The sequence below is a fragment of the Lathyrus oleraceus genome, chromosome 5, assembly GCF_024323335.1.
Source record: "Lathyrus oleraceus cultivar Zhongwan6 chromosome 5, CAAS_Psat_ZW6_1.0, whole genome shotgun sequence".
In the NCBI taxonomy this organism is placed as follows: domain Eukaryota; kingdom Viridiplantae; phylum Streptophyta; class Magnoliopsida; order Fabales; family Fabaceae; genus Lathyrus; species Lathyrus oleraceus.
Genome location: NC_066583.1, coordinates 230301391 through 230445569, shown reverse-complemented (window position 1 = coordinate 230445569; position 144179 = coordinate 230301391). Strand labels below are relative to the sequence as shown.

At 35.2% G+C, this 144179-nt stretch overlaps 3 protein-coding genes and 1 pseudogene across 33 annotated transcripts; 2 read left to right on the top strand and 2 right to left on the bottom strand.

Annotated features, from left to right (window-relative positions):
* Nucleotides 1-10719: 10719 nt before the first annotated feature.
* On the top strand, nucleotides 10720-22726 carry LOC127083218 (L10-interacting MYB domain-containing protein). 8 transcript variants are annotated; one of them, XM_051023498.1, is made up of 9 exons: nucleotides 10720-11218; nucleotides 11300-11443; nucleotides 11535-11748; nucleotides 15262-15325; nucleotides 15762-16371; nucleotides 16744-16887; nucleotides 21185-21694; nucleotides 21796-22027; nucleotides 22106-22726. In XM_051023498.1, exons 6-9 carry the CDS (start codon nucleotides 16774-16776, stop codon nucleotides 22591-22593), a joined length of 1344 nt encoding a protein of 447 aa, XP_050879455.1. In that variant the 5' UTR covers nucleotides 10720-11218; nucleotides 11300-11443; nucleotides 11535-11748; nucleotides 15262-15325; nucleotides 15762-16371; nucleotides 16744-16773; the 3' UTR covers nucleotides 22594-22726. The 8 variants fall into 8 exon arrangements, with proteins under 8 accessions (XP_050879455.1, XP_050879453.1, XP_050879450.1 ...); XM_051023496.1 differs by lacking the exon at nucleotides 15262-15325 and having other exon boundaries at nucleotides 16754-16887; XM_051023493.1 differs by lacking the exon at nucleotides 15262-15325.
* On the top strand, nucleotides 10862-11840 carry LOC127079910 (uncharacterized). The gene is made up of 4 exons (XM_051020260.1): nucleotides 10862-11218; nucleotides 11300-11443; nucleotides 11535-11678; nucleotides 11814-11840. The coding sequence occupies exons 1-4, from the start codon at nucleotides 10862-10864 to the stop codon at nucleotides 11838-11840; spliced, it is 672 nt and encodes a 223-aa protein (XP_050876217.1).
* Nucleotides 22727-60694: 37968 nt separating the features above from the next.
* On the bottom strand, nucleotides 60695-125683 carry LOC127083216 (uncharacterized). Of its 24 annotated transcripts, none has more exons than XM_051023484.1 (4): nucleotides 125231-125681; nucleotides 125006-125149; nucleotides 124701-124914; nucleotides 60695-60710 (listed from the first exon to the last, which is right to left on the bottom strand). In XM_051023484.1, the coding sequence occupies exons 1-3, from the start codon at nucleotides 125585-125587 to the stop codon at nucleotides 124708-124710; spliced, it is 708 nt and encodes a 235-aa protein (XP_050879441.1). In that variant the 5' UTR covers nucleotides 125588-125681; the 3' UTR covers nucleotides 60695-60710; nucleotides 124701-124707. The 24 variants fall into 24 exon arrangements, 15 of the variants coding, with proteins under 15 accessions (XP_050879441.1, XP_050879442.1, XP_050879447.1 ...); XM_051023485.1 differs by lacking the exon at nucleotides 60695-60710 and adding an exon at nucleotides 92170-92185; XM_051023490.1 differs by lacking the exon at nucleotides 60695-60710 and adding an exon at nucleotides 93656-93670.
* Nucleotides 74874-77927, bottom strand: LOC127079909 (internal alternative NAD(P)H-ubiquinone oxidoreductase A2, mitochondrial-like; annotated as a pseudogene).
* Nucleotides 125684-144179: the final 18496 nt, after the last annotated feature.

The following is a 144179-nucleotide window of genomic DNA, read 5'->3' as shown; positions in this document are numbered from 1 at the left end:
CAAAACCTTGGAAATGAATGTAGTAGCTTCCTCTATTTATAGGGAATGAAATGGGATCCAAATACGTGTGAAATCAAGCTTAATTCGTGCAAAACGAATTTAATCACGAAGTGAGGAAAATGTGACTTATAATCCATCAAAACTTAGCCAAATGATGCATTTTAAGGGTCAATTAACTTCGGGAGACTTGTTTAGACATGTTTAGGTCCAAAATGTGTGGTAATTTGGCTTGGAATTAAGATTAGTGAAGTTCAAAATTCGGATCATGGTGATTTCTTCAGTTCCAAGTCACCATGTTCAACTCAATGGGGCATCTTGCTTAAAAGGCTTTTTGATCTTATTCTTCTTGCAATTTGTTAACATCATATCAAAGATTACAATGTTCCAAGAAAGGTTGCATTTGGATTCTTGAGCATAAAGTTGTGACATGTTGAAGTTGGCACAAAAATCTGGCTATGTAACTTAGAAAATTCTAAGTCCCAAATGGCTGAAAATGATCTATAATGTCTCAAACAATTCCATGGCCTTCCAAGCATAATTTGACTTTGATATTTGAAGAAAACTTGTATAGGGCATCACAAATGATATTTTGCAAAAAGAATAATCCTCGCATGTTAATAATTGAAGAAGTTATAATCTTTGAAAGTTGAGAAAAAGTCACTTGAAAATAGGTCAAATTTCACTAAGTCCACAAATGACCTATAATGTCTCCTAACTTTTGATGATCCTCTAAGCACAATTGGATCTTGTCATGTAAATAGAAGTTGTAGCGAATAATAAGAAAAGTCATATGCAAAAATAATCATTAAAAATTGTTGAGAATTAAAGGAGTTGTGAAGTCTTGAACTTTGACTTCAAATGTTGACTTTTTGGTCAAACCACTTGGAACAAGCTTGTGCACTTGGTCTTTTCTTGCATTTAAAGGAATATGGATGATCATATGAACTCAAAATAAGGTGTCCTTGAATGTATTTGGTTGAATTGCTCAAAGTTTGAGGTAACTTGTTGAAGAAGACATGAGAATAAACACATGAACCTTTGACTTCTCTTAGGAAATAAGCCACAAAACTTTGAGATACTCCTGATCAAAATGAGATTGCAAGGTGCTTGAGAACCTTATAAATCATGTCTTGAGATATAAGACCATTGAGAATCAATGGTTGAACACACTTTGACTTGACGAATCATACAAACCCTAGCTGAGGAAACTTGCTTGATGTTCTTGATGGGAAGCCATACCTTGCACAATAAATTTAAAGAAAACAAGATATACTTTTGCTATTTTTATTAGTGGTTAGATAAGCAATGAACATATAAAAACAAAGGTGAAAAAATAACAAAGAGGTGCTTGATGGTTCCTGCAAAAAGGCAAACCCAAAGGTGAGAAGGAGAAGACAAAAATGTGATATTGTTTGTATGCAAGGATGCAAATGATATGTGGGATCTTAGGGTTAAAAATTACGGTATGACAACACCAAAAATTAAAGACTTATGATAAAATTATAAAACTATCCTCTTTAAAATAACATAAACTCTTTTTCTAACATAAATGACGACACCCCAAACAGACTTACGAAACTCAAGTTACGCGTGAAACATGATGACCAACGCATGACTGAAATTGGATACACATTTGGTATAAAAACAAGCAAACTGGTATTGTTGTAGTGCTTCTAGACCCATATTCTCCACTTCAAAGAAATATTATTTTGTTACTTTTCTAATGCATCTAACGATGCCTCAACCGGACTTACAAAACTCAAGTTACGCATGAAATAAGACGATTAATCCCCTTCTATGTCTACCTTCAATTTTCTATGTTTTTATCCTATTTAACAAATTTGAAACCTTACATGTTTAGCCTATTTGACTTCTAACTGCCCCCTGTCATACCCTGAAATTCGCCCTACCCTTCACATTGATCTTATAGGTCACTAACCCCGCATATTTGCATATCATCTTCGTCCATTCCTTTCATTTGAATAAGCATGGTTCAATTCGATTCACAAGTCGTGTCAGTTGGATTCAATAATCCATTGTATATACAGTCATCATCTTATGACCATGTCAATAATTGTTCCAATTAATTCTAACTTCGTGTTGATTTCAACTTCAAATCAATTTTTGAAGTCTAGGTTGATTTTTGAGGTTATATTTGATTTGTGGAATTTTGAGGGATCTTTGAGTTTTTTATTAGTCTTAGAAGTCATGGCATCATTTTAAAATCAAGATTCTTGATCCCGATTTAATTTTAGAATTTGCAATCAATTCTTATTTTTAGAAATCTTCTTTTTTTTGTGGGCTTTTTTTTGGGGTTTAGAGTTAAGCTCATTTATCCTTTTTATTTTATACAAATCCAATTTTAATCCAAAAGTTCATTTAGTTAATCCATTTCCATTTTTATCCATTACTAACCAAAATAATTACTCATTTGCAAATCCATTTTTAATACATATTAGTTCTAAATCACTTTATCCATTTTATCCACATTAATCCATTTTCAAAACCAATTTCTCAAAACCATTTTTAATGTCCAAACCATATCCCATTTGCATATCCATGATCCAATTCTAATGTAGAAAATCCATTCATAATCCAATTTCAATAAACCAATTCATTTCCATACTTTAATCCATTAAACCATTTCAATAATAAAAAAAACATTTCTATAACCCAATTTGTAAAACACTTTGTTATTTACCATTAACGAAAGCCATTTCAAATGAGAAAAGTATACATGAAATAAGTACAAAGCCATAATCAAAACACTACAACACAACTTCCCAATGCCAAAAGCTCCCAAAGCGGCATGAACAGTGCATGAAACGCAGCTACAAGCCATGAGCCAATATGTAAAAACAAGTTGCAGTGAAAAAGCAGAAATGACAAGCTGAAAGTTGAAGCAGTACAAAGAAAATCCGCACGCGTGAGCCAATCCAACGGCAGCAGTTATAGCAGAAACGACAAATGAAATCACCATACTTCCAAACGGTGTAAGCGCAGCTGCTACATCAAGGCTTCTAACACGGCCAAAACGCTAACAATTGCACGTGAAAGAGCCAACAACAACAAATCCAAGCGTGGGAGATGATGCTAACGACATAACCAAATAAAACTTCAAAGCCCGTGACGTGTGAAAGCCAACACGAGCCGCTACAACATAAAACCAACACAAAATCCAAGCTGCATAGCTTCACAAAACCAGCTTAACGCTTCCAAAGCCAAACTACTTCCAACTGCTCACAAGCCACAATGCCATCCATAACAGACAATGAAAACGACTCCAAAGAAATCAAAACGCAGAATTCAGTTTTCAGAGTTATAAATACACAACTAGAGTGTGATTTTGGGCTCTCTTCTCTCTCCCCCCATTTCTCTGCTAAGAATTCCCTCTGTCATTCTGCTCTGACCTTCCCTAACCATTTTCTTCATCAACCTTCATCCATCGTCACTGCAGCACCGTTTGCACATGACAAGAAGAGCAACAACCTCCATCAGAAGAACATCACGAGACCGAGTAAGACGGACATCAAAGCTGCGAGCAACGGCGAGTTCGAGCCGAACTTTGGAGCGACAAACGCGAGCTAGAAGAAGAAGTGCGTTTCAAATCGAAAAGGACTTGGAAACTCGCGGTTACCATCACGCCAAAATTCACAAAGGTACACCTTAAAACGATTGTATGCTCGATCTGGTTGAAACGCAGCTTGAAGCTTCGAGTTACACTCCACATAGCTCGTCGTGAGGTGAAGGTCCATTCGTGGATTATCGATCTGAATCCATGTTGAGTTGCATGTTTTAATCTTTGAATCGAGAGTGTGTGGGTGAGATTTCGCGCGGTTGTGTTCGTTGTATTCAAATGGACGTGGTGGTGTCGCGGATGGTTGTTCTGGCCAAGGAATGCGACGCCAACTTGAGGACCGTTTTTTTTTGTGTGAATCTCCTCTTGGAAACGTGATGTCGTTTCTGTTCTCACCGGTCCATTGTTGGATCTCCGAATAGGAGTAAGTGAGGGAAGATGGATCCTCCATAATTCCTACTGCATTGGGCCTATTTCCCTTCCTTCCAGGGCCCGTTCTGGAATCGTGTTAGGTAGATAATTGTAGGATTAATTTGTATGCTTTAGTTAATTAGATTATTCTTAGGGTAAATTAGTTAATTAGAATGATTTTAGAATTTTAGCATTTATTTTTGGAATGGTATTCTGATTTGTTTTTTTGAATTGACTTGGAATAGGACTTGAGAGATTGTTCTCACATTAATTTGTATTTTTGGAATATCTACTAGTAGGATTAATTTTAGAATTGTTTTGAAGGTTGTTCTCGAATAATATTTTAGAGATTGATTTTTGATATTATTTTGTGGGTTGTTTGGATTTTTAGAGTTAATTGTAGAATCATTTTTTAAATTTGATTTTCATATTTTAGAATTGTTCTAGCGTATTATTCTTGGAATATTATTGTTTTTTATTTGATCTATCCTAATTTGCTAACATCTAACTTCTAATACTTTAATTCTGCATTTCTAACTTCTAACTTTTATAATTCCGCTTCTAACATTTATTTTTTGCCATTCACTTACATTGCTTCTATTCGCTTTATCATTGTACATTCTCATTTCATCTCATTCTAAAATGAACATAAAAATAGATAAGACTTAAAAAATACAAAAATAAGATAATTCCCAAGCATGTAATGGACATTGGATAATGGACTTAGAGACTCATTAGGACCCTTGCAAAAGGCCTTGGACAAATGTGACCCGAACTTGGAAGGATCATGCAAGAATCAAGAAGAATTTGTAATCTTTTAAGAACTTGTAATCTTTTATGTGCTTTCTAGTTTAGGACACAATTTCACACACATGACTTTCTCTTGGGCTACCTGACAATGAGACCTTTTATTTCCTGCACTCCCTTGTACTTTACATGTACCCCCTCCCCTTTCCGATGTACGCATTTCCTTGCTTTTGTTTATTGCTTATTAGCATCTCCTTAGGCATTAGGACGCTCACCATTTCGCAACCAATAATCAAACCATTGATTCAACGTCAAGCGGTATTTTCAAATCAAAATCAATAAGTAAACCCTTGATCCAACATCAAATGGTCTTTTTTTCCAAATCAAATTCAAAAACACAATAAATGGCGATTATGATTGTACGTCACGAGCCTTAAGCGATAAAGAAGGGATGAGACTGAAGTTTTCCTACACTCATTCTGAATGCTTCGAACACAAGATGTTTGCTTGGTAGTTTGAGGTATTCACCTTTATCCATAATCTTTAGTGCAATCCAAAATCAATAACACTTTCTCAAAATCTAAAAACAACTTCAACTCATTCAAACCTTTTGTTTGAGGCTTCGGGTAACGCAATCGAAAACCCTTCTTCAAGGTAATAAAGTCAACAAAAAAAACAAATAATTTTAAACCCACGAACTACGAAAGCTCTGATTTCTCACTTCCACAAGTGGGCATACATAGGCACGGGGATCCTAATCCTTGACGAGCATACTAAATTAAAATCTACCTCCACTCCGCAAACCTTTGGCAAGCAAACATTCGATAAACAACACACACTTAAGTGTAAATATCCTAGATGGTTCCCATGGAGTACCATGGATGTGAGGGGTGTTAATACCTTTTCCTTGCATAACCGACTTCCGAATCTGTCTGTGGTTGCAATGACCACTCTTTGGGGTTTTCTCGATATTTTCCCATTCCTAGAATTACTCTCTCCCTTTTCCTACCTCTTTTCCACTTTTTCAACTTTTGTACTTGTACGTACAACACAAAAGTCTAAACACTTTATCTATTTATTTAATCTAAAATTTTCGTTTACTTACTTCACTCTCAATTTCTCCTCACGCCTCCATAAATCTCTATTTTTCTAAAATTCCAATTTATTTCATCTTTAAATAAATAGTACTCTAATTAAATAATTATCTAGTTATTCTAATAAAGTAAATTATCTAAAGTAAATTAATAATTCTATTATTTTCAAATCTCACCACACCCTTTGCTTTTTACTCAAAACACTATTTTCTCTCTAATTTTCTATTATTAACTAATTATAATTAAATATAAAAATCCTAATAAAGCAACTATAATAACACTTAAGTAAATAAAATAAATTAATATAATTTCAATTAAGAATAAATAACTAAAGTTAGGGTGTTATATCTTCCACAATCTTCGTTGTCACAGATGAACCTGAAAATACTATATCATTTTGAAATTTTCAATTTGACAAAACCACACGGTGTCAAATCATCAGAAATCCCCACTAATTATAGACCCTCCACTAAGTGGAAAGAACATCTAGAAAATGGTCGAGATATCTCCTGGTAATTGAGGTTGCATACCATCCTAACCAACTAACTATCTTATACCAAACAGACGATACTACCTCATAAGTCACAATATGATGAGTGGGCGACTCAGAACCAACTAAACATAAGGGATATGAAAAGGACCCCGGGCCTAGGGGGACTCCCATTTTAAATAGATTCTCTTTGGTAGGGATATGATATTGAATGACTATCAAATGGAGACCAGATTCGAATTTCAAAAGGAGACAATCAGAAAACCAGTCTAACGAATCCTCAATTTTGAACCCAAGAAGAGTAATACCCTTCCACAAGGAAGAGATTGGTCGAAGAAAACCAGCTTTTCCAGCCAAGATAGAAGAAGACAAAGCAACCTTATATTTGGAAGAAATAATATCACGCCAGAGACCTGAAGCACCCAAGATCAACTACCACCTCCACTTACCAAAGAGGGAAAATTTAACCAAGCGAGGGTCGTGTACACCAAGACCCCGTAGCTTCTTAGGTTTGTAGACAACAACCAATCTAACCCAGGCTATCTTGGATGCCCCTTTCACACCTCCCCACAGAAATCTTTGTTGAATCATCATTATCTTATTACAAGCCTTAAAAGGAATCTTCATAAAAGATAAAAAGAAGATATGAATGACATTAAGGATATAACTAAGGAGAATGACTCTCCCTCTCAGAGACACATACGTGTGCTTTCACGAAATGAGCCTTCTAGAAATGAGGTTGACTAGAGGCTCTCGCGTAGATTCTTGATGGGGGTTTTCCCCCACTGGGAGAACCAAACATTTGAAGGAAATAAATTCCCACTTACAATGAAGGAAATCACATGCTAGATCTAAAAAAACAGGGCCATAATTCACCCCAATAAGAGAGCTTTTGGAAAATTTCACTTGAAGGCCTGAAGTTAGCTAAAAACCATGGAGAATAATATTAATGGACCATATATTCTCTAAAGAGGCATCAACTAAAATAATTGTATAATCTGCATAATAAATATGGGAAACCACCAACTCAGAAGATCCCACTTTGAAACCCAAAAAAAGTCGTAGATCCACAACCTTGAAAAAAGGCTACTAATGCTTTCATCCACCAGAAGGAAAAAAAAGAGGTCAGGGGATCTTTTTTCTTCAACCCCCTATGAATACAAATTTCTTAGGTCGGGCAACCATTAAATAAGACCACAAGATTACCAGAAAACACACAAGCACACATTCAACTTGTCCACTTATCATTAAACCCAAAATATTGAAAGCATATAGTCAGGAAAAGACCAACTAATGGAATCACATGCTTTCTCAAAATCCACTTTAAAAATAGGACAAGATTTTTTAAACCTTTTTTGCCTTAGTTAACTAGCTAATTCATATCTATCATCCCATCCACCAGAAACCTTCCTTTGAGGAAGGCTGAATAATTAGGAGAGATAATATTATCCGTGACCTAGAAAGCCTAACCACAAGAACTTTGGCAAGGATCTTGTTGAGAGATCCCACCAAGGAAATAGGACGAAAATACCCCAACTGAGAGGGAAAGGGAACCTTAGGAATCAGGGTGACAAAGAAGGAGGAAAAACTATGAGGAAGGGATATAAATAGGTGAAACTGGTAAAAAAAAATGACCCTAATGCCATCCCTAAGCATGAGCCAAAACCTTTTGAAGAAAGAAATATTAAAACCATCAGGGCCAGGACTCTAATTATCCTCACACAAAGTTACTGCCCGATCAATCTCACAAAGGAGGAAAGGAGTAATGAGCCCAACATTATCCTTCTGAAGATATATATATATATAAAGAGAGAGAGAGAGAGAGAGAGAGAGAGAGAGAGAGAGAGAGAGAGAGAGAGAGAGAGAGAGAGAGAGAGAGAGAGAGAGAGAGAGAGAGAAACCTCGTCTAAATAAGGATGGTCAAATAAAGGCTCACTAAAGTTATGGGTAAAATAGTTAACCACTTCATGACGAATCTTAAACACTCCTTCGACCCAATCATCGCATATCTCAAGAGCTAAAATATCATTCCTCATGTTTCCACACTTAATGCAGGCATGTAAGAAGTCAATGTTGGCATCACCCCCTTAAGCTATTTAACTTTAGACCTCTAGAAAAGTTGGGCATCTTTGGTCCAAAGTAAAGACCAAAGGCCCGAGGGGCATTCCTCTTAAACTCAATCTCCTCCAAAGAAATATCTCCCCACTTAACTCTAGCATCAAAAGCGTTTACCACATCCCTTATAGAAGCTGTATGGGAATCAAGATCGCCAAAAACTTGATGGTTCCATGATTTCAGAGCCTCTTTATGAGCTTTGAGCTTTTCTTTTAGGATAAAAGGTTTCCAACCTATAACTAGGGATCTATATCAACTGCTTATAACCACCTCAGGTAGCTGAGGATGAGAAAGCCAATGATTATTAAATCGATAAGGTTTTGGGCTCCACAGTTGATTAGAGTAACTTAAGGTGATATGACAGTGATTCGATACATCTTTGGAAAGTGCCCATTGGGAGGCAACCCCCGGCAACTCCAACAACCCCTCAGAAAGAAGGGTCTTATCTAGACGACTATCATCCAAACCATTAGGTTAGAACCAAGTGAAACTTCTACCTAAAATGGGAAGGTCGATTAACAACCAGAAATGGGTGAAAATTACAAGAGGTAAGTGGGTTGCACTCCCCCCATCCCAAACAACTCAAAAAAATAAATTAGAAAGTGGGCCAGGGCCTGAGGCTCATCCCTTCACAACACTTGCAACTGCACGCATCCCTAAGGCAGAGAGAGCAACCTTTTTATATAAAATTTACAAATACATTAATTAAATCTTGCGGTTGGCAGCAAGTGTATACCGAGCGCTCGATCTCGGGCGTGTAGTCCGAGTGGCTCAATGGTCAGTAGATTTGGAGGCTCGAGCCCCTGGCTTGTGATGTGTTCAACCTTTGCTGTGCGCGTCTGACTTTGATTTTCAGGTTGATATGGACAAGCACCATTAAGCTTGGGGTCACATAGGTACATCTAGGTTGCTCGTGTCTTCTTCGGGGTTGAAGGGATTCCGATTGGCATTTGTAGTGGCTGAGATCCTCTGGCGTGCTTCTCGCTTTGTAGCATATAAAATCTCGTGGCTGATTATGCCCGGCGTGTCTCATTAGGATTAGTTTGTCATTCTTCTATCTTCACACCCCCGTCGGACTTCCCATCGACCGACCACCCACACAGTTTTTTGATCACTTGAGTTACCTCACTTCAGGGACTATCCCTCATCCTGCAAATCATTAATCATTTTGCAGCCCCGAAGCCTTACTGATTGTTCGGGACCAGGTTTTTGTCGTTATAATGACGAGACCTTTGACGTGAGTCTTTTACGATGATGAAATATTCGATGTTGGCCGGGCATGACGATATTTGTGTCATCACATCTCCCAGAAGTGATCTCTTTCGCTCTTGCCCGAGTCTGTGGCGGGCTCTGGCTCCGATTCGAATAGGTTCCCTTGGAGGCTCATTCGGCTGGTGCGAATCTAGAATGCTGCTCGACCTCGCGAAACATAATCTGGATTTGAGTCTGCATACTTTCACTCGCGAGCTTCGACGGGGGTGAGAGATTGAGGTTTCTGACCGACCTAGGCCCGACCATTAGGAACTTTGTAGATCCGTCTGCGCCAATCAGTGTATCTTCTTGACGACTCTGGATCATCGTGAATAGTCGATAAGAGTTGGATCAGAGTTCGATCATTCCAAGCAGTGTAAATATGAGACTTTGGATTCTTGAGACTTTGATTTCTTTGTCTGAGACACTTTCAGAGTTCAGATATGAGGATCGAACGTGAAATTGTGGAAATTGTAGGAATTGGAAGTCGCTTCCCACAGACGGAGTCACTGTTCGGTTGCGGAATCATAAATGGAAAGAGGTTAAAGGTAGTAATCATTTTCACAAGTATCAATAATAATTATTTTTATCATTGTTAAAATAAAAGATAAACATAAAATCCAACTATTATGATTAATTGGTATTGTAAAAATTTAGCTATTCAATTAAAATAAGAGGTTAAAGGTAGTGCATTGTCAGTGTAAATTACACTGACATCCAATCAAAACATTTTATATTACTAAATTATAATAGTATTTTAAAAATAAAAATGTGATGGCGGAATACACGAGTTTCATTGATTGACACGGTAAAAATCAAAACATATTCTTTTTTTCTCTTAAAATAAAGAGAATTGATAGTTTGCAAATTCTGATTCAACTATTATTTACTACCACCTCAATGATAAATTAAGTAAATTCATTAAATTTAAATTAACGACCCAAATATTATAAAATATTAATATTTTTATTGCATTGATGCGTATATATTAAATTCATAAATAAAGAATAAAAATAAATAGAAAATGTGTAAGATTTGTTACGGGTCACGCTCTAAAAAAAGGCCAAACTGAAAAAGAAAACTCAGCTTTTTGGTTTATACTCGAGGATTGGTGTATTCATTTAGGTTTTAGATGTAATATCTGAATGTGAATTGTGGATCATACCGTCGTCCAGAATGTCGAAGGAATTCGATACCAACTTGCTCGGCGTCACACGACCGCCCCCGGAAAGCTGCGATGAAAGAGGAAAACGGCTGAAATTGGAAGAGGAATCAGAATCGGAATCTGAGTCTGAATCGGAACAGGAGTTGGAATCGGATTCGGAACAGAAAGGATTCCCTTATTGGGATTACACAACGAAACCATATGAAGATCTGGTGTATGAAGACTTCTCAAGCCGGTTTGACAATAACCCTATTCCTTTTCGTTTTAGATGTTCCCGCTTTTACTATAGGAATAAGGCGCAGATTAAGAAAGACGATGAAGAGGCTAAGGCAGTGGCTGAGTATTTACGAGACTCTGCTAACATAAGTGTACGTTTCTCTCTTAATTTACTTTTCAATTTTATGTTTCACATAATTTATTCTCTAATATTCTTATTCTGGATTGTGCAGCCCTTCGATGCTATCCCTGTTCCACCCTTAGCAAATGTATCTGCCAATAACTTTCCCAAACCCATTACTACCATGAACGATGATGCTCGCACCTGTCTCACAGAACTCTCCAAGCTTTCTTTGAAAACGTACAATAATGACCAGGTTCAAAACTATTTAACCACCAATCTAACATATACGCATATATGTGTATTCATTCTATAACTTATTTGTTAATCTACTGTTGTTTTATTAGGGTTCAGATTACCAGTTTCATAACCTTGTCAAAGCATGCCGATGTCACACTCCTTTTATTACTTATTACATTACCTTTGAAGCAAAAGATGCTGCCACACATGTTGATCCTTTCAACAGCCCTATTATAACTTTCCAGGCCCAGGTCTGGAAACGGTTTACCAAAGATGGACCGCCTATTGTCGATTCGTGTTCCATTAAAACCTAACTCCAAGGTAAATAATATTTCTTTAGTATTATGCATGCTTACATATTAAGTATGTTTTATATTATATACTAGGTTAATCAATTTTTCTTAGAAATCTAATTCGTATATGTTCTTTCGAACTTATTTTTGATTATGGTAACCAAAATATACTTCTGCCAAATTTCTTTTCAAGAAAAACACAAAGATTCAAATTTGAAACTAGGACTAGATTAGTCTAAGTTCCATAGAGACTATGATATGATGATAGAGACATCAATTTATTCAATTTATAATTGTTTATATCATTTTCTTCAACATTACTTTTTGTCTCCCTTCGTGTGGTGTATGGATGTTTAAGTGGTATAAATGGCCACAAACATAACTTTGAATCTTTTAGACTTTGACAGTCAAGTTATGAAGTCCATAGACATTTCCACCCATATAACATCAGGCAACCACATCGGCGATAACAATCCTACTTGTGATGTAGCCAAGTATTTCTAGAGTTGGCAGACATTGCATTATGCACTCCTGAGCCTTCCCTTTCCAGTACACATCAGTTGTCCGTCTCTTCTATGTCTGGTAAAAACCAGAGTGTCCCCCTGCGAAGTCATGTGGAATTTATAGAGTGTCCCCTGCGAAGTCATGTGGAATTTATAGAGTGTCCCCCCTGCAAAGTCATGTGGAATTTATAGTGTCCCCCCTGCAAAGTCATGTGGAATTTATAGAGTGTCCCCCCTGCAAAGTCATGTTGGCTCCCCTAAACACAATCTTGCGCACATCCTCCGGATTGACTCAAATTTGGTGATATCACTATTTCAAACCCAATTTAGAAAAAGAAGTACAATCCACATGATTCATCATTTAACTCATCTATAATTGGTATGGGAAACTTATTTGGAACATTTACCTTGTTGAGTGCTGAGTGGTCCACACACATCTGCCATGAATCATCCTTCTTCTTTACCAAGATGGTCGGGCTTGAAAACAAACTCAATTATTTGTAATAATTCCAACTGCTTGTATTTCTTGAACCTGCCGCTCTATCTCATTCGTCTGGTTATCAATACTGCCTAACATTCATTATTCATTTCCCTGCATCGAGTATGATGGAATGTTCTTCTCCCTTTTAGGAGGCAACCCTTTAGGCTCTTGGAAACATCATCAAACGGTACCAAAATCTCATTGAGCTCGTCTTGTTGTTCTCGAGTAAAACCCCCTGCCCTTCCTTTCCTGCACATCCATCTCGTTTGTTCTCTAAGGATCATAGCTTGTCCCCTAGTTGCTTGGCAGATCCTGCCAAGTTACTTTGTAATGAGCACTATTGGTGCCACTCTTCCAACCCAGTCAAAGTCACCTATCTACCATTCTTCCAGAATTTCATACTCCATTTCTCCCAATTGATTAACATATCCATTAAGGATTTCAATCAAGAAATCCCTAACACCACATCAACACCTTCCATCATGAATAAATGAACGTTCATGCTAAAAATTTCACCCTCCATTTCCAACTCTAAATCGTCACACTTCCCTTGATCCATGGCCTGGTATCCATCATCTTGTTTGATGTTAAAGTCGAGAGTGTCCCAACTTACTCACCTAAGTTTTGTGAAAAGAAATTGTGAATGGCGCCACTATCCGCCGACACTAAACTTCAGTTACAACTCAGCACAAGGTTGTTATACTAACCTTCTAGATAGTTCTAACTAACTAATCTTTTTTCTAATTGTAATTTTGTTTTGCTAATTATATGCAAAGCATTACAAAAGAAACTACTGTGCCATTTACTCTAATATTTGTCAGACTTGACTAGACAAGCCCGAATTTCGCAGAGACTAGATTATGATGATAGAGACATCAATTTTTATTCAATTTTATAATTGCTTATATTCAACATTACGTTTTGTCTCCCTTCATCTGGAAGCTGAATTATGTGTTTTACTTTAGATGCTATGCTGACTTCACTAGGACCAGCCAATTTTTTGCTTGAATTTGAGTGTGCCTCAGGGGTGTGTGTGTGTGTGAACTGAAGGCAGCACACTATAAAACACGCAAGGCTGACCTTTTCTTTAAAATAGACTGAATTGGAAGAAGCCATTAGCACACATAAGTTAAATATATAACCTCAAGCCAGAATACAACCAAGGCTAATATTCAAATCACATATGCCAGCCGTTCCTCAAACAAAAAGCCATGGGGCCGTGTAGTCTTCATCCATATGCAAATGTCCACACGGACCAAATTGTCACAACTTAGAAGGGCTATTTGAAAATGCATTTTCCATATTTATACTTGAAGCGTTTTTGTTAAATGAAGTACCATTGATTACATACCTTTTTCTTATGACTTAGCAATTGATAGGTGCCGTGTCACGTGTTAAAAGTTTGAACCTATAAAACACAAACACCTCTAGGAGTAGGCGTGTCGTGGTGTCCAACGTGTTAGTGTCCGACATTTGCATGACACTCGTATGACACATGTCGAAAAAGTCTGGCATGTGTTAACGAATTTATAAACTCAATGATTGAAAACATCAGTTGCTGTGCACTTTCAATGGATTCATGTTAAAATTTCAACTATATTTTCTTTAATATCTACACCCTCTGTTTTGTAATATAAGTTGTTTTTGACATTTTAACACGAATTAAGAAATGTAATTGTTGTTAAGAAGGATTTTACAAAATTGTCCTTCATTAATTGTATGAAAAAGATAAATTTAAACAATTGAAAGGAGAGAGAATAATAAATATGCAAGGGTATAATAGAAAAAATAATTAATGATACGTTGATATTAAAAAATGACTTATAATGTGGTACCATTTTTTCCTAAAGGGATTTATAATAAAAAATGCAGCAAGTGTTGTATTTGGGGGATGGTTGAGCTTATTGTTTTCTATGCGGATACAATTGTGTTTGTTTTGTTATTTCATTTATCTTTTCGTATCAATTAATCGTTTTGTGGCCATTGTGTTTGGATTATGCTACTGATTATTTGAAGGCTTTTGTTCCTTTTCGGGTTTGAGACATGCTCAACCTCACACATACATGTATAAAATATACACTTTTGTCATATCCACTACCGCCGATTTAAGATTAATCATCAAAGGTTGATGAATTTCACAACATTGTTTTCATCTAATGTTTTTGTTTTCTAATTTATGTTCGCAAGAACTGCACGTGAAATGAATTTAGATTATCTGCATCTGTTTGCTTGTACAAGTTTCCTAATTTTCTGACCCACCTAATGAGCTGTATCCATCTTGAAGTTTGGAATTATAATTTCTGCATTGCAACTCATGCTAGCGGTCAAGTAGTACAATGTTTTAGAATCTACACAACTTAATGAATAACAATATTATTCTAGTTCCCCCTTGCTCAGTTGTGGAGCTAGACTAATTTTAAGACTGGCCAAATAATAAATTTTAAACAAAGCTTGCAACAGTAAATTAATAACAAACTCTCTATTTTAACAAAACTTGCAACTCAACACTATTTACTCATCCAAGACATAAACTGAATTGCAACATTGTGTTGGCCAGGGACATACGTTTTTAATTTTCGGAATAGTGAACACCTCAGGCAATTTGTTTCTGAATTAGAGAGGTACACAAAAGACCTTTAAATGTGATTAGCCCATATTTGTGTTTGATTATTTAAGTTTGGGATATATTTAATGAAAAGTCATGAAATCAATTATTGGTATCTTCATCTCTATATTAAAAATTGAAACCATCTTTTAACACATCAAGACCTTTGAGAATAATGTTTTTATGTAGGTGAGCCATCATTTTTCTTTCAAAAGTGAGATTTAAAATTTCTTGTTTGATTGTTCTTATTTGTTTAACAAAGTAGTGTTTTGCAAACAGGGTTGGACGAATCTCTTAACTACCTATTTTTTAAGGCTTAGTAGTTTTGTTCCAATTAATCATATGCATGAATTGATCTCTCTTGTTGTGCCAAGCAAAATTTCTCAAAGCTTTATCCAAGGTCTCACAAAAATATTGAGAAAACTAACAAGTTTGCATACTATTTATCCAAGGTCTCACTAAAGCATTGATAAAACTTACAAGTTTGCATACTATCCGGAAGTAAAGAAGTATGAACAACCTTGATTGGAATGACATGCCCTTCCTTGTTCAAGACTCTATCTTACAAAGAAACAAGTTCTAAAGTTATTTTATCATAAATTTTTAAGAAATGCTCTTTCCTTGTGTGTTAGGGCCTGTTTGGATCCCTTTCTAAAAACAGTTTTTTTGTTTTTAAAAATTAAAAAATTAAAAATGTATTTGGCAAACTATTTTTAAATTATAATTTTCAAAAACTGTTTTGTGTTTTTAATTTTTAAAAACTAAAAAAGTAAAACAGCTTAAACATGTTTTTAATTTTTCAATTTTGGTTTTTTAAACACAAATGAAATTGAAAACAATCTTCTCTCACACAAAAATGCAGCAACGAAAAAGTTTCACTCAGCACTTTCCACACGATCTTCCATTTTTCACTCAACATTGATTCCACACGATCTTCCATTTTTCACTCAGCACTGATTCCACAAGATCTTCCATTTTTCACTCAGCACTGATTCCACACGATCTTCCATTTTTCACTAATCTTCAATTTCTTCTCTACAATTTGTGATTGGGATTTTTTAGGTTGGTATTTTCTTCATCTTGAACTATTGTCAATAGATTTCACAGTATGTAAGATTCAAGTTTAGATCTAGTAGAAATTATATGAATATTTTTGTTTAAAGTTTTGTTGGATTAACCCAATTTGATATGCATAATCTATCCATTTGTGGAATTGAATTTAGAATTTTAGATCTAGTAAAGTTTACATGCTAAAATGATTTTATTGTGGAACTGAATATTGTGGAACTGAATATTTTTTTGTTTTGATTAGTTGTAAGGAAATTATATTTTGGGATGTTGTTTTACAGTAGAATAAAACAATTCTGTTCAATGCTACTATCATTCTACTATCATAGCAATTCTTGGTTGTAAGGAATTTTTTGTATTAATTAGTTCTAAACAGGTTTGAGATTTTGAAAAAGCATGAAGAATAATAGCTATCGTCCGTATTTTGCTGCGCCAGACTCCTCCTCGACCAGGCCTGCCTCTTCCTCGATTGCACCTACTTCTATTGGGGCATCTGCCATTGCTGCACAGGTAACAAACTCTCTGTTTCTATGTCATGATAATCTTGTATGTTCTTCAAATTTTTGAATAATTCATTTGTTGAGAAATAGTTTTCATTGGACTTGAGGCAATAAAATATGTTTATGTTTTTTATTCTTGCGAATGACTATGTGTGATTTTATTTTAGATTTCCTAAGTTGCTTATTTTTATGATAGATGGCAACTAATGTTGACATTAGTGACTCAAAGCTTTGGCCTGATTTTGTAACTAAAGTTTTCATTGACATTATGGTTGATGAAGTTACAAAAGGAAATATGCCAAATGGTGTGTTTCATAATAGAATATGGACCTCAATGACTACTAAGTTGAGTTCCATAACTAATCGATCATTTAAAGCCGGACAACTAAAGGCAAAAATGCATAGGTTGCGGGCCATGTATCGTGAGTTCTATTCACTCTTGCAAAATACCGGATTTGGGTGGAATGCAGAAACAAACACAGTTACTGCAAGTGAAGAGGTCTGGAGAAATTATCTTAAGGTATGTTGCTTATAATTTTACTCTAGTGATTTTCATAATATACATATCTTACATATGGCATGATGCATTATATTACTCTAGTGCTATAATGTGTTCATTCCCACAAGCAACTTTTATTACAACGTGACCATGAAAATCCCAAACCGGCGTTGGAGTGAAATTGCTTACTATTGAGAATATACCGTCTTTGCTTTGATTAGGACAGTTTCCCCACATCCATAGGGCTCCAAGATTGTCAATAGAAAGTGACATCATTCCTCCTGCTTTGACAGAAATTATTTGTAGCCCGGATAGGAGTGAAAAGATAATTACAATGAGGTGGATAACCACGAAGAGGAGCACTTCCTTGTGAAAAACCTTAAGGGCCTTGATAATGAACATGAGCAGAAATTCAGTTAGGTCAGTCATTTGTGTGAATTAGTCTCATGAACAAATTTGGTTAGAGTATTAACTCTGTTAGTTTCCTGTTGGTGAATTAAAATTCTGACAGTTGGTGATGTTAATAGTTTGTTTAAAGATTGATTGAACTGTTATAGGGAAAGGAAATTGGAAAAACCAGTTAGGGACTAGATATGTTAGTTATATTGAACTGTTAGAATTAGTTCATTGATGTTATGTTTAAACTGAACTACTATGAATTAGAAGAAGTTAGTTTAGTTTGTTAGGTTTTTAACTAGACTGTTAGTAAGTGTTAACGCTTGAATCAGTTAGAAGTTAGGAGGTAAGTTAAATGGTTAGGATTGTTAGTTATGGATTGTTATATGAATTTGTGAAATCAGTCACTGCTATGTTGATTAGTAGTAACACTGTTAGTAGGACTGTCTCTAACACTGTTTTCAACTGACCTGTGATAAAGATTTTCCCTTCTCATCTTATCCCATTTTTTATACATAATAATCAACACAAAATCAAGAACAACACCAACATAAACACCGTTACCCGTAGTTGTGTTCGGATTAACCGGATTCTTAAATATGTCGTAGTCGATTGGATATGTTCTTGGTGGCGGTTTTCTATCGAATGTGTTTTTCAGTTTAAACTTTAATGATCCTATGTAAGGTGTAACTGGTAATGTTAATGAAACATTGTTGATAGCCCATTTAGTGAAATTACCGATCAAGTTTTGTGTGTTGAGGAGGAGAATTTTCTGGTTTGAATATTTTGGTGGCTGCGGTGTTCCCATTTTGGAAATGATTTGTTTTGTGAAGGCTTTGCTACGGTTGAAATCGTTCCATAATGGAGTTACTGGCGGTGGTGAAGTTGGGAAAACGGAGGCGGAGATTGTTTTGTAGTTGAGGAATGTTAAGGCTTGTGATGTGTTTGGTTTTCTTCCTCTGACGCCAATTGAGAGCCAGTAGCTTTTGTTTGGGTCTTGATCTGTTGTGAGAAGAACTGAATAGGTTTCGCCGGAGTAGATGTCGATGTCGTCGACGGCGAATGGGTGCACGTAGTTTCCATCTGCTTCCACTACAATGAGCTTGTGATTCTGCAAGAAGAGAAAGTGTGGGGTAATGTTATTTGATGAAAGAATGATGACCCTGTTGATGACCCTTTTGATGAAAGTGGCATAACAAGCAGCTGCAGCAGGATCTGTAGGACCAAACTGATTCACAATACCAATAGCATACAAAATTGAAAAGTAAAAACACTTGGTTGAATTTTTTGGATCAATATCTGCAAGCAGAGAAGTTACTTTGAAACCAGCATCAGTACACATGCTACAAGTGGTTTCAGATTTCATATCACCATTACAAGAAGTATCTAAAGGAGTAATCATACCAACTTTTTGTAACAAATCTGATCCTATCCTCTAGTACCTCTTCATCGAATGGCTTTCTGATATTTTTACTACTCCTGGGTTGGAACTGTGGAATTACCAGAGCTTGCTTCCTAATATCCAAAGTTTTCTGTTTCACATTACCAGTAACTTGAAAAAAGTTCATATTCAAATCCTGTAATACAAGTTAGGTACAAAATTGATTTATAAGTGCAAAAACAACAATGCATAGCCTATACTGTATAGGTTATACAATGCTAGAACTATAGAAAACAAGTTCAAACTATTGATGACATCCTTTATAGCAGTAACAGTTTCTGTAATGATCCTATAGATAGTTTCAACCGACTCAGGAGGGACACGTGAAACATGGGTGGCTTTATCAATTAGATTGAATGAGATAGTTAGAAGACTTTCATTGCTACCAGCATTATTGCCATTATCTTTCGGTAACCCTCCCGGAATGATAGCAAACCCTGAAGGAAATGCAATAACATTGTCTGGTTTCAATCCTTTTGCAAGATGAACCAATGCCGGTTCGTCTAGTGGAGCATAAACCACGTAGGAAGCTGATGCGTCTGCGTAACTCTTTTGTAGGTAAAAGATTTCAGTCTTGTCCTCGGAAGTCTATCATTCGCAAGTGAAAGAAAGTTATTAAATTTTAATGGCAAGAGTTTCACCTTGTAATTTGAATGGTAAATAAGAGAAATTAAGCTTACACTTGCTCGCAGCAGAGAAACACAATTCTCCATATGTTCGCCGATAGCCATGCATGCGAATTGTTGAATTGAAAGTGTTTGCGAAAGTATATCCCACTACAAATAAATGATCAAAATTAAAACTGTACTAACATTACTATATTAATTGATTTGTTTAGTTTTTGGTATGAGCAAGATATAGGGTTCCAGGCCATGGTGTGGTGTGCTGCAGACCACATGTTAAGTTATTTTGGCCAATTTGAAATAAGTTTTAATTTCTTTAAAATACTTGTTGCCTATTATTAGCTTGCTGCCTACTGCAGATGTGTTGTTCTTGTGCATAATTGTTATTCTTAGGAGATTCTGTTTGTTATAACAAAATCAATATAATTGTGTTGATTCCTCTCTTTTATGTCAATTTACCATTATATTCCTCTGTGATAAAACATTTTATTGTTTGTTTAACAATTTGATCACAATGCATTTACTGTTTGTTAAATATAGTTATAATGTTTTGAAAGTTTTTAATCTATTTGCAATTGATTTTAGGTACATGATAAAGCTTCTCAATTTCAAAAGAAAGGGTGTGATCATTATAAGTTGTTGGAAATCATATTCAACAAAAATAATGCAACTGGAGTACTTCATCATTCATCTACTCAAGACCCTCCAAATACAGATGAAGAAAATGAGCTTGACAATCAATACCTTAACAATGGGAGTGCGAGTCATGTACGTGTTAATGGTGATAGTTCAGACGATGATCTACATGAAGTTGAGCACATCACACGTAGTGGAAAGAGACAAGTTCAAGTACGATCCAAGAAAGAGTCTACATCACATATGATGGGAGAGGCACTTTCGGCATGGGCTAAAGCATCTTTGGCAAAAGCTGAGAGGTATAGGGATAGGAGTGTGGAGGCTACTTCACGTGTAACATCAGACTGCTCTCTTACTAAGTGTGTGACTGTTCTGGATGAGATGGAAGACATTCCACATGATGCATATGGAAAAGCTTTGGAAAAGTTTATGAATCCTGATTGGAGAGAAGTGTTCATCGCCATGTCTGTTGAGAGGAAACGTGGATGGGTACTTAGACTTTAAGGATAAAGTCTTACTTAAACTTATGGTGATAGTAATGAGACATACTTCTCTTAGTACTTTGTTTATTATTTTTATGATTGTGTACTTTGTTCTGTTTGCTGACAATTGTTTGTGTTTTTATGCATTATTTTGAATTTCATAGTTATGTTATAAAACCTTTTTATTGAATGTACCATTCTTAAAGTTTTGTTATTAAATTGTATGACAGGTTCTAACCAGAATTGATATTGATGAAAGTGATGATTCTACTTCTGATGCAAGTGATGATGAATTCGCAGAATTTCTCTTTAATAGTATGATTTATAATTATCATCAGAAATACTTTAACAAAGCAAAGGTGTTGACATCTTCGTTGACTGGTCGTGAGTTTGTTGCTGAAGTATTAAATGGATCTGGAACAAGTTGTTTTGATTTATTTCGAATGAAGAAAGAATGTTTTATTAATTTTTGTAATGAATTGAGGGAGAAGAACTACTTATGTGACTCAAGAGATGTGCTTGTTGAAGAGAAGGTTGCTACATTTTTATTCATAATTGGTCATAATGTTCGTCATAGAGTTGCTTCAATCCGCTTTCAACATTCCACTGAAACAATATCACGCAATTTTAAGGAGGTATTAAGGGCAGTTTGTCGATTTGGAAAGGAACTAATAAAGCAAGAGTCCAAAGAGTTTCCTGAAAGAATTAAAAATAATTCAAAATACTATCCTTGGTTTAAGGTATGCACATAATTCATATTCTTCTATTGTAGTTGTATATTTATTTCAACATAATTTGATTATGGTTTAATTATTCATATTATTTGGGTTATGTCTTAAAGAATTGCATAGGTGCGATTGACGGTACACATATCAGTGCATCGGTTCCTGCAGAAAAACAAATTTCATGTAGAGATAGAAAGGCAACAATCACACAAAATGTCATGTGTGCTTGTGATTTTAACATGATGTTTACGTATGTATATTCGGGATGGGAAGGAAGTGCACATGATTCAAAGATTCTTTTGGATGCAATTACAAATCAAAATGCTGAATTTCCTTGGCCACCTAGAGGTAAGTCATGGTATCAACATAAAATTATGTTCAATGAAATTAACAAAGTTGAACTAACATATATTTTATTTGATGAAGGTTCATTTTATCTCGTTGATTCTGGGTATCCATGTATTGGAGGTTTTCTTCCCCCTTATAGGGGTGAAAGGTATCACGCACAAGAATATAGAGGTCAAGGTAGACAACCCAGAAGTCCGGAAGAGTTATTTAACTATAGACACTCGTCTCTAAGGATGACAATTGAGCGTTGTTTTGGGGTGCTGAAAAATAGATTTCCTATTTTAAAGTTGATGCCTCCTTATAAGCCTTCTAGGCAACGACTCATAGTTATTGCGTGTTGTGCTATTCACAATTATATACGCAAGTGGAATTTACCGGACGAGTTGTTTAGGATATGGGAAGAAATGGATCCTGTCGAACTCGAGGGAATACAAGAAGGTCCTATCATAGAAGGAACAAGTTCCAATGTCGACAACTTAACAAGATTATCTAATGAAGGTGCGGCTGAAATGACAATGAAGAGAAATCATATTAGAGATGAGATGTGGGTACACCGTAGCAATTAAGTGAATTAATTATCTCTATGTTACATTTTCATACAAGCAACTTTGAATTTTAGTGGTTATTTCTAAATACTTATGTTAGTTTGATTTCATATGTATGCTTCAGATATTGATATACGCTATAAAATTTTGATAATTTTTGTGTGAACAAGTTATTAACTTGACTCTAAAAAGGAATTAAATCATATATTTAATCATAAGAAATTTCTAAAAAAATTAATTATGAGTCATTAAAAAATTAATTATGAGTCATTAAATCATATGTATATTTAAATATGAGTCAATAAAAAATTAATTATTATTTATTAAAAAATTTCTCATTTTTAAAAAAAAACTGTTTTTAAAAATAATTTACCAAACAAATATTTCTATTTTCTCATTTTTAAAACAGTTTTGAAAAGTCATGTTACCAAATAAATTTTTTAATAGTTCTCTTCTTAAAAATACTTTTTCAAAACAATTTTATAAAACATATTTTAAAAAGTGAAAAGCAAAACTGATTCAAACGGGCCCTTAGTATTTCATTTTTGAATTCTAAGTGTTTTTTTAATGATCAGTAAATTTGATAATGGTGAGCTGCTTAAGATTGTATTTAGTGGTTTGATTAACAAAATCTCTTGATTTATACAGATTCACTTTAAGACTTAAAAAAGGATAATAATTACCCGAAAGAATAACAATGAACTATGTTTGAGAAGATTTTGTCTTCCTAACCTGTAGCACATCATCCACAAAAAAATGAGTTGGATTTTTTTCCCGACCACGAAAGAGGTTGCCAGTGACTCTTATGAACTATTTTATCAATTAAATTACCAAGCTTTTCCATCTAAATAACAACAAAAAAAATACGAAAAATCTCCTTGTCGGAGGTGACAAAGACGTTTAAAATGTCCAATCCTCTCTTATTCCACGAACAAAGATATATGAATAGAAGAGATGCTGCCTATGATCAAAAGATGATCCCAGAATGAAATCCAAATTATTGGAGTGTGTCATAGAGAATCTCTAACCACTATGTCATATCAAAAATAAAATGCAAAGTTGTTTCATAATCGTTAAAAAAATCCAAATAATATCATGATAAATAAGACTCTGTGTGTGTGTATTTTGAAGAGATTAATCTTAACTCTTATTGATATTCATTGCAAATGAGATAACAAGAGAAAATTGTTTATATTGAAATGTCAAGGAAATTCTTGGGTCAAATGGAGTCAAAGATAAACTCGGGATATAAACCTTTTGTCCAATACTACTTTGTGATATGACTTTATTCTCAAACATTCAATTTCCCATCCATGTAATTATAGGTCGAGTACCATTACATAAACCTGATTTTTATAAGTATTTATTGGCATTTTTATTGGAATACCAATTTTTAGTCTTAACTCATGGGTCGGTAGATCTAAAGAATTAATGGTGTTAAGAAATTCAGAAGTATGAATATCACCATGACTATTATTATTTCCATCAAATGAATATGGACTATCAACACTTAAGTATGTTTTTTTCATCATCTGGAATCAAAGTCATAATGTAGTTGTTTAATGTATCAACAATATGATTCGTAGGTGCTAAGATTGCCATATTCTAAAAAAAGAAGGATCATTCATATTATCCAAAAGTGATGGACATATGGTATCAAAAATTGAAGCAATAGGGTCACCTATATTCTTAATTAGCAAGTTCTCTGATATTGTAATTTCAGTTTTGTCATCATTATTTTCTCCAACGTTTCCATCTCTCACTTTTAAAATACAAGTTGAGAACTCTTTCTTGTCATTGATATATGATCACAAAGATGTAGACTGAAGCCTCATATATTTTGTCAATGTGAAGACTCAACAATATTGCCAAAGATATGATGAGTTAATGCTAGCATGTATAATATCTTGTCTAGTCCCTTTTAGAATGACATGCAAAATTTGTCTAAAATCAACATGCAAACAATAACTTTTCCTCCAAAGAGAAGATTCATACTTCTTGTCTTAAAGATTCTAATTATATCCCCTAACAATTTACCAACAACTTCAAAGCAATATTTATGAACCATATGAGCCTCATCCAAATGATGTTATCTTGGACTCTTTGGAAAGCTCTCATCATAAGGAACAACTTTGATGTTGTGACCTTTTCAATTTGAAGCTTGGAAAGTGGAGAAAACTGGCATTGAAGGTGGAGGTATCAAACATACTTAGAATTTTTTTTAAGTTATAAGCCAAATGACCTCTCTTTCCACCTTGAATAACTTTTGATTTGAGCTTCAAATTAACTTGGATCCTTCTACAAGGTTGTAACTCGTTCAGTTCCCTTCAATTTGACCATAAATTTGGCATCATTTGGAGTTCGGATGACGGAGTTATGGATTTTAGAAGTTGAGGAAATTTGCTTGTTCAATGATGAGGACCAAAATGGACCTATAATGTTTCCTCGTGGTACATGACCTTGTAAGTAGAATTTGATCTTTCGTAAAGAATAAAAGTTGAATAAAACATATTGAAATTAATCATAAAACTTGTATCATCTCCATATCATAAAAAATGAGGAAGTTATGGCTCTTGGAAGTTGACCTTCTATCTAGGGCACAAACAAAATGACCTATAATCTTTCACCATAAAAAATGACTTTCCAAGCAAAATTAGCTCTTGAGGCCAACATTAAAGATGTTTGGAATGTCATAAAGAGTAATGTTTATCTTGGAATAATTTTCATATGACAAAAAATGTAGGAGATGGGGTCTAGGAAACCCTAGATTTGACTAGTTGACTTTTCTAGTCAACTTCCTTGAGTCAACTTGCATACTTGAAGTTACTTTCCTCTCAGGGGATCATAAAGGATCATATATGCTTATGATGATATAAAATGAAGTATCCCTTGATATCTTTGACCAACTGTTGAAGAAACTTGTTGAGGAAGGCACACAAGATACCCAACTGAATTAGGGTTTCCTTGACAAACAAGCTTCAAACTCTTGATGAACTCTTGATCAAAATTACAAATAAAGAACATGGTGATCCATATATGACGTTTAGAACCAATGTGGATCTTTGCTTGCTTGATCTATTACATTGAGGGTTTCAAACCCTAGTTGTGGGCTTGGTGGGGCACAAATGGACACACACACTACCTACAAAAGAAACAAAGTTATACTGGACAGTTTTTGTATTTTGGTTAGTAAACATGGAAAATAAAGTATGATACAATCATATATGCTTGGTGATCTCTCCCAATACAAACCCAATGAATGATAGGTGAGGATAATACCAAGGTGTGATTCCAATGCCAATGCAAAGCTATGAGATGGCATGAGGGATCTTAGGGGTCAAAATTGGGGTCTTACACCTCTCTCTCTCTCTCTCTCTCTCTCTCTCTCTCTCTCTCTCTCTCTCTCTCTCTCTCTCTCTCTCTCTCCTCCTAGATCACCCTTTCCCGTTTCTCCCGAGTCACATTCTTACTCACCTTCTCCTGCTTCATGTCTAATGCTTCTTGTATCCTCTCATTCACCCTTTGATCAACTAACTTTTTAATTTCTTGCTTGTGCATTACTTTGTTGCTCTTTGGCAATGATCCAAAAAATATCCTCAAGTTGATGCCTCTTCCAAGACCACAGACACGCCTAACACGCTCCTCTGTTCTAATCGCTTCTACCAAATGTCATGAAGTTATTATGGAACAAAGGTACCATAATTGAATTTTTCAACTAACAAATCCTACAACACAAATAAACTTTCATCTTTACCAAATTGAATTAACTAAAATAAGTAACATTGAAAAAAGTATCTATTTAAAATCTTTTCATCAGGTGTGTAGCCTCTGATGTGAACTCACATCGTGGTCTTTGATGTGCTCTCTTCCATTTTTCATAGTGTGATGGTGGAGATGAGCTACGATCAAGGCTTCTAGAAGGATCTTCCAGTTCTAGTTTTCTTTATTTTACTTTTTATTTAATCATTATCTATTCTAATTAATTATATCTTCCACGAGACAATCTATGTAGATATATTTTTAGATATTTCACACTAATTAATAAACATTTTTAATATTATAAATTTAAAAACTTCAAGAAAATAATAATAATAAAAAACAATAGAGAGTATATTGAAAAAATGTCATTATTTATTAGAATTGTAAATTGATTTATAATTTAGAATAAATTCTTTTTACAAAATAACTTATAATTTGTAACAAAAAGAGAGTATATTTTATGAAAATATTTTTAAATTTTTTTGTTGAATTATATTTTAGTGGTAAATTTAATAAAAAATTTCCTGAATTTTCTTTACAATCACAAATGTAGCTCACAAATGGTAGCAAATAATCCACCGTGTCCATACTATCACAATATAGCTCACCTCGTTTATGAAAATTTTACCTGCCACCTAAACATAAGATTTAACATGATTGTAATACTTCCAAAACCAACAAAACAATTAGTCATGGTCTAAATTTTACTTTTTGGATTTCTGTCCAAAACAACTAAGTCTATCTTCCGAGAACTATATAATATTTACAAATAAGAATTCTTTTTCATTCAATTCTTTGTATTTATACCAATTTCTTTATTTATATATTACTGGACATTTAGGAAAAAAGATACTTTTTTACTAATTTTTTAAAATTGCAAAGTAGTAATTTTTTTTGTTATACGAACAATTTAGAAATATTCGGTAAAAGTTAAATTTCTTTTGCATTTTTATAGACAATTTCAAAAATGTGGTATGACCATATGTGTTTTTACCAATTATTTTAAAAAATTGGTATACACATACATTTTTATGGAACATTCCAAAATTTCCTTTAAAAACACATCTGATCATACTGTAGTTTTTGAAATTGGCGGTATGTGTGGGAATGTGATTAGATATTTCAAAATATTCGATTTTTTTAATTGTGTTTTCTATTTTGTTTGTATTGAAGACAAGAGGATAAGATGACAAGGCGATACATAGATTCAGTGAGAGAGCAACAAGAGAGAGCTCTAGTTGAGGCGATGGAGATTATAAAGACAATGATCTACACACTAGGACAATTAAAGTTGTTCCCAATGGTTTTCATTGCATGAGGATCAGGTAATTCCTTTCACCACATACTCTACATCGAAGAGGAGGTAGAGTTGTTGGTGACTTAGCCTCTACACTAGGCATGAGGATATGTTACATTGTCGATACTATATACTACCCTATCAGACAGTCTTTGAGACCAGATAATTTGTCAACTATGCGAGTTTATTCCAAGCATGAATAATTTATTATGTTTTATTTATTTAATTCTTATTTATTTCGTTCTTATTGTGTTATATTTTAATGTAGGGTTGGATATACTAGCATTTTCCGTCCATTTTTTAAAGACGTGATCGTGGTGCTATCATGTTAGCTCCCCACGGACCACCAGATAACATTCCAAGCATGCTCACTCAGGGGGTTTCTGGAGTACATGTGGAGGATCGACTCTTTGATAGTGGAAAATGTCATATGGACACCTTTTGCATACCATATAGTTAACTAGGAGTTTGATAACATTGGCCTTGTTTGGGTTATATTTGATGGAAGATTATGTTGGTTGCATATTTACTTGAGAGGTGTCTGTGCCAATTTGGATATGTTCATATCATTCCCATATCAGTTCGTATAGTGTCAGTTAGGGGCACTGAGAGATGGTTTAGGTCTAATGTTATGAAATGTGTCACAACTATCATAGAAAATATGGTGGATGTATCTCTTCTTGGATAATGCTTAAATGAGTATTTATAGTGGTACTTTAGAGTATTGCAATTTCGCATCATCCCATTGTCCAACTGAAGCTACACAAAATATACCTGAGTGCATCACACGCTCAGAGATACAACAAAGTCTCCATCAAACTTTATTTATTCCCTAAGGAAAGGGAAAACATCAATAAAACTCAAGGGAAGAGAAAAACAGGGCAAGGAAGTCGGTTATGCAAGGGGAAGATATTAGCATCCCTCATATTTGTTGTACTCATCGAGAACCATTTTGATTGTTCTATGCTCGAATGAGTGTTACTATCTAAAGATTACTCATGAAAAGTAAAAAAGGTTTTAATGAACAATGTTAACATTCACGTTCTAATAGTCAACATTGCTTGTAGGTTTGTGCACGGGAGACTTAAGCGTCGTTCATGGTAGAACGAAAGTAGCATGTTCTTTGTGTAAAGGTTTTTGGAAAGATGATGCCCAAAGGCAAAAGTGAATTTGATGAGTTGAGTTTGCTTTTATATTTGAAAAGAGATATCTTAATTTGAATTGTACTAAAGTCTATGAATGAAGATGAATTTTCTTAGCAACTGGTCATTCGCCCCGTACCCAAAGATATTCAGAATGAGGATATGAATGCCCCCTCTCATCCCTTCTTCATTTCTTAAGGATCGTGGCGTACAATTCTAGTTTTATTTTTAAGTGTTTTTTAGTTTATATACAAAATGGTTTTAGTCTTAAACTAGAAGAAAAGAAAAGGAAAAGAAACCCTAGGTATCAGTTGTTGGTGCACAAGATGCTAAAGATGAACAAAACAAACAAGAGAGAAAATAGAGAATAATAACAAACTTTAACTACTCTTAAAAGTTACAAAATGGTTGCAAACACACACATTGCAAAAAGAATGAATAATGCTGACATCACTCACTTACTTAAATACAAGTGGGATTTAAGAAAAAAAAATACTAAAATATCCTCTAACAAACTTAATCAACAAATTTATGAAAAATAATTAATTATAACACAAATTCGGTCCCTAATCCAAAGATTAGAACTGTAAACCTCATTTGCGATTGATTTCATCTTAGCATGTGGAAACATGATAAAATGATAAAATGAATTGTTGTCTTGAAAACTGAAAAAATTATTCTAAGAAATGTCAAACATCTCAAATTTCCAAATGCATATGCAGTGCATAAAGAAAATTTAAGTACAATCAAATTTAGTGGTTGAAATTTTTATATTTATAAATATATATATTCTATGAGTAACCCCCAAAGTCCAATCTTGTTCTTTTCGTATGGGAAGAATCGACCATCATAGTTGAGCCAAAGAGGTTTCTAATTGAGTAAAAGTAGCCTTACCCCAAGCACAAAGAGGAACTCTAACGAATCTCAACAAAGCCAATCTTTTCGACAGAACCGAGTTTACAAATTATGGTTCCACTGAAGTAAATAAATCAGGCCAACATTCCAGTAAGTCTCTCTATCCATACATGTTTATGGCTCTTTTGAAAGATAGACCCTTAATTTGTAATCCTTCACCGAATATATTCCCAACTATTCCTTCAAAACGGGTAACATCTTTGACCCCCTTGACTGGATATAACCAATCTTATTGCCATGCTTGTGTTTTAATAAGAATGAAAATATCACCCGTAACACCATAACTAAAAAAATTAGGTGTAGAACTACATCATTAATATAAACCCATCCATCAAAAACCGTAGAAATATGTTCTAGATATGAACAAGACAAAATGAAAACCCATAAATATCTTTATTACATAATGACATGTCGAAAAATATATTACATATTTTATAATCTTTTATGGTTTTTGTAAACATGTGTAAAAGAATATCAAAACTCTAAAATCTATAAAAAAGTTTGAATTGAGAATTAGAAAAAAAATAGAAATTAAAATTTTTAATTTGAAAACTCAATAGATAACTAATGTCAATATTTAAAAACATAAAGTATGAAAATGGAAAAAATAAAAATAAATATAATGAAAATGTTGTCTCAAGTTAATTTTAGAGTCCAAACATAATATTTGGTCTAAAAAATATCACATTTAGATTCATTATTTATGGTTCATCATCTCTTAACAAAATTAAATTTAGACTCTAACAACACAATTTAGACTAAAAATTATTACAACATAATACATTGTTTATTGTTCACCCATCAACTTTATACCTCAAATAAAAATAATATCTTCTATAATCAATCTTCCGTGATGAGGAGCCCTATCAATCTTTCCATAGCTGTTATCACCCCAACTTGTTCCGTGTGAATTTCTTACTATCCAATATTGTTTTTAACTTTTTCTTCACGATTTCTTCCCCAAATCCAATGATAATATGTAACAACCCGTATAATATATATCTAGAATAATATCATACAAGTGTTAATAATTGGTACTGATCCAACATAAGTGCCCAATGACATCAATAAATATACATGTCCAAGCTAAAAACATGAATGGAACATGTTATACCATAATGCCTAAACAATAAAAATCTAAGATCTATGTGCAATATCTTCATTGCACACAACTCTACAGCGGAAGATCATGATAAACAGCATCCCTCGAAACATCCATAACACCTTCTCATAGATTTAACCTTTAAAGAATTACCTGAAAAATAACAACAATGATGGGATGAGATAATAATCTCAATGAGTTCTCCTATCCTATGGGTCCACTCGGCTCTACAAGGTTTTCTAATCAATGTTCAACTCCTATCCAACTCAAGTCAACAAGGGAACGAAGACTTGAGCGATGGGGAAGCTATCTCGCAATTGTATGGCAACATGCATCTGAGTTCTCATAACTCAACCACGATCATTATTCAGATCACGACGCATAAATTCCCGAATGGACTTATGTCTAAGCCAGGCCCGGTTCATGCATGCTCGTATGATTCGACTTTCGCGATGGATATCCGGTTCCCCTATGGGACTCAAACCCACTTTTAAGAACCATCACTCGTATGGGACTTTACCCACTTTGAGTCTCTTTCACCGTATGGGCCTTATCCCACTTTGGTGTCCACCTTTCCCCCATGTCCACCATGGTTGGGGCTTAAATCCAATTGAGACTCGAATCATTGGTCCCACATCCCAATGCTTACTCCTCTAAGCATACCACAAGAGATGTGTACCACCACAGAAAAACACACATTCTGAATACATGATCGGTTCCACAATCATCGATTCCACGAGCCATAACAAAATTCATCAATCACGGGTGACTTCATTCACCACAATACACAAATAATAATATGGCATGTTCCATACAATGCGTCTCATTCTCAATCATGGCAACAATTCGTCCACGACTTCACATAAGCGGCGTACGAATGAATACCGTATTCTCATACATATATCACACATGTTCCATAACCTAGATCATATTTCTAAGTTAATAATCACGTTATTCTCCGAGGTTTCCTCACTCATTTTTGTAAGGTTTTTAATCATGTTACTTCACCTTCCACATAACAACAATATTTAATTTTCATCATGATATAATTCATGGCATTTATAAATCACATAATATTTTATAACATGGAACAATAATAATAGCCCTTTACGTTATCCTTCTAGCGCATCCGTCCGTGTCCAAAACGGAGTTATACCACTCAATTAATTCATTAATCTATCTTAATCAAGATTTAGATTAATATTTATTCATTGCATAAATATTCAACAACAACATCTTTGGCCTAGTGGTAAGGCTTGTACAAATCCAAGGAGGTCTCGGGTTTGAACCCCATTAGTGACATATTTTAATTTATCAAATAACTAATTCACGTCAATAGATTGATCAAATGAGTCAATCGATTGAATTGATTCCCAAGGCCAATCGATTGGCCTGTCAAAATTCCAACTTCTTCAAAAACAGAAAGTCAATCGAGTTCAAAATTCCACATCCTCAAAAATAGACTTCTTTTCCTTAAATAACTCCTCTTTTATTTTCCTTTCCATCTACCATTTTTTACCTACTATTTTCACATAACATGATTCTTCAACAACAACCAATACTCAAGGATTCCTCAACCTCATAAACACATGTTCTTAACAACCTCAACAACCATGTTAAATTACAACAACACCATAATCATAGAAAACATAGTTAACTCATGATTCATGGAATATTTCATGAATAACTCATATTGTTATGAATTCATGTGATTAACCTCCATAACTTCAACAACAAAACACATCAGCATTAAACACCCAAGAATCACAATTTCAACAATAACAACAACATGATATCAACACATAGCATGGATGAGGAGTATAAACACAACAAGTTCATATGTACATGTATAATAGGGATTTCAACATCATAAACACAACCATAACAACTCATGTAATCACAAAAATCATGAAGAGCATATCAAGCACATGTTCATGAAAACAACAACAACAAGAGAAATATTCATCACATAACATGGATTACTCATGATTTGTTTATGATTCTACAACCCTAACTTTTCTAGAAACCTAGAGTTTCTAACTAGAACTCACATAATAGTAGAAGAAGATGAAGTTGGTGATGATGAAGATGACATAATGGTGGTGGTGATGAACATGATTTCCCATCTTCTTCCTTCCTCTTCTTCTCTTCTTCCTCTTTCTCTTCCTTCTTTCCTTCTCTTTCTTTTCCTTTCTTTCTGATATCTCTACCTCTCTCTCTTACCTACCACCTCTCTTCTTATCCACTTCTTCTTTTCTTTCTACACCACACAAATATATAACATATAAAATATATATATATATATATATATATATATATATATATATATATATATATATATATATATATATATATATAATATTAGGTAGTAACATAAAATATCTCAATTGATATTTCATCTTCCAGTACCAATTGACCAATTATTAATGTTACCGAAAATATCCTCTCTTGTACTTATTAATATTGGTCTGTCTCTTTATTAATAATTAGTCTCTTCAGAGTTCACTGGTTACTCTATTGGTCCCAATTGACAACATTTAGAGCACATAGGAGCTCCAATTGTTACAAATGATAATAGATAATTTACATAGGAACTCAATTGATCTCAACTGACAACTAATTGAGCATTTAAGGGAATATGGGATATTACATTCTCCACCCCTTAAATTGAAATTCACCACCGAATTTCCTTCACTCAACAAACAAACAAACCTTGCATCAACATCTTAGACCAACACTTGACTTCTCTTTGATTTCAAGTCTCTGACATACTCATCCTTCTAACTTGTCCTTGCTGACAAGTTTCCTTCTTTCACGAACTCTTGAAACTTCTTGATTTGCATCATAATCTTATCTTGATATTGTATTAACATTTAGACTTGCTCCCACTTAATTTATCTGATATACCGCTCAACATCAGTTGGTCACTTCCTCCCCGGAAACCACGACTTCCCTTCCTTGCACTAAGTCACACAATACATAATTACGACACCTTATCTTGACTTGGTTAATCAATACTCAGTAATTCTTCATAAGAAAATTTATTGATACCTTGACCGCACACAATATTGTCTACTCTTCTCTTATTATTCCTTCCACAAATGCGATAACTTTGTAATCCATTTATTGATAATCTCATAAACTTTACTTGACCTAATGGTACATGTTGCAAGCCTTTACTCCAATTGTTTCCCTTCTCTCGTACTACTCCAATGAGATAGAACCATTAGCACGAGATTGTCTTACTCTCATCCTTACCTCCATTCTTACGAGTAACTATCTCCTTGACCCCATAGACTTGATTGAGCTCTTCTTCTATCACCTTCCATTGTGCTACTCTGATTCCAATAGTGGAACACCTGGGATTCCTAGACACTACTGGTTAGCTGACAGTCTACATAGAAACACACTTATCCTCCAGAGTGCCTACTGTCCAAAATGGTACTAGAACCTTACCGACTTCCATTAGTAGAATAACTTCCTTGACGACTCACAAAAGTTTAGAATAAGACTAACACTCTTTAGAAGATAGTTATCCAGGAGTTACATTACTACAACCATAAAAACGTAGGACATCCAATTTCATCACGTGTTCGATACAGCTAAACCAAATTAGTTTGACAATATCTGGTTCTGGTTACTATATTCCATATCAAATCCTCTTATAGGGTTTTGATTCATTCAAGATTTCTCCCGACACATAATCTCGACCAAAACAACATAACACCATTAAGGAACTTTAAATCATCAATGAAACACCACTTCTAAGGAACTTAAGCAATCTAGAGCGTAACTATGAGTGTCCATACACCTTATAGAGTCACACACAATATTTCATACACATCTAGAGATAACATTTCACTTTGTATCCCAAAATCATTCATCTCAATCGTTCCGTCCCATCTTCCATAATCTTAGCTCATGCTCTTACTAATATACAATCCGAGTTACCTGTTTAACTTTAGGAATAACTGATTCTCGTTCCTCCTGGGAAGTATAACTCATGAATCCTTCCAATAGGGTAGAGTATCATCGTACACATCCATTACCACTCTCAGGGAGTCTACATCTAAGGCTATGAATCCAAATGAATTACTCAATTTCATACCATGACCAACCACTTCACACCTTATCAATATGTACCATATACCTATCTAATCTCTTCCAGATCGCCACTTAGTGGGTCTCTTCCAGCTTTGATCCTTATAGTTATTCATAATCATAATAGCGGTACTTCCCAGACTTACTTAAACTGAACACGGTTCACCAGGTTGGTTTTCCCACACGTCTGACTTCCATGATATCTCTACAGATGACCAACTACGCACCACACCTTAAGAAATCCCAATTTCAAAACTACCAATCTGACTTGGGGTGACTTGTAACTCCATCCTCAATTTGTACATCCACAACGGTACACTTATGACATTTAAGACATCCTTGGCTCCAACATGGTGTGAATGTTTATACTCCGCGACCAACCAACCAAACGCTTCTCAAGAAGATAAATAACAACCAAACTTCCAATAAGCCACTAGTACTCTTACAATCCAAATAAAATGCACTTAAGATGAACCTTATCATTGCCACGCACTTATGACTGGGATTTTTTTTTCTTTCTAAACCAATACCTACTACACCCTTCATCATACTAGGGTTACTTGCCCAGATGACTTCCTACAGACAATCCTCATTGTCTCCCAATAAGCTCTTGTAACATAACATATTCCACATCCTACACTTAGTCCACATGCTCTAGCTTGGCTTGTCTTTCGTTGTCTATCATCAACTCAACTTTTTAAAATACAAGACTCACGACTCAACAAAATGTATGTTACTTTACATCCATCTCAAGACAATGAATCTATTACACTTACTTGTGACCATAATGCTGCTATCACACACTTCTCTTAATACCAAGGTTCAACTTCCTCCATTCCACTACATGCTCTAGGAATCCTCGATGCAAACAATCATCAACTACAGGCCCATAACCTCGTCTTAATGAATCTTAATGGTCTCATTGTGCCTCTATCTAAAATGTACCCCATTACAACAGTTATATTGTAACATTCACACTGCTTCCACACTCTGTGTTCACTTGTCTTCCTATGGTAATTCTCTCAGTTCCAATTACAAAACCATTCTACTAGAATTCCTTAAATCCAACTTATTTTCTCTTCTCCTCAACCAGATCTCATACAACCAAAACTCACTGGAGCTTCCATTACTATATAATGTGCGTTATCTCTCTCCAACACAAACTCTTATAATCGATCCTTAGGTAACTTTACATTCCATAATGGTCTCTTACTAACACTGAACCGCTGACGAGCTATCCCAAATCCGATCTCCCTTCTAAGACTGAACCTACTTGGTTTATCTTCTAACCTCCATTGGTCCATACATGTTTCACTTGGAACAGACAACCATGTCCTCGAGTCTCTCCTTAGACTTCACCACTACCTTAGGCTCCCAACAAAACTGAACGTCCTTATCCCTCAAGTCCTTAACCACTTGCAAGGTACCATTCCAAATATATATTCCATTAAGTACTCTCATTCTTCCAAAATATTTTAGTGACCTTATAAACTGAAACACTGATACACTACATCACTTCCAGACCTTATGACATATGCGTAACATAACTATCCTTTCTCCTTTACCATACGGAAATACTCAGAATACTTATTCCATATCAGTGAGTGTATCTTACTCCCCTTAGCAATTCACACCTTTCTCGAAGCTCTGACAATTCATCCAATAGAGATCCTCAACTTCTCAACCCCGTTAACACTGCAGAATCGCTTGAACGGTACATTACTCTTCAATTCCATAATACTCAAATCACAACTCCTCTGAAACTTCAACCTGCTATCCAGTTCTCCTTACTTTATAACTCTTGGCTTGAGCCTACTCTCAAAGCACAAGTTCAACCCACACTTCGGAGTCCTCGTGGTCGCTTAGCCATGATCCTACCTACCATGCACATAGCATTAGGTTGATCAGGCCCAATACTACATACAGTGATATTAAGAATCATGTTGGCTAAACACACATATGAGACAGGAATAGATTTATGTCATACGGTGAACTGACTTTGTGTGTTTTTGCTTTGTAAAGTGATCAGTCACCATTTATGCTAGGTATTTCACTATTTAACCGTAAATAAGTCAGGTAAACTGCGTAAACTGAAGCATTTTTAATTAGATATAAGCTCAATTCTATAATATGAAGTGTGTTGTTACTTATGAATTTCTTGAGGATATTTTACACTTTTGGTATGTTAGCAGGTCAAAAAGTAGTCTGGAAGCTCAGGGAATCAAACGTCAGATGCTAAATTAAGCCCGAGCAAGAAAACGGACGAAAAAACCAAATTCTTGGAGAACCTATTGTCCATACGCGTATGGCCTTACTTGATACGCGTATGGACCTTCCCAGTACGCGTACCATACGCATATGACCAGAGGGGTTGAAAATCAAGCAAAAAGACAAGCTTCTGGTGATACGCGTACCATACTGGTGATACGCGTATCAGACTGGGCAATACGCATACCAGACTGGGCAATACGCGTATCAGAGGCTGGCGTACGTGCAGTACGCGTACCAGACTGGGCAATACACGTATCAGACTGGGCAATACGCGTATGGCCCCCAAAATCAGGAAAAGCCCAACTGCATAGCTATTTAGAGGGGAGAACACAATTTTCCGAGGGTTGGACGATTTTTAGAGAAAAAAGACGCGTTTGAGACCTGGAGACTCCACGTTTATCAGAGGATTCATATGTTCAAGAGTTTTCCGACGATTGAAGATTGATTCCTCACGAAATTCTGTAATGACAACAATGTTAATCTTTGTTTTTATTTCGATTATGAGTAGCTAAACCCCCCATTGCTAGGGGGTGACACTGATTCTGAATGTGACAGATTTTATGGTTATGAATGCATTGACTATTTCTTCTTTTCCATTGATTTGTTCTTATTACCGTTCTGTATGCTTTATTCGTCGGACCAACGAATGATGATTAATATGAATAGTTTAAGCTGGACAGCGATTATTCATTGATTTGGATAAGAACTTTGGATAGTAAAAATAACCTAGGACTAGGGATTTTCTATCTGACCGGTAATTCTTGATATTTGAATGCTTGAGTATGAACTTAATTATTTATGGACATAGTAATTAGGTTACATAATCAAAGGTCTTTTCACTAAGGAATTAGGAATAGATACCCTTGAGGACCGGAATTAATTGGACAGGAATATTGTCTAAACTTTCATAAATTATATCTGTTACAGGAAGTTTCATTCACCGAACCCTAGCAATCCTCTCTCATTTGTCTCTTGTTCAACCTTTTACTTGTTTTATTTATTTGAAATTGGTAGTATAATTACTCACAACACAAAAAACCAAAGGCTTTTGTCTAATTGAAACAATCCATAAACTCTATATCGTCAAGCAGTCCTTGAGATCGACAAACGGGGAATTTCCCTTTTATTACTACAGTGAGAAAAATAGTACACTTGCTATTTTCCCATCAAGTTTTTGGCGCCGTTGCCGGGGACTGCCAAAGATAATAGAGTTTATTAATTTATTTTCAATTAGAATTTTGTTGCTCTGCATCCAAAATTTTATTTACTGCTAATTTTATTTTTTATTTTTATTGTTATTATAACTAATTTCTTTCTAATCTGTGTATGCGAGGTAAGGCCTCAGCTAATTTTCATTTTGACGCAGAACCAGAGAGAACATTGCGCGCAAAGCTCAGAGAAGCTAGAAGAAAGAAACTGGCAAACTCTGACACCGAAGGACCGGCCACACCTAGAACACCAGCTTCTGTTCACTCCGAAAAATCTGAGTCAGACACATATTCACATCCAGACCCTGTTAACATGGCTGCAGACCCACCCCCAGCGGAAAGACTTTTAGGTGACTATGGCAGACAGAATAATCCAGCAGTGCGGTTGACCATTGTTAACCAACCTGTTAATGTTGCTCACTTCCAGTTACACCCCTCAACTATCCGTCAGTTAGAAAGCAAACCTTTTGCAGGAAAGATCAATGAGGATGCAAACAAGCATCTGCAGAGGTTTCTGACTATGACTACATCATTGAAAATTGATGGGCATTCTGAAGAGGCAAAGAGATTGGTCATGTTCCCATTCACGTTATCTGAGGACGCTGAGGAATGGTTCTATTCCCTACCCGCAGGAAGCATTACTACTTGGCAACAAATGGAAACAACATTCTTGAATGAGTATTTTCCTGCTTTTGTGTATATCCGTAAGAGGTATGACATTGTGAATTTTAAACAGAAAGAAGGAGAGACACTTGGAGATGCATACAAAAGATTCAAGAGATGTTTAGTTGCATGTCCTACAAATAATCTGGATGAAACTGAACAAATGCAGAATTTTGTAAACGGGCTGAAGATGAGAACTAAGCAGCTCATTGATACAGCTGCTGGTGGCTCGTCTAATTTTTCTACAGCAACCGGTATCAAAAAAATCATCGAAGCTATTGCAGCAAATGAGCATTTGGAATTGTATGACCGTACTGTAAATCAGCCGGAGGGAAAAATTGACTTGAAATTAGCAAATTAGGTAGTGAAAATGGAAGACCAGATTGCAGCTGAGGTTGAAAGAAGATTGAAAGCTATGAATTTAGGTACCCAGACTGTTGCTCAAGTTCAACCGGTTCCGACCATGATTTGTGAGATTTGTAGTGGACCACACTTTACCATGCATTGTGTTGCAACCGCAGAACAAGTGCAAGCTATAAATTACCTGAGGCAAAATAATCCCTACTCAAATACATATAATCCGGGGTGGAAAAATCATCCTAATTTCTCTTGGAAAGATCAGCAAGGTAATATTCAGAATCAAGGACCTCCATAACAACAACCACCTTACCAACCACAATATCCGTCGCAACAGCAACCTTATCAGCAACAAACACCAAAGAAAGCGGATTGGGAGATTGCTATAGAGAAGATGGAAACTCAGAATATGCAATTTCAGGAGGAGACCAGGAATAATCAGAAGAGCACCAATGCATCCATTAAAAATCTGGAGATTCAATTGGGTCAGATTGCACAACAGATAACAAATTTTCAAACACCGGGCGCATTACCTAGTGCAACAGTGACAAATCCGAGGGAGCACCATAATGTGAGTGCGGTAACAACAAGAAGCGGAAGATATGTTGAAGATCGTAAGAAGAAGGATGAAGAAGAAGATCAGTTGCTTGAAGTGGACCTGGAAATCTTAGAAAACAAGACACCATCTGAGGAAGAAATTGTAATACCGCCGGTGGTACAAGAAAAGCTACCTGAACCAAAACCTATCATTAAGCTTCCTTTCCCACAAAGAAACAAAAAGAAGAAGCAAGATGAGAAATTTTTTCAGAAATTCATGGAGTTGTTCAGGAAATTAGAAATCAATATTCCATTCTCTGAGGCACTCGAGCAGATGCCTATCTATACGAAATTCATGAAAGACATCATCTCCAAGAAACGCACCACTGACGCTGACCCTGTTATACTAACTGAAACTTGTAGTGCTATTTTGCAGGGTATGAAGATTCCAGTGAAGAAGCCAGATAGAGGTTCTGTGACTATCCCGTGTACCATTGGAGATAGGTCCTTTAAAAGGGCGCTGATTGATTTGGGGGCTAGTGTTAGCCTTATGCCTTTGTCTATTTACAGGAAGCTCGGAATTGGAAATGTTCAAGATACCAGAATGACACTTCAATTTGCTGACCACTCAGTGAAGAGACCTTTTGGGGTAGTTGAGGATGTTCTGGTCAAAGTTGATAAATTTGTTTTTCCTGTTGATTTTGTAATTTTGGAAATGCCAAAAGATGAAGAGATACCTCTGATTCTGGGCAGACCTTTCTTAGAAACAGGGAGATGCAATATAGATATGGAGGAAGGTACCATGACCCTAAAGGTGTATGATGAAGAGCTCAGAATTGATGTCCGAGATACTATGAAACATAAAGAGAATATGTGTACAAACCACTCCGTGGAAGTGATTGATCAAGTTGTAACTAGCACAATTCAAAGAAAGTTTCCTGAATTACCGTTAGAAAGAGTTCCTAGTCTGTCGGTCAGAGAGATGGAGGAGAAGGATGAGGAAAAAGAAAAAGAAGTGCTTGCTATGCTGGATACACAAACCCCTTGGAGGAAATACAACCCACGCAGGTGGGAGGATTTGAGAGCTTCACCAGAATTAGAAGATGAAAAGGTACTGAAGAAACATAAAAGTGGTATTGGTGTTTTAAATGAGAAGAATGGCGACACCTTCAAGGTTAATGGTCAGAGGTTGAAACCATATGATCCCGGTGAAGGGGGACCAATTGAAACTGTTAAACTCATCTGAGTATGAGGTGTCCCGTCGAGCCATGCGACGTTAAACGAAGCGCTGATTGGGAGGCAACCCAAGGGAGGTTTGAAATTTCTTTGTGTATTTTTCTTTTTAGTTTATTCAGTTTTTATTTTATTTTGCGTTGATGTAATCACCTATTATGGGTTGTCTTTATCTAATGAATTTGATTTTGTTTACCTCCAGTTTCCTGTTTATTTCGTTAGATATGTGACTATGTCTGGCTATTGGTTCTCTTGATCATTTACACCAAATACTTGGGGCGTCCTCTCTTTCAGTCCCCTGACTGTAGATACTGTTGTTTATGATTGGACGCACTGGTTAAGATTAACCTCAGAACCACGAGCATGAGCTTTGAACTCAGAGGTATGATAGAACAAGTCAGCTTAACCCGTCCTGGTGAGATCTGAAAAAGCCAAACACTTATCATCATCTGAGAGATATCAGGTATGTCTTTATCAATCTTGGTTTGCGTACGTTCTTTTGTTATTATTAGCTGTACGAATACACACACTGAGGCATTTTTTTGTTGATCACCTAGAGCCTTTCTAGCCATCCCTTTATTATTATTATCCGTTGTTTCACCATGTTGAGCCTGTCAATCATTTATTTCTGATATACCCGTTTTTTTCTCAACCCATGACCATGGTAACTATCCTATCCTGTTCAGAGTATGTGAGGATTGATTTCATCGCTACGTTTCTATCTAAGTTTGGGGTTGCTGTTGGAATAACAACCTTTAAGTTTGGGGTAGCTTTGCAGTAAGTGAATAACAAGTGAATGTAGTATAAAAAAAAAGAAAAGAAAAGAAAAGAAAAAAAAGAACAACAACAACATGAAAAGAAAGAAAGAGAAAAGCGAAAAACAATAAAAGAACAGCTTTTGAAAAATGCTACATTCACTATAGAAAGAAGAAGAGGATTACAAAACCCTACAGGAATAATAGGAAGGAAACTTAGTGAGAGAATGAATCCATATACTCTGAACCAAAAAACCTTTGTTTCAATTTCACACCCTACCTAAACCAAAGCCCCGTTACAACCAAAAAGAAAAAAAAGAAAACCTTTGTTTCAATTTCATACCCTACCTAAACCAAAGCCCCGTTACAACCCAAAAAGACCTCAACAAGTGTGTGTGATTGTACATGTTGATAGGATGAGAGAATTTATTCAAACTTCTGATTTGATATTGCATATTGTGATTTGAGAGTGATAACATCTTAACCCAGAGAGACTTGGTGAGAGTGTGATATAAGCTGACAGGTAAAGTAATATCTCTGAGGGAAAGAGTTTCTAGCTCGTTGGCTATGTGGAAAATCAGAAAACCTGAAAAACATCAAGAGGTCCAGTGCGAAAGATTTCAGCAGTATTGTGGCAAGAACTGTTTTACAGTAAGTTTGGGGTGACATGATCGTATGGTAATAAAATGTTACTTGAGGACAAGCAACAAGCTAAGTTTGGGGTTGTGATCAGTCACCATTTATGCTAGGTATTTCACTATTTAACCGTAAATAAGTCAGGTAAACTGCGTAAACTGAAGAATTTTTAATTAGATATAAGCTCAATTCTATAATATGAAGTGTGTTGTTACTTATGAATTTCTTGAGGATATTTTACACTTTTGGTATGTTAGCAGGTCAAAAAGTAGTCTGGAAGCTCAGGGAATCAAACGTCAGATGCTAAATTAAGCCCGAGCAAGAAAACAGACGAAAAAACCAAATTCTTGGAGAACCTATTGTCCATACGCGTATGGCCTTACTTGATACGCGTATGGACCTTCCCAGTACGCGTACCATACGCATATGACCAGAGGGGTTGAAAATCAAGCAAAAAGACAAGCTTCTGGTGATACGCGTACCATACTGGTGATACGCGTATCAGACTGGGCAATACGCGTACCAGACTGGGCAATACGCGTATCAGAGGCTGGCGTACGTGCAGTACGCGTACCAGACTGGGCAATACGCGTATCAGACTGGGCAATACGCGTATGGCCCCCAAAATCAGGAAAAGCCCAACTGCATAGCTATTTAGAGGGGAGAACACGATTTTCCGAGGGTTGGACGATTTTTAGAGAAAAAAGACGCGTTTGAGACCTGGAGACTCCACGTTTATCAGAGGATTCATATGTTCAAGAGTTTTCCGACGATTGAAGATTGATTCCTCACGAAATTCTGTAATGACAACAATGTTAATCTTTATTTTTATTTCGATTATGAGTAGCTAAACCCCCCATTGCTAGGGGGTGACACTGATTCTGAATGTGACAGATTTTATGGTTATGAATGCATTGACTATTTCTTCTTTTCCATTGATTTGTTCTTATTACCGTTCTGTATGCTTTATTCGTCGGACCAACGAATGATGATTAATATGAATAGTTTAAGCTGGACAACGATTATTCATTGATTTGGATAAGAACTTTGGATAGTAAAAATAACCTAGGACTAAGGATTTTCTATCTGACCGGTAATTCTTGATATTTGAATGCTTGAGTATGAACTTAATTATTTATGGACATAGTAATTAGGTTACATAATCAAAGGTCTTTTCACTAAGGAATTAGGAATAGATACCCTTGAGGACCGGAATTAATTGGACAGGAATATTGTCTAAACTTTCATAAATTATATCTGTTACAGGAAGTTTCATTCACCGAACCCTAGCAATCCTCTCTCATTTGTCTCTTGTTCAACCTTTTACTTGTTTTATTTATTTGAAATTGGTAGTATAATTACTCACAACACAAAAAACCAAAGGCTTTTGTCTAATTGAAACAATCCATAAACTCTGTATCGTCAAGCAGTCCTTGAGATCGACAAACGGAGAATTTCCCTTTTATTACTACAGTGAGAAAAATAGTACACTTGCTATTTTCCCATCATAAAGCAAATGTCGCGGTTAGCAAGATTCGCCACCGACTTTTCTTTTATCCAATAAGGAAAGGTGGAAAAGAACAGGAAAGACCTTAATTAGATTTTGGGTTCGGGAGGTACATTATACAAAGGGAAGGTGTTAGCACCCTTTGTATCCATGGCTATCCATGGGCTCTTAATTGCTTGATCACTTATGTTATTTTTCTTGTCTGAAAAAGTGTTTGTGAACTGTTTAGAAAATGTTTTGAATAAGAGAATTTAACTTTGTAATGATTCTTGTATGAATGTACACAAAGTGGTTATCTCGTTTAGTTTTGAGAATTGTTTAGAAAAATATAACTCGGTAATGATTCTAATATGAATGTATACCAAGTGGTGATTTTCCAAAGATGTTTTGAAAGGTGTGAGGTGTGAAAAATGTTTGAGGTTGTGAGCCAGCAATTAGGAGTTATACCTACCCAAGGTCTTTATGGGCATTTCCTATCCTTATGAGGGTAAAACTGTCCTTACTATTGAGAAGTAAGTAGTTTTATCCTTTGGATGTAAAAGGGTCATCGTAGGGTCATCGATTGGTCATTGAAGGCAACAGTTGTAAGGATACCTTAGCATTCGAAGGGACTATCATCATTTAACCGTAGGCTACACCGAAGGGTCATTGAGGGACAAAATCATATATTCGAAGGCAACATCCGAGGGCCTATGATTTATTTTATAGGGACATGATGATTTAACCGGAGGGTCTTTGCTAAGGGTATCCCCATATTCGCGGGACATGACCGTAATACCATAATACCGTAAAGCAACAAAGAGAGGTCCAGGATCACATATTCAAAGGCAATATTTTACAATTAATTAAGTACTTAAGATGAATTTCCATATTATAATCAATTAAGTAATTAGGATGAATCTCCACATTAAAATCAATTAAGTAATTCAGAATGCATCTCCATAAGGGTATCCCACAAATAAAGTGGAATGCCTAGCCGACCGTTTCTTCGGGAATAGGTAAGCCTTTACACAATTCAACACACAGGTTAGAACATCGAGATAAAGTACAATTAAAAATTGCACCATAAAATAAACACAGCAATCATAAGGCCAAATAATGCATGATTATAATAAACCCCGATTAGACAAGCATAAGACAAAACAAAAAACAGCTACTGTCACGTTCGCTCCTGCCTCGCCTAGCGAAGGCTTAGCGAGTGCTCGCTACAGGCTCGCTTAGCGATGTGCTAGCGAGCGGCTATGGGTTTTGAGTTTGATAGCAGCATGATCTCCGGAACCCTGAACTGTTTGCAATTGTAATGTTGAAAGGGACTGATCACTCTGGGTATCGGATTGAGTTGGGCGGCGGTAACTTCGGTGCGGATGAGCGGCCTTCAGGGTTTCCTTACTCTGAATTCTCTGGATTAGCAGGGTTTCTATGCCAGGGTTTCTGTCCGTCTTTTTTCTGTCTCTTTTCGTGACTAAAGTGTCGGTATTTATAGTGATTGTGGTGACCTAATGGGCTCAGAATGAAGCCCAAAAATTCTGATATTCGCAAGCTTCGCTAGGCGAGCGTTGTAGCGAAGGGTTCGCTAGGCGAAGGATTTGCTCGCCTAGCGAGCAGGCCATTTGTGACCTAATGGGCTCAGAATGAAGCCCAACAATTCTGGTATTCGCAAGCTTCGCTAGGTGAAGGAGTTGCTCGCTTAGCGAGCAAGCTAGTTTGGGCCTTTTTCTGGATTGGGCCTGTTGTGAGCTGGGCTTTTGTTCCTTTAAGGCCCATCCCTTGACAAATGAGTTGGAGTGCCTTAGAAATCCCTTGTAATATTAACGGGCAAATTTTGGGGTATGACAGCTGCCCCTGTTCAATATTCTTGAACCGAGAGAGTTAGGATGGCATGTATGCCATTCGTGGTCTGGAGGTGGAAGATTATTGAACACTAGAATGCCCCAAAAATTTGCACTTGTCAATTAGTCTTGATGGAGATGGGCTTAAAGACGCCATCTAGGAAGTTTGATGACGAAAGCTTCAGAAGACGATATCTAAAGACATGGGTGTCATACCGGGTCGACTTTGCTGGGGAGACAGAGTGTGTTATACCCTGCTGGGGATAAAGTATCAGAATGGATCATACGCTAGACCGTATCTGAGTTGAAGAATGAGCCGTACGTTAGGCTGTGTCTGAAGAAAGTAGTCGTACGCTAGACTACACCCCTGAATGTACTGTACGCTAGGCAGTATCTGAGGATTTGAAGGTCCAAATGGGTCGTACGCTAGACCGTATTGGAATTGTTGAAGTTCAGAATGGATCGTACGTTAGATCGAATCTGAGTTGCAGAATGAGCCGTACGTTAGGCTGTATCTGAAGAAGAAAGTAGTCGTACGCTAGACTACTCGCCTAAATGTACCGCACGCTAGGCAGTATCTGAGGATTTGAAGATCCAAATAGGTCGTACGTTAGACCGTATTGGCGTTGCAGAATGAGCCGTACGTTAGGCTGTATCTGAAGAAGAAAGTAGTCGTACGCTAGACTACACCCCTGAATGTACCGTACGCTAGGCAGTATCTGAGGATTTGAAGATCCAAATGGGTCGTACGTTAGACCGTATTGGCGTTGCAGAATGAGCCGTACGTTAGGCTGTATCTGAAGCAGGAAGTAGTCATACGCTAGACTACACCCCTGAATGTGCCGTACGCTAGGCAGTATCTGAGGATTTGAAGATCCAACTGGGTCGTACGCTAGACCGTATTGGAGTAGTTGAAGAAGTCATATGTTGGGCTGAATCAGAATGAACCGTACGTTAGGTTGTATCCGATAATCTTTGTCGTACTTGTAGTAAATGTCTGGGATGGGCTTAACGATGCCATCATTAGGAGGATACTAGAATATCTGAAAGATGTATCTGAATCTTGAACGTGATTGATGACGGTGTCTGCCTGTATGAACTCTTTAATTTGACAATACCCGGAGGATAATTAACCTGAAAAGGAGAGTTAGTTTCATGCCATGTCATGATGCATGAGATGTTTCATGCTTGCGAAAATAAATGTGAATGTTGTATGCATGCGTATGCTGTGAAATGATGTAATGAATGAATTATGCGTCTGAGAAGTTTTTTCTGGTGACTCCACTGGGGAAAATAAATCCCCATATACTGGTTGGAGATATTTGTGTTGATGACCCTTTCTCGGCTGGGGATATTTGATTTCTGTCTGATGGTAGAAATATTCACCAGAAGCCTGGCTGGGGATGGATAGATGCTCAGCCTGTCTGGTGATGCTGACCTTTTCGGGGAACTAGCAGGCTTTGCTGGGGAGCAATGCCAATTTCTTCTGGGGAATAACTGGTTTTGATGGGGAATAGAATTAGCAACGGATTCATTAGGAAGCATGGTTAGACCTTTTCCTTGATCTTGAAGTCTTGTAGTAATTGCTATTGCTATTTTATGTATGTATTTTTGTAAACATCAGTCATATTCAGATGCACATATCAATTCAAATTAAATCAATGGACGTTTATGCAAACAAAACAGATGAAGTAAGACAATATTGTATTGATTTTGAAAGAGGGCCTATAAACAGGCAATTTGTGTACAAGGAGACAGAAATCCTAGTAAGAGGAAATTGTCAAGAAAATAAAGAAAAAGCTATGAAGGAAAAGTCCTTTTGATTTTAGTTCCACTACTGTCATTATGTCTTCGAGCATCTCATCTCCTGCTGTCGAATAGAAGTGATTGGCTTGTTCAGTCCCTTGAACTTGGATGAAGTTGTTTGAGAACGGGACATAGTCATACGCTTTAATCCCTAATTTTTGCCTGGACCGCCTTTTCAGGTTTTCAGTCCACCAGGATACCCTTTTTTGCCCAAGCCGCCTTTTTAGGTTTTCGACTTGTCGGGTGTACATTTTTATATGTTTATCCCTAATTTTTGCCCGAACCTTTTTGGTTCGCCGGGATGCCCTTACTTTTGCCTAGATACGTCGATCTAGCGGGTCTCTCTTATGCGTAGTATTTTTTAACTATGTCAGCGTTCACAGGATGCGGGAAATCTTCGCCATCCATTGTAGCAAGTATCATGGCTCCACCAGAGAATACTTTCTTAACTACAAATGGCCCTTCGTATGTGGGAGTCCATTTGCCTCGGGGATCACTTTGTGGTAGAATGATACGTTTGACCACCAAGTCACCAGTTTGATACACCCGTCTCTTGACCTTTTTGTTGAATGCCTGGGTCATGCGCTTCTGATATAGCTGCCCGTGACATACAGCCGCAAGTCTCTTTTCATCAATATGATCGAGTCGGGTCTGAATCCATTCATCCTCATCTAAGTCTGCCTCTTTCATGATTCTTAGAGAGGGAATCTGAACTTCCACTGGTAAAATGGCTTCCATTCCGTAGACTAAAGAGAAGGGAGTTGCCCCTGTCGAAGTGCGTACTGAAGTGCGATAACCATGAAGAGCGAATGGTAACATCTCATGCCAGTCTTTGTATGTTACTGTCATCTTTTGTATAATCTTCTTAATATTCTTATTAGCAGCTTCTACGTCGCCATTCATCTTTGGCCGGTACGGAGAAGAGTTATGGTGTTTTATCTTGAGCTGCGTGCAGAGTTCGGTAATCATCTTGTTGTTCAAATTGGTACCATTATCAGTGGTAACTCTTGCTATTCTTCCGGAGAGAGTAGGTTTCTCCAATATATATTTGATAGGATCCATCTTAGAAATCAATGAAGTGGTATGATTCAACATATACTGTCTTAGTCGGCGAGCAATCCAAGCCAAAGCACAGTAAGTCTTCTCAAGCAGTGAATATTTTGTTTCACAGTCGGTACACTTTTTGCTAAGGTGGTATATTGCATGCTCTTTTCGAACGGACTCGTCATGTTGCCCCAACACACACCCCATTGAATTTTCTAACACGGTCGAATACATGATTAGAGGTCTTCCTTCAACTAGTGGCATCAGAATCGGAGGTTCTTGGAGATATTTCTTGATTTTGTCAAAAGCTTCTTGACATTCATCATTCCATATCATCTCTTGATTTTTCCTCAGTAATTTTCTTGTCTACTTCAGTACCCAGATTCAGTTGATTCCTCATGCGGCTGTATGGTCTTTTCTTCTTGCAGTACCAGTCTGGCAAGTTCTCCAGGTACTTCACAATCTTCCTCACTTCCATCCTCGGTTTGGTAGATCGGATTTTCGAAGTCATAATTAACAGTAGCAAAACTATTATCAACAGGATCCAGAGTGGATATGGATACACATTTTGTTATGTGAGTGTGTGCAAGAAAACATAGCTTGTTTGAAAAATGACAGGAAAGATAAAGAGCGCAATATTTGAATGCAAAAAAGTCCATTGATTTATTGAATGCAAATGTGCTTATGAAAATGACAAAACCCTTAACAAATTAGCTATTGTGCCCCGGGCATAGACACAATGCTTTAAGAAGTTCAATCGTAAAAGTTAAAATTTGCAACCCTAAGATAAACAATAACAATTACTCCTGACTAAAGGAAATAGGGATAGTGTCTTCAGCCTTCCAATTGTTGAGTCCGTCACCAATTGTTGGGAAAATCCAGCTATCCAGGTCGCAATCGCTATCAGCATCTTCTACAACATTGATCTGATCTTTAAACCCCAAGCCAGACTTATCGGACTTGTACGGTACATCGATCAGTTGCCCCCAGCCAGTACGACCACCATCTTTAACCACGGCTTGAGCATCTTTCAGAGAAATCATCGCAGGGGGAGCACGAATAACCTTGGGTACCCGGGGAGTTGGCCTAAGGACAGGATTGGGCGGAGGAACCACTTCAAATGACTGAAAAGGAGTCTCAAAGAATTCACCATCCATCTCGACGTATCTGAAAGCCTGCACACTGCTGACAATATACTCCTCTTCCCCGCACACAATGACGATCTTACCCTCTATTGGGTACCTCAGCTTTTGATGGAGAGACGAAGCTACATCACTTGCCCCATGAATCCAAGGGCGTCCCAGCAAGCAGGAATAGGCAGGGCGAATATTCATTACATGAAAGGTAGTGTTGAAGACTTGAGGTCCTATCTTGATAGGGAGAATTATTTCACCATGGACAACACTTTTCGCACCATCGTAAGCACGTACCACAACGTCACTAGGTTTCAGCTCAATACCTTTACAATCAAGTTTATCGAGCACAACTTTCGGTAACACGTTCAAAGAAGAGCCATTATCGATCAACACATGAGCCAAGGTGATCCCCTTACACTCAATGGAGATATGCAGAGCTTTATTGTGATTCTTTCCTGCTGGTGTCAGGTCAGCATCGGAAAAGCCTAGGCCATTGTCAACAGCCAAGTTAGCAACATAGTGTTCGAACTGATCGACGGAGGTTTCCTGAGGTACATGAGCAGTCTTCAAGAATTTTATCAATGCATTGGCATGAGATTCAGAAGATAACAACAAGGACAACATCGAAATTTTAGACGGAGTATGCCCCAGCTGTTCTACCACATCAAAATCACTCTTGCGGATGATTTTCAGCACTTCTTCCATTTCCTGTTTGGCAACATCTTCAGCAGTAACTTCGACCGGTATCTCTGACAGTGGAGAGTTGACTGGTTCCTTTCCTCGAGTCTCAGGGGCGGGAGGTGAGATTTCTGGAGAGAAGATCCTTCCACTTCGGGTAATTTTACTAGTCCCAACAATGTCGTTAGGATTAGCAAAATTATCAGCTTGCTTTATGCCATGGATGTAAACATCACCTCCATAATTCCACGGAATGGCTTTGCTTGAGGAATACGGTATTGGGCCAGGTGCGGTAATAATTAGAGGAGCTACCCTGGGCTCAGCAGTAATCTTCACAGGCATTCTGGTGGCGGTGATCTTCACTGGAACTTTGGACCTAGCAATCACAGATATCTCTTCAACAGGATTTTCCGCCTTGGGACTCCTTTCAAAGAGAATTGTACGATCGTCCATCAGCCGTTGAATGCCATTCCTCAATTTCAGGCAATCATTGGGTTGGAGTGTACAGAGATCGCAATCTTCAGCACAACCTGGAAATAAACCAGCTTGCAATAAATTCTTCTTGATGGTCAGGAGAGGAGATGTTAAGTCAGCTACCTTAGAAACAGGAGAATTGCCATCCACAGCATGAACGGTCTTGTCATGATTAGGCATAGGTGCAGTGATGACATTAGGAGTCTCCGGAGGATCAAATTCGATTTCTCCCGCATCGATCATATCCTGAATCTTATTCTTCAACAACCAACAATCGTTTGTATCATGCCCGGGGCTATCGGAGTGATATGCACACCTGGCATTGGGATTATAACGAGGAGAAGTAGTGTTGAGATTCGCAGGAGGGCCTCTGAGGGTAATTAAATTTGCCTTTAGCATACTCTGCAAGGCTTGTGCTAAAGTCATATTATCTTGGTAAACTGCCTTCTCGGTCTGTCTTGCCTGTGCTGGAAGTTTTGAGATGGCGGTGCTGCAATCGTAACTGCTCCCACGGTATGGCCACGATTTTTCTTGTTATGACCCCTTTCATCGTACACAACATTTGATTCATTCCTCTGATAGGACTTTTTGGTGCTTGCAGAGGTAGCTGCCTGTATCTTTCCACTTCGAATGCCGCTTTCCACACGTTCACCTGTCAATATAAGTTCAGTGAAACCCGATGAGGAACTTCCCAATAGGTGGCTGTAGAATGGGCCAGTCAGTGTACCCACGAACATGTCCACTAACTCTCGGTCAGTCATAGGGGGTTTGACTCTGCCAGCCAGATCTCTCCATTTTTGAGCATATTCTTTGAAACTTTCGTTAGAGCCCATAGTCATATTCTGTAACTGTAGCCGATTTGGCGCCAATTCAGAATTATACTGGTAGTGCTTGTAGAAAGCTGTCGCTAAATCAGTCCAGGTGCGGATGTTAGAATTCTCGAGCTGATAATACCACTCCAACTGTGTGCCAGACAGAGTCTCTTGGAAGAAATGGATCCATAGCTTCCCATCGGTAGTATACGGCTGAATCTTTCTCACATAAGCTCTCAGATGCATCTGAGGACAGGATGCCCCATCATACTTAGTGAAAGCGGGGATCTTGAATTTGCGAGGAATGACCACATCAGAGACCAGCCCCAAGCTTTCAAAATCCAGACCGGGCGCCTTCTGGCCCTCCACAGCTAGCATACGTTCTTCCAGCAACTTGTACTTATCATCCTTCAGAGAGTACTGTTCATTCTCATAATCCTCATCTTCGTCTTCCTGGCTGAAAGGATCAGCATTCTCATCTTTCGAATCATTCTCTGTCTCCTCTTCTTGATCCTTCGGAAGTCTAATCTTGACTCCTGCAGCCTGTCCTTTAAGCCTTCTTCCCGGGTTAATGTAACTCACAGGTTTCTTGTCTTTCTTCTTCTCGAGCAAGATAGCCTTCAGTTCTTCCTGTCCCTTGGATAAGCTCAGGATCAACTCCTGGAATTGAGCATTTTGAGCCTGGAGATCTTCGACAGTTTGTTCGAGATCCATTTTCCTGTTTGAATCTGTTTGCAATAGGAAGACTGTGAGAATATTGATCCTTTAGAATACCTGTTATGCAATGTTATGTTATGCAATGCAATGTATGAAATGTTTTCAAGGACTTTTGGAATTTAACTTTGCGTAAACTACCAAAAAAGAACGAAAATTTTATTAATAATTTTTAATCAATGTTCATTACAATAAATGGTAAAATACAATAAAAGCTCAGGTCTCCCAGGGACGGCTTCTTTTTGGGCGAAGATATGCATTGAGTCTTCGTTCCTCATTGAGTTGGCTGGTGAGCTCTAACACTTTCTTCCTTGCAGCACAGAACTGGGCTTCAAAAGTATCCCTTTCCTCTCTCAACTGGATCCAGGATTTCTTTAACTCTTCAACATCGGTAGGCATATCTGGATATGGAATGATCTGAGGAGTACCCCCTTCAGCTTCTGGTTCAACAATCAGCGGTCCGACTGCCAGATATGGCATGACAAGTTCACGAGCTCTTGCGCGTACCCATCTGAGATAAGGTTCCATAGGAATAGAGTTTTTCGGTCCTAAAGTGTTTCTTTTCACCATGCCCCAAGCCCGTACAAATCTTTGACGGAGACCTTGGGAATCGTTGTCATAGTCAAACACAGTGCCTTGGATAATTATCTCATGTGGACCATCTCTTCGAGCACAACCAAACTGACGTATGGCTAGAGCAGGATTATAAGTAATACCTCCTCTTATCCCCATGAGTGGTACATTAGAGAATTCTCCACATCGGTCAATGATGATAGCGTTTTCTTTGAGATGAGGACACCAACGGATGTCTGAATGGGAAAGCGACATTATCCTTTGAGACCATTTCAAACTTTGCTCATTCTTCAAGACTGATTGAGGAAGGTGCGAAATAAACCACCTAGATAATAAAGGTACGCAGCACATGAGAGTCCCTTGCCTTTTCATAGTACGAGTGTGAAGGGAATGCAGAATGTCTCCGAGCAAGGTAGGCACAGGGTTATGAGTGAGAAATATCTTAATAGCATTCATGTCTATGAATTGGTCCGGGTTGGGAAATAGCACCAAACCATAGATTAGTAATGCTAGAGCATCTTCAAAAGCATGGATATTCATAACCTTTAAGAATTCTCGGGCCTTATTTATCAGAAATTTGGCAAGTAAACCCTTAACTCCACTCCTTGTTACCCAATTAGCTTCAATATCGGACTTTGTCATGTGTAAAGCTGCAGCAACTTTTTCGGACTTTGGGACCTTTTCTAAACCACTGAAAGGTATTTGATCAAGAATAGGTATCCCAAGCAGCTTGGAAAATTCTTCTAATGTGGGCACCAACTGATAATCTGGGAATGTGAAGCAATGATGTTTAGGATCGAAGAACTGGAATAGGACTCTCATCATATCTTCTTTGAAACCAGTGGTAACCAAATTGAGGAGAGAACCATGCTTCTTGATGAACTGAGCCTGATCAGGAAGTTCTGACACTAAATCCTTGAGTTGAGGAGGGATGACTACGAAATTGATCCGGATGGTCTTCCTGGGAGCCATAGCCTTACAAAATAGAGCCAAGTTAAATCCCTAAGTCCTTGAAACGATTAGTGCAATGTCATGATGTTATGATGTTATGATGTTATGATGTTATGTAAATAACAAGCACACACAAGTCACGCAACAATCATCCCTAGGTTTTAAGGCTTGCATGAGTTCCATAGGTAAGTACCCTCCCCACTGAAGTTTGGTTGGTTCAACCTGTCCTAGAATAGTAACCGGGTTCTAGAAGGATCTCCAATCATTGACCTTCCTTTAAGTCCACTTCAGTGCAACACCAAGTGGTTGACCGAAGCTTCCCTAAAGTCCAATCTCAAAGAGTGTAGTATCGAGTCTCAGCCAACCCCAGTCGGAACCGAAGTCAGTTATCTCACTACTTTCTAATGGCCAGGATGAGTCAATTAGGGTTCTAAAGGTCTGGTTAATGCTTTGATGACACCACGCGGAAGCCAAATTTTTCCTCAAGTAAACATGAGGAACATCAGGACATCCAAAGTGTCACATTAACCGTAGCCATCATTTTGACCATTCCAGTATACGCCGGATAGTCGCGATGATCTATTGCTACTTACCTAAGGTACACTAGATCCGGGTGTAGGATCTTTCACTCAAGCATAATATACCCAAGCAATCCCTTAAAAGTAAACCAGACAATTTGAATAAGTGATCTTGTTTTTAAGGTAACCTCTCTTTTTTATGGATCCCCAGCAGAGTCGCCAGTTCTGTCATACGGTGAACTGACTTTGTGTGTTTTTGCTTTGTAAAGCAAATGTCGCGGTTAGCAAGAGTCGCCACCGACTTTTCTTTTATCCAATAAGGAAAGGTGGAAAAGAACAGGAAAGACCTTAATTAGATTTTGGGTTCGGGAGGTACATTATACAAAGGGAAGGTGTTAGCACCCTTTGTATCCATGGCTATCCATGGGCTCTTAATTGCTTGATCACTTATGTTATTTTTCTTGTCTGAAAAAGTGTTTGTGAACTGTTTAGAAAATGTTTTGAATAAGAGAATTTAACTTTGTAATGATTCTTGTATGAATGTATACAAAGTGGTTATCTCGTTTAGTTTTGAGAATTGTTTAGAAAAATATAACTCGGTAATGATTCTAATATGAATGTATACCAAGTGGTGATTTTCCAAAGATGTTTTGAAAGGTGTGAGGTGTGAAAAATGTTTGAGGTTGTGAGCCAGCAATTAGGAGTTATACCTACCCAAGGTCTTTATGGGCATTTCCTATCCTTATGAGGGTAAAACTGTCCTTACTATTGAGAAGTAAGTAGTTTTATCCTTTGGATGTAAAAGGGTCATCGTAGGGTCATCGATTGGTCATTGAAGGCAACAGTTGTAAGGATACCTTAGCATTCGAAGGGACTATCATCATTTAACCGTAGGCTACACCGAAGGGTCATTGAGGGACAAAATCATATATTCGAAGGCAACATCCGAGGGCCTATGATTTATTTTATAGGGACATGATGATTTAACCGGAGGGTCTTTGCTAAGGGTATCCCCACATTCGCGGGACATGACCGTAATACCATAATACCGTAAGGCAACAAAGAGAGGTCCATGATCACATATTCAAAGGCAATATTTTACAATTAATTAAGTACTTAAGATGAATTTCCATATTATAATCAATTAAGTAATTAGGATGAATCTCCACATTAAAATCAATTAAGTAATTCAGAATGCATCTCCATAAGGGTATCCCACAAATAAAGTGGAATGCCTAGCCGACCGTTTCTTCGGGAATAGGTAAGCCTTTACACAATTCAGCACACGGGTTAGAACATCGAGATAAAGTACAATTAAAAATTGCACCATAAAATAAACACAGCAGTCATAAGGCCAAATAATGCATGATTATAATAAACCCCGATTAGACAAGCATAAGACAAAACAAAAAACAGCTACTGTCACGTTCGCTCCTGCCTCGCCTAGCGAAGGCTTAGCGAGTGCTCGCTACAGGCTCGCTTAGCGATGTGCTAGCGAGCGGCTACGGGTTTTGAGTTTGATAGCAGCATGATCTCCGGAACCCTGAACTGTTTGCAATTGTAATGTTGAAAGGGACTGATCACTCTGGGTATCAGATTGAGTTGGGCGGCGGTATCTTCGGTGCGGATGAGCGGCCTTCAGGGTTTCCTTACTCTGAATTCTCTGGATTAGCAGGGTTTCTATGCCAGGGTTTCTGTCCGTCTTTTTTCTGTCTCTTTTCGTGACTAAAGTGTCGGTATTTATAGTGATTGTGGTGACCTAATGGGCTCAGAATGAAGCCCAAAAATTCTGATATTCGCAAGCTTCGCTAGGCGAGCGTTGTAGCGAAGGGTTCGCTAGGCGAAGGATTTGCTCGCCTAGCGAGCAGGCCATTTGTGACCTAATGGGCTCAGAATGAAGCCCAACAATTCTGGTATTCGCAAGCTTCGCTAGGCGAAGGAGTTGCTCGCCTAGCGAGCAAGCTAGTTTGGGCCTTTTTCTGGATTGGGCCTGTTGTGAGCTGGGCTTTTGTTCCTTTAAGGCCCATCCCTTGACAAATGAGTTGGAGTGCCTTAGAAATCCCTTGTAATATTAACGGGCAAATTTTGGGGTATGACAATTTACTTATGATTTTTCAAGGCTAGGTCGAGAATCGACCTGCTCTGATACCAACTGTAACAACCCGTATAATATATATCTAGAATAATATCATACAAGTGTTAATAATTGGTACTGATCCAATATAAGTGCCTAATGGCATCAATAAATATACATGTCCAAGCTAAAAACATGAATGGAACATGTTATACAATAATGCCTAAATAATAAAAATCTAAGATCTATGTACAATATCTTCATTGCACACAACTCCACAGCGGAAGATCATGATAAACAGCATCCCTCGAAACATCCATAACAACTTCTCATAGATTCAACCTGTAAAGAATTACCTGAAAAATAACAACAATGATGGGATGAGATAATAAGCTCAGTGAGTTCTCCTATCCTACGGGTCCACTCGGCTCTACAGGGTTTTCTAATCAATGTTCAACTCCTATCCAAATCAAGTCAACAAGGGAACGAAGACTTAAGCGATAGGGAAGCTATCTCGCAATTGTATGGCAACATGCATCTGAGTTCTCATAACTCAACCACGATCATTATTCAGATCACGACGCATCAATTCCCGAACGGACTTACGTCTAAGCCAGGCCCGGTTCATGCATGCTTGTATGATTCGACTTTCACGATGGATATCCGGTTCCCCTATGAGACTCAAACCCACTTTTAAGAACCATCACTCGTATGGGACTTTACCCACTTTGAGTCTCTTTCACCGTATGGGCCTTATCCCACTTTCGTGTCCACCTTTCCCCCATGTCCACCATGGTTGGGGCTCAAACCCAAATGAGGCTCGAATCATTGGTCCCACATCCCAATGCTTACTCCTCTAAGCATACCACAAGAGATGTGTACCACCACAGAAAAACACACATTCTGAATACATTATCGGTTCCACAATCATCGGTTCCACGAACCATAACAAAATTCATCAATCACGGGTGACTTCATTCACCATAATACACAAATAATAACATGGCATGTTCCATACAATGCATCTCATTCTCAATCATGGCAACAATTCGTCCACGACCTCACATAAGCGGCACACGAATGAATACCATATTCTCATACATATATCACACATGTTCCATAACCTAGATCATATTTCTAAGTTATTAATCACGTTATTCTCCGAGGTTTCCTCACTCATCTTTGTAAGGTTTTTAATCATGTTACTTCACCTTCCACATAACAACAATATTTAAATTTCATTATGATATAATTCATGGCATTTATAAATCACATAATATTTTATAACATGGAACAATAATAATAGCCCTTTACGTTATCCTTCTAGCGCATCCGTCCGTGTCCAAAACGGAGTTATACCACTCAATTAATTCATTAATCTATCTTAATCAAGATTTAGATTAATTTTTATTCATTGCATAATTATTCAACAACAACATCTTTGGACTAGTGGTAAGGCTTGTACAAATCCAAGGAGGTCCCGGGTTTGAACCCCATTGGTGACATATTTTAATTTATCAAATAATTAATTCATGTCAATAGATTGATCAAATGAATCAATCGATCGATTTGAAGGATAATTCTCAGTAACTTCTTTCCTTAAATAACTCCTCTTTTATTTTCCTTTCCATCTACCATTTCTTTACCTACTATTTTCACATAACATGATTCTTTAACAACAACCAATACTCAAGGATTCCTAAACCTCATAAACACATGTTCTTAACAACCTCAACGGCCATGTTCAATTACAACAACACCATAATCATAGAAAACATGGTTAACTCATGATTCATGGAATATTTCATGAATAACTCATATTGTTATGAATTCATGTGATTAACCTCCATAACTTCAACAACAAAACACATCAGCATTAAACACCCAAGAATCACAATTTCAACAACAACAACAACATGATATCAACACATAGCATGGATGAGGAGTATGAACACAACAAGTTCATAAGTACATGTATAATAGGGATTTCAACATCATAAACACAACCATAACAACTCATGTAATCTCAACAATCATGAAGAGCATATCAAGCACATGTTTATGAAAACAATAACAATCATGTGGAGTTACATTACTACAACCCTAACTTTTCTAGAAACCTAGACTTTCTAACTAGAACTCACCTAGTAGTAGAAGAAGATGAAGTTGGTGATGATGAAGATGACATGATGGTGGTGGTGATGAACATGATTTCCCATCTTCTTCCTTCCTTCCTCTTCTTCTCTTCGTTCTTTCCTTATCTTTCTTTTCCTTTCTTTCTGATATCTCTACCTCTCTCTCTTACCTACCACCTCTCTTCTTATCCACTTCTTCATTTCTTTCTACACCACACAAATATATAACATATAATATATATATATATATATATATATATATATATATATATATATATATATATATATATATATATATATATATATATATTATAATATTAGGTAGTAACATAAAATATCTCAATTGATATTTCATCTTCTAGTACCAATTGACCAATTATTAATGTTACCGAAAATATCCTCTCTTGTACTTATTAATATTGGTTTGTTTCTTTATTAATAATTAATCTCTTCAGAGTTCACTGGTTACTCTATTGGTCCCAATTGACAACATTTAGAGCACATAGGAGATCCAATTGTTACAAATGATAATAGATAATTTACATAGGAACTCAATTGATCTCAACTGACAACTAATTGAGCATTTAAGGAAATATGAGATATTACATAATAAATACATCATTCTACGCATCTACAAAAGCATCTGCTTTTTCTGGACCAGAATATATATCATTCTAGCATTATGATAAAATAAAATTAATCCACATGTTGCTATACAAAAGTGATAATAGAAAATAATTAACAAAAAAAATTTAGAGCACTTACTCCTTTAAAAATTTCCATATCCTTCTCAATCCATATCATATGTGCTGCAACAGGTGTTATCCTAATATCTGCCTCTACTCTCTTTTCAAGCTTTTCAAAGACTTTTGATTTCTTATTTGGCACTACTGTTTCTAGTAGGTTTATTGCGTCGAATGTTTCAACATGTAAAAACACCTAAAATAATTGTTGGTAAAAAGGAAATAATTAAAATGCAATAAATTATAATAATTAAAGGTGAAATGAATATCAAAAGATTACCGTACGCGGATAACCTATCGGTTTAAATATTCCTTCATAAGGACATGTTTTACTTAACACACATCTTTTTTCAGAAATAAAATCAAAAGTACTGCGTAAAGAACATCCATCTTTATCTTTGGATTCATTACGGATCAAGTGATTGTATATATCTTGAACAGATAATTGTATACGTTCTTTTTTTTCAATAAAATACAATACTTCAATAACTCCGCAAAGGGCGAACACATAACAACAATCTGAAAAAAAATTATATTTATTATATGAAATTTTATTTTAAACTTTAAAAATAAAAATAAAATCATAATAAATAATAAAAAAACTTACTGCCTGTGCCCTGATTTTCAATAGGATTTAAACTATTATTCTTTCTCCATTTATCACACCAAGTAACATCTTCCTACATTTTAAAAAAATCAAAATAAAATTATATTTAAATCATCTATGTAAATTTAATAAAAATAAAATTATACTAAATAATAATAATAGATGATCAAAATCAGAATCTTAAGATAATTAACTAATTACGTAATTGATTAAATAAACTAAAATAATCTAAATTAAATTTGTCATTTATAATGAGAGTTAATAACAAAACTAATACTTACATCTCATAAACTAAAATAAAATATAAAAAAAATAATGATATAACTCCACATATTCACGAGAATGATCAGACATGGTGAATAAAACATAAATTACATATTATCGTCATTACTTGAAACAACAATGCGCTGAAATTCCTTTCAAAGATGCATTAAACCTTTTTACTGCTGAAATATGTTAGATGATTGCTTATATCAGCAAGTGAAAACTTAATCTTGAAAATAATTATGACAATTATACCGTTTTTGAAAACCAAGTTAACTGAAGAAATAGAAAATCCACCTACAGAAGTTGAACATAATAGAATTAACGGAAGAAAAAAAAAACTCAATTCAGTAAAAAAAATTCACCACACATCAACAACAACAGATACGTAAGATTTCATACCAGTCATATCAAAATGTGCAATAAATGAAATGTAAGAGAACTAATAACTGCTGAAATAGAATCAGGTTAACAAAATAATTTTGACATTTATACACTTTTGAAAACTAAGTTAACCGAAGAAATTGAAAATCGAAACCTAAGCAAAAAATGCAGATGTTGAAATCAGATTAAAATATGCAGTAAATGAAATGTGAAACAAATATAATCGGTAATTAATCACCCGAAGAAGTGAATCTTGTTCGGTGATTTCAGCTTCCTTGACATCCTGAGCAAAAGCTTGGAAGAATGAAATGGAAAAGTAAGAAACCATAACCGAGAGGAGAGGAGGAAGATGTTGAAGAAAAAAGAATAGAAGATTTAGAAACTTCGGGGAATCACCATGGTGTTTGGTAGTTGAAGACGAGAGTCACAAACTCAGAGAAGAAGAGAACTCTGGTTCACTTGGTTAGTGAAATTTAAATCAGAAAGGAATGTGGAGGGAGATAGTGTGACGTAAGTGTATAATTTATAGAACGACTAACATTTCTTTTGGTTAAAACACTTTTCATGCCGTTAGTCTTCAATCACTAATGGTCACGAAAGAACCCACTAGTTCCTAAATCAATCACCATCCACATGCAGTTTTTATTTTATTTTTATAAAGACCACATACTATTTATTATTTATTGATGAATTGTGATTCAATTTATTATCTACTTTAAATTAAATTTTGTTTAAAACTATATAAGTATTAGCTTTATCAATAATTAAAATAAACCAATAAGTTGGAAAAAAAAATGACAAAAGCATAGAAGGAATGAAGTGATATAAAATTTAACCAATAGTTTTTAGATATTGATATATAATATTTTTTTTTCTTTCTTTAGATGAAAATAAAGATCCATATTAAATAATGTACTGTGCTCCAAAGTCAAGATTATCTATTCCAAATAGATGTCCACTATTTACTGGTAAATATATTTTCTCACTTAAAAAATATTGTAAATGTTTACTGTTTTATATCATTGCCTCAAATAAAAAGTATAATAAAAAGAACATTTATACCATTACATATGCTTACAAAGTTGATATTATTTATTTTAAAAGAAAAAAAACCAACAATATATATATTGTATGGTTTCATGAAAAACTCATTATGTACGGTAGTATCGAATATAATGCTTTTTGTCCACGTATACTCTCTCACCTTCACTATCAGATGTGGCCTTTTCCGTTGATATTGAAAGACCACTCCTTAGAAAATGACAAAACTCTGTAAGAAATGAAAAGCAATACTCATATGTGTGAAAGTTTTATTGTAAGTTTTGAGGACTCCTTGAAGCTGAAAACGTTGTAGTACACTGTCCCCTCTAAAAATCCTTTGCCTGCAAATTATTCAGCTACTTAATCGTAGCAGAGAACAGGTTAATTTTGAATGGCACAATGTACCATTTTGAACATTTAACCTACAATAAAGCAAGTCCTCTTATTTTGGTGTGTGTGTTTCCAACGAATCATACAAAGGTTTTTCAAATAACCCTGCCACGCGCTCAACATTCCTACCCTACACCATGCACAAACTTGCGATCTACCGATGGTGCGTCTCATGCTCCCGTTTTGTTGGGACACGTCAAAGCATGCATGACAGCTTCGTGAAAATTTAACTCCTATCCTTACAAAACTATCTTAGCACACTCACATAATTCAAAATAATATTAGCTTCCTTTTTTTTTACATTTCATTTTTCAGTCTCACTTTCAACTAATTATTTCTAAGATAAATTCACTCGCTCAAAAAAAAAATTAATATGTAAAAGACTTTCTGATTTACACTTTATTTTGATATATTTCAAAAGAAAGTTTTCAATATGTTATATTTTATTGAAAAACTTCTATAAAATTTTGAAATTTTTTAGAAGAAGTTTTCTTATGCTCCGTTTTAAATTATAAATATTTTTAGGTATTCCACACAAATTAATAAATATTATAAATAATTATAAATTAATTATAATTTAGAACAACTTTTTTCTACAAAATAACTTATAATTTGTAACAAAAAGAGAGTATATTTTATGAAAATATTTTTTAAATTTTTTGTTGAATTATATTTTAGTGGTAAATTTAATAAAAAATTTCCTGAATTTTTTTACAATCACAAATGTAGCTCACAAAAGGTAGCAAATAATCCACCATGTCCATACTATCACAATATAGCTCACCTCGTTAATGAAAATTTTACCTGCCACCTAAACATAAGATTTAACATGATCGTAATACTTCCAAAACCAACAAAACAATTAGTCATGGTCCAAATTTTACTTTTTGGATTTTTGTCCAAAACAACTAAGTCTACCTTCCGAGAACTATATAATATTTACAAATAAGAATTCTTTTTCATTCAATTCTTTGTATTTATACCGATTTTTTTATTTATATATTACTAGACATTTAGGAAAAAACATACTTTAGAAACTTCGGGGACTCACCATGGTGTTTGGTAGTTGAAGACGAGAGTCACAAACTCAGAGAAGAAGAGAACTCTAGTTCACTTGGTTAGTGAAATTAAAATCAGAAAGGAATGTGGAGGGAGATAGTGTGAGCTAAGTGTATTATTTAGAGAACTCAGGGGCTTTTTGGAGTACATGTTGAGGATTGACTCTTTGGCAGTGGAAAATGTCATATGGACACCTTTTGCATACCATATAGTTAACTAGGAGTTTGATAACATTGCCCTTGTTTGGGTTATATGTGATGGAAGATTATGGTGGTTTCATATTTACTTGAGAGGTGTCTGTGCCAATTTGGATATGTTCATATCATTCCCAGATCAGTTCCTGTAGTGTCAGTTAGGGGCATTGAGAGATGGTTTAGGTCTAATGTTATGAAATGTGTCACAACTATCATAGAAAATATGGTGGATGTATCTTTTCTTGGACAATGCTTAAATGAGTATTTATAGTGGTACTTTAGAGTATTGCAATTTTGCATCATCCCATTGTCTAGCTGAAGCTACACAAAATATACCTGAGTGCATCACACGCTCAGAGATACAACAGAGTCGCCATCAAACTTTATTTATTCCCTAAGGAAAGGGAAAACATCAATAAAACTCAAGGGAAGAGAAAAACAAGGGAAGGTATTAGCATCCCTCATATTTGTTGTACTCAACGAGAACCATTTTGATTGTTCTATGCTCGAATGAGTGTTACTATCTAAATATTACTCATGAAAAGTAAAAAAGGTTTTAATGAACAATGTTAACATTCACGTTCTAATAGTCAACATTGCTTGTAGGCTTGTGCACGGGAGACTTAAGCGTCGTTCATGGTAGAACGAAAGTAGCATGTTCTTTGTGAAAAGGTTTTTGGAAAGATGATGCCCAAAGGCAAAAGTGAATTTGATGAGTTGAGTTAGCTTTTATATTTGAAAAGATATATCTTAATTTGAATTGTACTAAAGTCTATGAATCGAGATGAATATTCTGAGCAACTGGTCATTCGCCCCGTACCCAAAGATATTCAGAATGAGGATATGAATGCCCCCTGTCATCCCTTCTCCATTTCTTAAGGATCGTGGCGCACAATTCTAGTTTTATTTTTAAGTGTTTTTTTAGTTTATATACAAAATGGTTTTAGTCTTAAACTAGAAGAAAAGAAAAGAAAAAGAAACCCTAGGTATCAATTGTTGGTGCACAAGATGCTAAAGATGAACAAAACAAACAAGAGAGAAAATAGAGAATAATAACAAACTTTAACTACTCTTAAAAGTTACAAAATGGTTGCAAACACACACATTGCAAAAAGAATGAATAATGCTGACATCACTCACTTACTTAAATACAAGTGGGATTTAAGAAAAAAAATACTAAAATATCCTCTAACAAACTTTATCAACAAATTTATGAAAAATAATTAATTATAACACAAATTTGGTCCCTAATCCAAAGATTAGGACTGTAAACCTCATTTGCGATTGATTTCATCTTAGCATGTGGAAACATGATAAAATGATAAAATGAATTGTTGTTTTGAAAACTGAAAAAATTATTCTAAGAAATGTCAAACATCTCAAATTTCCAAATGCATATGCAGTGCATAAAGAAAATTTAAGTACAATTAAATTTAGTGGTTGAAATTTTTATATTTATAAATATATATATTCTATGAGTAACCTCCAAAGTCCAATCTTGTTCTTTTCGTATGGGAAGAATCGACCATCATAGTTGAGCCAAAGAGGTTTCTTATTGAGTAAAAGTAGCCTTACCCCAAGCACAAAGAGGAACTCTAACGAATCTCAACAAAGCCAGTCTTTTCGACAGAACCGAGTTTACAAATTATGGTTCCACTGAAGTAAATAAATCAGGCCAACATTCCAGTAAGTCTCTCTATCCATACATGTTTATGGCTCTTTTGAAAGATAGACCCTTAATTTGTAATCCTTCACCGAATATATTCCCAACTATTCCTTCAAAACGGGTAACATCTTTGACCCCCTTGACTGGATATAACCAATCTTACTGCCATGCTTGTGTTTTAATAAGAATGAAAATATCACCCGCAACACCATAACTAAAAAAATTAGGTGTAGAACTACATCATTAGTATAAACCCATCCATCAATAACCGCAGAAATATGTTCTAGATATGAACAAGACAAAATGAAAACCCATAAATATCTTTATTACATAATGACATGTCGAAAAATATATTACATATTTTATAATCTTTTATGGTTTTTGTAAACATGTTAAAAGAATATCAAAACTCTAAAATCTATAAAAAAGTTTGAATTGAGAATTAGAATAAAAATAGAAATTAAAATTTTTAATTTGAAAACTCAATAGATAACTAATGTCAATATTTAAAAACATAAAGTATGAAAATGGAAAAAATAAAAATAAATATAATGAAAATGTTGTCTCAAGTTAATTTTAGAGTCCAAACATAATATTTGGTCTAAAAAATATCACATTTAGATTCATTATTTATGGTTCATCATCCCTTAACAAAATTAAATTTAGACTCTAACAACACAATTTAGACTAAAAATTATTACAACATAGTACATTGTTTATTGTTCACCCATCAACTTTATACCTCAAATAAAAATAATATCTTCTATAATCAATCTTCCGTGATGAGGAGCCCTATCAATCTTTCCATAGCTGTTATCACCCCAACTTGTTCCGTGTGAATTTCTTACTATCCAATATTTTTTTAACTTTTTCTTCACGATTTCTTCCCCAAATCCAATGATAATATGTAACAACCCGTATAATATATATCTAGAATAATATCATACAAGTGTTAATAATTGGTACTGATCCAACATAAGTGCCTAATGACATCAATAAATATACATGTCCAAGCTAAAAACATGAATGGAACATGTTATACAATAATGCCTAAACAATAAAAATCTAAGATCTATGTGCAATATCTTCATTGCACACAACTCTACAGCGGAAGATCATGATAAACAGCATCCCTCGAAACATCCATAACACCTTCTCATAGATTTAACCTTTAAAGAATTACCTGATAAATAACAACAATGATGGGATGAGATAATAATCTCAATGAGTTCTCCTATCCTATGGGTCCACTCGGCTCTACAAGGTTTTCTAATCAATGTTCAACTTCTATCCAACTCAAGTCAACAAGGGAACGAAGACTTGAGCGATGGGGAAGCTATCTCGCAATTGTATGGCAACATGCATCTGAGTTCTCATAACTCAACCACGATCATTATTCAGATCACGACGCATCAATTCCCGAACGGACTTACGTCTAAGCCAGGCCCGGTTCATGCATGCTCGTATGATTCGACTTTCGCGATGGATATCCGGTTCCCCTATGGGACTCAAATCCACTTTTAAGAACCATCACTCGTATGGGACTTTACCCACTTTGAGTCTCTTTCACCGTATGGGCCTTATCCCACTTTGGTGTCCACCTTTCCCCCATGTCCACCATGGTTGGGGCTTAAATCCAATTGAGGCTCGAATCATTGGTCCCACATCCCAATGCTTACTCCTCTAAGCATACCACAAGAGATGTGTACCACCACAGAAAAACACACATTCTGAATACATGATCGGTTCCACAATCATCGGTTCCACGAGCCATAACAAAATTCATCAATCACGGGTGACTTCATTCACCACAATACACAAATAATAATATGGCATGTTCCATACAATGCGTCTCATTCTCAATCATGGCAACAATTCGTCCACGACTTCACATAAGCGGCGTACGAATGAATACCGTATTCTCATACATATATCACACATGTTCCATAACCTAGATCATATTTCTAAGTTAATAATCACGTTATTCTCCGAGGTTTCCTCACTCATTTTTGTAAGGTTTTTAATCATGTTACTTCACCTTCCACATAACAACAATATTTAATTTTCATCATGATATAATTCATGGCATTTATAAATCACATAATATTTTATAACATGGAACAATAATAATAACCCTTTACGTGATCCTTCTTGCGCATCCGTCCGTGTCCAAAACGGAGTTATACCACTCAATTAATTCATTAATCTATCTTAATCAAGATTTAGATTAATATTTATTCATTGCATAAATATTCAACAATGACATCTTTGGCCTAGTGGTAAGGCTTGTACAAATCCAAGGAGGTCCCGGGTTTGAACCCCATTGGTGACATATTTTAATTTATCAAATAACTAATTCACGTCAATAGATTGATCAAATGAATCAATCGATTGAATTGATTCCCAAGGCTAATTGATTGGCCTATCAAAATTCCAACTTCTTCAAAAACAGAAAGTCAATCGAGTTTTCACATAACATTTTTTACTTCTTTTCCTTAAATAACTCCTCTTTTATTTTACTTTCCATCTACCATTTTTTTTACCTACTATTTTCACATAACATGATTCTTCAACAACAACCAATACTCAAGGATTCCTCAACCTCATAAACACATGTTCTTAACAACCTCAACAACCATGTTAAATTACAACAACACCATAATCATAGAAAACATAGTTAACTCATGATTCATGGAATATTTCATGAATAACTCATATTGTTATGAATTCATGTGATCAACCTCCATAACTTCAACAACAAAACACATCAGCATTAAACACCCAAGAATCACAAATTCAACAATAACAACAACATGATATCAACACATAGCATGGATGAGGAGTATGAACACAATAAGTTCATATGTACATGTATAATAGGGATTTCAACATCATAAACACAACCATAACAACTCATGTAATCACAAAAATCATGAAGAGCATATCAAGCACATGTTCATGAAAACAACAACAACAAGAGAAATATTCATCACATAACATGGATTACTCATGATTTGTTTATGATTCTACAACCCTAACTTTTCTAGAAACCTAGAGTTTCTGACTAGAACTCACATAATAGTAGAAGAAGATGAAGTTGGTGATGATGAAGATGACATAATGGTGGTGGTGATGAACATGATTTCCCATCTTCTTCCTTCCTCTTCTTCTCTTCTTCCTCTTTTCTTATCCACTTCTTCTTTTCTTTCTACACCACACAAATATATAACATATAATATATATATATATATATATATATATATATATATATATATATATATATATATATATATATATATATATATGTGTGTGTGTGTGTATATATATATATATATATATATATATATATATATATATATATTATATATATATATATATATATATATATATATATATATATATATATGTTATAATATTAGGTAGTAACATAAAATATCTCAATTGATATTTCATCTTCCAGTACCAATTGACCAATTATTAATGTTACCGAAAATATCCTCTCTTGTACTTATTAATATTGGTCTGTCTCTTTATTAATAATTAGTCTCTTCAGAGTTCACTGGTTACTCTATTGGTCCCAATTGACAACATTTAGAGCACATAGGAGCTCCAATTGTTACAAATGATAATAGATAATTTACATAGGAACTCAATTGATCTCAACTGACAACTAATTGAGCATTTAAGGGAATATGGGATATTACATTCTGCCCCCCTTAAATTGAAATTCACCCCCGAATTTCCTTCACTCAACAAACAAACAAACCTTGCATCAACATCTTAGACCAACACTTGACTTCTCTTTGATTTCAAGTCTCTGACATACTCATCCTTCTAACTTGTCCTTGCTGACAAGTCTCCTTCTTTCACGAACTCTTGAAACTTCTTGATTTCCATCATAATCTTATCCTGATATTGTATTAACATTTAGACTTGCTCCCACTTAATTTATCTGATATACCGCTCAACATCAGTTGGTCACTTCCTCCCCGGAAACCACGACTTCCCTTCCTTGCACTAAGTCACACAATACATAATTACGACACCTTATCTTGACTTGGTTAATCAATACTCAGTAATTCTTCATAAGAAAATTTATTGATACCTTGACCGCACACAATATTGTCTACTCTTCTCTTATTATTCCTTCCACAAATGCGACAACTTTGTAATCCATTTATTGATAATCTCATAAACTTTACTTGACCTAATGGTACATGTTGCAAGCCTTTACTCCAATTGTTTCCCTTCTCTCGTACTACTCCAATGAGATAGAACCATTAGCACGAGATTGTCTTACTCTCATCCTTACCTCCATTCTTACGAGTAACTATCTCCCTGACCCCATAGACTTGATTGAGCTCTTCTTCTATCACCTTCCATTGTGCTACTCTGATTCCAATAGTGGAACACCTGGGATTCCTAGACACTACTGGTTAGCTGACAGTCTACATAGAAACACACTTATCCTCCAGAGTGCCTACTGTCCAAAATGGTACTAGAACCTTACCGACTTCCATTAGTAGAATAACTTCCTTGACGACTCACAAAAGTTTAGAATAAGACTAACACTCTTTAGAAGATAGTTATCCAGGAGTTACATTACTACAACCATAAAAACGTAGAACATCCAATTTCATCACGTGTTCGATACAGCTAAACCAAATTAGTTTGACAATATTTGGTTCTGGTTACTATATTCCATATCAAATCCTCTTATAGGGTTTTGAATCATTCAAGATTTCTCCCGACACATAATCTCGACCAAAACAACATAACACCATTAAGGAACTTTAAATCATCAATGAGACACCACTTCTAAGGAACTTAAGCAATCTAGAGCGTAACTATGAGTGTCCATACACCTTATAGAGTCACACACAATATTTCATACACATCTAGAGATAACATTTCACTTTGTATCCCAAAATCATTCATCTCAATCGTTCCGTCCCATCTTCCATAATCTTAGCTCATGCTCTTACTAATATACAGTCCGAGTTACCTGTTTAACTTTAGGAATAACTGATTCTCGTTCCTCCTGGGAAGTATAACTCATGAATCCTTCCAATAGGGTAGAGTATCATCGTACACATCCATTACCACTCTCAGGGAGTCTACATCTAAGGCTATGAATCCAAATGAATTACTCAATTTCATACCATGACCAACCACTTCACACCTTATCAATATGTACCATATACCTATCTAATCTCTTCCAGATCGCCACTTAGTGGGTCTCTTCCAGCTTTGATCCTTATAGTTATTCATAATCATAATAGCGGTACTTCCCAGACTTACTTAAACTGAACACGGTTCACCAGGTTGGTTTTCCCACACGTCTGACTTCCATGATATCTCTACAGATGACTAACTACGCACTACACCTTCAGAAATCCCAATTTCAAAACTACCAATCTGACTTGGGGTGACTTGTAACTCCATCCTCAATTTGTACATCCACAACGGTACACTTATGACATTTAAGACATCCTTGGCTCCAACATGGTGTGAATGTTTATACTCCGCGACCAACCAACCAAACACTTCTCAAGAAGATAAATAACAACCAAACTTCCAATAAGCCACTACTACTCTTACAATCCAAATAAAATGCACTTAAGATGAACCTTATCATTGCCACGCACTTATGACTGGGATTTTTTTTTCTTTCTAAACCAATACCTACTACACCCTTCATCATACTAGGGTTACTTGCCCAGATGACTTGCTACAGACAATCCTCATTGTCTCCCAATAAGCTCTTGTAACATAACATATTCCACATCCTACACTTAGTCCACATGCTCTAGCTTGGCTTGTCTTTCGTTGTCTATCATCAACTCAACTTTTTAAAAGACAAGACTCACGACTCAACAAAATGTATGTTACTTTACATCCATCTCAAGACAATGAATCTATTACACTTACTTGTGACCATAATGCTGCTATCACACACTTCTCTTAATACCAAGGTTCAACTTCCTCCATTCCACTACATGCTCTAGGAATCCTCGATGCAAACAATCATCAACTACAAGCCCATAACCTCGTCTTAATGAATCTTAATGGTCTCATTGTGCCTCTATCTAAAATGTACCCCATTACAACAGTTATATTGTAACATTCACACTGCTTCCACACTCTGTGTTCACTTGTCTTCCTATGGTAATTCTCTCAGTTCCAATTACAAAACCATTCTACTAGAATTCCTTAAATCCAACTTATTTGCTCTTCTCCTCAACCAGATCTCATACAACCAAAACTCACTGGAGCTTCCATTACTATATAATGTGCGTTATCTCTCTCCAACACAAACTCTTATAATTGATCCTTAGGTAACTTTACATTCCATAATGGTCTCTTACTAACACTGAACCGCTGACGAGCTATCCCAAATCCGATCTCCCTTCTAAGACTGAACCTACTTGGTTTATCTTCTAACCTCCATTGGTCCATACATGTTTCACTTGGAACAGACAACCATGTCCTCGAGTCTCTCCTTAGACTTCACCACTACCTTAGGCTCCCAACAAAACTGAACGTCCTTATCCCTCAAGTCCTTAACCACTTGCAAGGTACCATTCCAAATATATATTCCATTAAGTACTCTCATTCTTCCAAAATATTTTAGTGGCCTTATAAACTGAAACACTGATACACTACATCACTTCCAGACCTTATGACATATGCGTAACATAACCATCCTTTCTCCTTTACCATACGGAAATACTCAGAATACTTATTCCATAATAGTGAGTGTATCTTACTCCACTTATCAATTCACACCTTTCTCAAAGCTCTGACAATTCATCCAATAGAGATCCTCAACTTCTCAACCCCGTTAACATTGCAGAATCGCTTGAACGGTACATTACTCTTCAATTCCATAATACTCAAATCACAACTCCTCTGAAACTTCAACCTGCTATCCAGTTCTCCTTACTTTATAACTCTTGGCTTGAGCCTACTCTCAAAGCACAAGTTCAACCCACACTTCGGAGTCCTCGTGGTCGCTCAGCCATGATCCTACCTACCATGCACATAGCATTAGGTTGATCAGGCCCAATACTACATACAGTGATATTAAGAATCATGTTGGCTAAACACACATACGAGGCAGGAATAGATTTACTAATTATGTTTCAAGGCTAGGTCGAGAATCGACCTGCTCTGATACCAACTGTAACAACCCGTATAATATATATCTAGAATAATATCATACAAGTGTTAATAATTGGTACTGATCCAATATAAGTGCCTAATGGCATCAATAAATATACATGTCCAAGCTAAAAACATGAATGGAACATGATATACAATAATGCCTAAACAATAAAAATCTAAGATCTATGTGCAATATCTTCATTGCACACAACTCCACAGCGGAAGATCATGATAAACAGCATCCCTCGAAACATCCATAACAACTTCTCATAGATTCAACCTATAAAGAATTACCTGAAAAATAACAACAATGATTGGATGAGATAATAAGCTCAGTGAGTTCTCCTATCCTATGGGTCCACTCGGCTCTACCGGGTTTTCTAATCAATGTTCAACTCTTATCCAAATCAAGTCAACAAGGGAACGAAGACTTAAGCGATGGGGAAGCTATCTCGCAATTGTATGGCAACATGCATCTGAGTTCTCATAACTCAACCACGATCATTATTCAGATCACGACGCATCAATTCCCGAACGGACTTACGTCTAAGCCAGGCCCGGTTCATGCATGCTTGTATGATTCGACTTTCGCGATGGATATCCGGTTCCCCTATGAGACTCAAACCCACTTTTAAGAACCATCACTCGTATGGGACTTTACCCACTTTGAGTCTCTTTCACCGTATGGGCCTTATCCCACTTTGGTGTCCACCTTTCCCCCATGTCCACCATGGTTGGGGCTCAAACCCAAATGAGGCTCGAATCATTGGTCCCACATCCCAATGCTTACTCCTCTAAGCATACCACAAGAGATGTGTACCACCACAGAAAAACACACATTCTGAATACATTATCGGTTCCACAATCATCGGTTCCACAAACCATAACAAAATTCATCAATCACGGGTGACTTCATTCACCATAATACACAAATAATAACATGGCATGTTCCATACAATGCGTCTCATTCTCAATCATGGCAACAATTCATCCACGACCTCACATAAGCGGCACACGAATGAATACCGTATTCTCATACATATATTACACATGTCCCATAACCTAGATCATATTTCTAAGTTATTAATCACGTTATTCTCCGAGGTTTCCTCACTTATCTTTGTAAGGTTTTTAACCATGTTACTTCACCTTCCACATAACAACAATATTTAATTTTCATTATGATATAATTCATGGCATTTATAAATCACATAATATTTTATAACATGGAACAATAATAATAGCCCTTTACGTTATCCTTCTAGCGCATCCGTCCGTGTCCAAAACGGAGTTATACCATTCAATTAATTCATTAATCTATCTTAATCAAGATTTAGATTAATTTTATTCATTGCATAAGTATTCAACAACAATATCTTTGGCCTAGTGGTAAGGCTTGTACAAATCCAAGGAGGTCCTGGGTTTGAACCCCATTGGTGACATATTTTAATTTATCAAATAATTATTTCATGTCAATAGATTGATCAAATGAATCAATCGATTGAATGAGAATTTCTCTCAAAAATTTCACTAAACCATTTTCCTTTCCTTAAATAACTCCTCTTTTATTTTCCTTTCCATCTACCATTTTTTTTACCTACTATTTTCACATAACATGATTCTTCAACAACAACCAATACTCAAGGATTCCTCAACCTCATAAACACATGTTCTTAACAACCTCAACAACCATGTTCAATTACAACAACACCGTAATCATAGAAAACATGGTTAACTCATGATTCATGGAATATTTCATGAATAACTCATATTGTGATGAATTCATGTGATTAACCTCCATAACTTCAACAACAAAACACATCGGCATTAAACACCCAAGAATCACAATTTCAACAACAACAACAACATGATATCAACACATAGCATGGATGAGGAGTATGAACACAACAAGTTCATATGTACATGTATAATAGGGATTTCAACATCATAAACACAACCATAACAACTCATGTAATCACAACAATCATGAAGAGCATATCAAGCACATGTTCATGAAAACAACAACAACAAGATAAATATTCATCACATAGCATGGATTACTCATGATTTGTTTATGATTCTACAACCCTAACTTTTCTAGAAACCTAGAGTTTATAACACTACGCCAAATAAGAGAAAAGAGGGCGCTTTTTTTGGCCTATAACAGCGCTTTAAAGCGCCCTCTAATCTGGCGCTGGCATAGGTAAAGACAGCGCTTTTTTTTTCCTGGTGAAAGCGCTCTCTAAAGTGGCTCTTTAAGCCCTTTAAGGGCCACTTTAGAGGGCGCTTTTTAAAGAAAGCGCCCTCTAAAGTGGAAACTTTTAAGGGTTTAGAGGGTGCTTTTATTGGAAAGCGCCCTCTAAAGTGGAAACTTTTAAGGGTTTAGAGGGCGCTTTTACTAGAAAGCACCCTCTAAAGTGGAAATTTAAAGGGTTTAGAGGGCGCTTATTTTGGAAAGTGTCCTCTAAAGTGGGTGGTTATTTAAATATATAATGATACCACTTGATGTTTGCATTTTTTATTTCTTTTTTTATTTTAATAGAGTTTTTTCTATAAATATTTGTTCTTGAAAGTTCTTTTATAAAGAATATTGTTCTATTACAGAAAATTAATTTCACAATTTGTAGAGTAAAACTTGTCCTACAATACTTTACAATGAAACCATAATATATGAAGAATAAATTATTGTAACTTATCATATTTATGCGATCCAACTTTTTGTATCATGATATGTAAGTTTTATAGTGAATATAAAAAAATAAGAACAAAAGAATACATAAGCTAACCACTCAACCAAGATAATGAGTCAAAAAAGTTGATTGCTTTTGCTTCAATGCTGCAACCGAAATTCAACCTATTCTGCTGTTGTCTCTGCCAAATACAAAAGTGGGTCCCCAGTTTACTGCAACATAAAATTTGTTCCTCCAGCTCAGCACACGTGTCAGATATGCTGAACGCCATATCAGCCAGCTTACAAAACCAGCAAGTGACAATCCCTTCGCATCCTGCAAAACACAACATACATATATATGTAGCACAAAATCAGAAACTGTGTTTTTGAGTTCACTAATTGCTTTGTTTCATATCATTAGTTTACTCCAAAGGGTGAGTTAGATATTAGACATACATACCTTGGATTGTCTTAGATCAACAAGTGCCTTATAGGCACCTACTGATGCCATGCTTCCAAGATGTTTATAAACAAAAGAATCTCCAAATGGGATACCAGTTGCAGACAAAGCTTTTCCTCTATCCTGTTTCCCAATTTTGTTGAACAACTCCACAAGGAACTTCCCTTGCCTTTCAACAACCTGTCATAAAACATGGACAAACAACTATTGATGCTTTGCTTGTTTTTCCAATAGAATGAAATAAAAACTTTCCTACTTCTATTGAGAATTTTCTTGATCACTTTATTTATTATGAATTGATAAACCATCATTCATAGGCTATAAAGCTAACCTGAGCTAGAGCTGGAAGTACTGGCCTTCCAGTTTGTTCAAGAAAACCAGCACAATCTCCAAGAGCAAAGACATCTTCCACCGATGGAACGCGCATCCAACCATCAACACCAATTCTGTGTCATTCAACAACGTTAGCTAAATTAAAATCAGAGATAAAAAATCATGAAAAATTGAAACATTATGCATTGATTTTGGCTTCACATACCTTCCGCCTGGAGATACGGGAAGATTCAGGTTTTTGACAAATTCTGAGGGACCAATCCCGGTGGACCGGACCAATAGACCATAAGGAACTTCAGTTCCATCGCTTAAAACTATCTTTTGGGGATGCACTTCCTTCACAACACCTCACACAAAACGAACTCCAGACTGATACAAAAATTAAATGTCTTAGTCTCAGAGGCTTAAGCTTGAAAGTTAATAATCATGGAAGAGATTAAAACTCAAAAGGTTTACCTTTGTTAAGTGCTTCATTGCATATTGTCTTAGGCTAACATCAAAGGATGACAGTATCTCATTCGCCTAATCATGAAAAGTTAATACAATGGTTAAGTACACTAAGTTTATTTAACAATCTCAACGCACAAATAGACTTCAATATATAAATCATGCACCTCAATTAGTGTGACGTGAATGTAATCTTTAACATGAGTATAGCGCTCCCGAACATCTTTCGTGATGAAATCACTCAATTCACCACTAAATTCAACTCTTGTAGGACCACCTCCAATAACCACACAGTGCAGAAGACCTTTCTTTTCTTCTTCTGATATGCCTGTTAAAATAAAAACTTTCTAGCTTAGCCTTTGGAAAACAATTGAAAACTGCATAATTAATATAACAAATTAAGCTTAAAAAATTAGTATGAATCTGAAGCACCAACCTGGATTTTCCGAAAGCATCAGGTTAAGGAGAAGTCTCTTCCTTATTTCTTGAGCATGATTCACTTCACAAAGAAAAAACGCATGTTCCTTAACTCCCTTGATACCAAAAGTTGAAGACTCTGCTCCATAAGCAATTACAAGCTTGTCATAGGCAACTTTAAATTGGTAAGGCTCTCTAGACAATCCACCGTTGGTAACTGTCTCACAGTATGCACTAATTTGTAGCATAGTTATATATCATCATATAGTTTTTACAAAAGATAAACATTGACTAGAAAATATATATGTAGAATTGTATAATGGTCTAACTGAAAGCTAACAGAAGAATAGTCGACTCTAATTTACTCTATCAAATAACATCCATACCTAAACTTCTTAAGTTACTAGCTACGCTATGTATGCTAGAATAAATACACTCATAAGCTGCATAGTGTACCTTTGATTGGTAGAAGGTGTTTTAGATCTTGCTGCCTCCTTTTTCTACATCGAGAAACAAATGGAACAGTTGGTGAAATTTAACCCATGATGCCTAGTCTCCATTGCTAGCATTGCAACACAATAATTATTGTTGAGAATACTCAATAAATGTATGAACCAAGAAAAATGAAACCAAAAATGAACAATAGCGAACGTCAGAAGAGAAACCAAGTAATATGAAGATTAGAAAAATACCTATGGTGTCAAAATCGAACAGCTAACAAAGAATTAATAGAAAGAGGAAACGTCGTAGATCTAACAGAGGTGGAAGGAGAACGCCTTAGAAGTAGCGAAAATCGTAGCAGTGAGAACCCTAACGTGAAAAAGAACGAAAATAACAGAGAGTGAAATAACAAAACGCGCAGTATGTTATAATTTTAATGTTTACTAAAGGGGACCTTAGAGGACGCTTGTGGAAAAAAAGCGCCCTCTAAAGGGGGCCTAAGAGGACGCTTATGAAAGCGCTCTCTAAGGCTTTCCAAAAACGCTTTATAAACTGGAAATGCACATGGACTTATAGAGCGCTTTTTTAAAAGCGCCCTCTAAGGGTAACCTTAGAGGGCGCTTTCTAAAAAGTGCCCTGTATTGTTGTCCCTCTATCTCCTCCTTATTTTTTCACTTCACCTTAGAGGGCGCTTTATTACAAAAGTTCCCTCTAAAGTGTGTTGTCTATTCCAGTTGTTCGCTCCTTATTTTTTCGCTTCACTTTAGAGTGCGCTTTTGTAATAAAGCGTCCTCTAAGGTGCACTGTCTATTCCATTTTTTGGCGTAGTGTAACTAGAACTCATCTAGTAGTAGAAGAAGATGAAGTTGGTGATGATGAAGATGACATGATGGTGGTGGTGATGAACATGATTTCCCATCTTCTTCCTTCCTCTTCTTCTCTTCTTCCTCCTTCTCTTCCTTCTTTCCTTATCTTTCTTTTCCTTTCTTTCTAATATCTCTACCTCTCTCTCTTACCTACCACCTCTCTTCTTATCCACTTCTTCTTTTCTTTCTACACCACACAAATATATAACATATAATATATATATATATATATATATATATATATATATATATATATATATATATATATATATATATATATATATTATAATATTAGGTAGTAACATAAAATATCTCAATTGATATTTCATCTTCCAGTATCAATTGATCAATTATTAATGTTACCGAAAATATCCTCTCTTGTACTTATTAATATTGGTCTGTCTCTTTATTAATAATTAATCTCTTCAGAGTTCACTGGTTACTCTATTGGTCCCAATTGACAACATTTAGAGCACATAGGAGCTCCAATTGTTACAAATGATAATAGATAATTTACATACGAACTCAATTGATCTCAACTGACAACTAATTGAGCATTTAAGGAAATATGGGATATTACATAATAAATCCATGATTCTCCGCATCTACAAAAGCATCTGCTTTTTCTGGACCAGAATATATATCATTCTAGCATTATGATAAAATAAAATTAATCCACATGTTGCTATACAAAAGTGATAATAGAAAATAATTAACAAAAAAAATTTAGAGCACTTACTCCTTTAAAAATTTTCATATCCTTCTCAATCCATATCATTTGTGCTGCAACAGGTGTTATCCTAATATCTGCCTCTACTCTCTTTTCAAGCTTTTCAAGGACTTTTGATTTCTTATTTGGCACTACTGTTTCTTGTAGGTTTATTGCGTCGAATGTTTCAACATCTAAAAATACCTAAAATAATTGTTGTAAAAAGGAAGTAATTAAAATGCAATAAATTATAATAATTAAAGGCAAAGTGAATATCGAAAGATTACCGTACGCGGATAACCTATTGGTCTAAATATTCCTTCATAAGGACATGTTTTACTTAACACAAATCTTTTTTCAGAAATAAAATCAAAAGTACTGCGTAAAGAACATCCATCTTTCTCTTTGGATTCATTACGGATCAAGTGATTGTATATATCTTGAACAGATAATTGTATACATTCTTTTTTTTCAATAAAATACAATACTTCAATGACTCCGCAAAGGGCGAACACATAACAACAATCTAGAAAAAATTATATTTATTATATGAAATTTTATTTTAAAATTTAAAAATAAAAATAAAATCATAATAAATAATAAAAAAACTTACTGCCTGTGCCCTGATTTTCAATAGGATTTAAACTATTATTATTTCTCCATTTATCACACCAAGTAACATCTTCCTACATTTTAAAAAAATCAAAATAAAATTATATTTAAATCATCTATGTAAATTTAATAAAAATAAAATTATACTAAATAATAATAATAGATGATCAAAATCAGAATCTTAAGATAATTAACTAATTACGTAATTGATTAAATAAACTAAAATAATCTAAATTAAATTTGTCATTTATAATGAGAGTTAATAACAAAACTAATACTTACATCTCATAAACTAAAATAAAATATATAAAAAATAATGATATAACCCCACATATTCACGAGAATGATCAGACATGGTGAATAAAACATAAATTACATATTATCGTCATTACTTGAAACAACAATGCGCTGAAATTCCTTTCAAAGATGCATTAAACCTTTTTACTGCTGAAATATGTTAGATGATTGCTTATATCAGCAAGTGAAAACTTAATCTTGAAAATAATTATGACAATTATACCGTTTTTGAATACCAAGTTAACTGAAGAAATAGAAAATCCACCTACAGAAGTTGAACATAATAGAATTAACGGAAGAAAAAAAAACTCAGTTCAATAAAAAGAATTCACCACACATCAACAACAACAGATACGTAAGATTTCACACCAGTCATATCAAAATGTGCAATAAATGAAATGTAAGAGAATTAATAACTGCTGAAATAGAATCAGGTTAACAAAATAATTATGACATTTATACACTTTTGAAAACTAAGTTAATCGAAGAAATTGAAAATCGAAACCTAAGCAAAAAATGCAGATGTTGAAATCAGATTAAAATATGCAGTAAATGAAATGTGAAACAAATATAATCGATAATTAATCACCCGAAGAAGTGAATCCTGTTCGGTGATTTCAGCTTCCTTGACATCCTGAGCAAAAGCTTGGAAGAATGAAATGGAAAAGTAAGAAACCATAACCGAGAGGAGAGGAGGAAGATGTTGAAGAAAAAAGAATAGAAGATTTAGAAACTTCGGGGAATCACCATGGTGTTTGGTAGTTGAAGACGAGAGTCACAAACTCAGAGAAGAAGAGAACTCTGGTTCACTTGGTTAGTGAAATTTAAATCAGAAAGGAATGTGGAGGGAGATAGTGTGACGTAAGTGTATAATTTATAGAACGACTAACATTTCTTTTGGTTAAAAATCTTTTCATGTTGTTAGTCTCCAATCACTAATGGTCACGAAAGAACCCACTAGTTCCTAAATCAATCACCATCCACATGCAGTTTTTATTTTATTTTTATAAAGACCACATACTATTTATTATTTATTGATGAATTGTGATTCAATTTATTATCTACTTTAAATTAAATTAAATTTTGTTTAAAACTATATAAGTATTAGCTTTATCAATGATTAAAATAAACCAATAAGCTGGAAAAAAATGACAAAAGCATAGAAGGAATGAAGTGATATAAAATTTAACCAATAGTTTTTAGATATTGATATATAATATTTTTTTTTCTTTCTTTAGATGAAAATAAAGATCCATATTAAATAATGTACTGTTCTCCAAAGTGAAGATTATCTATTCCAAATAGATGTCCACTATTTACTGGTAAATATATTTTCTCACTTAAAAAATATTGTAAATGTTTACTGTTTTATATCATTGCCTCAAATAAAAAGTATAATAAAAAGAACATTTATACCATTACATATGCTTACAAAGTTGATATTATTTATTTTAAAAGAAAAAAAACCAGCAATATATATATTGTATGGTTTCATGAAAAACTCATTATGTACGGTAGTATCGAAGATAATGCTTTTTGTCCACGTATACTCTCTCACCTTCACTGTCAGATGTGGCCTTTTCCATTGATATTGAAAGACCACTCCTTAGAAAATGACAAAACTCTGTAAGAAATGAAAAGCAATACTCATATGTGTGAAAGTTTTATTGTAAGTTTTGAGGACTCCTTGAAGCTGAAAACGTGGCAGTACATTGTCCCCTCTAAAAATCCTTTGCCTGCAAATTATTCAGCTACTTAATCGTAGCAAATAACAGGTTAATTTTGAGTGGCACAATGTACCATTTTGAACATTTAACCTACAATAAAGCAAGTCCTCTTATTTTGGTGTGTGCGTTTCCAACGAATCGTACAAAGGTTTTTCAAATAACCCTGCCACGCGCTCAACATTCCTACCCTACACCATGCATAAACTTGCGATCTATCGGTGGTGCGTCTCATGCTCCCGTTTTGTTGGGACACGTCAAAGCATGCATGACAGCTTCGTGAAAATTTAACTCCTATCCTTACAAAACTATCTTAGCACACTCACATAATTCAAAATAATATTTGCTTTTTTTTTTACATTTTCATTTTCCAGTCTCACTTTCAACTAATTATTTCTAATATAAATTCACTCGCTCAAAAAAAAAATAATATGTAAAAGACTTTCTGATTTACACTTTATTTTGATATATTTCAAAAGAAAGTTTTCAATATGTTATATTTTATTGAAAAACTTCTATAAAATTTTGAATTTTTTTAGAAGAAGTTTTCTTATGCTCCGTTTTAAATTATAAATTATTTTAGGTATTCCACACAAATTAATAAATATTATTAATAATTATAAATTAATTTATAATTTAGAACAACTTTTTTTTACAAAATAACTTATAATTTGTAACAAAAAGAGAGTATATTTTATGAAAATATTTTTAAAATTTTTTGTTGAATTATATTTTAGTGGTAAATTTAATAAAAAATTTCCTGAATTTTTTTACAAATCACAAATGTAGCTCACAAATGGTAGCAAATAATCCACCTTGTCCATACTATCACAATATAGCTCACCTCGTTTATGAAAATTTTACCTGCCACCTAAACATAAGATTTAACATGATCGTAATACTTCCAAAACCAACAAAACAATTAGTCATGGTCTAAATTTTACTTTTTGGATTTTTGTCCAAAACAACTAAGTCTACCTTCCGAGAACTATATAATATTTACAAATAAGAATTCTTTTTCATTCAATTCTTTGTATTTATACCGATTTTTTTATTTATATATTACTAGACATTTAGGAAAAAACATACTTTTTTACTAATTTTTTAAAATTGCAAAGTAGTAAAAAAAAATTGTTATACGAACAATTTAGAAATATTCGGTAAAAGTTAAAGTTCTTTTTGCATTTTTATAGACAATTTCAAAAATGTGGTATGACCATATGTGTTTTTACCAATTATTTTAAAAAATTGGTATACACATACATTTTTATGGAACATTCCAAAATTTCCTTTAAAAACACATCTGATTATACTGTAGTTTTTCAATTGTCGGTATGTGTGGGAGTGTGATTGGATATTTCAAAATATTCGATTTTTTTAATTGTGTTTTTTATTTTGTTTGTATTGAAGACAAGAGGATAAAACGACAAGGCGATACATAGATTCAGTGAGAGAGCAACAAGAGAGAGCTCTAGTTGAGGCGATGGAGATTATAAAGACAATGATCTACAGATTAGGACAAGTAAAGTTGTTCCCAATGGTTTTCATTGCATGAGGATCAGGTGATTCCTTGACGACTCACAAAAGTTTAGAATAAGACTAACACTCTTCAGAAGATAGTTATCCAGGAGTTACATTACTACAACTATTAGAATTCATAGTAGTGAAGAACTTTTCATTATCTGTTATAACAGAATTCTGTTATGAGTTGTTTACAAACAGTAGCACACAGTTGCATTTATAGTAGCAACTGTGTGACCTGCTACAGCAGGTTACCTGTTGCTGAGACTGGACACATGTCAGTCATTACAAGGTAAACTAGACTTAACCTCTCTCTCTTAGTTATACTCGAATACCCCCTCCACAAACTCAAGGGGAGCTACTGTTAGCAACTCTGAGTTTGTGCCGAAGTTCCAGGAACTTTGTAGAAGAAAGAGGCTTAGTGAGGGCATCCGCAATTTGATCCACACCAGGAATGTGAGCAACTCTGATTTGCTTTGCAATAACCTTTTCTCGAACAAAAAAGAGATCAATCTCCATATGTTTAGTCCGCGAGTGCATGATGGGATTATGTGCCAGCATCACTGCAGATTGATTGTCACAGAGCACCAAGGGCTGTTGAGTAGAAACACACAGTTCAGATAATAAAGTCTGAAGCCACAGTAGGTCAGCAGTGGCTTGAGCTAAGCTTCGATACTCAGCTTCTGTGCTGGACCTAGCAACTACAGGTTGCTTTTTAGACCACCAAGAGACCAAGTTGCCTCCAAAATAAATGGCTGCACCAGAGGTGCTTCTTCGGTCAACTGGGTCAGAGGCCCAGTCAGCATCACAAAAGACTTGAAGAGAGGGAGGACTAGAGGAAGTGTAAGGGGACAGATGAAGCCCATACTGAATAGTGCCCTGGAGGTACCGTAGAATTCGTTTGACAGCAACCCAGTGTGATTCTAGAGGATGAGACATAAATTGACAAACTTTATTGACTGCATAGGCAATATCAGGCCTGGTGATAGTGGCATATTGGAGGGCACCAACAACAGACCTGTACATGTATGGATCAGCAAGGGCAGGTGACCCAAGTTTGGTGAGTTTACAAGAGGACTGCATAGGAGTGGTTACAGAACTAGAGCCAGCCATGTTAGTTCTCTGCAGTAAATCTCTAACATATTTGGTTTGAGTGAGAAACATGGATCCTTGAGCAGAAGGCTTGACTTCAATGCCAAGAAAATAATCCAAATTACCAAGATGTTTGAGGGAAAAATCAGAGTTGAGTTTGTTGATAATGGAGGTGAGCAGAGTAGTATTGTTGCTAGTGATGATTATATCATCAACATATACTAACAAGTAAACAGTGCTGCCATGGGAGGCAAAGATGAACAAGGAGGGATCACATTTGCTGGGTTTAAATTGCAACTTGAGCAGGGCTGCCTGTAGTCTTTCAAACCATTGTCTAGGGGCCTGTTTTAAGCCATAAAGAGCTTTGTGTAGCCGGCACACCAGAGAAGAATCAGAGGTAATAAAGCCTGGGGGTTGATCCATATACACCTCTTCATGGAGCAGCCCATTGAGGAAGGCATTATTAACATCAAGCTGCTGGATTGACCACTTATGTGTGAGAGCCATGGTGAGGATGAGTCTGATGGTTACTGGTTTTACCACAGGGGAGAAGGTCTCATTGAAATCAAAACCCTGTTTCTGGTGAAAGCCTTTGGCTACCAGGCGTGCCTTATACCTGCTGATTGAGCCATCGGGATTTTCCTTGATGCGAAAAACCCATTTGCAACCAATAGACTGCCTGTTGGGAGGAAGAGGGACCAGAGACCAAGTGTTATTTTTACACAATGCATCAAATTCAGACTGCATAGCAGCTTTCCAATTATCATCAGTGAGAGCTTGTTTGACAGATTTGGGCTCAGTGTGAGTGAGTAACAAAGTGAAATGCTGTCTAGGTTGAATAAACCCTGATTTAGCCCTGGTTTGCATATGGTGTTGGTTAACAGGTTTGGAGTTAATAGGTACAGCATTTGTGGGGAGTGAGGGTGGTGTGAGAGGCAAAGGAGACACTGCAGGTGCAGGAGTGGACTCAGGAGAGCTGACGGACTGCCTTGGAGAGGTAGTAGAGGCAGGTGAGATGTCTACAGCAGGGGAAAAGGGCACTGCTGTCAGAGGAACAGGTTTAGGCAGAGAAACAGTAGAGAAAAGTGACTCTAAGGAAGATGCACAATGTTGTGTGGCAGGGCTGTTACCACTGCTGGTAGGAGGGCTAGGCGGTGAAAACAGTCCAATTATCATCTAGTTTATGCGCGATTTTGAGAGAGAACTGAAGCCGACGCGAATCATCAGTCGCCGCCATGAGTGGCGAGGACGGTGGCGTAACGTGAGCGGAAGACGGCGATCCCGGAGAAGACGGCGATGCCATGGATCGATCCTAACTAACTGATACCATATTAGAATTCATAGTAGTGAAGAACTTTTCATTATCTGTTATAACAGAATTCTGTTATGAGTTGTTTACAAACAGTAGCACACAGTTGCATTTATAGTAGCAACTGTGTGACCTGCTACAGCAGGTTACCTGTTGCTGAGACTGGACACATGTCAGTCATTACAAGGTAAACTAGACTTAACCTCTCTCTCTTAGTTATACTCTAATAACAACCATAAAAACGTAGAACATCCAATTTCATTACGTGTTCGATACAGCTAAACCAAATTAGTTTGACAATATCTAGTTCTGGTTACTATATTCCATATCAAATCCTCTTATAGGGTTTTGATTCATTCAAGATTTCTCCCGACACATAATCTCGACCAAAACAACATAACACCATTAAGGAACTTTAAATCATCAATGAGACACCACTTCTAAGGAACTTAAGCAATCTAGAGCGTAACTATGAGTGTCCATACACCTTATAGAGTCACACACAATATTTCATACACATATAGAGATAACATTTCACTTCGTATCCCAAAAAATCATTCATCTCAATCGTTCCGTCCCATCTTCCATAATCTTATCACATGCTCTTACTAATATACAGTCCGAGTTACCTGTTTAACTTTAGAAATAACTGATTCTCGTTCCTCCTGGGAAGTATAACTCATGAATCCTTCCAATAGGGTAGAGTATCATCGTACACATCCATTACCACTCTCAGGGAGTCTACATCTAAGGCTATGAATCCAAATGAATTAATCAATTTCATACCATGACCAACCACTTCACACCTTATCAATATGTACCATATACCTATCTAATCTCTTCCAGATCGCCACTTAGTGGGTCTCTTCCAGCTTTGATCCTTATAGTTATTCATAATCATAATAGCGGTACTTCCCAGACTTACTTAAACTGAACACGGTTCACCAGGTTGGTTTTCCCACACGTCTGACTTCCATGATATCTCTACAGATGACCAACTACGCAGTACACCTTCAGAAATCCCAATTTCAAAACTACCAACCTGACTTGGGGTGACTTGTAACTCCATCCTCAATTTGTACATCCACAACGGTACACTTATGACATTTAAGACATCCTTGGCTCCAACATGGTGTGAATGTTTATACTTCGCGACCAACCAACCAAACACTTCTCAAGAAGATAAATAACAACCAAACTTCCAATAAGCCACTACAACTCTTACAATCCAAATAAAATGCACTTAAGATGAACCTTATCATTGCCACGCACTTATGACTGGGATTTTTTTTTCTTTCTAAACCAATACCTACTACACCCTTCATCATACTAGGGTTACTTGCCCAGATGACTTGCTACAGACAATCCTCATTGTCTCCCAATAAGCTCTTGTAACATAACATATTCCACATCCTACACTTAGTCCACATGCTCTAGCTTGGCTTGTCTTTCGTTGTCTATCATCAACTCAACTTTTTAAAATACAAGACTCACGACTCAACAAAATGTATGTTACTTTACATCCATCTCAAGACAATGAATCCATTACACTTACTTGTGACCATAATGCTGCTATCACACACTTCTCTTAATACCAAGGTTCAACTTCCTCCATTCCACTACATGCTCTAGGAATCCTCGATGCAAACAATCATCAACTACAAGCCCATAACCTCGTCTTAATGAATCTTAATGGTCTCATTGTGCCTCTATCTAAAATGTACCCCATTACAACAGTTATATTGTAACATTCACACTGCTTCCACACTCTGTGTTCACTTGTCTTCCTATGGTAATTCTCTCAGTTCCAATTACAAAACCATTCTACTAGAATTCCTTAAATCCAACTTATTTGCTCTTCTCCTCAACCAGATCTCATACAACCAAAACTCACTGGAGCTTCCATTACTATATAATGTGCGTTATCTCTCTCCAACACAAACTCTTATAATTGATCCTTAGGTAACTTTACATTCCATAATGGTCTCTTACTAACACTGAACCGCTGACGAGCTATCCCAAATCCGATCTCCCTTCTAAGACTGAACCTACTTGGTTTATCTTCTAACCTCCATTGGTCCATACATGTTTCACTTGGAACAGACAACCATGTCCTCGAGTCTCTCCTTAGACTTCACCACTACCTTAGGCTCCCAACAAAACTGAATGTCCTTATCCCTCAAGTCCTTAACCACTTGCAAGGTACCATTCCAAATATATATTCCATTAAGTACTCTCATTCTTCCAAAATATTTTAGTGGCCTTATAAACTGAAACACTGATACACTACATCACTTCCAGACCTTATGACATATGCGTAACATAACCATCCTTTCTCCTTTACCATACGGAAATACTCAGAATACTTATTCCATATCAGTGAGTGTATCTTACTCCCCTTAGCAATTCACACCTTTCTCAAAGCTCTGACAATTCATCCAATAGATATCCTTAACTTCTCAACCCCGTTAACACTACAGAATCGCTTGAACGGTACATTACTCTTCAATTCCATAATACTCAAATCACAACTCCTCTGAAACTTCAACCTGCTATCCAGTTCTCCTTACTTTATAACTCTTGGCTTGAGCCTACTCTCAAAGCACAAGTTCAACCCACACTTCGGAGTCCTCGTGGTCGCTCAGCCATGATCCTACCTACCATGCACATAGCATTAGGTTGATCAGGCCCAATACTACATACAGTGATATTAAGAATCATGTTGGCTAAACACACATATGAGGCAGGAATAGATTTACTTATGATGTTTCAAGGCTAGGTCGAGAATCGACCTGCTCTGATACCAACTGTAACAACCCGTATAATATATATCTAGAATAATATCATACAAGTGTTAATAATTGGTACTGATCCAATATAAGTGCCTAATGGCATCAATAAATATACATGTCCAAGCTAAAAACATGAATGGAACATGTTATACAATAATGCCTAAACAATAAAAATCTAAGATCTATGTGCAATATCTTCATTGCACACAACTCCACAGCGGAAGATCATGATAAACAATATCCCTCGAAACATCCATAACAACTTCTCATAGATTCAACCTGTAAAGAATTACCTGAAAAATAACAATAATGATGGGATAAGATAATAATCTCAGTGAGTTCTCCTATCCTATGGGTCCACTCGGCTCTACAGGTTTTTCTAATCAATGTTCAACTCCTATCCAACTCAAGTCAACAAGGGAACGAAGACTTGAGTGATGGGGAAGTTATCTCGCAATTGTATGGCAACATGCATCTGAGTTCTCATAACTCAACCACGATCATTATTCAGATCACGACGCATCAATTCCCGAAGGGACTTACGTCTAAGCCAGGCCCGGTTCATGCATGCTCGTATGGTTCGACTTTCACGATGGATATCTGGTTCCCCTATGGGACTCAAACCCACTTTTAAGAACCATCACTCATATGGGACTTTACCCACTTTGAGTCTCTTTCACCGTATGGGCCTTATCCCAATTTGGTGTCCACCTTTCCCCCATGTCCACCATGGTTGGGGCTCAAACCCAATTGAGGCTCGAATCATTGGTCCCATATCCCAATGCTTACTCCTCGAAGCATACCACAAGAGATGTGTACCACCATAGAAAAACACACATTCTGAATACATGATCGGTTCCACAATCATCGGTTCCACGAACCATAACAAAATTCATCAATCACGGGTGACTTCATTCACCACAATACACAAATAATAACATGGCATGTTCCACACAATGCGCCTCATTCTCAATCATGGCAACAGTTCATCCACGACCTCACATAAGCGGCGTACGAATGAATACCGTATTCTCATACATATATCACACATGTTCCATAACCTAGATCATATTTCTAAGTTATTAATCACGTTATTCTCCGAGGTTTCCTCACTCATCTTTGTAAGGTTTTTAATCGTGTTACTTCACCTTCCACATAACAACAATATTTAATTTTCATCATGATATAATTCATGGCATTTATAAATCACATAATATTTTATAACATGGAACAATAATAATAGCCCTTTACGTTATCCTTCTAGCGCATCCGTCTGTGTCCAAAACGGAGTTATACCACTCAATTAATTCATTAATCTATCTTAATCAAGATTTAGATTAATATTTATTCATTGCATAAGTATTCAACAACAACATCTTTGGCCTAGTGGTAAGGCTTGTACAAATCCAAGGAGCTCCCGGGTTTGAACCCCATTGGTGACATATTTTAATTTTTCAAATACTTAATTCATGTCAATAGATTGATCAAATGAATCAATCGATCGATTGGAAGGATCAATCGATTGATACCCAAGGCCAATCGAAAGGAATCAATCGAAAGGAATCAATCGATTGATTCCCAGGGAATCAATCGATTGATTCCCAAGGCCAATCGATTGGTCTGTCAAAATTAATTCTCAGTAACTTATTTCCTTCAATAACTCCTCTTTTATTTTCCTTTCCATCTACCATTTTTTTACCTACTATTTTCACATAACATGATTCTTCAACAGCAACCAATACTCAAGGATTCCTCAACCTCATAAACACATGTTCTTAACAAACTCAACAATCATGTTCAATTACAACAACACCATAATCATAGAAAACATGGTTAACTCATGATTCATGGAATATTTCATGAATAACTCATATTGTTATGAATTCATGTGATTAACCTCCATAACTTCAACAACAAAACACATCAGCATTAAACACCCAAGAATCACAATTTCAACAACAACAACAACATGATATCAACACATAGCATGGATGAGGAGTATGAACATAACAAGTTCATATGTACATGTATAATAGGGATTTCATCATCATAAACACAACCATAACAACTTATGTAATCACAACAATCATGAAGAGCATATCAAGCACATGTTCATGAAAACAACAACAACAAGAGAAATATTCATCACATAGCATGGATTACTCATGATTTGTTTATGATTCTACAACCCTAACTTTTCTATAAACCTAGAGTTTCTAACTAGAACTCACCTAGTAGTAGAAAAAGATGAAGTTGGTGATGATGAAGATGACATGATGGTGGTGGTGATGAACATGATTTCCCATCTTCTTCCTTCCTCTTCTTCTCTTCTTCCTCCTTCTCTTCCTTCTTTCCTTATCTTTCTTTTCCTTTCTTTCTGATATCTCTACCTCTCTCTCTTACCTACCACCTCTCTTCTTATCCACTTCTTCTTTTCTTTCTACACCACACAATATATATATATATATATATATATATTATATATAATATATATATATATATATATTATATTATATATATATATATATATATATATATATATATATATATATATATATATATAATATATAATATATATATTATAATATTAGGTAGTAACGTAAAATATCTCAATTGATATTTCATCTTCCAGTATCAATTGATCAATTATTAATGTTACCGAAAATATCCTAACTTGTACTTATTAATATTGGTCTGTCTCTTTATTAATAATTAATCTCTTCAGAGTTCACTGGTTACTCTATTGGTCCCAATTGACAACATTTAGAGCACATAGGAGATCCAATTGTTACAAATGATAATAGATAATTTACATAGGAACTCAATTGATCTCAACTGACAACTAATTGAGCATTTAAGGAAATATGAGATATTACATAATAAATACATCATTCTACGCATCTACAAAAGCATCTGCTTTTTCTGGACCAGAATATATATCATTCTAGCATTATGATAAAATAAAATTAATCCACATGTTGCTATACAAAAGTGATAATAGAAAATAATTAACAAAAAAAATTTAGAGCACTTACTCCTTTAAAAATTTCCATATCCTTCTCAATCCATATCATATGTGCTGCAACAGGTGTTATCCTAATATCTGCCTCTACTCTCTTTTCAAGCTTTTCAAAGACTTTTGATTTCTTATTTGGCACTACTGTTTCTAGTAGGTTTATTGCGTCGAATGTTTCAACATGTAAAAACACCTAAAATAATTGTTGGTAAAAAGGAAATAATTAAAATGCAATAAATTATAATAATTAAAGGTGAAATGAATATCAAAAGATTACCGTACGCGGATAACCTATCGGTTTAAATATTCCTTCATAAGGACATGTTTTACTTAACACACATCTTTTTTCAGAAATAAAATCAAAAGTACTGCGTAAAGAACATCCATCTTTATCTTTGGATTCATTACGGATCAAGTGATTGTATATATCTTGAACAGATAATTGTATACGTTCTTTTTTTTCAATAAAATACAATACTTCAATAACTCCGCAAAGGGCGAACACATAACAACAATCTGAAAAAAAATTATATTTATTATATGAAATTTTATTTTAAACTTTAAAAATAAAAATAAAATCATAATAAATAATAAAAAAACTTACTGCCTGTGCCCTGATTTTCAATAGGATTTAAACTATTATTCTTTCTCCATTTATCACACCAAGTAACATCTTCCTACATTTTAAAAAAATCAAAATAAAATTATATTTAAATCATCTATGTAAATTTAATAAAAATAAATTATACTAAATAATAATAATAGATGATCAAAATCAGAATCTTAAGATAATTAACTAATTACGTAATTGATTAAATAAACTAAAATAATCTAAATTAAATTTGTCATTTATAATGAGAGTTAATAACAAAACTAATACTTACATCTCATAAACTAAAATAAAATATAAAAAAAATAATGATATAACTCCACATATTCACGAGAATGATCAGACATGGTGAATAAAACATAAATTACATATTATCGTCATTACTTGAAACAACAATGCGCTGAAATTCCTTTCAAAGATGCATTAAACCTTTTTACTGCTGAAATATGTTAGATGATTGCTTATATCAGCAAGTGAAAACTTAATCTTGAAAATAATTATGACAATTATACCGTTTTTGAAAACCAAGTTAACTGAAGAAATAGAAAATCCACCTACAGAAGTTGAACATAATAGAATTAACGGAAGAAAAAAAAAAACTCAATTCAATAAAAAAAATTCACCACACATCAACAACAACAGATACGTAAGATTTCATACCAGTCATATCAAAATGTGCAATAAATGAAATGTAAGAGAACTAATAACTGCTGAAATAGAATCAGGTTAACAAAATAATTTTGACATTTATACACTTTTGAAAACTAAGTTAACCGAAGAAATTGAAAATCGAAACCTAAGCAAAAAATGCAGATGTTGAAATCAGATTAAAATATGCAGTAAATGAAATGTGAAACAAATATAATCGGTAATTAATCACCCGAAGAAGTGAATCTTGTTCGGTGATTTCAGCTTCCTTGACATCCTGAGCAAAAGCTTGGAAGAATGAAATGGAAAAGTAAGAAACCATAACCGAGAGGAGAGGAGGAAGATGTTGAAGAAAAAAGAATAGAAGATTTAGAAACTTCGGGGAATCACCATGGTGTTTGGTAGTTGAAGACGAGAGTCACAAACTCAGAGAAGAAGAGAACTCTGGTTCACTTGGTTAGTGAAATTTAAATCAGAAAGGAATGTGGAGGGAGATAGTGTGACGTAAGTGTATAATTTATAGAACGACTAACATTTCTTTTGGTTAAAACACTTTTCATGCCGTTAGTCTTCAATCACTAATGGTCACGAAAGAACCCACTAGTTCCTAAATCAATCACCATCCACATGCAGTTTTTATTTTATTTTTATAAAGACCACATACTATTTATTATTTATTGATGAATTGTGATTCAATTTATTATCTACTTTAAATTAAATTAAATTTTGTTTAAAACTATATAAGTATTAGCTTTATCGATGATTAAAATAAACCAATAAGCGGGGAAAAAATGACAAAAGCACAGAAGGAATGAACTGATATAACATTTAACCGATAGTTTTTAGATATTGATATATTTTTTTTTTCTTTCTTTATATGAAAATAAAGATCCATATTAAATAATGTAATGTGCTCCAAAGTCAAGATTATCTATTCCAAATAGATGTCCACTATTTACTGGTAAATATATTTTCTCACTTAAAAAATATTGTAAATGTTTACTGTTTTATATCATTGCCTCAAATAAAAAGTATAATAAAAAGAACATTTATACCATTACATATGCTTACAAAGTTGATATTATTTATTTAAAAGAAAATAAAAACCAACAATATATATATTGTATGGTTTCATGAAAAACTCATTATGTACGGTAGTATCGAAGATAATGCTTTTTGTCCACGTATACTCTCTCACCTTCACTGTCAGATGTGGCCTTTTCCATTGATATTGAAAGACCACTCCTTAGAAAATGACAAAACTCTGTAAGAAATGAAAAGCAATACTCATATGTGTGAAAGTTTTATTGTAAGTTTTGAGGAGTCCTTGAAGCTGAAAACGTGGCAGTACACTGTCCCCTCTAAAAATCCTTTGCCTGCAAATTATTCAGCTACTTAATCGTAGCAGAGAACAGGTTAATTTTGAGTGGCACAATGTACCATTTTGAACATTTAACCTACAATAAAGCAAGTCCTCTTATTTTGGTGTGTGCGTTTCCAACGAATCGTACAAAGGTTTTTCAAATAACCCTGCCACGCGCTCAACATTCCTACCCTACGCCATGCACAAACTTGCGATCTATCGGTGGTGCGTCTCATGCTCCCGTTTTGTTGGGACACGTCAAAGCATGCATGACAGCTTCGTGAAAATTTAACTCCTATCCTTACAAAACTATCTTAGGACACTTACATAATTCAAAATAATATTAGCTTTTTTTTTTTTACATTTTCATTTTTCAGTCTCACTTTCAACTAATTATTTCTAATATAAATTCACTCGCTCAAAAAAAAATTAATATGTAAAAGACTTTCTGATTTACACTTTATTTTGATATATTTCAAAAGAAACTTTTCAATATGTTATATTTTATTGAAAAACTTCTATAAAATTTTGAAATTTTTTAGAAGAAGTTTTCTTATGCTCCGTTTTAAATTATAAAAAATTTTAGGTATTCCACACAAATTAATAAATATTATTAATAATTGTAAATTAATTTATAATTTAGAACAACTTTTTTTTACAAAATAACTTATAATTTGTAACAAAAAGAGAGTATATTTTATGAAAATATTTTTAAAATTTTTTGTTGAATTATATTTTAGTGGTAAATTTAATAAAAAATTTCCTGAATTTTTTTACAAATCACAAATGTAGCTCACAAATGGTAGCAAATAATCCACCGTGTCCATACTATCACAATATAGCTCACCTCGTTTATGAAAATTTTACCTGCCACCTAAACATAAGATTTAACATGATCGTAATACTTCCAAAACCAACAAAACAATTAGTCATGGTCTAAATTTTACTTTTTGGATTTTTGTCCAAAACAACTAAGTCTACCTTCCGAGAACTATATAATATTTACAAATAAGAATTCTTTTTCATTCAATTCTTTGTATTTATACCGATTTTTTTATTTATATATTACTAGACATTTAGGAAAAAACATACTTTTTTACTAATTTTTTAAAATTGCAAAGTAGTAAAAATTTTTTGTTATACGAACAATTTAGAAATATTCGGTAAAAGTTAAATTTCTTTTGCATTTTTATAGACAATTTTAAAAATGTGGTATGACCATATGTGTTTTTACCAATTATTTTAAAAAATTGGTATACACATACATTTTTATGGAACATTCCAAAATTTCCTTTAAAAACACATCTGATCATACTGTAGTTTTTGAATTGTCGGTACGTGTGGGAGTGTGATTGGATATTTCAAAATATTCGATTTTTTTAATTGTGTTTTTTATTTTGTTTGTATTGAAGACAAGAGGATAAAACGACAAGGTGATACATAGATTCAGTGAGAGAGCAACAAGAGAGAGCTCTAGTTGAGGCGATGGAGATTATAAAGACAATGATCTACAGATTAGGACAAGTAAAGTTGTTCCCAATGGTTTTCATTGCATGAGGATCAGGTACTTCCTTGACGACTCACAAAAGTTTAGAATAAGACTAACACTCTTCAGAAGATAGTTATCCAGGAGTTACATTACTACAACCATAAAAACGTAGAACATCCAATTTCATCACGTGTTCGATACAGCTAAACCAAATTAGTTTGACAATATCTGGTTCTGGTTACTATATTCCATATCAAATCCTCTTATAGGGTTTTGATTCATTCAAGATTTCTCCCGACACATAATCTCGACCAAAACAACATAACACCATTAAGGAACTTTAAATAATCAATGAGACACCACTTCTAAGGAACTTAAGCAATCTAGAGCGTAACTATGAGTGTCCATACACCTTATAGAGTCACACACAATATTTCATACACATCTAGAGATAACATTTCACTTCGTATCCCAAAATCATTCATCTCAATCGTTCTGTCCCATCTTCCATAATCTTATCTCATGCTCTTACTAATATACAGTCCGAGTTACCTGTTTAACTTTAGGAATAACTGATTCTCGTTCCTCCTGGGAAGTATAACTCATGAATCCTTCCAATAGGGAAGAGTATCATCGTACACATCCATTACCACTCTCAGGGAGTCTACATCTAAGGCTATGAATCCAAATGAATTAATCAATTTCATACCATGACCAACCACTTCACACCTTATCAATATGTACCATATACCTATCTAATCTCTTCCAGATCGCCACTTAGTGGGTCTCTTCCAGCTTTGATCCTTATAGTTATTCATAATCATAATAGCGGTACTTCCCAGACTTACTTAAACTGAACACGGTTCACCAGGTTGGTTTTCCCACACGTCTGACTTCCATGATATCTCTACAGATGACCAACTACGCAGTACACCTTCAGAAATCCCAATTTCAAAACTACCAATCTGACTTGGGGTGACTTGTAACTCCATCCTCAATTTGTACATCCACAACGGTACACTTATGACATTTAAGACATCCTTGGCTCCAACATGGTGTGAATGTTTATACTCCGCGACCAACCAACCAAACACTTCTCCAGAAGATAAATAACAACCAAACTTCCAATAAGCCACTACTACTCTTACAATCCAAATAAAATGCACTTAAGATGAACCTTATCATTGCCACGCACTTATGACTGGGATTTTTTTTTCTTTCTAAACCAATACCTACTACACCCTTCATCATACTGGGGTTACTTTCCCAGATGACTTGCTACAGACAATCCTCATTGTCTCCCAATAAGCTCTTGTAACATAACATATTCCACATCCTACACTTAGTCCACGTGCTCCAACTTGGCTTGTCTTTCGTTGTCTATCATCAACTCAACTTCTTAGAATACAAGGCTCACGACTCAACAAAATGTATGTTACTTTGCATCCATCTCAAGACAAGGAATTTATTACACTTACTTGTGACCATAATGCTGCTATCACACACTTCTCTTAATACCAAGGTTCAACTTCCTCCATTCCACTACATGCTCTAGGAATCCTCGATGCAAACAATCATCAACTACAAGCCCATAACTTCGTCTTAATGAGTCTTAATGGTCTCATTGTGCCTCTATCTAAAATGTACCCCATTACAACAGTTATATTGTAACATTCACACTGCTTCCACACTCTGTGTTCACTTGTCTTCCTATGGTAATTCTCTCAGTTCCAATTACAAAACCATTCTACTAGAATTCCTTAAATCCAACTTATTTGCTCTTCTCCTCAACCAGATCTCATACAACCAAAACTCACTGGAGCTTCCATTACTATATAATGTGCGTTATCTCTCTCCAACACAAACTCTTATAATTGATCCTTAGGTAACTTTACATTCCATAATGGTCTCTTACTAACACTGAACCGCTGACGAGCTATCCCAAATCTGATCTCCCTTCTAAGACTGAACCTACTTGGTTTATCTTCTAACCTCCATTGGTCCATACATGTTTCACTTGGAACAGACAACCATGTCCTCGAGTCTCTCCTTAGACTTCACCACTACCTTAGGCTCCCAACAAAACTGAACGTCCTTATCCCTCAAGTCCTTACACTTGCAAGGTACCATTCCAAATATATATTCCATTAAGTACTCTCATTCTTCCAAAATATTTTAGTGGCCTTATAAACTGAAACACTGATACACTACATCACTTCCAGACCTTATGACATATGCGTAACATAACCATCCTTTCTCCTTTACCATACGGAAATACTCAGAATACTTATTCCAATATCAGTGAGTGTATCTTACTCCCCTTAGCAATTCACACCTTTCTCAAAGCTCTGACAATTCATCCAATAGATATCCTTAACTTCTCAACCCCGTTAACACTACAGAATCGCTTGAACGGTACATTACTCTTCAATTCCATAATACTCAAATCACAACTCCTCTGAAAACTTCAACCTGCTATCCAGTTCTCCTTACTTTATAACTCTTGGCTTGAGCCTACTCTCAAAGCACAAGTTCAACCCACACTTCGGAGTCCTCGTGGTCGCTCAGCCATGATCCTACCTACCATGCACATAGCATTAGGTTGATCAAGCCCAATACTACATACAGTGATATTAAGAATCATGTTGGCTAAACACACATATGAGGCAGGAATAGATTTACTTATGATGTTTCAAGGCTAGGTCGAGAATCGACCTGCTCTGATACCAACTGTAACAACCCGTATAATATATATCTAGAATAATATCATACAAGTGTTAATAATTGGTACTGATCCACTAAGTGCCTAATGGCATCAATAAATATACATGTCCAAGCTAAAAACATGAATGGAACATGTTATACAATAATGCCTAAACAATAAAAATCTAAGATCTATGTGCAATATCTTCATTGCACACAACTCCACAGCGGAAGATCATGATAAACAATATCCCTCGAAACATCCATAACAACTTCTCATAGATTCAACCTGTAAAGAATTACCTGAAAAATAACAACAATGATGGGATAAGATAATAATCTCAGTGAGTTCTCCTATCCTATGGGTCCACTCGGCTCTACAGGTTTTTCTAATCAATGTTTAACTCCTATCCAACTCAAGTCAACAAGGGAACGAAGACTTGAGTGATGGGGAAGTTATCTCGCAATTGTATGGCAACATGCATCTGAGTTCTCATAACTCAACCACGATCATTATTCAGATCACGACGCATCAATTCCCGAAGGGACTTACGTCTAAGCCAGGCCCGATTCATGCATGCTCGTATGGTTCGACTTTCGAGATGGATATCCGGTTCCCCTATGGTACTTATTATATTGGTCTGTCTCTTTATTAATAATTAATCTCTTCAGAGTTCACTAGTTACTCTATTGGTCCCAATTGACAACATTTAGAGCACATAGGAGCTCCAATTGTTACAAATGATAATAGATAATTTACATAGGAACTCAATTGATCTCAACTGACAACTAATTGAGCATTTAAGGAAATATGAGATATTACATAATAAATACATCATTCTACACATATACAAAAGCATCTGCTTTTTCTGGACCAGAATATATATCATTCTAGCATTATGATAAAATAAAATTAATCCACATGTTGCTATACAAAAGTGATAATAGAAAATAATTAACAAAAAAAATTTAGAGCACTTACTCCTTTAAAAATTTTCATATCCTTCTCAATCCATATCATATGTGCTGCAACAGGTGCTATCCTAATATCTGCCTCTACTCTCTTTTCAAGCTTTTCAAAGACTTTTGATTTCTTATTTGGCACTACTGTTTCTAGTAGGTTTATTGCGTCGAATGTTCAACATGTAAAAACACCTAAAATAATTGTTGGTAAAAAGGAAATAATTAAAATGTAATAAATTATAATAATTAAAGGTGAAATGAATATCAAAAGATTACCGTACGCGGATAACCTATCGGTTTAAATATTCCTTCATAAGGACATGTTTTACTTAACACACATCTTTTTTCAGAAATAAAATCAAAAGTACTGCGTAAAGAACATCCATCTTTATCTTTGGATTCATTACGGATCAAGTGATTGTATATATCTTGAACAGATAATTGTATACGTTCTTTTTTTTCAATAAAATACAATACTTCAATAACTCCGCAAAGGGCGAACACATAACAACAATCTGAAAAAAAATTATATTTATTATATGAAATTTTATTTTAAACTTTAAAAATAAAAATAAAATCATAATAAATGATAAAAAAACTTACTGCCTGTGCCCTGATTTTCAATAGGATTTAAACTATTATTCTTTCTCCATTTATCACACCAAGTAACATCTTCCTACATTTTAAAAAAATCAAAATAAAATTATATTTAAATCATCTTTTAAATTTAATAAAAATAAAATTATACTAAATAATAATAATAGATGATCAAAATCAGAATCTTAAGATAATTAACTAATTACGTAATTGATTAAATAAACTAAAATAATCTAAATTAAATTTGTCATTTATAATGAGAGTTAATAACAAAACTAATACTTACATCTCATAAACTAAAATAAAATATAAAAAAAATAATGATATAACTCCACATATTCACGAGAATGATCAGACATGGTGAATAAAACATAAATTACATCATTATCGTCATTACTTGAAACAACAATGCGCTGAAATTCCTTTCAAAGATGCATTAAACCTTTTTACTGCTGAAATATGTTAGATGATTGCTTATATCAGCAAGTGAAAACTTAATCTTGAAAATAATTATGACAATTATACCGTTTTTGAAAACCAAGTTAACTGAAGAAATAGAAAATCCACCTACAAAAGTTGAACATAATAGAATTAACGGAAGAAAAAAAAAACTCAATTCAATAAAAAAAATTCACCACACATCAACAACAACAGATACGTAAGATTTCATACCAGTCATATCAAAATGTGCAATAAATGAAATGTAAGAGAACTAATAATTGCTGAAATAGAATCAGGTTAACAAAATAATTTTGACATTTATACACTTTTGAAAACTAAGTTAACCGAAGAAATTGAAAATCGAAACCTAAGCAAAAAATGCAGATGTTGAAATCAGATTAAAATATGCAGTAAATGAAATGTGAAACAAATATAATCGGTAATTAATCACCCGAAGAAGTGAATCTTGTTCGGTGATTTCAGCTTCCTTGACATCCTGAGCAAAAGCTTGGAAGAATGAAATGGAAAAGTAAGAAACCATAACCGAGAGGAGAGGAGGAAGATGTTGAAGAAAAAAGAATAGAAGATTTAGAAACTTCGGGGAATCACCATGGTGTTTGGTAGTTGAAGACGAGAGTCACAAACTCAGAGAAGAAGAGAACTCTGGTTCACTTGGTTAGTGAAATTTAAATCAGAAAGGAATGTGGAGGGAGATAGTGTGACGTAAGTGTATAATTTATAGAACGACTAACATTTCTTTTGGTTAAAACACTTTTCATGCCGTTAGTCTTCAATCACTAATGGTCACGAAAGAACCCACTAGTTCCTAAATCAATCACCATCCACATGCAGTTTTTATTTTATTTTTATAAAGACCACATACTATTTATTATTTATTGATGAATTGTGATTCAATTTATTATCTACTTTAAATTAAATTAAATTTTGTTTAAAACTATATAAGTATTAGCTTTATCGATGATTAAAATAAACCAATAAGCGGGGAAAAAATGACAAAAGCACAGAAGGAATGAACTGATATAACATTTAACCGATAGTTTTTAGATATTGATATATATTTTTTTTTCTTTCTTTATATGAAAATAAAGATCCATATTAAATAATGTAATGTGCTCCAAAGTCAAGATTATCTATTCCAAATAGATGTCCACTATTTACTGGTAAATATATTTTCTCACTTTAAAAAATATTGTAAATGTTTACTGTTTTATATCATTGCCTCAAATAAAAAGTATAATAAAAAGAACATTTATACCATTACATATGCTTACAAAGTTGATATTATTTATTTTAAAAGAAAATAAAAACCAACAATATATATATAATTGTATGGTTTCATGAAAAACTCATTATGTACGGTAGTATCGAAGATAATGCTTTTTGTCCACGTATACTCTCTCACCTTCACTGTCAGATGTGGCCTTTTCCATTGATATTGAAAGACCACTCCTTAGAAAATGACAAAACTCTGTAAGAAATGAAAAGCAATACTCATATGTGTGAAAGTTTTATTGTAAGTTTTGAGGACTCCTTGAAGCTGAAAACGTGGCAGTACACTGTCCCCTCTAAAAATCCTTTGCCTGCAAATTATTCAGCTACTTAATCGTAGCAGAGAACAGGTTAATTTTGAGTGGCACAATGTACCATTTTGAACATTTAACCTACAATAAAGCAAGTCCTCTTATTTTGGTGTGTGCGTTTCCAACGAATCGTACAAAGGTTTTACAAATAACCCTGCCACGCGCTCAACATTCCTACCCTACGCCATGCACAAACTTGCGATCTATCGGTGGTGCGTCTCATGCTCCCGTTTTGTTGGGACACGTCAAAGCATGCATGACAGCTTCGTGAAAATTTAACTCCTATCCTTACAAAACTATCTTAGGACACTTACATAATTCAAAATAATATTAGCTTTTTTTTTTTTACATTTTCATTTTTCAGTCTCACTTTCAACTAATTATTTCTAATATAAATTCACTCGCTCAAAAAAAATTAATATGTAAAAGACTTTCTGATTTACACTTTATTTTGATATATTTCAAAAGAAACTTTTCAATATGTTATATTTTATTGAAAAACTTCTATAAAATTTTGAAATTTTTTAGAAGAAGTTTTCTTATGCTCCGTTTTAAATTATAAAAAATTTTAGGTATTCCACACAAATTAATAAATATTATTAATAATTGTAAATTAATTTATAATTTAGAACAACTTTTTTTTACAAAATAACTTATAATTTGTAACAAAAAGAGAGTATATTTTATGAAAATATTTTTAAAATTTTTTGTTGAATTATATTTTAGTGGTAAATTTAATAAAAAATTTCCTGAATTTTTTTACAAATCACAAATGTAGCTCACAAATGGTAGCAAATAATCCACCGTGTCCATACTATCACAATATAGCTCACCTCGTTTATGAAAATTTTACCTGCCACCTAAACATAAGATTTAACATGATCGTAATACTTCCAAAACCAACAAAACAATTAGTCATGGTCTAAATTTTACTTTTTGGATTTTTGTCCAAAACAACTAAGTCTACCTTCCGAGAACTATATAATATTTACAAATAAGAATTCTTTTTCATTCAATTCTTTGTATTTATACCGATTTTTTTATTTATATATTACTAGACATTTAGGAAAAAACATACTTTTTTACTAATTTTTTAAAATTGCAAAGTAGTAAAAAAATTTTGTTATACGAACAATTTAGAAATATTCGGTAAAAGTTAAATTTCTTTTGCATTTTTATAGACAATTTTAAAAATGTGGTATGACCATATGTGTTTTTACCAATTATTTTAAAAAATTGGTATACACATACATTTTTATGGAACATTCCAAAATTTCCTTTAAAAACACATCTGATCATACTGTAGTTTTTGAATTGTCGGTACGTGTGGGAGTGTGATTGGATATTTCAAAATATTCGATTTTTTTAATTGTGTTTTTTATTTTGTTTGTATTGAAGACAAGAGGATAAAACGACAAGGTGATACATAGATTCAGTGAGAGAGCAACAAGAGAGAGCTCTAGTTGAGGCGATGGAGATTATAAAGACAATGATCTACAGATTAGGACAAGTAAAGTTGTTCCCAATGGTTTTCATTGCATGAGGATCAGGTACTTCCTTGACGACTCACAAAAGTTTAGAATAAGACTAACACTCTTCAGAAGATAGTTATCCAGGAGTTACATTACTACAACCATAAAAACGTAGAACATCCAATTTCATCACGTGTTCGATACAGCTAAACCAAATTAGTTTGACAATATCTGGTTCTGGTTACTATATTCCATATCAAATCCTCTTATAGGGTTTTGATTCATTCAAGATTTCTCCCGACACATAATCTCGACCAAAACAACATAACACCATTAAGGAACTTTAAATAATCAATGAGACACCACTTCTAAGGAACTTAAGCAATCTAGAGCGTAACTATGAGTGTCCATACACCTTATAGAGTCACACACAATATTTCATACACATCTAGAGATAACATTTCACTTCGTATCCCAAAATCATTCATCTCAATCGTTCTGTCCCATCTTCCATAATCTTATCTCATGCTCTTACTAATATACAGTCCGAGTTACCTGTTTAACTTTAGGAATAACTGATTCTCGTTCCTCCTGGGAAGTATAACTCATGAATCCTTCCAATAGGGAAGAGTATCATCGTACACATCCATTACCACTCTCAGGGAGTCTACATCTAAGGCTATGAATCCAAATGAATTAATCAATTTCATACCATGACCAACCACTTCACACCTTATCAATATGTACCATATACCTATCTAATCTCTTCCAGATCGCCACTTAGTGGGTCTCTTCCAGCTTTGATCCTTATAGTTATTCATAATCATAATAGCGGTACTTCCCAGACTTACTTAAACTGAACACGGTTCACCAGGTTGGTTTTCCCACACGTCTGACTTCCATGATATCTCTACAGATGACCAACTACGCAGTACACCTTCAGAAATCCCAATTTCAAAACTACCAATCTGACTTGGGGTGACTTGTAACTCCATCCTCAATTTGTACATCCACAACGGTACACTTATGACATTTAAGACATCCTTGGCTCCAACATGGTGTGAATGTTTATACTCCGCGACCAACCAACCAAACACTTCTCCAGAAGATAAATAACAACCAAACTTCCAATAAGCCACTACTACTCTTACAATCCAAATAAAATGCACTTAAGATGAACCTTATCATTGCCACGCACTTATGACTGGGATTTTTTTTTCTTTCTAAACCAATACCTACTACACCCTTCATCATACTGGGGTTACTTTCCCAGATGACTTGCTACAGACAATCCTCATTGTCTCCCAATAAGCTCTTGTAACATAACATATTCCACATCCTACACTTAGTCCACGTGCTCCAACTTGGCTTGTCTTTCGTTGTCTATCATCAACTCAACTTCTTAGAATACAAGGCTCACGACTCAACAAAATGTATGTTACTTTGCATCCATCTCAAGACAAGGAATTTATTACACTTACTTGTGACCATAATGCTGCTATCACACACTTCTCTTAATACCAAGGTTCAACTTCCTCCATTCCACTACATGCTCTAGGAATCCTCGATGCAAACAATCATCAACTACAAGCCCATAACTTCGTCTTAATGAGTCTTAATGGTCTCATTGTGCCTCTATCTAAAATGTACCCCATTACAACAGTTATATTGTAACATTCACACTGCTTCCACACTCTGTGTTCACTTGTCTTCCTATGGTAATTCTCTCAGTTCCAATTACAAAACCATTCTACTAGAATTCCTTAAATCCAACTTATTTGCTCTTCTCCTCAACCAGATCTCATACAACCAAAACTCACTGGAGCTTCCATTACTATATAATGTGCGTTATCTCTCTCCAACACAAACTCTTATAATTGATCCTTAGGTAACTTTACATTCCATAATGGTCTCTTACTAATACTGAACCGCTGACGAGTTATCCCAAATCCGATCTCCCTTCTAAGACTGAACCTACTTGGTTTATCTTCTAACCTCCATTAGTCCATACATGTTTCACTTGGAACAGACAACCATGTCCTCGAGTCTCTCCTTAGACTTCACCACTACCTTAGGCTCCCAACAAAACTGAACGTCCTTAACCACTTGCAAGGTACCATTCCAAATATATATTCCATTAAGCACTCTCATTCTTCCAAAATATTTTAGTGGCCTTATAAACTGAAACATTGATACACTACATCACTTCCAGACCTTATGACATATGCGTAACATAACCATCCTTTCTCTTTTACCATACAGAAATACTCGGAATACTTATTCCATATCAGTGAGTGTATCTTACTCCCCTTAGCAATTCACACCTTTCTCAAAGCTCTGACAATTCATCCAATAGATATCCTCAACTCCTCAACCCCGTTAACACTGCAGAATCGCTTGAACGGTACATTACTCTTCAATTCCATAATACTCAAATCACAACTCCTCTAAAACTTCAACCTGCTATCCAGTTCTCCTTACTTTATAACTCTTGGCTTGAGCCTACTCTCATAGCACAAGTTCAACCCACACTTCGGAGTCCTCGTGGTCGCTCAGCCATGATCCTACCTACCATGCACATCGCATTAGGTTGATCAGGCCCAATACTACATACAGTGATATTAAGAATCATGTTGGCTAAACACACATATGAGGCAGGAATAGATTTACTTATGATGTTTCAAGGCTAGGTCGAGAATCGACCTGCTCTGATACCAACTGTAACAACCCGTATAATATATATCTAGAATAATATCATACAAGTGTTAATAATTGATACTGATCCAACATAAGTGCCTAATGGCATCAATAAATATACATGTCCAAGCTAAAAACATGAATGGAACATGTTATACAATAATGTCTAAACAATAAAAATCTAAGATCTATGTGCAATATCTTCATTGCACACAACTCCACAGCGGAAGATCATGATAAACAGCATCCCTCGAAACATCCATAACAACTTCTCATAGATTCAACCTGTAAAGAATTACCTGAAAAATAACAACAATGATGGGATGAGATAATAATCTCAGTGAGTTCTCCCATCCTATGGGTCCACTCGGCTCTACAGGTTTTTCTAATCAATGTTTAACTCTTATCCAACTCAAGTCAACAAGGGAACGAAGACTTGAGTGATGGGGAAGTTATCTCGCAATTGTATGGCAACATGCATCTGAGTTCTCATAACTCAACCACGATCATTATTCAGATCACGACGCATCAATTCCCGAACGGACTTACGTCTAAGCCAGGCCCGGTTCATGCATGCTCGTATGATTCGACTTTCGCGATGGATATTCGGTTCCCCTATGGGACTCAAACCCACTTTTAAGAACCATCACTCGTATGGGACTTTACCCGCTTTGAGTCTCTTTCAGCGTGTGGGCCTTATCCCACTTTGGTGTCCACCTTTCCCCCATGTCCACCATAGTTGGGGCTCAAACCCAATTGAGGCTCGAATCATTGGTCCCATATCCCAATGCTTACTCCTCTAAGCATACCACAAGAGATGTGTACCACCACAGAAAAACACACATTCTGAATACATGATCGGTTCCACAATCATCGGTTCCACGAACCATAACAAAATTCATCAATCACGGGTGACTTCATTCACCACAATACACAAATAATAACATGGCATGTTGCATACAATGCGCCTCATTCTCAATCATGGCAACAATTCATCCACGACCTCACATAAGCGGCGTACGAATGAATACCGTATTCTCATACATATATCACACATGTTCCATAACCTAGATCATATTTCTAAGTTATTAATCACGTTATTCTCCGAGGTTTCCTCACTCTTCTTTGTAAGGTTTTTAATCATGTTACTTCACCTTCCACATAACAACAGTATTTAATTTTCATCATGATATAATTCATGGCATTTATAAATCACATAATATTTTATAACATGGAACAATAATAATAGCCCTTTACGTTATCCTTCTAGCGCATCCGTCCGTGTCCAAAACGGAGTTATACCACTCAATTAATTCATTAATCTATCTTAATCAAGATTTAGATTAATATTTATTCATTGCATAAGTATTCAACAACAACATCTTTGGCCTAGTGGTAAGGCTTGTACAAATCCAAGGAGGTCCCGGGTTTGAACCCCATTGGTGACATATTTTAATTTATCAAATAATTAACTCTCAGTAACTTCTTTCCTTAAATAACTCCTCTTTTATTTTCCTTTACATCTACCATTTTTTTACCTACTATTTTCACATAACATGATTCTTCAACAACAACCAATACTCAAGGATTCCTCAACCTCATAAACACATGCTCTTAACAACCTCAACAACCATGTTCAATTACAACAACACCATAATCATAGAAAATATGGTTAACTCATGATTCATGGAATATTTCATGAATAACTCATATTGTTATGAATTCATGTGATTAACCTCCATAACTTCAACAACAAAACACATCAACATTAAACACCCAAGAATCACAATTTCAACAACAACAACAACATGATATCAACACATAGCATGGATGAGGAGTATGAACACAACAAGTTCATATGTACATGTATAATAGGGATTTCAACATCATAAACACAACCATAACAACTCATGTAATCACAACAATCATGAAGAGCATATCAAGCACATGTTCATGAAAACAACAACAACAAGAGAAATATTCATCACATAGCATGGATTACTCATGATTTTTTATGATTCTACAACCCTAACTTTTCTAGAAACCTAGAGTTTCTAACTAGAACTCACCTAGTAGTAGAAGAAGATGAAGTTGGTGATGATGAAGATGACATGATGGTGGTGGTGATGAACATGATTTCCCATCTTCTTCCTTCCTCTTCTTCTCTTCTTCCTTCTTTCCTTATCTTTCTTTTCCTTTCTTTCTGATATCTCTACCTCTCTCTTACCTACCACCTCTCTTCTTATCCACTTCTTCTTTTCTTTCTACACCACACAAATATATAACATATATATATATATATATATATATATATATATATATATATATATATATATATATATAATATATATATATATATATATATATTATAATATTAGGTAGTAACATAAAATATCTCAATTGATATTTCACCTTCTAGTACCAATTGACCAATTATTAATGTTACCGAAAATATCCTCTCTTGTACTTATTAATATTGGTCTGTCTCTTTATTAAAAATTAATCTCTTCAGAGTTCACTGGTTATTCTATTGGTCTCAATTGACAACATTTAGAGCAAATAGGAGCTCCAATTGTTACAAATGATAATAGATAATTTACATAGGAACTCAATTGATCTCAACTGACAACTAATTGAGCATTTAAGGAAATATGGGATATAACATAATAAATCTATGATTCTCCGCATCTACAAAAGCATCTGCTTTTTCTGGACCAGAATATATATCATTCTAGCATTATGATAAAATAAAATTAATCCACATGTTGCTATACAAAAGTGATAATAGAAAATAATTAACAAAAAAAATTTAGAGCACTTACTTCTTTAAAAAATTTCATATCCTTCTCAATCCATATCATTTGTGCTGCAACAGGTGATATCCTAATATCTGCCTCTACTCTCTTTTCAAGCTTTTCAGGGACTTTTGATTTCTTATTTGGCACTACTGTTTCTTGTAGGTTTATTGCGTCGAATGTTTCTAACACGTAAAAACACCTAAAATAATTGTTGTAAAAAGGAAATAATTAAAATGCAATAAATTATTATAATTAAAGGTAAAGTGAATATCGAAAGATTACCGTACGCGGATAACCTATCGGTTTAAATATTCCTTCATAAGGACATGTTTTACTTAACACACATCTTTTTTCAGAAATAAAATCAAAAGTACTGCGTAAAAAACATCCATCTTTATCTTTGGATTCATTACGGATCAAGTGATTGTATATATCTTGAAACGATAATTATATACGTTCTTTTTTTTCAATAAAATACAATACTTCAATAACTCCGCAAAGGGCGAACACATAACAACAATCTGAAAAAAAATTATATTTATTATATGAAATTTTATTTTAAAATTTAAAAATAAAAATAAAATCATAATAAATAAAAAAAAAACTTATTGCATGTGCCCTGATTTTCAATAGGATATAAACTATTATTCTTTCTCCATTTATCACACCAAGTAACATCTTCCTACATTTTAAAAAAATCAAAATAAAATTATATTTAAATCATCTATGTAAATTTAATAAAAATAAAATTATACTAAATAATAATAATAGATGATCAAAATCAAAGTCTAAAGATAATTAACTAATTAAGTAATTGATTAAATAAACTAAAATAATCTAAATTAAGTTTGTCATTTATAATGAGAGTTAATAACAAAACTAATACTTACATCTCATAAACTAGAATAAAATATAAAAATAATGATGATATAACTCCACATATTCACGAGAATGATCAGACATGGTGAATAAAACATAAATTACATATTATCGTCATTACTTGAAACAACAATGCGCTGAAATTCCTTTCAAAGATACATTAAACCTTTTTACTGTTGAAATATGTTAGATGATTGCTTATATCAGCAAGTGAAAACTTAATCTTGAAAATAATTATGACAATTATACCGTTTTTGAAAACCAAGTTAACTGAAGAAATAGAAAATCCACCTACAGAAGTTGAACATAATAGAATTAACGGAAGAAAAAAAAACTCAATTCAATAAAAAAAAAATCACCACACATCAACAACAAATATGTAAGATTTCATACCAGTCATATCAAAATGTGCAATAAATGAAATGTAAGAGAACTAATAACTGCTGAAATAGAATCAGGTTAACAAAATAATTATGACATTTATACACTTTTGAAAACTAAGTTAACTGAAGAAATTGAAAATCGAAACTTAAGCAAAAAATGCAGATGTTGAAATCAGATTAAAATATGCAGTAAATGAAATGTGAAACAAATATAATCAGTAAATAATCACCCGAAGAAGTGAATCCTGTTCGGTGATTTCAGCTTCCTTGAGATCCTGAGCAAAAGCTTGGAAGAATGAAATGGAAAAGTAAGAAACCATAACCGAGAGGAGAGGAGGAAGATGTTGAAGAAAAAAGAATAGAAGATTTAGAAACTTCGGGGACTCACCATGGTGTTTGGTAGTTGAAGACGAGAGTCACAAACTCAGAGAATAAGAGAACTTTGGTTCACTTGGTTAGTGAAATTTAAATCAGAAAGGAATGTGGAGGGAGATAGTGTGACGTAAGTGTATTATTTATAGAACGACTAACATTTCTTTTGGTTAAAAATCTTTTCATGCTGTTAGTCTCCAATCACTATTGGTCACGAAAGAACCCACTAGTTCCTAAATCAATCACCATCCACACGCAGTTTTTATTTTATTTTTATAAAGACCACATACTATTTATTATTTATTGATGAATTGTGATTCAATTTATTATCTACTTTAAGTTAAATTAAATTTTGTTTAAAACTATATAAGTATTAGCTTTATCGATGATTAAAATAAACCAATAAGCGGGGAAAAAATGACAAAAGCACAGAAGGAATGAAGTGATATAAAATTTAACCGATAGTTTTTAGATATTGATATATAATTTTTTTTTTCTTTCTTTAGATGAAAATAAAGATCCATATTAAATAATGTACTGTGCTCCAAAGTCAAGATTATCTATTCCAAATAGATGTCCACTATTTACTGGTAAATATATTTTCTCACTTAAAAAATATTGTAAATGTTTACTGTTTTATATCATTGCCTCAAATAAAAAGTATAATAAAAAGAACATTTATACCATTACATATGCTTACAAAGTTGATATTATTTATTTTAAAAGAAAAAAAAAACCAACAATATATATATATTGTATGGTTTCATGAAAAACTCATTATGTACGGTAGTATCGAAGATAATGCTTTTTGTCCACGTATACTCTCTCACCTTCACTGTCAGATGTGGCCTTTTCCATTGATATTGAAAGACCACTCCTTAGAAAATGACAAAACTCTGTAAGAAATGAAAAGCAATACTCATATGTGTGAAAGTTTTATTGTAAGTTTTGAGGACTCCTTGAAGCTGAAAACGTGGCAGTACACTGTCCCCTCTAAAAATCCTTTGCCTGCAAATTATTCAGCTACTTAATCGTAGCAGAGAACAGGTTAATTTTGAGTGGCACAATGTACCATTTTGAACATTTAACCTACAATAAAGCAAGTCCTCTTATTTTGGTGTGTGCGTTTCCAACGAATCGTACAAAGGTTTTTCAAATAACCCTGCCACGCGCTCAACATTCCTACTCTACACCATGCACAAACTTGCGATTTATCGGTGGTGCGTCTCATGCTCCCGTTTTGTTGGGACACGTCAAAGCATGCATGACAGCTTCGTGAAAATTTAACTCCTACCCTTACAAAACTAGCTTAACACACTCACATAATTCAAAATAATATTAGCTTTTTTTTTTTTTTACATTTTTGTTTTTCAGTCTCACTTTCAACTAATTATTTCTAATATAAATTCACTCGCTCAAAAAAAAATTAATATGTAAAAGACTTTCTGATTTACACTTTATTTTGATATATTTCAAAAGAAAGTTTTCAATATGTTTTCAATATGTTATATTTTGATATATTCCAAGCATGCTCACTCAGGGGGTTTCTGGAGTACATACGAAGGATCGACTCTTTGACAGTGGAAAAATGTCATATGGACACCTTTTGCATACCATATAGTTAACTAGGAGTTTGATAACACTGCCCTTGTTTGGGTTATATGTGATGGAAGATTATGGTGGTTGCATATTTACTTGAGAGGTGTATGTGCCAATTTGGGTATGTTCATATCAGTCTTAGATCAGTTCTTGCAGTGTCAGTCAGGGGCATTGAGAGATGGTTTAGGTCTAATATTATGAGATGGGTCACAACTACCAGAGAAAATACGGTGGATGTATCTCTTCCTTGACAATGATTGAATGGGTATTTAGAGTGGTACTTTAGAGTATTGTAATTTTGCATCATCCCACTTGTCCAACTGAAGCTACACGAAATATACCTGAGTGCATCGCACGCTCAGAGATACAACAGAGTCGCCATCAAACTTTATTTATTACCGAAGGAAAGGGAAAACTTCGATAAAACCCAAGGGAAGAGAAAAACAGGGTAAGAAAGTCAGTTATGCAATGGGAAAATCTTAGCATCCCTCACATTTGTTGTACTCAACGGGAACCGTTTTGATTGTTCTATGCTCGAATGGGTGTTAATATCTAAAGATTACTCGCGAAAAGGAAAAAAAGGTTTTAATGAATAATGTTAACGTTCATGTTTTAACAATAAACATTGCTTGTATGCTTGTGCATGGAAGACTTAAGCGTCGTTCATGGTAGAACGAAAGTAACATGTTCTTTGTGAAAAGGTTTTTGGAAAGATGATGCCCAAAGGCAAAAATGAATTTGATGAGTTGAGTTTGCTTTTATATTTGAAAATAGATATCTTAATTTGAATTATACTAAAGTCTATGAATGGAGATGAATATTCTGAGTAACTGGGTCATTCGCCCCATACCCAAAGATATTCAGAATGAGGATAGGAATGCTCTCTCTCATCCCTTCTCCATTTCTTAAGGCTCGTGGCGCATAATTGTAATTATATTTTTAAGTGTTTTTTAGTTTATATACAAAATCGTTTTAGTCTTAAACTAAAAGAAAAGAAAAGGAAAAGAAACCCTAGAGGTTGAGATCCTGATCTCCAGTCTGCATGCCACATCTGTGTAGAAAGACTTGTCAATCATTCGATATAAATTACACTAAAGTCTATGAGTAGAGGTGAATACTCTGAGAAACAGGTCATTTGTCCCGTACCCAAAGATATTCAGAATAAGGATAAGAATTCCCCCTCTCATCCCTTTTCTACTACTTAAGGCTCATTACATACAATTTGCATCATAACTAACGAGTCTTGAAGATGAACCTTTGTAATGCTTGAACAATGATCCAGTCTGTCTGCAATGTCTGACTTGTATTGTCTTGAATGTGAAGTCTTGAGCTTTTTAAGGTCTAGAGATCCAATGCAGTTCCAGTGCAGGGGGTTTAGTCCTATCAAGTGATCAATAAACTTTTGATCACTTAAATAGACAGGGGAAATGAGCACAGTCAAAGGATTTAATTGATCAAAGAGAAATTTCATCAAAGAAATCAATCGGGGTAAAATCAGTTGAAAATCAAGGCACAAGGGGATAAAGACTTGCAAACCCTAAGGATTAATCATATTAACAACCAAACTTAATTCTAAAGACCTAGATCTAAGGGAACATGACATTGGTTAAGATGCAATTAATCACAAAATCATATCAATGGCTAACAATAATCAATTTGATTTAAAAGATCAATTAAATCTAAAAAGATTAGGAACGAATAAAATTCTAAAAAAAAGTGAATTAGAATACAAATCAAACTATGCACTAAGTACTTTAATCATGTGAATTAAAATATTTAAACCTAATCAAGAAATCATATATTTTTTTATGCATTTTTAAAACAATTAAGAATTAAATGCAATTAAACAAGCAAATTAATCCTAATTAAAAAGTCTAATCATGTTAATCTCTAAGTTTGCATCAAAATGTATTAGCTACAATTAAAAAAAATGTAAAAACAAATGACAAAAAAAAAAGAATTAGCAGAAGAACCAAAAAAACAACAAAACAAAGGGGTTTTAATCAGAAAACAAAGGTGCAAGAAGTAAATTGAGCGTGGGTCCAAACAAGGCCCATAGTGCCTTCAACTATGTTAAGTAGGGGATATGAAAGCTTAATAGGGTGCATATAGCAATAAATAGGCTCAAGGCATGGAAAAAGGCCAATAGCATAGCAAGGCAAATGGAATCAAAGGCCAAGCAGATTGTCACGTGTCCAGATTTTCCACTTTTTCCATATTTCTCACTCAGGTCAACCATGTTCAAACTCAAATTTCTTCCCTCCACTGAAACTTTCCTCTGCCGCGCCAGAGTTCTCCTCTGGCGGCATCGGAGCCCTAAATCTTCAAACAAAGTACGTTATCATCTTCCTCTCCCTATCCTGAGTCTAAATCTCATGTCCAATTCTAACAATTCTCCACCAATTACTCGAACTGAGGCCAACTGTATAAGAACCCTAGAAATCAAATGAGAAATTAAATCATGATCCTCTGGAATCATAGCCCTAGAGCTTAGGGCTTTGATTCTTCTAAATGAAGTCTACATCCCGGTAACAAGCACGAAGCAAACGACCAAGAAAAAGAGGACACTCGCCGAAGAATTCGCAGAGGTCACCAGAATCAAGTAATCTCTTATGAATCTTTCTTCTTCCTTCAAATATCCTTCTTATTTAATCTTGTTCTTCTTCTTTCTTCTTCTGTGATTGAGTCTCATGTGAGTGTGAAATTGTATATATATATATATATATATATATATATATATATATATATATATATATATATATATATATATATAGAGAGAGAGAGAGAGAGAGAGGATGAAGCTTTAAGTCTATGTGAATTGAGATGAAGGATGATTAGTGATGAGTCTGGGTTGATGAAAAAGTGAAGAGTCCTAGAGATTGTGAAGGTTGATTTGAATTTATAGAGGGATTAGTTAACAGAAAAAGGAACTATGTTAGTTCTATTTGATTCAAATTTAGTCGACAGTTAACTAACTCCGTGATTTTCTGTTACAGGTTAGTTATGGAATTCAAAATTTGTTTAAGTGGTAGTTAGATGGTGAAATGAGAGTGAAAGTTAGTCTAAGATGTGTTAATTGTGAACAACAATTTCTATTAGTTTTGAGTGAAATGAAATTCAGTTAAGAGTTAAATGTAATTAGATGTTCAGTTAGATGTTAAGTGAGTTGTTAGTTGTAAGTTGGTTAAGTTTTGGAATTCTATTTTTATCTTCAACCTCGGTTAGTGGTTAGTTATGAATCGTGCCCTGTTGTTGTTGTTGATTGATTTGCAACATAATTTGATATGTTTAGTTGTTGCATTGTTGTGTCATGATAAATTGCATTGTTGTTGATCTTCTTATGTGATGAATTGCATTGCCATGTTATTGTGTATGTGACCTTGATTGCATATGCTATGGTGCTTGTGCTATGATGCTAGGTGAATGAACTATGGTTGATGATAATTTATGGTTCATGTTTAGGCTATGGTGAATTGTTGGCTTTGTGTTATGATGGATTACATTGAATTAAAATTTTAGGGCTGCAATGAATTGTTTGTGTTAGTTATTGGATGCTAGTGTGATATGCTTATTATCATGGCTTGAAATGCTTGGCTAAGGTTGTTTGGATTGAATGGTTGATTGATATTTATAATTTGATGTGTTATGCATATGCTTGACATTTGTTTTGTATGGTTTTAGAAATGGTTTATGTTGGCATGGTTGGAAATAGATTGTTTAGATCAATGTTGGTTTACCATGCTTGAAATGACATTTATTGATTTGGTCTTATCTTGTAGGATGTGCATAAGGATGGATTGAAAAAGAAGGCTTATACTTAAAGAAAAATGGGGATTAGGGTTTAGGATGTAAAAAGTTGGTTAGTTGACTTTGATCAACTGGCTGATATAAAAGTCAACAGTTAACCAAAAGTGGTCAACTTATGTAAAAGTTGTACTTTTTGTAATTTCTTTGTATGAACATGTATGGGAAATGTAAAAATGATCTTGTATGAACGAAATGCATCCTTTTTAGATGGGAAAGTACTTATGATTATGAAACATGATTGAATTCAAATTACCGCTTTTCCATCCAAATCCATATTTGAAATCACTTTGAATCAAATGCCTTAAATGCATCCTAAAACATATTTGAATGAATGAATGAGATGGAAATACATGGATCATGAATGAAGCATGCAAAAACTTTACCAAATGGACCTTGGATCAATGAACTATAATGAAAACTTAAATTATGACACACTAATGAAACATGAGACCATGGATTGGCAATGCACTAATGAAACCATGAATGGAATGTGAATGAAATAAGACTTAGATCAAATGGACCCTAAGACCGTGAAATCATTGAAACATGAATGAAACAAACCTTGAATGAAGCATATAACAAGCCATAAATTAGGGTTTTAGCTAGGTTAAGATCAAGATCCAAAGAAATAATTAAGAACCTCAAACTAAGAAGTGAGGCTTCAAATTAGTCCACCAATGACATGAACTAAAACTAGGTTTTCCCATACCTTGATGTAAGTCGCATGATTCATGAACCTCAAAGTTCAAGAAATAGGGTTTGGGCATGAATGAATACCATGATGCAATCTCCAAGATAATCAAGCACCTAAAACTAGGGTTTTATACCTTGACCCAAATGATGGGCTCTCCATATTTACTGTAGCATCACAATCCTAGGGTTCTTGATCCTCAATCAAACCTTAACTTCTTGTTAGGTATAAACAGTCTCAAACCTTTAATTTTATGACGATGTTAGTACACTAGATGGTATGGATGCATATAAATGCAAATGAATCTGAAACAAAAAGGTTAGATGAAAATGAAAAAGGGTGGGAACACTTTGGGGTATGACAACTACCTCTATTTAATCTTCTCGGACCTGAAGGTGTGAATAGTAACAACTTTCGAACATTTGAGGTATGAGAGGATTAAATACCAAAATAACAAAGAAATTTGTCTGTTGGGGATGAATGTAATGTGAGGTAAGAATATTAATGGGAAATTGCTTATTGGGTGGCATGTAGGATTTTGTATATGGTCATCTGTTGGGGATCATTTGAAATATCTATGGGGAGAATGGATCAATTGTAGAGAAATATGTTAGACATGTATGTTGTATGCAATATGCAGTGTATGCTTGATTTTTCCTTTCTTTTGTCTTCTTTTTTTTTGTCTTTGCCTCCACTAACAAGTTTTGGCATGTACTGGTAGTTGAGATATTCTTGCAGGATTCCACAAAGATAAGAACATCATGTATTTACAAAAGGCAAGTAACAGAGGATATAAAGGTAAATCGAAATATTCTGCAAAAGGCAGAAGGGCGTCTTGCAAAAGGCAAGCATGACTTGACTGAGAAATGAGTTGATTTTCTGCCACAAAGGTAGAGGAGACTTGCAAAAGGAAAGTAAAGGGATATGATGGTTTCTCATGCAAAAGGCATATGAGGAAATCTTAGCAAAAGGCCGTGAAAACACATGAAGGTGAATGTGATTTCTCATACAAAAGGAAATGAGCACTTCTTAACAAAAGGTCCAAAAGAAAGATGAATGTGAAAGACGACTTCACTAAGGATATGGTTTCTCATACAAAAGGTAACGAGGAACTTCCTTAACAAAAGGTTAAGAAGAAAGATGGATAGGTTTTTCATACAAAAGGTAATGAGAACTCCTTAGCAAAAAATCTAAGAAGAAATCTTGATATGAATTTATCATACAAAAGGTAATGATAACTCCTTAACAAAAGATTAAGAATAAATTTGGATATGTTTTGATTTCTCATGCAAAAGGCAATGAGAGATCCTTAACAAAAGGTTAAGAAGAAAATCGGAATCAACTGGTGTTTTCCTACAAAAGGCAAGGACAATCCCTTAGCAAAAGGCTAGGAATATTTGTGAATAGCACATGCAATCCTTTATGCAAAAGGCAATGAAGGATGTTCCTCACGCAAAAGGCGGAGGGAACTTGCTAAAGGCAAGTGCAAGATGGAGTAACTTCTCCTTATGCAAAAGGCAAAAGGGACTCACACTGGGTGAACCGACATAGTGACTTCCCGTGCAAAAGGAAGAGGTTACTTACAAAAGGTAAGCATATTGGAAGTAGAACTCCTCGTGCAAAAGACCGAGGGAACTTGCAAAAGGAAAGTTGGAAATAAAAAGAGTTTCAGGTTTTAAACTTAACGGATTTTCTCATTTCTTTTGCTTTTATCCCTGATTTTTTCCTGGACCTTTTCTTTTTACGGTACACTGATATGCCCATTTTTTCCTAAGTCGCCCCTTAGGGTTTTCGATTTATATGGTCTATTTTTAGGCGAAGTATTTTTTGACTGCATCTGCGTTTACTGGTGATGCAAGGTCTCCATCATCCACAGTTGAGAGAATCAAGGCTCCTTCAGAGAAAATATTTCTCACAATGTATGGTCCTTTGTAATTAGGGGTTCACTTGCCCCGTGAATCTGTATGAATTGGCTGAATCTTCTTCAATACCAGGTCTCCTACATAGAGATTCTGAGGATGGACCTTTTTCTCAAATGCCCTCTTCAACTGTTTTTGATACAATTGACAGTGGCAAAGAGTTGTCAGGCGGTCATCTTCGATGATATTGAGTTGATCGAGCCTTATTTGAACCCACTCAGCTTCTTCAAGCTTGACATCTGTTAAAATCCTCAGGGAGGGAATCTTTACTTCAATGGGAAGCACTGCATCCATGCCATATACAAGAGAGAAAAGGTTTTCCCCAATTGAAGTTCTTACTGAAACACGGTAGCCATGTATAGAAAAAGGTAACATTCCATGCCAGTCTTTATATGTCTTCACCATTTTCTGAACAATCTTTTTAATATTCTTATTTTCCGCCTCGACAGCACCATTCATCTTCGAACGGTATGGCGATGAGTTATGTTGTTCAATATTGAAAATATTACACAACTCTTTCATCATCTTATTATTTAGATTAGAACCATTATCAGTAATGATTTTGTTGGGAATCCCATAACGACAGATAATTTCTTTCTTCAGAAATCGAGCAACCACTTGTTTGGTGACATTTGCATATGAAGCAGCCTCCACCCACTTGGTGAAGTAATCAATGGCTACCAGGATGAGTCGATGTCTGTTTGAGGCAGTTGGTTCAATGCGTCAAATCACGTATATGCCCCACATGAAAAAAAGGTCAAGGTGATGATATGACATTCAGAGGCATTGGTGGCACATGTATTTTATCTGCATAGATCTGACATTTGTGGCATGTCTTCACTTGGCGATAACAATCAACTTCCATTGTCAACCAATAATAACCTTCCTTTGAGATCTTTCTGGACATTATGTCTCCACTAGAATGAGTCCCAAAGGAGCCTTTATGGACTTCTGTTATAACTCGGTTTTTGTCATGTCTATCCACACATATGAGCAAGACCGAGTCAGAATTCCTTTTATAGATCACGTCCCCGCTTAAGAAGAATTTGGATGAGAGCTTTCTTAGAGCCTTCTTATCTGTGATAGACGCATTCTCAGGATACTCCTGTTTTTCAAGATACGTCTTGATGTTATGGAGCCAAGGTTTACCATCAGATTCTTCCTTAGTTGCTAGACAATGTGCAGGTTCGCCCAGGTGTTCAATAATTATCGAGGGTGCTTAGTTGACCCACTTAACCTTGAACATGGATGCTAAGGTAGCAAGAGCATCTACCTGTTGATTTCCTCCCTCAGGATATGATGAAAAGTGATTTCATCAAAATATGGAACCAACTTCATGACATGTTCTCTGTATGGGATCAACTTGCAATCACGAGTCTGTCAATCTCCTCTGACCTGACTGATTACTAGAGTTGAGTCTCTATATACTTCAAGGATTTTAATCGTAAAATCATTTACTGCTTTGATACCAAAGATACATGCTTCGTACTCTGCCATGTTGCTGGTGCAGTCGAAACATAATTTTGTAGTGAACGGAAGATGAAAGCCAGTTGGAGAAGTAATTATTGCCCATATCCAATGACCTTGTGCATTGGGAGCACCATTGAACACGAGCGTCCATCGCGATCCTGGTTTGGGTCATTCCTCAGGGCCTGAAATATTACAAATATCTAACAAACAAGTTATCCTCATCTGGAAAATCAAAACGCATTGGTTAATAATCTTCCATAGGTTTAGGTTAACTTGGACCTCAAGTCACCACAATCTATTCACTTCATTACAAGAATATGAGTTACTCAATCTATTTATAGATTTAGGTTAACTTGAACCTCAAGCCAAAGCACAAAATTGTAAAAGCGTAAAATAGCTAACACTACTAAAATAGGCCTAAGTCGAAATCATGTGTGAAGCAACATGCTTCGACACTTCAACACATCGACACACTAGCACAACACACTAGGTGGTTCGACACTTCCTTGTTCTTGTCGAGCAATCTGCTTCGACACAAGAAATTACAATTCAACAAGAACATGTAGAGAGAAGAGATTTTGAAGAAAAAGGAAGAGAAGAAAGCCAAAAAGGAAACTCTCATTTTTCATTTCTCAATATTAACTTTGATCAATTGATAATGCAACCGTCAAATTAGTGGTGAATTTTTTTTTAAAATTTATTCTATGTTTTAATAGAATTATGTGTGATCTTATTCTTTGTATATTCATTTTAATTTTTGAAAATTTATATTTTATATATTGTATAAAAAATTGACACTGTCACTCTTTATTAGTCGTGAAATTTATATATTTATTTTCTAAAATTTAGTTTATGTATATTTTTAGTAGAATTTTATGTGATTTTATTCTTTTTATATTGGTTTCAATTTATGCACAAAAAAAATTATAAAGTGTAAATATTAATGTCTGTTCATGTTCTTGAAACACTAAGTGTCAAAGAGCACATATCAATATGTTATTTCAGCAATAGTGTGCTTGATGAACTTTTTTTTGTTTATAGGGTTTTGTAGACCAATATTCTTGGACTTTTTTATTGAATGAGTTTGAAACTTCAACGTAAACAAAAGGGTTACAAACTTGAGTTAGTGATTTGGTTCTAACTCATATATAACGGTGGCAGAATGCAGTTGAAACATATAGGAGGAAGAGAAACAGAGAGAGGGTATTTTTTTTATTTTTTGTTTTTGTTTTATTTGAATTGAATCAAGTCCTACATTAATTTGTTTTTCATAAAAGAATTGAAGTAAATGATAATCTTCCTACAAATGATAATCTTCTAAATATGTATTGTATATGATATTTGTGAAAATTCTTATAATTTTAGAAGGACTGTCGAGCACAATTTTTAAACAGTGATAATGTTGAATAAGGAAATGAAATATGTATAAGTTTTATTAATAATTTTGTTTTTCTTTTGATGGTCTTTGTTGCTTGTGAAATTGAATAATATATTATCTTGCAGGTTTTTCTAATGGGTTCTCATGGAAATGTCTCGACATCTATTGATTATTATTTTGTTTGAGGGTATTCAATTCTCAATTTGAAATTGATGCTTACAACTATACATATAACTATACATATATTCAGGATCGATATTGATTTTTTAGATGTATATGATAAATAATAAAAATGGATTTTTAATAAAAAATATAATTTTTTAAAAAGAGAAATGCATTATATTCTTCAAATATAAAGATATTACTACTTATTTGTAGATGAAATTTTTGTATTGTCGGCGTCAACATTAGCTATAACCATTTTTATATAGATTATCATAAGTGAAAATTAACAAATTAATATTATAAACTAAAATCTTAGATAATAAAATATTCTTACATAAACAAAAGTATTATAATGACCACACATAAATATAATAATAAATTGTTAAGAAAATAAGATTTAAAAAACATTAAAAATAAAAAAAGATCATCAAATAATAAAATTACATAATATCATGTTAATCTATAACATATAACTCCACTGGAAAATCTTTTATTTCATTTTATACAATTTTATCAAAATTATCAAGGAGAAAACTATTATTTTAAATAGAAGAGAAAATATCTTAACATTATTATTTATATTAACAATATATTTTATACTAGTGTCTAAAAAATTATTAAACAATTAATAAAATAAAAATAAATAAATAAATAAATAAATAAAAAGAATCACTGATTAAAAATTAAAAGAAAAACATTAAATCTTTAATTTCATTTTGTTTTTATATTTTCTATTCATTTTTAAATAATTTAAATAATTAATATTTATCATAATAATAAAAAAACTAGGCAATAATATTTAAGAAAGAATAATAAGCAGGATTGAATTCATAACATTTACCATTATGTGTGTTTAAAAATCAATTTTCTACCACTTGATAAATGACATATTAATTATCTATTTTATAATTTATTTAATATAATATTAAATATATATTTTACTTTTTTTAATAATATAGATACCGTGTTACCCTTACCCTTATTCAGTACATATCTTATTGACCATCCCTTTCATATATTCCTCAGGTCCCTTTCTTGTGTGTTACAACTAAACAATTATATTTGCTTAAGAAAATGATTTATATATATATATATATATATATATATATATATATATATATATATATATATATTATGTTATATGTTATCTTGAGTTGTATTCTTCAACATTCAGAAAGTATTTTAATATTATTATTATTATTAAACATTGATTTGAAAAGTGGATGTGTATTGTTGATTATACAAATACGGATGCATTATGTTTATCTCTTTAAATATGTTCTTAATATTATATTTTATGTTTTGTTTTAAATTATTTATATTGAGAAAAGTAATAGGTGCTGTGCTTGTATAAAATTAAATTCATTGAGAAAAGTAATAGGTGCGTGCTGTGCTTGTATAAAATGATGGAGCGAGTACTTTTAGAAATGTTTGATAAATGCACACAACATATAATAATGATAGTACTAACGCGTCTTTGACTTCTTGGTTCCATTTTTCACTTAGCATTGATATGTGATGACAAACACAAAGAAAAAGAAAAAAAATAAGGATAATGTTAACTTGTGCCCCTAAGGCACAAGTTCAGAACCAAATGAAGAAATATTATCTTGGAAATTGTGTATTGACTTTAATAAAAATATAAAATTAATTTTTTAATTGTTTTTTCCAATACAAATTTTCTATAAGTGCCTTTCTTAACTTGTGCCCCAACTTGTGCCCATGGGGCACAAGTTAGAATTACCAAAAATGAATGACTTTTTTAGTTTAGTTTCGGAATGGGAGGGAAAATCATATGAACAAGGATGGCATAAAAGTCTCAATTCTCGCATGTAGTGTTGTTTTCTTCATCTGTTTCTTGGGATTGTATGCAATGAAGAATCTCCAAAAATGGTTCCTCATAGTTTTGTTCCTCACTGTTGCTACTACTCTAAACAATGTATTAGGTAACTTAAACTATCTCTTTCATTGTCAACAATCTCAATTGTTGAATCACATTCTTGATAATGTATAATGCAGGTGCATTCGTCGGAGTAAACATAGGCACCAATGTTTCTGATCTACCTTCGGCTTCAAACATTGTTGCCATTCTAAAATCTCATCAAATCAATCATGTGCGTCTTTATGATGCCAATCCTCACATGCTACAAGCCCTATCAAACACTGGCGTTGAAGCTATTGTTATTCAGGTTATGGACCATGTATATTTGCAGGAAGGTGAGAATGTGAATCACTTATACATCAATTATTATGAATTGGAGTTACAAGTAAATTTTTATATTCTTATAAAACTAACTTTGGGATTGAATATTTTTAAATCAGTTCTAATGCAAGCAGTGGTGGTGATGAGAGCTTTTCTTCTATGGCATTTGGACCTGTAGGTCCTGTTGATGCAAGTTTGAAGCTGCAAGTGTGTAGCCTTCACTATGTACTCTCTTCTACTAGTCTACTTTTGGCTTTGATGTTGTTCTGACTAGAAAGTTGATGCACTTTTAGCCAAGCAACTAGGGAACAAGCTATGATCCTTAGAGAACAAACGAGATGCCTGTGCAGGAAAGGAAGGGCGGGGGGTTTTACTCGAGAACAACAAGACGACCTCAATGAGATTTTGGTACCGTTTGATGATGTTTCCAAGAGCCTAAAGGGTTGCCTCCTAAAAGGGAGAAGAACATTCCATCATACTCGATGCAGGGAAATGAATAATGAATGTTAGGCAGTATTAATAACCAGATGAATGAGATAGAGCGGCAGGTTCAAGAAGAGGGATGATTCATGGCAGATGTGTGTGGACCACTCAGCACTCAATAAGGTAAATGTTCCAAATAAGTTTCCCATACCGATTATAGATGAGTTAAATGATGAATCATGTGGATTGTACTTCTTTTTCTAAATTGGGTTTGAAATAGTGATATCACCAAATTTGAGTCAATCCGGAGGATGTGCGCAAAATTGTGTTTAGGCCAGCCAACATGACTTCCACATGACTTCGCAGGGGGGACACTCTATAAATTCCACATGACTTCGCAGGGGACACTCTATAAATTCCACATGACTTCGCAGGGGGACACTCTGGTTTTTACCAGACATAGAAGAGACTGACAACTGATGTGTACTGGAAAGGGAAGGTTCGGGAGTGCATAATGCAATGTCTGCCAACTCTAGAAATACTTGGCTACATCACAAGTAGGATTGTTATCGCCGATGTGGTTGCCTGATGTTATATGGGTGGAAATGTCTATGGACTTTATAACTTAACTGCCAAAGTCTAAAAGATTCAAAGTTATGTTTGTGGCCATTGATACCACTTAAACATCCATACACCACACGAAGGGAGACAAAAAGTAATGTTGAAGAAAATGATATAAACAATTACAAATTGAATAAATTGATGTCTCTATCATCATATCATAGTCTCTATGGAACTTAGACTAATCTAGTCCTAGTTTCAAATTTGAATCTTTGTGTTTTTCTTGAAAAGAAATTTGGCAGAAGTATATTTTGGTTACCATAATCAAAAATAAGTTCGAAAGAACATATACGAATTAGATTTCTAAGAAAAATTGATTAACCTAGTATATAATATAAAACATACTTAATATGTAAGCATGCATAATACTAAAGAAATATTATTTACCTTGGAGTTAGGTTTTAATGGAACACGATTGGACAATAGGCGGTCCATCTTTGGTAAACCGTTTCCAGACCTGGGCCTGGAAAGTTATAATAGGGCTGTTGAAAGGATCAACATGTGTGGCAGCATCTTTTGCTTCAAAGGTAATGTAATAAGTAATAAAAGGAGTGTGATATCGGCATGCTTTGACAAGGTTATGAAACTGGTAATCTGAACCCTAATAAAACAACAGTAGATTAACAAATAAGTTATAGAATGAATACACATATATGCGTATATGTTAGATTGGTGGTTAAATAGTTTTGAACCTGGTCATTATTGTACGTTTTCAAAGAAAGCTTGGAGAGTTCTGTGAGACAGGTGCGAGCATCATCGTTCATGGTAGTAATGGGTTTGGGAAAGTTATTGGCAGATACATTTGCTAAGGGTGGAACAGGGATAGCATCGAAGGGCTGCACAATCCAGAATAAGAATATTAGAGAATAAATTATGTGAAACATAAAATTGAAAAGTAAATTAAGAGAGAAACGTACACTTATGTTAGCAGAGTCTCGTAAATACTCAGCCACTGCCTTAGCCTCTTCATCGTCTTTCTTAATCTGCGCCTTATTCCTATAGTAAAAGCGGGAACATCTAAAACGAAAAGGAATAGGGTTATTGTCAAACCGGCTTGAGAAGTCTTCATACACCAGATCTTCATATGGTTTCGTTGTGTAATCCCAATAAGGGAATCCTTTCTGTTCCGAATCCGATTCCAACTCCTGTTCCGATTCAGACTCAGATTCCGATTCTGATTCCTCTTCCAATTTCAGCCGTTTTCCTCTTTCATCGCAGCTTTCCGGGGGCGGTCGTGTGACGCCGAGCAAGTTGGTATCGAATTCCTTCGACATTCTGGACGACGGTATGATCCACAATATTACATCTAAAACCTAAATGAATACACCAATCCTCGAGTATAAACCAAAAAGCTGAGTTTTCTTTTTCAGTTTGGGCTTTTTTTAGAGCGTGGCCCGTAACAAATCTTACACATTTTCTATTTATTTTTATTCTTTATTTATGAATTTAATATATACGCATCAATGCAATAAAAATATTAATATTTTATAATATTTGGGTCGTTAATTATATTTAATGAATTTACTTAATTTATCATTGAGGTGGTAATAAATAACAATGATGAGAATTGAAATCCGGATAATAGTTGAATCAGAATTTGCAAACTATCAATTCTCTTTATTTTAAGAGAAAAAAAAATATGTTCTAACCGTGTAAAATATTTTTATACTGTCAATCAATGAGACTCGTGATTTCCACCACATCATACTTTTATTTTTAAAATACTATTATAATTTGATAATATAAAATATTTTGATTGGATGTCAGTGTAATATTTCTTTACACTGACAGTGCACTACCTTTAACCTCTTATTTTAATTGAATAGCTAAATTTTTACAATACCAATTAATCATAATAGTTAGATTTTATGTTTATCTTTTATTTTAACAATGATAAAAATAATTATTATCGATACTTGTGAAAATAATTACTACCTTTAACCTCTTTCCATTTATGATTCCGCAACGGAACAGTGACTCCGTATGTGGGAAGCGACTTCCGATTCCTACAATTTCCATAATTTCACGTTCGATCCTCATATCTGAACTCTGAAAGTGTCTCAGACAAAGAAATCAAAGTCTCAAGAATCCAAAGTCTCATATTTACACTGTTTGGAATGATCGAACTCTGATCCAACTCTTATCGACTATTCACGATGATCCAGGGTCGTCAAGAAGATACACTGACTAGCGCAGACAGATCTACAAAGTTCCTAATGGTCGGGCCTAGGTCGGTCAGAAACCTCAATCTCTCACCCCCGCTGAAGCTCGCGAGTGAAAGTATGCAAACTCAAATCCAAATTATGTTTCGCGAGGTCGAGCAGCATTCTAGATTCGCACCAGCCGAATGAGCCTCCAAGGGAACCTATTCAAATCGGAGCCAGAGCCCGCCACAGACTCGGGCAAGAGCGAAAGAAATAACTTCTGGGAGATGTGACGGCACAAATATCGTTATGCCCTGCCAACATCGAATATCTCATCATCGTAAAAGACTCACGTCAAAGGTCTCGTCATTGTAACGACAAAAACCTGGTCCCGAACAATTAGTAAGGCTTCGGGACTGCAGAATGATTAATGATTTGCAAGATGAGGGATAGTCCCTGAAGTGAGGTAACCCAAGTGATCAAAAAACTGTGTGGGTGGTCGGTCGATGGGAAGTCCGACGAGGGTGTGAAGATAGAAGAATGACAAACTAATCCTAATGAAACACGTCGGGCATAATCAGCCACGAGATTCTACATGCTACAAAGCGAGAAGCACGCCAGAGGATCTCAGCCACTACAAATGCCAATCGGAATCCCTTCAGCCCCGAAGAAGACACGAGAAACCCAGATGTACCTATGTGACCCCAAGCTTAATGGTGCTTGTCCATATCAACCCGAAAATCAAAGTCAGATGCGCACAACAAAGGTTGAACACATCCCAAGCCAGGGGCTCGAGCCTCCAAATCTATTGACCATTGAGCCACTCGGACTACACGCCATAGATCGAGCGCTCGGTATACACTTGCTGCCAACCGCAAGATTTAATTAATGTATTTATAAATTTTATATAAAAAGGTTGCTCTCTCTGCCTTAGGGATGCGTGCAGTTGCAAGTGTTGTGAATGGATGAGCCTCAGACCCTGGTCCACTTTCTAATTATTTTTTTGAGTTGTTTGGGATGGGGGGAGTGCAACCCACTTACCTCTTATAATTTTCACCCATTTCTGGTTGTTAATCGACCTTCCCATTTTAGGTAGAAGTTTCACTTGGTTCTAACCTAACAGTTTGGATGATAGTCGTCTAGATAAGACCCTTCTTTCTGAGGGGTTGTTGGAGTTGTCGGGGGTTGCCTCCCAATGGGCACTTCCTAAAGATGTATCGGATCACTGTCATGTCATCTTAAGTTACTCTAATCAATTGTGGAGCCCAAAACCTTATCGATTTAATAATCATTGGCTTTCTCATCCTCAGCTACCTGAGGTGGTTGATATAGATCCCTAGTTATAGGTTGGAAACCTTTTATCCTAAAAGAAAAGCTCAAAGCTCATAAAGAGGCTCTGAAATCATGGAACCATCAAGTTTTTGGCGATCTTGATTCCCATATAGTTTCTATAAGGGATGTGGTAAACGCTCTTGATGCTAGAGTTAAGTGGGGAGACATTACTTTGGAGGAGACTGAGTTTAAGAGGAATGCCCCCTCGGACCTTTGGTCTTTACTTCGGACCAAAGATGCCCAATTTTTAGAATACCAATTAATCATAACATTGGATTTTATGTTTATCTTTTATTTTGACAATGTTAAAAATAATTATTATCGATACTTGAGAAAAGTTGACAATTTTTTTTATTAATTAGTATTGGAGTGTTATATTTGTAAATGTCATAAATTAGGTCTTAAATTATATTTTATTTTCTATTTTAAGAGTGTTAAAAATAATTATTATAGATATTTGTGAAAAGATAACTTAATTATCTAACTAAAATCTTGGGACTCACTGTTCTTCTTCGATTAAAGGTTCAATAACATGAGACTCATCATCCAACTTACTTCATCAAGCGCAAGGTATAAATATTTTCGTAAAGAATTTCCAAGTACACAATCTCTAATCTTTAGTTTTACTATCATTATCTTGAATCTTAAATTGACTTGCGCGTTAGAGTGCTAATTATGCAGGTACTCCCTAGGTCCACCGCGTCAAAGATAGCAAACACTGAATAACGATATTGCATCAAAATCGATACATTTGGTTCGAGAAGCATTGTGATTGCAATCTTCGATCCACAATGTTACCTCGTTGTAATGCTCTGAAACTTCGCTTCGTCGTAGTTTTCGCAATTCTTTCCATTTATGGTTCCGCAACGGAACATTAACGCTGTTTGCGGGAAGCGACTTCCTATTCCTACAATTTCCACAATTCCACGTTCGATCCTCATATCTGAACTCTAAAAGCGTCTCAGACAAAGAAATCAAAGTCTCGAGAGTCCAAAGTCTTGGATTTACACTGTTTAGAATGATCGAACTTTGACCCAACTCTTATCGACTATTCACGATGATCCAGGGTCGTCGAGAAGATACACTGACTGGCGCAGACATACCTACAAAGTTCCTAATGGTCAGGCCTAGGTCGGTCAGAAACTTCAATCTCTCACCCCCGCTGAAGCTCGCGGGTGAAATTATATAGACTCAAATCCAGATTATGTTTTGCGAGGTCGGGCAGCGTTCTAGATCCGCACCATCTGAATGAGCCTTCAAGGGAACCTATTTGAATCGGAGCCAGAGCCCGCCACAGACTCGGGCAAGAGCGAAAGAAATCACTTCTGGGAGATGTGACGCCACAAATACTGTCACGCCCGACCAACATCGAATATGTCATTATCGTAAAAGCCTCACGTCAAATGTCTCGTCATTGTAACGACAAAAACTTAGTCCCGAACAATCAGTAAGGCTTCGGGACTGCATAATGATTAATGAGTTGCAGGATGAGGGATATTCCCTGAAGTGGGGAAACTTAAGTGATTAGAAAACTGTATGGGTGGTCGGTCGATGGAGTAAGTAAGGGTCGTATGGCTTGCCATCGGCTTGAGAAGTCTGGCGGGGGTGTGAAGATAGAAGAATGACAAGTTAATCCTCACGAAAAACGTCGGGCATAATCAGCCAAGAGAATCTACATGCTACAAAGTGAGAAGCACGTCGGAGGATCTCAACCACTACAAATGCCAATCGGAATCCCTTCAGCCCTGAAGAAGATACGAGCAACCTAGATGTACCTATGCGACCCAAAGCATAATGGTGCTCGTCCATATCAACCCGAAAATCAAAGTTAGATGCGCACAACAAAGGTTGAACACATCCCAAGCAGTGGGCTCGAGCCTCCAAATCTACTGACCATTGAGCCACTCAGACTACACGTCTGAGATCGAGCGCTCGGTATACACTTGTTGCCGACCGCAAAATTTAATTAATGTATTTGTAAATTATATATAAAAGTTTTGCTCTCTCCACCTTAGGGATGCGTGCAGTTGCAAGTGTTGTTAAGGGATGAACCTCAGACCCTGGCCTACTTTCTAATTTATTTTTTTGAGTTGTTTGGGCTGGGGAGAGTGCAACCCACTTATCTCTTGTAATTTTCACCCATTTTTGGTTATTAATCGGCCTTCCCATTTTAGGTAGAAGTTTCACTTGGTTCCAACCTAACGGGTTGGATGATAGTCGTCTGGATAATATCCTTCTTTCTGAGGGGTTTTTGGAGTTGTCGGGGGTTGCCTCCCAATGGGCATTTCCTAAAGATGTATCGGATCACTGTGTTGTCACCTTCAGGTACTCTAATCAATTGTGGGGCCCAAAACCTTGTCGATTTAATAATCATTGGCTTTCTCATCCTCAGATACCTGAGGTGGTTATAAGCAATTCATATAGATCCCTAGTTATAGGCTGGAAACCTTTTATCCTAAAACAGAAGATCAAAGCTCATAAAGAGACTCTGAAATCATTGAACCATCAAGTTTTTGGCGATCTTGATTCCCATATAGCTTCTATAAGGATGTGGTAAAACGCTCTTGATGCTAGAGTTAAGTGGGGAGATATTTCTTTGGGGGAGATTGAATTTAAGAGGAATGCCCCCTCGGACCTTTGGTCTTTACTTTGGACCAAAGATGCACAACTTTTCTAGAGGTCTAGAGTTAAATAGCTTAAGGAGGGTGATGCAAACACTAACTTCTTACATGCCCGCATTAAGTGTGGAAACATGAGGAATGATATTTTGGCTCTTGAGATATGTGATGATTGGGTCGAATGAGTGTTTAATATTCGTCATGAAGTGGTTAACTATTTTACCCAAAACTTTAGAGAGCCTTTCTTTGACCAACCTCATTTAGACGAGGTTTCTCTCTCTCTCTCTCTCTCTCTCTCTGAGAAGGATAATGTTGGGGTCATTGCTTCTTTACTCCTTTGTGAGATTGATGGGGTAGTAACCTTGTGTGGGGATAATTAAAGTTCTAGCCCGGATGGTTTTAATCTTTCTTTCTTCAAAAGGTTTTGGCTCATGCTTAGGGATGACATTAGGGTCATTTTTTACCAGTTTATATCCCTTCCTCATAGTTTTTCCTCCTTCTTTGTTACCGTGATTCCTAAGGTTCCATCTCCCTCTCAGTTGGGTTATTTTCGTCTTATTTCCTTGGTGGGATCTCTACAAGATCCTTGCCAAAGTTCTTGTGGTTAGGATTTCTAGGTTACGAATAATCTTATCTCTCCTAAATAGTCAACATTCCTTAAGGAAGGTTTCTAGTGGATGGGGTGATATATATGAATTAGCTAGTTGACTAAGCCAAAAAAAGGTTTAAAAAATCTTGTCATATTTTTAAATTGGATTTTGAGAAAGCCTGTTATTATATTAGTTGGTCTTTTCCTGACTATATGCTTTCAATATTTTGGATTTAATGATAAGTGGATAAGTTGAATGCGTGCTTGTGTGTTTTCTGGTAATCTTGTGGTCTTAGTTAATGGTTGCCCGACCCAAGAAATTTGTCTCCATAGGGGGTTGAAGCTAAAAGATCCCCTGGTCTCTTTTATTTTTGTTATGGTGGACGAATGCCTTAGTGGCCTTTTTTCAAGGTTATGGATCTACAACTTTTATGGGGTTTCAAAGTGGGATCTTCTGAGTTGGTGTTTCCCATATTTAGTATGCAGATTATACAATTATTTTATTTGATGCCTCTTTAGAGAATATAAGATTATTCTCCATGGTTTTAAGCCAACTTCAGACCTTCAAGTGAAAATTTCCAAAAGCTCTCTTATTGGGGTGAATTATGGCTCTATTTTTTAGATCTAGCATGTGAGTTCCTTAATTGTAAGTGGGAATTTATTCCCTTCAAATGTTTGGCTCTCCTAGTGGGGGCAAACCCCCGTCAAGAATCTACGCGAGAGCCTCTAGTTAACCTTATTTCTAGAAGGCTCATTTCGTGAAAGCACACATACGTGTCCCTGGGAGGGAGAGTCATTCTCCTTAGTTATGTCCTTAATGTCATTCCCATCCTCTTTTTATATTTTATGAAAATGCCTTTTAAGGCTTGTAATAAGATAATGAAGATTCAACAAAGATTTCTGTGGGGAGGTGTGAAAGGGGCATCCAAGATAGTCTGGGTTAGATTGGTTGTTGTCTACAAACCTAAGAAGCTACAGGGTCTTGGTGTACATGACCTTTGCTTGGTTAAATTTTCCCTCTTTGGTAAGTGGAGGTGGTAGTTGATCTTGGGTGATTCAGGTCTCTGGCATGATATTCTTTCTTCCAAATATGGAGTTGCTTCATCTTCTCCTATCTTGGCTGGAAAAGCTGGTTTTCTTCGACCAGTCTCTTCCTTGTGGAAGGGTATTACTCTTCTTGGATTCAAAATTGAGGATTCGTTAGACTAGTTTTCTGATTGTCTCCTTTTGAAATTCGAACCTGGTCCCCATTTGATAGTCCTTCAATATCATATCCATACCAAAGAGAATCTATTTAAAAGGGGAGTCCCCATAGGCTTGGAGTCCTTTTCATATCCCTCATGTTTAGTTGTTTCTGAGTCACTCAATCTTATTGTGACTTATGAGGTATTATCGTATGTTTGGTATAAGATCTTTAGTTGGTTGGGGTGGTTTTCAACCTTAATTACCAGGAGATATCTCAACCATTTTCTAGATGTTCTTTCCACTTAGTGAAAGGTCTACAATTAGTGGGATTTCTGATGATTTGACACCATGTAGTTTGGTCAAATTGAAATTTTCAAAATGATATATTATTTTCGGGTTCATCTGCGACAGCGAAGGTTGTGGAAGATATAATGCCCTAACTTTAGTTATTTATTCTTAATTGAATTTATATTAATTTATATTAATTTATTTTATTTACTTAAGTGTTATTATAATTTATTTATTATAATTTATTATATTTAATTATAATTAGTTAATAATAGAAAATTAGAGAGAAAATTGTGTTTTGAGTAAAAATCTAAGGGTGTGGTGAGATTTGAAAATAATAGAATTATTAATTTACTTTAGATAATTGACTTTATTATAATAACTAGATAATTATTTAATTAGAGTATTATTTATTTAAAGATGAAATAAATTGGAATTTTAGAAAAATAGAGATTTATGGAGGTGTGAGGAGAAATTAGAAGTGAAGTAAGTAAACGAAAATTTTAGATTAAATAAATAGATAAAGTGTTTAGACTTTTGTGTTGTACGTACAAGTACAAAAGTTGAAAAAGTGGAAAAGAGATAAGAAAAGGGAGAGAGTAATTCCAGGAAGGAATAAAGTGGTAAATCCCAAAGGCAAGAGAGTTCAACGATTTAGCAACTTTGAGGTAGGGGAAATTATTTACATATGGATGTTTAGAAAGATGGATGATGAGAGATCCTAACCCTTATATATTTTTTTATCAATTCTTTATCTATGTTGTATGTTTGTGTCCAAAGAGTTACCTTAACCCTTCAGATTGATTTTCAAGAAATATTATATTAGTTCGCTGGTTTTTATACCAAATGTGTAGCCAATTTCAGTCCTGTATTGGTCATCTTATTTCACGCGTAACTTGAGTTTCGTAAGCCCGTTTGGGGTGTCGTCAATTACGTTAGAAAAAGAGTTTAATGCTATTTTAAAAAGGATAGTTTTATAATTTTATCATAAGTATTTAATTTTTTATGTTGTCATACCCTAATTTTTTACCCTAAGATCCCACATATCATTTGCATCCTTGCATACAAACAAGATCACATTTTTGTCCTCTCCTTCTCACCTTTGGGTTTGTCTTTTTGCAGGAATCATCAAGCATATCTTTGTTATTGTTTCACCTTTGTGTTTATATGTTCATTTCTTATCTAACCACTAATAAAAATAACAAAAATATATCTTGTTTTCTTTAAATTTATTGTGCAAGGTATGGCTTCTCATAAAGAACATCAAGCAAGTTTCCTCAACTAGAGTTTGTGTGATTCCTCAAGTCAAAGTGTGATCAACCATTGATTCTAAAGGGGCTTCTATCTCAAAACATGAGTTGTAAGGTTCTCAAGCACCTTGCAATCTCATTTTGATCAAGAGTATCTCAAAGTTTTATGGCTTATTTCCTAAGAGAAGTCAAAGGTTCATGTGTTTATTCCCATGTCTTCTTCAACAAGTTACCTCAAACTTTGAGAAATTCAATCAAATACATTCAAGGACACCTTATTTTGAGTTCATATGATCATTCATATATCTTGAAATGCAAGAAAAGTCCAAGTGCACAAGCTTGTTCCAAGTGGTTTGACCAAAAAGTCAACATTTGAAGTCAAAGTTCAAGAGTTCATGACTCCTTCAATTCTCAACATTTTTGAAGGATTCTTTTTGTATATAACTCTTCTTATTATCCTTTACAACTTATATTTACATGACAGTATCCAATTATGCTTGGAGGATCATCAAAACTTCTGAGACATTATAGGCCATTTGTGGACTTAATGAAATTTGACCTATTTTCAAGTGACGTTTTCTCAACTTTCAAAGATTATAAATTCTTCAATTCTTAACATGTGAGGTTTATTCTTGTTACACAATATCATTTGTGATACCCTCTACAATTTTTCTTCAAATATCAAAGTCAAATTATGCTTGGAAGGCCATGGAATTGTTTGAGAGATTATAAGTCATTTTCAGCCATTTGGTACTTAGAATTTTCTAAGTCACATAGCCAGATTTTCGTGCCAACTTCAACATGTCACAACTTTATGCTCAAGCATCCAAATGCAACATTTATTGACATATTGTAATCTTTGATATGATGTCAACAAATTGCAAGAAGAATAGGATCAAAAAGCCTCCTGAGCAAGATGTCCCATTGAGTTGAACATGGTGACTTGGAACTGAAGAAATCACAATGATCTGAATTTTGAACTTCACTAATCTCAATTACAAGTTAAATTACCACCGTTTTGGATCTAAACATGTTTAACCAAGTTTCCCAAAGTTAATTGACCCTTAAAACGCATCATTTGGCTGAATTTTGATGGATTGCAAGTCACATTTTTCTCACTTCGTGATCAAATTCTTTTTGCACAAATTAAGCTTGATTCCACATGTATTTAGATACCATTTCATTTCCTATAAATATAGGAAGCTATTACATTCATTTCCAAGGTTTTGAAAGCCAAGAAACCCTTACTTCAATATGAAATTTTCCAAAAAAACTCAACTATCATGTTTTGAATTCTAGCTTTTTTCAACCCAATTTCTTGATTCCATTAGCATCTTCGGTCTTCTATGAAGCTTTTGTAACAACTCCCGAGCTCTGAGACCTTCTGAAGTGAGCAGACCAGATTGAGCTTCATCAACTTTTGTATAATAGATAACATTAAGCAATATGGTTTTGGCCTTATGATGATTTTCGAAGTCTTTTTTTTGTTGATCATACATAACACTTCTTACTAAAGTATTTCCTTCAACATTTATTGGGTGAACATAGTCATCGCCTACTAGATCCCAGAGATCAACATCGTAACCAAGAAATAAACTTTCTATTTTATCTTTCCAATAGTCAAATGTCTCACCACCAAAAATAGGTGGTTTTGCATTGTAATTATCTCTTTCATTATTATTGAAGTTCTGGTATCAGATATAAGATGTCGAAGGTAATGTCATGACACTAATATCTGTTAACACACAATGGAAAAAAAATACAAAATGGTAAAGCGAATAACACAAGCAATTGTTAACCCAGTTTGGTGCAACTCACCTACGTCTGGGGGCTACCAAGCCAGGAAGGAAATTCACTAAAATAGAATTAGTTCAAAGAATCTCCGTACACTTCAACAAGTTACAGTCTTTCTCACCTAATCTCTATCCGTGCAATTTCTACCTAAGCACTCTTAGATATGAGAACCCACTCACTTCCCTGCAATCACACACTAGTGATCTTAAACAACAATCCCTTGTGAAAAGAAAATACTTTTCAATTACACACTCTTGATTTTACTTCACAGTTTCAATCAAGAAGACACACTCTTGATCTTGCTTCACAACTTTGATCAAGAAGACACACACTCTTGCTTAACAGCTTTAAAGTGACAAATTACAACCACAAATCAGTCCAATTCAATCATCAATGGATGACTTGAATGACCTACAAGTCTTACGACTAAACAGACACAAACCCTAGCTCTCTCTCTATATTTCGCTCAGTTTTGGTTGTGTGTTCAAACAGGTTTTCTAAGTCCCTTTTTATAGAAGCATCCAACTGGGCTTGGACATCTTGAAAACCCTAAAACTATTTTCCAATCAAATCTTTTTATAACAGCTGTTTAGATCTCCTTGGAAAATAAGTAAATCTGGTTGTAATCCATGTTTGAATGCGTCAGCTAATCATATCTTCAATCATCCAAAGATTGCCATTAATTGTGCAATCACAAAACACCAGACACTCATACTGAATATTCTGTGTACAGGATGTCATGACATCGGGTCTGACATCCTGGAAAAATCCTGCATAATCCAATAATTCCTTTTATAACTTCCAGCAGGTACAGCCATATCAGATGTCATGACCTTGTGTATGCCATCTGAAACAATCCTGCATGAACATGTCTTTTATTTAAGCTTCAGCAGGTATATCCAATATCAGAAGCCTTGTCATTGTATGTGGCATTCTGAAAAAATCCTGCATGAACATGTTCTTGAACTCCAGCAGCTACGTAGGATATCTCATGTTAAGACATCACACATAACATCTTGTGAACACTCTTTGTTTTACCAAAATTGCTTCCAACACTTAGAATCAACAAACTCCCCTTTTGGCAAATTTTGGCTAAAACATATATCTGTCCTTTTTGTTCACAAGGTAAACTATCAGCAGTTAAACAACTTAACAGTAGTTTAATCAGCAGCAGAAGCAAAAACAATTACTAGCTATGGCTACTAGTAATACACATGCACAAGGGTACTTCTCCTCCCCCTAAATCCGTGCAACAAACAGAATTACTAGTTATGGATGCAACTAGTAAGACACACAAATGCACAAGGGTACTCCTCCTCCCCCTAAATCTGTTCATACAACAAACAGCTACTGTAACTCCAGCACTTGTACCAGCCAGAATGTCATTCTGACATCTGCTTAAACATCAACACATGTGCACCATATCAGACATCCTTTTTGACATCTGTAAACAGAACAACATTTTGTTTTAGCACCTGTGCACTTCTTTCAATAATAGATGTCCTTCTGACCAACCACATACAACTTCCACAACAGCTTCCATATAAGCACTTCTCCCCCTTTTTAGTCAAAATTGACCAAAGGTGACCTTATATAAAGCTTCAATCTTTCAAACATCAGCATCAGAATAGCTTCCAGCTACTAGTCTAGTCCATGCCACAACACAGTTTTCCCAGCCAGAAATATCCTTTGGGATAACCACACATTCATTTGCTTGCTATAGGTTCTCATGAACACAGATCCCCAACTTCCCCCTTAAACATTCAAATTGATTGGCATCCAAAGCTTTAGTGAAAATGTCTGCTAATTGCTTTTCAGTAGTAACATGCTCTAGAGTTATGATCTTCTCTTCTACTAGTTCTCTGATGAAGTGATGACGAATGTCAATGTGCTTTGTCCTGCTATGTTGAATAGGATTTTTGGAAATATTTATGGCACTCAGGTTATCACAGTATAATGTCATGACTTCTTGTGTGACATTGTATTCAGACAACGTCTGCTTCATCCAGACCAGTTGAGAACAACTACTCCCAGCATCTATGTATTCAGCTTCAGCAATGGATAGAGATACACAGTTTTGTTTCTTGCTAAACCTTGAAATCAGATTGTTCCCCAAAAAGAAGCATCCCCCATATGTGTTTTTCCTATCATCAGCACTTCCAGCCCAGTCAGCATCACAGTACCCAGTCAACATGGATCCAGATCCATGAGTATACAGCATCCCATAGTCACTGGCGCCATTGACTTATTTCAGTATTCTCTTCACTTGGTTTATGTGACTGACTTTTGGTTCAGCTTGATACTTAGCACAAGCACCTACAGCAAATGCAATGTCAGGTCTGCTTGCTGTGAGATATAGGAGACTTCCTATCATGCTTCTGTATAGACTCTGATCTACACTGACACCATTTTCGTCTTTGGAGATTTTCACATGAGTAGGAGCAGGTGTCCTTTTATGGCTTGCGTTTCCCATTCCAAACTTCTTCACAATGTTCTTGGCATACTTGCTTTGAGATAGAAAGATAGAGTCTTCCATCTGTTTAACTTGTAGCCCAAGAAAGTAGGTCAGTTCTCCAACAAGGCTCATCTCAAACTCAGATTGCATTTGTCTAACAAAATGTTCAACCATCTGTTCTGACATCCCACCAAAAACAATGTCATCTACATATATTTGTGCCACCATGAGCTTACCTCCTTCATTCTTCACAAACATAGTTTTGTCAATACCTTCCTTTTGTATCCATTGTCAGTGAGGAACACGGTGAGTCTCTCATACCAAGCCTTGGAAGCTTGTGTCGCAACGCAAAAAACAACCGACGGGAAAAACTAAAACAAACAGAGCCGCCACCGTGCGTTATTTATCCCAAAAGAGGGAAAGGAAACGCTCGAAGTAAACCTGGAAAAGACATGGTCTCGCGACCAGAGATTGATGGGATCGGGAGTCGGTTATGCGAAGGGAAGGTATTAGCACCCCTACGCATCCGTCGTACTCGACGGGATCCACGCTCAGAAAGATAGAAGAAAGGTTGCTAAACACTGCTCAAAAGAATGCACGCACACTGGAATAAAACACAGATGGAAGAAGAGGGGAACGGGCTCGCTAGGATATCACATCCTATGCCTACGTATCTCATCTGGAATGAGAATAAGAGCTACCGTAGTTTGGCTCACGCACGCCGAAACAAAACCAACACAGGAAACTGACTGCCAATCGCTGGACTTACATCAGACTCCACACAAACAGGCAAACATGGAAACCGAACGCCAATCGCTGGACTTACATCAGACTCCGAACCAACAAACACGCACAGGAAACCAACTGCCAATCGCTGGACTTATGTCGGACTCCAAACACACACAAAAGGGGTTAACCGGACGCTGAGTCGTCAAAAAGCAACAAAAAAGTTGAACAAACAAGCTAACAGGGAGTCTGGTACTCGAGCCTGCTAGATGTCAAGCAAACACACACAAAAAAGGAAAAGGGTGCCCGGAGAGATCTCGTACGATCTCCTGCCTACGTACCTCATCTGGTATGAGGATCAGGGCGACGTAGTTCCCCTATACAGGGAAAGAACTTCTAACCTAACCAGAGACTGGGAAATGACAAACTAGAAGGGAGCCTGACTCGAGCCTAATAGTTATCATGCAATCCACAATGGTCATAGGTTGAGGTTTCTATCTAACTTGCACAGGGAGCAAGCTATCCTAAACAGCACAGTCAAACAACACAAGCACAATAAACAATCACACACACTATATGCAATCAATTGGGCTCATACAAGGTTAGGCTGTGAAATACAAGCCAACTGGAATCGGGTGAAGTTAGCTCTTAACCCTAACATTGAGAGTTAGGGTGAAGCAGATGAAATGGGAAGTGAGGATAAGACCTCACAACTCTTATCCCTGGCCTGGGAGAGCTTGACTCAAAATAGAAGATGTGGGAGTTCAGAATGTAGGAACTCTTCTCCACAAGTGACTGACACAACATAGATCTTGGGCTATTATCCACAATGCATCAACACAAGGTGTGTGAGCAAAGTGAATGAAACACTGAGTAGCAGGAGATGGATTACACATCTCTTTTATCTGCCAATTGCCTCTTAAGAGGTCTTTACCTGCTTGGCACAAAAGTAAACATTCACAAGCATTGCCTCTTAAGGAGGGCTTCAGACAGGTGTCTGCCCACATAACAGGACAGGTCTTCCGGACTACATGAAGTCAAAGGAATTATACCTAAGTGGTTAAGCAACCAAGCAAAGCACAGTTCACAATGAACTTAAAGCAACTTAAGTACCTATGGAAACATCAGACAAATCAGTAAAGTACTCAGACAAACAGACAACAGTTAATAAGCAACAGACAATCCCAATGTACAAAATGTGTAAGCCAAAAGGCCAACTCAAATGAGTTACCATCAACCTACAAAACACACAATGTTAGTAATCACAAGCAAACATCAATGCTCAAATGAATGGAGCATCATGAACCATGGAACTTGAATGCTTAACCTGAAATCAAAGCTCAAACATAAGCCACAAACCACTAGGTCAAAGCCTAGGGTCAAAGATGGAGAAAAAATTCAAAACAGAAGCTGAAATTTAACATGAATCAACTTCATTCAATCAAGAACAAACTCCAAAAGGTCCCATATCAATATCATTAACCAAAAGCATTTCATGAACCAAATATGGCAAGGTATGCAAATTGTGACCACATTGTGACATCAGAAGAAATAAATGCACATTAAATCAAAAATGGTTCAAATAATCTTGGCAAAATTCATGAGTAAACAGGACATACAACATGATCATAACACAAAAAATTAGAAGCATTGGACATCATTAGGCATGGCAATCACATAGCATAAGTCAAGACAAGCACAACAAGCACATGTGTGACACAACTTGTCACACCAAGTTAGCATAGGCATAAAACAGAAATGGTAATTGGTAAACACCTCAAACCAAAGCCAAAACAACATTCAACATGTCTAGAAATAGTATGCAAAAATTCAGAAGCATTGGATAAGGAACAAACATTTCATGATCAAATGAAGTTCAAGGCAATTTTAAAGCTCAAATGTGGCCATCCAGAATGAAAAATCTTAATTAAATCAGAAATGATCCAAAAAAATTCCAAGAAAATTCATGAGCAATCACAGCATTCATAATATGCATCACACAAAAAATCAGGACAATTGGAGATCATTTGGCAAGGCAAACACATCACATAAGTTGAACATCAAAAGGTGTGACACAAATTGTCACACCAACTTAACATGATCATAAAACAGAAATGAAACATGATAAAAATACCAAATCAACACCAAAATGTCAAGCAATGAGGCTAGTTTCATCATGCAAATTTTCAGATTCATTGGATTAAAAACCAGCATTTCACAAATGAATAAGCAAGGCAAGGTACAAAATGCATACATGCTCACATACCCTAGCACAAAATGAAATTCAGCCAAGCACAATTTTGGAATTAATAATAAAAAAAAAACTAGACAAAAAATGCAACACAATGCAAAAAACCTTATAATTTTTGGATCAATATTTAATTTGTTATGAATTTTTGAAGTTGAGAAAAAAAATGAAAACACATGTGAAGCCATGGTATGAAATATGAGAGAAAATGAATGAAGCAAATGACAAAATGCTAGCACGGAGAATCGAACACAAGACAAATTCAAATGTTGGCGCCAGGCTTAAGTGAAACGCGGTCATTTCACTAATTGACCTGGCCGGTCAATGCTGGCATGGCTTGGTCAAACACGCGTGAACGAATCAAAATGCCATGCGTGCGCCTATGTGGACCTATCACATGCTAAGCCTAACTAAAACACTTTCAGCAACAGAAAAGCGTTCTTCATGGATTAAAAGCGTGGCCTAAAGTAGCAGCTCATCTTCTTCCTCGCGCCATGCATGAACAGTGGATGCATCTTCATGCATCAAGAACTTTTGTTCCAGAAATTAAAATTAAGCATATCATTATGTAGATCCTTCATCATACATCAATAATCCATAACTATTTCATCAAGAAATCAACAAACATGCATGAATTGAAGCAAACAAGTTTCATCATCAAAGCTTTAAACAAGCATATCTTCATGTACAATGGATCATTTCACACGATTCAAAGCTCAGCATGACCACAACAACAAGATCTACAATAATAGCATAATAATTTTGAGAAAAGAGAGATTTGATTTGGTGACCTCTTGAAGTGCAGATCTGGAATTTGTGTGATTCAGGCCTTGTGATGCTCCAAACTTCCTCTATGCAGCTTGTAGAGTTGATTGGATGAGAGATCAAAGCTTAAATGCACACGATTTCAACAGAATTTTGATTCACCATGGATGCCTTCAAGCTTCTAGCATGAACAGAACAAGCACGATTTGTTATGATTCCACCTCCAAACTTGCTCAGTGATACTTCAAGATGATGAATCAAGCAATGGAATGTGATTTGTTTGAAGAAATTGCAAGAAAAATTGAGAGAAAAAATTTGATGAATTGAGATCTAGATCTGAAATTATGAGAAGCTCCCTGAAAAACAGTTATGGTTTAGGCTTATATAGGTTCCACTAATCAAGCTTTAATCAAGTTTAAGCCAATGCAAAGTGTAATTAGTAAGAATGAGGTGTAAGTGCAAAATGTGACTTTTCACCCTATGTATGAAATGCATGGTGAATAGTGCACGAATTTGCTTTCAAATTCACTTCAAATTTCATTTTGGAGCCAATGGTAGTGGAAAAAAGATCAAGCCATGCACCAATTTTAAACTTCATATTTTTCCCTCCAAAAATCAAGTGAATTTCCAAATGTTCATGTGATGATAATTTGTACAATGCAATACATGATTTGGAAACTAGAGGTCAAAATAAGAACAATGCAAAAAGAGCCATCCAATTTGGAGTTTTGGTTGAGAAGTTATGCCCATTTGAATCTTCAAGTACACTTTGCCATGTTTTGATCATATCTCCTTAACCACACATGAGAAATTGATGATCTTGGACTTTTTAGAAATGGGAGAGAAAGATCTACAACTTTCATGTCCAACAAAATTTCATTTGAAGCTTTATTGATGATGTAATTTCAAGTTGAAGTTAGGCTAAAACCTTTCCATTTTTGGCAAATTCAAATTATAGGTCACTTTCTATTTTTGGAAAGTTTTGGCCTGACTTTAAATTCTTCAATGTTGATGTTTGAAATGTCAAATGAGACTTGTTTGAACATGAATGAAGTATTTCTAGCCACTTCCCAGCTCCAAATCCACAGTTGACTTGGCAGTTGAGTTTTGTGGGCCTCAGATGACTTGAGCATTCACTGATGATTCTGAGCCTCAACCACTTGATGAAATGGCACCAAAATGAAACCCTAGCTTATACAAGCTCCACATAATCATATAATGATCTCCATCTCAAGAAAGACCTCATCTCCTTGAGAAACCCTGCCTATTAGAATGCACCTGATTAGGGTTGACCAGAGGTCAAAACCCTAATCCCAAGGCACATGATCAGGCACAATGAACCTCTTGGTGATGATAAGACCATGATGATGGTGATATATCCTTACAAACAAGATAATGCTCAACCTTTGGAAGGAACCAATAAAACCCTAATTGAAGCACAAACCCTCAGATGGCTAGGGATCAATTCATGAGACTCTCAAGCTAGAATCTCTTAACCTCTCTATCTTCTGAGAAATACTTTGGAGGATGACTTGTCCATTTTCACATGATATGCAATATGAAACGACTAATGTCCTACAAAATGAAATGCAATATGCTAATCTAGTCCCAAGAGAGGAAGGCAAATTTTGAGGTGTTACAACTACCCCTATTCAATCCACTATGAACCTGTCGATATGAATAGCCTCGGATTTCAGATGATCAGGATGAAGAGTGATTGAATACCAAGAACAGACGAACAATTTGCACTCTGATGGGAAGTAATTAACACTGCCTGTCAGAATCGGCAAAGAAGTGATCTCAAAAGAAGAATTTGTCTGGTACAGAGACAGACGACCTGAACACCGAAACAGAATGTTGACCTGGATACCAAAATAAATGGTGATACAGGGATAACCATGGCCTGAACGCCGCATCCGCTGGGGATTATTATTATTTATATATTTCACTTTTTCTTGAACCCCGAAACTTTTTGATTGATGATTTTCTTTTGCTTTTCTTGAACCCCGAACAAATATTTTCTTTCGTGCAGATGATCCCGGATCACCGCAGTTGAACCCCGACAACTTCATAGTAGTCTTGTTTGCCAAACAATGAACCCCATTCTCCATTTGAACCCCAGTCGCCTGACGATAGCTCGTGATCACCGTTGTGAACCCCGCTCTCCAGAAAACACCCTGTGTCTCCCTTTCTCCATTTGAACCCCGTTCTCCAGAAAATGCCTAGCATCTCCTTCTCTCCATTTAAACCCCGTTCTCCAGAAAATGCCCAACATCTCCTTCTCCCCATTTGAACCCCGTTCTCCCTTTCTTGTGGTAATTCCGCTGGCAACGCCGGAAATAACACCAAAACACCACTCTGATGGCGACATATCAGAGGGTACACCTTCACAACAGGAAGGTAACATGTGCATTTCTTCCTCAAAAGACACCCATAACGACTTCTGTTGGCCTCAGCCAAAGTCTAAGGTGA

What these genes read in the sequence shown, in the direction of transcription:
- LOC127079910 (XM_051020260.1), top strand. Translation starts at nt 10,862, where the DNA reads ATGTCGAAGGAATTCGATACCAACTTGCTCGGCGTCACACGACCGCCC. An exon ending in GAGACTCTGCTAACATAAGT is followed by an intron (nt 11,219 to 11,299) that starts GTACGTTTCTCT and finishes TGGATTGTGCAG; the next exon opens with CCCTTCGATGCTATCCCTGT. An exon ending in TTATAACTTTCCAGGCCCAG is followed by an intron (nt 11,679 to 11,813) that starts GTCTGGAAACGG and finishes ATTATATACTAG; the next exon opens with GTTAATCAATTTTTCTTAGA.
- LOC127083218 (XM_051023497.1), top strand. Translation starts at nt 16,774, where the DNA reads ATGAAGAATAATAGCTATCGTCCGTATTTTGCTGCGCCAGACTCCTCC. An exon ending in AATACTATCCTTGGTTTAAG is followed by an intron (nt 21,695 to 21,795) that starts GTATGCACATAA and finishes TATGTCTTAAAG; the next exon opens with AATTGCATAGGTGCGATTGA. An exon ending in ATTTCCTTGGCCACCTAGAG is followed by an intron (nt 22,028 to 22,105) that starts GTAAGTCATGGT and finishes TATTTGATGAAG; the next exon opens with GTTCATTTTATCTCGTTGAT.
- LOC127083216 (XM_051023484.1), bottom strand. Translation starts at nt 125,587, where the DNA reads ATGTCGAAGGAATTCGATACCAACTTGCTCGGCGTCACACGACCGCCC. An exon ending in GAGACTCTGCTAACATAAGT is followed by an intron (nt 125,150 to 125,230) that starts GTACGTTTCTCT and finishes TGGATTGTGCAG; the next exon opens with CCCTTCGATGCTATCCCTGT. An exon ending in AAACGTACAATAATGACCAG is followed by an intron (nt 124,915 to 125,005) that starts GTTCAAAACTAT and finishes TTGTTTTATTAG; the next exon opens with GGTTCAGATTACCAGTTTCA.